General features: G+C 38.9%; 3 protein-coding genes across 3 annotated transcripts; 2 read left to right on the top strand and 1 right to left on the bottom strand.

Annotated features, from left to right (window-relative positions):
* The first annotated feature begins 10,597 nt into the window (after positions 1-10,597).
* TMEM184C (transmembrane protein 184C) lies at positions 10,598-20,141 on the top strand. The gene is made up of 10 exons (XM_053460708.1): positions 10,598-10,980; positions 11,865-11,995; positions 12,090-12,126; positions 13,474-13,679; positions 14,159-14,233; positions 15,660-15,753; positions 16,077-16,189; positions 17,268-17,367; positions 17,929-18,100; positions 18,670-20,141. Exons 1-10 carry the CDS (start codon positions 10,864-10,866, stop codon positions 18,969-18,971), a joined length of 1,347 nt encoding a protein of 448 aa, XP_053316683.1. The 5' UTR covers positions 10,598-10,863; the 3' UTR covers positions 18,972-20,141.
* Positions 20,142-22,550: 2,409 nt separating this feature from the next.
* PRMT9 (protein arginine methyltransferase 9) lies at positions 22,551-34,228 on the bottom strand. Its single transcript, XM_053460683.1, has 12 exons — positions 33,968-34,228; positions 32,393-32,541; positions 30,436-30,672; positions 30,183-30,350; positions 29,385-29,487; positions 29,172-29,275; positions 28,523-28,715; positions 27,614-27,797; positions 26,673-27,354; positions 25,308-25,461; positions 24,424-24,549; positions 22,551-22,979 (listed from the first exon to the last, which is right to left on the bottom strand). Exons 1-12 carry the CDS (start codon positions 34,154-34,156, stop codon positions 22,758-22,760), a joined length of 2,511 nt encoding a protein of 836 aa, XP_053316658.1. The 5' UTR covers positions 34,157-34,228; the 3' UTR covers positions 22,551-22,757.
* Positions 34,229-40,375: 6,147 nt separating this feature from the next.
* Positions 40,376-127,160, top strand: ARHGAP10 (Rho GTPase activating protein 10). The gene is made up of 23 exons (XM_053460694.1): positions 40,376-40,783; positions 59,968-60,063; positions 60,154-60,215; positions 64,459-64,530; positions 67,962-68,063; positions 69,356-69,466; positions 70,540-70,644; positions 72,484-72,613; positions 74,563-74,669; positions 74,876-74,970; positions 75,295-75,376; positions 76,397-76,439; positions 77,419-77,484; positions 80,211-80,285; positions 85,890-85,971; positions 86,583-86,641; positions 89,244-89,349; positions 90,226-90,385; positions 97,322-97,466; positions 111,252-111,399; positions 123,048-123,215; positions 124,382-124,473; positions 126,300-127,160. The coding sequence occupies exons 1-23, from the start codon at positions 40,630-40,632 to the stop codon at positions 126,386-126,388; spliced, it is 2,349 nt and encodes a 782-aa protein (XP_053316669.1). The 5' UTR covers positions 40,376-40,629; the 3' UTR covers positions 126,389-127,160.
* Positions 127,161-129,759: the final 2,599 nt, after the last annotated feature.

Raw genomic sequence — 129,759 nt, 5'->3', positions numbered from 1 at the left:
TTGCTGTTCTGCATTAGATTTCTCAGCATTTTGTGGTTTCTGTATCAAAGCACTTGCAAGATGTTTATTAACAAGTTAAGATTTGGCTTATTTTTTTCTGCTGATATTTACTATGTTTGGAATAATGGAAATTATTGTATGCATAATGGAAATGCTGATGACTCATATATTGTATAAAAGAAAGACAAAAAATTATTCTATTTTTAATTGTCAGATGAGTAAAAGCAGTGTACACTAAGGAATGCATATCATAATTATTATAAATTATTATATATATTATATAATAAATAAATTGTATTATTTATATATTAAATTATAATTAACCACTAATGGTAAAATGGTCATGCTCAGACACACACACATATATACACACACACACACACACATATTGGTACACCTAACCATTACGCCAGCAAGGACTTTGATGACATCACATTCTAAATACCGTATTTGCTCGATTATAAGACGACCCCCCAAAATCTGGATATTAATTTATGAAAAAAAGAAAAAGCCTGAATATAAGACGACCCTATAGGAAAAAAGTTTTACCAGTAAATGTTAATTCATGTAAACTATGTGAACAATTTTTTTTTTAATAAAAGCTATGATTGAGAAAAATATTTTGTTTTTCTTTTTCTTTTTTTTTTTTTTTTTCAACCTGCCCCCCAGTTATGCACATCTGCCCCCTGGCTTGCCACTCTGCCCCAGAAATGCCTTATACCCCCTATATGCCACTGTGCCCCATGATATGCCTTTTAACCCCCTATGTGCCACTCTGCCTCCAGAATTGCCTTATACCCCTATATGCCACTCTGGAATTTAGGGGGTTAAAAAGCAAATTATGGGACAGAGTGGCATATAGGGAGGTATAAGGCAGTTCAGGAGGCAGAATGGCGTATAGAGGGTAAAAAGGCATTTCTGGGGGCAGAGTGGCATTAAAGGAGTTAAAAGGCATTTCACAGAGCACTCTGCCTCCAGAAATGCCTTATGCCCCCCATTTAACACTCCCTCCCCCAAACTTACCAGAGCTTCTGAGTCCCCGGTGCGTAGTCCGGGCAGCGTGTAGAGCTCTACGCGATTCGTGTACACAACTTCTGTTGCAGCTGGGAGTTGGTGCGGCTAGCAGCAGGGGTTGTCTGCTTCCATCGCGCAGACCTTCCCCGGCTGTCAGAGATGGGGAACTCTGAGGTCAGGCACTGAGAGGTCAGGCACTGATATTGGACCAGAAAGCCTGACTCACAATCTCCTTTTCTTGTTTATGGTGTTCAATGGGGTTGAGGTCAGGGCTCTGTGCGGGCCAGTCAAGTTCTTCCACATCAGACTCATCCAACAATGTCTTAATTGGCCTTGCTTTGTGCACCACTATATTTGATAGAGTCCATAATGGCATGTATCACAACAAAATGCCTAAAAACAATAAAGGCCACCGCCATATTTAAAAGTGAGCATGAGTTACTTTTCCATACGGCAACCTCTCTGTGTGCATCAAACCCACCTCTGGTATTTATTGCCAAAAAGCTAACTTTGGTTTCATTTGATCATAGAACCCAATCTCATATGAAGTTCCAATACAGTCTGGCAATCTGAAGAGGGTTGAGTTTGTTTTTGGATAAGAGTAAAGGCTTTTTTCTTTAAACCATTCCAAACAAATTGTGGTAATGTTGGTTACATTGGAGGCCACTAACGTCTGCAACTCTCCAGCTCTGATCCTTGGAGATATTTTAGCCATTCTAACCATCCTCACATTGAGACAATATAGATACACATCCTCTTCATGGTTGATTCATAACATTTCCAGTTGACTGGAACTTTTTATTTATTGCCCTGGTGGTAGAAATGGGCATTTTCAATACTTTTGCTATTTTCTTATAGCCACTTTCTTATAGCCCATTGTGTGAAGCTCAACAACCTTTTGCTGGAGATCATAGCTATATTCATTGCGGTTACCCATTGTGATGAATGAGTGAGATAATTTGGTCTATGTGTTACCTAAAATTTTTATACCCCTGTGAAACAGGGAGGCATGGTTTAACAATTTTCTGTTCTTACTCACCCAGGTGTACTAAAAATGTAAACTATAAATGGAGATATACCTATATAGCTTTCTTGTATGAATAGGAGTGCTAATAATTGTGCCTTACATAGTTGAAATTTTTTGTTGTTTTTCCATGAACCTGTGTTATATTTGCAATTGTTTGATATCCATGAGAACAGAGTATTTTTGTGTATTTTTTTTAAGAAAAGATCAAAGTATTAAACAATAAAAAACATTTTTCACAGCATTCCGTGCCAAGATTAGTGGAGGACACTGTATACAGAAATACACATTTAGAAGAAGCTAATTAGGCTCTTATCATAGTCAGCCACAAAACATTAGCAGTACTTTAATCTGCATCGGGCCTGAGCACATGGACGTACCTAGACTATTTGGCATATCCTATATGTGGCACTTCCCACTTTAAGCTTATGTTTGTATGAGTATTTATTGCACATATTTGTAAACAGTAAATAAACATTTGCTGAACAGATAATACTGATTTCTATAATAACAACCCCCCAAAAAACACATGACAACTCATTCTACTATGCAAAGGTAAATGTAAATTTTCATCCTCTGCCTTCGGCCCTCCATTTCTGCAAATTGATCAATTACTTCATCAAAGCTATATTTATGAGGGACGTTCGAAAAGTTTCCACACTTTTATATTTTCGTTAGCAACAGTGAAGGCGGGAGGAGTAGTGATTGGTCATGTCTTAGCATGTCATGAAACTAGTTCTCTCTGGCAAGCTGGCTGCCCTAGCAGTTTAGTATAATAGTTTTCACCCTGGGTTAAAGATGGCTGCAAAACGTATAAATTGCACAAAAGAGGAAGATCCATTTTGTGTGCAGAAGGTTTGCCAGGAACACAAATTCATCTTCACATGTGTGCTCTGTTGAAGAGGTTACAGGAAAGCTGAATGTGAGTGTTCATGATGGTGATGTGCATCAGTTAAAAGCAGTGGTGCATCAGTGGCTACGTGTTCAACCAAAAACATTTTTTGCTGATGGCATTCAAAAGTTGGTATGACGTTTGGAAAATTGCACCGCAAAGGAATGTGACTATGTAGAAAAGTGATCTAGTTTCTTTTTTATGTAAATTGTTTTGAAACAAACAGTTAAAAAAAAGTGTGAAAACTTTATGAATGTCCCTTGTGTATATACCGTATTGGCTCGAATATAGGCCGCACTTTTTCCCCCCACTTTAAGTCTTTAAAGTGGGGGTGCGGCCTAAATTCGGGGTCTAGCAGGCAGGCAGCGGGGTTAGGATACAGATCCCCCGCAGCTGTGCAGGGGACCTGCATCATACTCTCGGATGTGCTCAGACAGCCTCCCCTGCCAGCACTTTCCACGGGGGGGGTGCCGGCACGGGAGGGCGTGCCGGCACGGGAGGTTGTCTAAGCGCATCGTGTGGACGGTCACCGGCTGACCGTCCGCACGATGCGTTTTACCTCTGCCCCCAAGACTTACCAGAGAAGACTCTCGGGTGTCTTGCGGGTCGGCGGGGGACATCTACGCAATACGCGTATACAACTTCCGGTGCCGGCGTAGATGTCCCCCGCCGGCCCCGCAAGACACCCGGGAGTCTGCTCTGGTAAGTTGGGGGGGGCACAGTGGCAGCATATCTTGGGGGGAGGAGGAGGACAGTGGCAGCATATCTCAGGGTGGGGGGAGGAGGACAGTGGCAGCATATCTCGGGGTGGGGGTGGCATATCTCGGGGGAGGGGGCGAGACAGAGTGGCAGCATGTTTTTTTGGTGCTTTTTTAAAGAAAAAAACTTTTTCTTTAAAAAAGCACCAAACTTTAAGGGTGCGGCCTATATCCGAGCCAATACGGTGCATATATGTATATGTATATGTATATGTATATGTATATGTATATGTATATATATATATATATATATATATATAGACCCTGACACAGACAGTGGCACAGCATATCTCTCATTACTATATATGGAGGCAGATGTTGACAGTGTACAGCATAACTACCATCACTATATACTGACCCAGACATCGACAGTGTACAGTATAACTCCAATCACTATATATTGAGCCAGACACAGATGGTGGTACAGCATAACCCCATCACTATATACTGAGTCAGATACTGACAGTGGTACAGCATAACTCCAATCACTATATCCTGAGCCAGACATTGACGGTGGTACAGCATCATTTTTATCATTATTTACTGAGACAGACACATACGGTGGTACAGCATAACTCCTATCTCTATATATACAGAGTCAGGAACTGATGGCAGTTCACCTTACCTCCCATCACTTTATACCGAGTCAGGAACTCATGGTGGTATATCATAACTTCCATCACACTCTTATTTGTACTCTCACAATGTCTCCCTAACGTTCTCACATCCCTGTCTCCTTTCCTGCAGCTATTTTTCCACTTATTCCTCCTCCTCTTTTTTTTTTCTTTCATCTTCTCAAAAAGATGGTCGGGGGTGGGTTCAGTGCTGAGTGCCTCATATCCTGGCAGAAGTTCTGTATGAACAGAACTCCTGCTGCCTTGATTGTGAGGCGGTTAGGGTGAGATCCACACTCTCCTCAACCGGCTTTAATCTTCCTGTGGTGAACAGTATGGTTCACCTCTGGAGGGGCACAAACCTGGGCCACCTGGGAAATGCGCCTCCCCGGTTAGCTACTGCTCAAGTTAGATTTTGCTTGTGGTTTCCCACCTGTTTACATAGTACCGTACATTTACAGTTTACCTTAGAGTAATAGGTTCATGCAAGCAAGCTGAACGATCTGCTATGCATGATTTCAGTGCAGGAGAGCACTAGCCGTTGCATGTTATTTACATGAACTTGCTCTCACATGCATTAAGTTGCACATAATGTTAGTGTAGAATCATGCATGCTTAAATGGGATAAGTAAAACATTTAAACATAGTGGGGGTATTTATAAATAACGATTGTTCCATAAAAAAAACTACCAATGTCTCCTGAGCGGGAGAATTAGCCACTCGGGTCCTCTATAGCTGTCATTTGCCCTTCTTTAAAGATGGCCTTGGTCCTACCATTCAGCACAAGACTTGATTAACCGTCAAATGCAGGGACTGAGAGCACGATTGACTTTTCACAGACCATTTTGCAATTCCAGCAGCAATGATGTATAGATAACGCAAGGTCCATCAGAAGGTCACCTATTTGTCCAACACCCACTACTGAAGGATAGAGGGACAGTTGAAATGGATTGAGTGGAGTAAAAAAGGTGCTAAAATGGAGGTAGATATAAGAGATACTTTAATGGAAGAGATAATGAGATGGACTGAGATGAAGGCTTTAGGCATATGCAAGAATAAAGGGGCCCAGAAGCACACACTAAATGGCATGGGATCTGCAGAGCATGGTCAGCAAATAGTCTGAAGCATAAAAACAAATAAAAAGGTCAAGCTTTTTTCTTCTAGCATGGTATGCATTTCTACTTATTGGTGTCTTCTATTTGTGTCTCCTGAGTACTGTTACAATCAGCCAGAAAAGTCAGTATAGTGTTCCATTAAGAATTCAGTAAGTAACATGGACTATGTTAATAATGCTTTTTGTATTTATATAGAAAAATGCTATATTATGTAATATAGGTGAAATCACTATTCAGTATAATATTTTTATTTCCCCTCACATCCCACAAAAGTTGGATATTAGAAGATCGATTTTATCAACAACTAGCAGCACATCTGCAAAGTTATTAATGTAGTATGTATTTGTCCATGAGATGTGAAACACTAGTTACATAGCACACTCTGGTGGTTATTTTGGGTACTAAGTAGTATTTGAGTTAATTTAAAATGGTGTAGCAGAAACATTATTAAACACTAATCTACAACCACCAGACAGGCCAAAGATTTGTTTTTCCCACATAAATCTGTATAAAGTAGATAAAGAGGCAAAAAGGTGATCATACACTTTGCAGTATTGGTAGCACTACAAGATTTCTGTGTGAAGAATAAGTGTCTGGCGTGTCTGATGGTGTCAGCGTTTCAAAATTCCTCTGCTACCCCCTTTAATTTTAAATCTCAAGCAGTAAGCCTGTATCCAACCTCATGCTGATAGGTCTAAGTAAGGATGAAACTGCTCTCCATAAGTGGTGATCTGGCTTTTGCACCTCCGTCCCGAGCTCTGTTTAAAGGCGAATACAGTGTATATTTGCTCTAAGGGGTCCATGTATAAAACGGATATACCAATAACAAAGGTTATGGTGGGTAAAGGTGATGGAAAACCCTTCCACTTAAAATTAAGGGGGTAGTAGAAGCAGGGGCGTACCTAGAGTATTTGGCACCCGGGGCGGATCCTGTAAGTGGCACCCCCCCCCCAAAATGTAAAGACATCTACAAAATTATGTTAAGAATATTTACTGCACCAATTTGTAAACTGTATGTCAACTGTAAACAACAAGAAATCTGAAAAAAATAAATTAATATTTTATAAGTAAAATAAATACGTTTAAATAACATTTACTGAACATATAATAGTGCTTTCTTTAATAACCCTCCAAAAAAAAACAGCGGCCACATTGCCCACATAGAACCTGACCAGCACCCAAATTACACACATAGGACGTGCCATCTTTGCCCCCAAACAGCCCAGCATGAGTCAGCATTGTTCCCAAACAGCCGAGTGTACGCCATCTTTGTCCCATGAACACGCTACCTGTGCCATCTTTGTCCCATAAACACCCTGCTTATACCATCTTTGCCTTTTTGACAAATCAACTATACACCTATGATTAACACAAACACTTTTACAGTCACTCACTAATCCACTTTCATTCACACAATCATTTATTCTTTCACACAAATTATTTACACATATTCATTGATGCATTCTCTCAAATTCATTAATTCTCTCACTCATTCACACAATTCATCCACATATTAATCCATTCATTTTCTCTCTCTCATTCTGACTCTTTATTTCAATATTCTTGCTACCCTCCTTTCTCCCTATCTACCCATTCTCACCCCCTTCTGCCCTATCTACCCTCTATCCCCCCGTCTCACTCCCTTCTCCCTATCTACCCCCTTCTAACTATCTACCCTCTGCCCCCTTTGAAGTTCACTTACCTTTCAGGAGTCCTGCGGTGGGGGTGCAAGGCCTCTGTCTCCCAGCTCTGCCACTGTATGGAACAGTATAGAGTGATGGGAGTTATGATGTACTTTAGAGCATAATTATAACGAAAAAGACATTGGAAATGGTACAGCATAACACCCATCACTCTCACACATTTACCAATCCACACTTACCAATCCACAGATTCCACACATACCAATCCACACATATCAATGCACAGATTCCACACATATACCAATCCACAGATTCCACACGTATACCAATCCACACATTCCACACATATACCAATCCACACATATACCAATCGAGATTCCACACATACCAATCCACAGATTCCACACATACCAATCTACTCTCACTCAGTCTTACTGAATGATTTCCTACCTTTCCTCTTTTCTTCTTACAGCAGTCAGCTACTTTTCTTCCAGGTCAGAGGGCACTGTGGGCACGGCTTCAGTGCCGCCGGGATCTGACAACAAACCCTGGCGCACAGCAGCAGTTGCTGCGCGGATCGCAAGGGAGCAGTATCTGAGGTTTTTAACAGACCTGAGTGATCAAGGGAGCCGGAGGTCTGTTAAAGACCTCCGATACCGCTCTCTTGCGAGCCTTCTCCTCCAGCGGCGGACATTGCTGTTCGTCTCTGGAGGGGTGCCGGCAAGTATACACCCCCCTGATGAGCAGCACCCGGTGCGGACCGCCCCCCCCAGCCCCCCGCTAGGTACGCTACTGAGTAGAAGTACCGTATTTGCTCGATTATAAGACGAGGTTTTTTTCAGAGCAAATGCTCTGAAAAATACCCCTCGTCTTATAATCGGGGTCGTCTTCTAATCAGACCTCAAATAGAGGTCTGATTAGGAGACTAAGATCCAGATCCCCCGCACCGCTGCAGGGGACCTGGATCCTCCTGTCGTTGCCCCCCCCCCCACACACTTACCGGTGCTTCCAGAGGTGAAGTTGGCAGCGGGGGTTTGTATGCGTCCGTCGCAAATACATTCCCCGACTGTCAGAGATTAGAGTTCCAGAGTTCCTGATCTCTGACAGCCGGGGAAGGTATTTGCGACGGACGCATACAAACCCCCGCTGCCAACTCCACCTCCTTCCGGCTGCCGCGGAATGAGACGTCAACCCGCTGCCCCGGCAATACAGCAGGAAATTGGAAGCACCGGGGGGGGGGGGGGGGGGGGTGTGTGTGGTGTGTGTGTGTGTGTGTGTGTGTGTGTGTGTGTGTGTGTGTGTGTGTGTGTGTGTGTGTGTGTGTGTGTGTGTGTGTGTGTGTGTGTGTGTGTGTGTGTGTGTGTGTGTGTGTGTGTGTGTGTGTGTGTGTGTGTGTGTGTGTGTGTGTGTGTGTGTGTGTGTGTGTGTAGGGCATTTCTGGAATGCCTTACACCCCTATATGCCACTCTGGCACTTAGGGGTTAAAAGGCATATTATGGGGCAGAGTGGCATATAGGGAGGTATAAGGCATTTCAGGAGGCAGAGTGGCGTTAAGGGGGCATTTAATAGTGCACTCTGCCTCCTGAAATGCCTTATACCTCCCTATATGCCACTCTGCTCCATAATATGCCTTTTAACCCCTAAATGCCAGAGTGGCATATAGGGGTATAAGGCATTTCTGGAGGCAGAGTGCTCTATATAATGCCTTTTAACTCCCTTAATGCCACTCTGCCTCCTGGAATGCCTTATACCACCCTATATGCCACTCTGCCCCATAATATGCATTTTAACCCCCTAAATGCCAGAATGGGATATAGGGGTATAAGGCATTTCTGGAGGCAGAGTGGCACATAGGGGGTCAAAAGGCATACCATGGGGCACAGTGGCATATAGAGGGTTAAAAGGCATATCATGGGCCACAGTGCCATATTGGTGTGGCAAGCCTGGGGGCAGATGTGCGTAACTGGGGGACAGGTTGGAAAATACAAGAAATAAAAACAAAAAAAATATATTTTTCTCAATCATAGCTTTTATTAAAAAAAATAGTTTACATGAATTAACATTTACTGGTAAAACTTTTTTCCTTTAGGGTCGTCTTATATTCAGGCTTTTTCTTTTTTTCCTAAGTTAATATTCAGATTTTGGGGGGTCGTCTTATAATCAGGGTCGTCTTATAATCGAGCAAATACGGTATTATTAAACACTAATCTACAAACACCAGACAAGCCAGCATTATGATCCTCCAATAAAGACATCTAATGCTCCTTCCACTATCCTGCCTTTTCTCCAGAAATATACTCTCAAAAGTGACAAAATGGCAATAAAACAAATCATTTATATTTTGAATCTAATTTCAAATTCACTGGTTCTACCTTTACTTTACGCTACAAACTGTGATGCACTGTGTGTTCTGACACCTTTCTATCAGAACCAGCATTAACGTTTTCAGCAATTTCAGTCGCCCATATCCCTGTTGTCAGTTCACGGCTTTTTCTTCCTTGGACCACTTTTGATAGGTACTGACCACTGCAGACTGGGAACACTCAACAAGAGCTGCCATTTTGGAGACTCTCTGACCAGCCATGTAGTCATTTTTCCTGCTTCTAACACATGGACTTTGAGAACAAAATGTTCATTTGCTGCCTAATATATCCGCCCCCTGACAGGTACCATGATAAGATTATCAGTGTTATTCCCTTCACCTGACAGTGGTCATAATGTTATGATGTAATCGGTGTATAGTATAGTATAGTCTAATGCATTATTCTTCTTAAAAACGTCTCATAGATGACCATCAATAAGTCACAACTTACTAAAGCTCTAGCCGTGTCGCTAACCACAGCAGCCAAAATAATGACCCTCTGGCCATTTCAAGTGTTGAGCGATATGCACGCAGTTAATTGGGCCTCCTTTAACAGGTCAAACATTATAGACTGCATGCGAGCTTCTCTCCCGAGGGGCGGTCTGGCTGTTTAGCTACTGGAATCGTTTCTGAAATGAATAACTTTAGAACACTAATAACCGTAACGCGCTGATTTAATTTTCCTGCTCAACATCTCTGTCGTATACAGCTCGATTACCTTTCTGTCATATGACAGGAGTCACGCGCATTGACGCCTGTATGCACGCCCCGATCTCCATCTACGCCAGTTACCATTTAGATGGGCGTGGTCTTGCCGATGGTGGCTCAAGAAGTTAATCTTAAACCAATCACAATAGCCAAAGACGTCACGAGGGTCTGTAGAAGCCGGAAGTGTAAAATGCGTTTATTGTTTTGATCGGTTACCGAGAGCAGCCGTCATGCAGCTGTAACGGGGATAGTGTAGGCGAAATATAGTTCACGGTTAGGATGTTATTTAGCAGACGTAGATTGTACTCTGTAGCTGCCTGAAATGTAAATATATATATATTCCTATATAACTGACTACTGAATGCATACATAGTGCATTGTCATGTGTTTATTCGCCATTAAGCTGTGTTTAGCAGGGAGTGCAGTCTGGAATGAAGGAAACCTTATCTGTTCATTATCCTAATTGTTGTGATGCCATAATACAGTATATTGTAGATCAGGCATCACTGGGTGTGCATTTTAGTATTTAATTTAAAGTCAGTTAAAGCAGTAATGTCTTGTCCTGTGTAGGATTCAGAGTCCTTGCTGGTACGTTTTTGTGATAGGAGGTTTTGTTCGCCTGTATGCCGAAGGAGTGTTTGCGCATTTGTAAGTGCGAAGGAGTCATCTTTAAGAATAGTGTCCATAGGCCAGGCTTTAGTTAGAGGAAGGAGGCTTGTTTGCCGGCCCCAACATGCCTTGTACTTGTGGAAACTGGAGAAAATGGATCCGTCCTCTTGTTATATTGCTATACGTTGTTGGACTGATAATAGGAATTCCAGTATGTATCTGGGAGTTACAGAAAATGGGGGTGAGTCCTTGCATCTTGACGCTTTCTTCTAGGTCTAATGTCTCCATTTAATAAGACATGCATTACCAATGTAAGTTGATATTAGTTCCAGTGGTTTCCATCTCTAATTTAGAAGGCATGTGTGTTTCACAACCAACCTAACCAGATGCAACAGCGAGTCCCTAAACACGCCAGCGCTCGTTTATTTATGAACATGACACTTGCTATTTTGTTCAAAATGTTACAAAACAGAAGAATGAAAATAATTGTTTTCCTGAATTACTTGCAATTATAATTTTTGTTATTGCTACGCATCACATCGTGACGATGACAAAAAAGCAGAAAAAAACATAATAAATAAATACTGGCTCTATAAAAAAACAAAGCAAACTAATGCGTCTTTCCATAGTAAAGCTGTCAGATCTAATACTGTCAGTATAGAAACAAGAGCTTTCTGGGCAAACATGGGGGCATCTAAAGACCCCTTATTGGCCATGTGTAACCTATCAATAATGAGTATGGATATTAGACTATTCTATCCAAACGAAGACATCTAAAATACTCATTAATGTCTTATCTATTGCTTTATTGTAAAATCTTAGGCATAATACCCCCATTTTAGAGTGTGGGTTTATATTATGCAAAAGTACAAAACAAAAACTTCTATGTGACGTTTTCCTGAAAATATTGTTCTAAATTCAGCCTGCGTGTTGTGTGTGTGTGTGTATACCGTACCAAACATTTTACTGTATGTCTTTCCATAGAATTAGAATATGTATTATAAGACTGGAGCCTTCAGTTGAAGGAAAGATTTGTGAAGTCGCATTAGCTTTCAGGGCATTTATTATAAGACCACTTATGACGCACAAATAAAGTACCATTGTCTTTATGTTCTTCTGTTTCAGGTTGGCGTGCACACCAAGGCCTGGTTTATTGCTGGGATTTTTGTGCTGATGACCATACCCATTTCACTTTGGGGGATTTTGCAACATCTAGTTCATTATACGCAGCCTGAATTGCAGAAACCCATAATAAGGTATTGAATCCTTTTTTTTTTTTTTTTTTGCTTGTTGTGTTATTGATCAATATTTTTTAAACGATATTGTTAATTGGTGTTGCTGTTTTAACAGGATATTGTGGATGGTACCAATTTACAGCTTAGACAGTGTAAGTACGTCTATGTTAAATTATTTTAATTGTTCGCTAGTATTAGCGTGTGATGCTGCATATATGAAAATAATGTTGCAAATGTGCAGTCAAAAGGGAAACAGATGCCTAAATATTGTGATGGTGTTTGGTTGTGTTTTGTGTGCGGGTGCTAATGGTGAGAAAACCTTCCCAGTAAGTTAATGAATACTAATTTGTACGAAAATAAACCACTACTGAATAAATTATTACGTAGAGCAGGGCTTGACAAATTTGTTGTGAATCTAGGCGCCAGGTAAAAAAGTTAGGAGCCAGGATTTTTTTTTTAAACCAACACTTGGTCAGGAGTGATCTGATCATCACCGGCCCACTTACTAAACTCACAGCGCTTGACCTGGAAGCACCCTGGACCCCTGCAATGCCACGAATGGGTCATACACAATTGTGGCATTGAAGGGGTTAACGCTGCACTTTCGCTCTCATGGAGCGATCAGGCAGCAGGGGGGTGTTGGGGCTGGTCTCCACACTCATGTGGAGACCAAAAGAACCCTCTCCCCTGTCCCTGAAGCAGCTGGGACTCAATTGCTGGTCTATAGACCAGCCATTGCAGGGAGGGGAGTCTTTGATGACTGCTGTAGGCTTCCATGCCTACAGGAATCATCACAGGGCTTGTGGGGGCTCGTTTTTGCTGTTGCTGGTCTGCCTGGGCTTCCAGGCAGACCACCAACAGCAGAGCCCCGTACAAAACGGGAATTAACCCCTAAGGGGTTAACTCTGCACTGTCGCTCTCATGGAGCGATCAGGCAGCTGGGGGGTGTTGGGTCCGGTCCCCACACTTGTGTGGGGACCTAATCAACACACAACCCCCTTCCCTGAAGCTGCCTGTGGCAGCTGAAAACACGATTGCTGGTTTTGCAGCAACCGCGTTTTCAGCCTACAGGCTCACTCCGTGGGAGTGATCTCAGGCTCGGGGGCGGGCTCTGAGTGGCTGTGCTGTCTGCCCAGACTCCTGGGCAGACAGCAGCAGCAGCAGCGCCCCCATGTGGTGACTCAGCCTCTTACATCCACAATTTTTTCTGGATGTAAGAGGCTGACAAAACCTAGGCGCCAGGACAAAATTCTATGTCCCCATGGCGAGCTGGCACCTGGGATTTGTCGAGCCCTGACATAGAGCTTTATGTTTCTTTGAAACCTTTAAATATGATGTTTAGCTGCTGTATGATTTAGAACTGTTAGTTGTAAACTAATACCCATAAATTCCAATGTATGTATTTTTTTTTTGGTGGGGGTTGCTTTGCGTATTGTCGATTTTATACTACATGTACGCATCTTTTTCATTCACCTTTCCTCCTTTTCTCACTGGTGCAGTGGATCGCTTTAAAGTATCCTGACATCGCAATATATGTGGACACCTGCAGAGAATGCTATGAAGCTTATGTTATTTACAACTTTATGATTTTCCTTTTAAATTATTTAACAAATCGCTGTCCAAACCTGGCGTTGGTTCTGGAAGCCAAAGATCAGCAAAGGCTTCTACCTCCTCTGTGCTGGTGCCCACCCTGGCCAATGGGAGAGTAAGTATCATAATATTTAGAAAATATCATCTATATTGTTTTGTAAAGTAGGAAGAAATTTGCAACTGTGGTTTGTGGCGCATTTTGCACACCCTCTAGCCTATTCACATCGGCCATTGACCCACGCTCGTGCTCTCTCACACTCTCCCTTCTAATATCTCTCTACCTTCTCTGCTGACAGCTTCTGTGTCCCTGTCTCCTTTTCACAGCTCTTGTTCTTCTGTCATTGTTCGATTGCTTCTCCCCGGTATGAGCTCTTTTAACCAGGCCTCCTCTTCTGCATACAACCTCTCCCCTGTTGACGGAAAGGGCGAGAGACTCCCTGTGGTGTGCACCATAGCTCTGCCCTTTTGCGGAAGTCTAGTTGTTCGCTTGGTGACTTGCTTTGCATGTTAATTATACAAGCATTAGAAATTATTATTGTGTATGAACACTCCAGATTACTGCTCGCATGACCTATTCTGTGTATTCTTTTGCAGTGTATTATTATTCAGATGTAAGTTGGGTGTGCTGCAGTATACTGTGGTGCGACCTGTCACCACTATAATTGCCTTGTAAGTATGTAAGCAAAACAAATCTTAATTTAAGTTCTTCTTATACATGCTAATGTATGGTATCCACAACATTTTCTTACACTGCCTTCCATCGAGCTCTAGCGGTGTTCACAACCCTGTAGGTTTAAGTGGAAAGTGCTGATATTGATTTTAATGGGAACACTTTCCTGTCACTGATTGGCTGCTTCAAGCAGCCAATCAGTGGCAAGAAAAATTGGACCATTGAAGGAGGGCACCCTCTTGTGTGTCCGGTAAAAGCCTTAATTTTAATGATGTATCCTCAGTACACTTTTTTAATACACGGTCTGTGTCGGTATGTAAGACTGTCTCTTTAAAGTAGCAGGGAGACATCTGGGGTAGACTGCATTTTCTCCCAATTATAAGTTTATTGCTTAAAAAGACAGAGGAGTTGGACGGCATTTGTAAATTTCCATTGATATAGCCTGTCAGGTTGCATGTGCTGTCTTCTAACTGAATGTGTCGTTATGTGCCTCTGGTTCCTGTTGCAGAGTTGCTGGTGTAGTATTTATTAAGGTATATTTGATGTTGTTTTAAAGATTGAAATTAAGAGAAAAACTGATTCCTTCATTCTGCTGGATAAATATAAAAATACATGTTTTTATATTTAAAGGTGGCACAGCAAAATGTGATCTTTTCTTTTTACAAATCCTTTGTACTGCAGTGAGCTACAAGAAATAAATGTATGCTTAATCCAAATTCAAACCAGCACAGTGACTCAATAAACCCAAGCAATTCAAGGAGATATAGACCCTTACTGACGTAAGAGTTAGCTCTTCGACTCCATTATACATTACGAAGATCAAATTAAATGCATTATGCAGGGCCTGCTCAGCCCTTCTTGTGAGGAAACTTGCTAAGTGTTAGCCCTTCATAATGAATAGTAAAGTGAGAGTTAAAAGCACAACTCTCATGCTAACTCATCCTTTAATGAATGGGTACCACCGTGGACATTGGGTTTCAGGTGATCTCTCGTAATTCTCCTCCTTACTAACTAAGCAACTGATTTCCTCATGTGGCATTTTCCCTCTACATGGGAATGTTTGACCAGCTAAATGCTAATAAAGGTAGGTCGCAATGCCTGCTTATCTTTGGTTCAGCAGCGCTTACATAAAATGTTTAACCTGATATAGCATGGTACATTATTATGTTCTCTTTGTAATAAATAACTGGATCATTCACAACCCAAAGTATAATGTTTTATAATTCTTTTTCTCAAAGAGGAATATTCTCTCTGTTATCCTATCTACAGCATAGCTTTATAGAGGAAAAAAACGTTAATAGTGTTGGTTAACATTGGGAAATCGACTACAAAGATGTCTTACATTTTTGTCCTATGATAGAAATGATTTAGACTTTCTTGATGTTTTTGATGTTTTTTTCAAGTATAATCTCCTATTTATTTCAGGATTTGCCAACTGGCTGGTGTTTACGGTGAAGGTGAATTCAGCGTAAAAAACGCATGGACGTATTTGGTCATAATTAACAATGCATCACAACTGGTGAGTTCTTTTTTTCTTTCTATGGACTACAAATCCCTCAGTACTTTACCACCACACCACAATTAACAGCACTGTATGCCTGTGCCTTATGGAAATACGGAGTTGACTGAAAAGGTATTCTGTTAATTAAGCGTTAAGGCTTACTGTAAATTATAAAATCTTTTGAATGATCTCAGATTCAGATTTTTAAGCTTCTGAGGAATATCTTTGAACAAAATGGTCATTCTTGCTTGCTTATTTTTCTCTCTCGCTGCTACAACCATTATGGTGAGTGTGAAATGTGCCTGATCAAATTTCCATGTTTTCTCCCCCCTTCCTCTTAGTTTGCTATGTACTGCCTTGTTCTATTTTACAAAGTACTGAAGGAAGAGTTGAATCCAATTCAACCTGTTGGCAAGTTTCTGTGCGTAAAGATGGTTGTCTTTGTTTCCTTTTGGTAAGTTCTGCTTTTTCGCTATGTAATAAGGTAGTAGCAGTTTGTTTTAGTTTAGATTCTAGGCAAGAAGGTTTAGAACATTTCTTAAAAGGACAGTACCATACAAATGAAATGAGTTATTTAGTTTTTCATAATTTGACTTTAATGTATTCTAAGAAGTCAGGATATTTACCACTATATTGGATCACACAACAAGATTCGAGGTAGTTATACTGCACCTCAAGGTCTCTTCCAGGCAGAAATTTCAAGACAGACAGGGATTCCAGATGTTCTGTCCAAACTTTTTTTGAAGACGTACAAAAAATGGGCAATGTTGCGTACTGTATACGCAGTGTTTGGTCAAGGAATTTTAGTGCAGCCGATGAAAGACACATCATAATCTGAAGATGTCCAGCAGTGCCATCAGCTCAGCATTGGCAGAACAGTGGGACCCTGGTACACCCATCTACTGCCCATCTGGCCAGAAATGGTCTTCATTGAAGTTGTGAGAGTTTTAATCCATAACAGTGGGAGCACAGGAGTACAAAAGGCCATTTATAATTGTGGATTGTATGTAATTTGTAGAGTTTGCTTCGTATAACCGTGACACATCACCCCCATCTTATATGTGTCTATTTTTCATTATTTGGTTTGTCACATACTGGGAAATATTGGGGAAACAATATGAATGGCTTGTCTTTCATGAAGAATCTATCTATAGGTTTCCGTAGGTAAAGTCCAAGCTCTAATCAAAAACCACATTGGCCATGGCAGGGTGTGGTAATAGGAATTAAAGACAAATCGAAATGCTGTCCTACAGTCAGTATGGCAGAAAATATCCTGATGCTGTGTTTATAGTCTCCTCACAAACCTCACCTTAACTAGTTGCAACTAGTCTTTGTTTAGCACAACCACAGCGATAGTTTAAGAGCATGTGGTAAAATCGGTCAGTATGGAAACTCTATACTGAAAATCATAACCCTAGTTTAGCTACAAACAGTCCCAGATCTGACAGGATTTGCTGTGCTATATGTAAGGTAATTTTGCAACCATTTAAAGTAACAACGTTCACATTTACTGCTCCTTTTTGTCTCCGTAGGCAAGCCGTGCTCATTGCGCTGCTGGTAAAAATTGGGATAATTTCTGAACACAAAACATGGGATTGGAAGAATGTTAAGGATGTTGCCACAGGGTTACAGGTAAACCTGTTATAGCTTTCTTCCTGAACATTTGTATCAATGGTGTGTGTGGATCCTATCAGTGGTTGTATCTTGCAGTGGGTGCAGTCCTAGGCCTGACTGGGGGGCGCCCCCTACCTCTGGCTGCTATCACCATGAGTTTATATGCCAAGAACGAGGTCCAGCTTTTTATGCCATATAGAAGCTCTGTCAGTAATGGTTTGGGGCCGTAGAAAACCTCTTTGAGAATTGTGTATGACTTGCATACTGGCAGATAGATAACATTGGCCACAGCCAGTGGGATCTTCCAGTTGGATGAGCTGGCGTTACGTTGGAGGACATTCCTTAAATTTGTAGTTTTTTTTTTAAGGCATGAAGCATTTACTATGTACAGACAGCGGCGGTCACTCAGAGGAAGCAGCTGGAAGGTGTTTACACTTTTTTTCAGGGTTTCAGGCACAACTTAACGTTTCCTAGACTGTCTGAGTGGCACTTGAAAGAAATCATATATAATGTATGTGTGTATTTAGATTAGTGGTTACAACTTAATGTTTTTTTTTGTTGTTTTTAATAACCCACTAGGATTTTGTTATTTGTGTTGAAATGTTCCTGGCTGCTATTGCTCACCATTTCAGCTTCACATATAAACCATATGTGCAAGAGGCTGACGAGGGTTCGTGCTTTGATTCGTTTCTCGCTATGTGGGATATTTCTGATATCAGAGCAGACATATCAGAGCAAGTGCGCAATGTGGGTAAGTATAGCATTTTAAATCTCAATTTTTAGTTTATCAGCTGAAGCTATATCGGACACGTTTCAGACTGTAATGGGTAGGAGTTTGTGTATCTGGGAAATAATTACCAGTTTTAATTTACAAAATAGCTTAAAAAATGTTATGTTTTCAAAATTATGATAGTTTTCAGATAATAAAAGATATTATCATCAGCTCTATTACCTCAGCCCAGTCTACTAGAGGGACGCGTGAAGACTTTATTTTACTGTGGTAAACCATAGAAAGTCTCGGTCTTAAAGGGAAACGGAAGGTGAGATCTATGTGTAAATAAAAAAAAAAAAAAGATGGTAAAGCTAGGAGGCCTGTTAAGTTTATGACCTGATATTATCTACCCTTCTCACCATGCAACAAATCACTTGCGGCCGAAGAAGGCCGATAACTTCACAAAAGGGGACAGAGCAGCCATGGCTCCCCCCCGTATTCATGGAGCACATGAGTTTAAGTCTGTAAAAAGAGACACCAGTAATGTAATAATAGTCCGAGCTTTAATATAGTTTTTTAAGAAATGTGGTGTTATTCTGTGTTTACAGGAAGGACTGTTTTGGGCAGACCGAGGAAGATGTTTTTTGCAGAGGACTTGGAACAAAATGAACACACTAGTCTGCTATCTTCTTCTACACAAGATCCATTGTCTGCTGTTTCCTCTATGCCACCGTCTCCTTCTGGACGCTATCAAGGTTTTGGTCAGACAATAACACCTCAAACTACACCCACCTCTGCTACAGTTCCAGAGGAACTGTATAGTGCAGACACCCCAGAACAAGATCCGGTCCCAATAACGGAGCCTAATGGGGAGGTCTCATATGATGGCAGCAAACACTCAGAATCCTAACCATGTATACAGAGGAAAAAGTGCCAAATGTTCTCATGGCTCAAGCCTCCACAAGGTGAAATTTTTAACCCGCTCGATAGCTTGGTGTTTTGTTTAACTATCTGCTGCTTAACTATTTCTTTTAAGATTCAAGTTTTTGGACAGGCACAATACCCTAATCTGAAGGAATGACACTGTTGTGCACTTTGTCTTGTATATGTTTGTATATTGTAAATGTTGTAGTTGAAGGCAAAAAAATGGCCCCTGGTCATATATGTCCTTCAACAATTTGTTCAAATGTTTGTTGATACTGTAGAACAAAGATTCCAAGCATTCTTACCATCACCATTATGGAAGTGTAGTCTGTTCCACAAAGCACACAGATTTTTTTTTTTAAAACCCTATAAATACAGCAGCGCTTAATATTTACAGTGGTGTGGATTGCAAGGTTGTGAAGCAGCTTGTATTTCGTGCTGACACCATTTGCACGCACGTTAGGTCTGGGGTTTTCTTTCTGTTCTATAAATACAGTATAATAACCGTTTTAGTTTTGTACATGTTGACAACGCGGGACCTCTGTTCATTTGTTACTTTGTTTTGCCAAAAGCCTTAATTAAATGATTGTGATAAATTATTTTATTATTATTATATTCTTGTTAACTTTGATTGTATTATGAAACAGGCCATACAAGTAGCAGTTTTCTCTCTCTCTAAGAAGTTAACGTGGCCAGGGAATGCAGGATTAACATTCTCCAAAGTTATTTTAGGTGTCTGTGGTTTGCCAGTAATGTCCTGCTCTGAAGGATGGTATTTACACCTTTAGATGAACCGTAAGAAAGCACAAGATCCGCACTATGAATCACAGTAAAAACAAAACTACCGACATGCAAGTTGTATCTGTGATGTGTACGTACAAGCAGACGCTGTGTTTTGCAATCATTCCACCTGCAGCAGTGCAACGTATATGGAGGACCAAATGTGGACAGAGTATCATTCACTCTTAAGTGTATAAAGAGCTCAATAATATAGTCTAACGTGACCTATATCTATTAGTTCAGAAAGTAAGTTCATCAATAAAGTGGCAGTTGTCGACATTTATCATTCACCTGGCCATTTGAGTGCTGTATTCAATCTGATCGTTGTGCAGAACCGCAAAATGTTTGCACTTTATAAGTAAAGTTTGCAACCTTTTTTGTTGGCGTATTTTATATAAAGTATAATAATAATAGTAAAAAATACATCTGGTAGTCTTTTGATTTAATTAGCACAGTCAATAACATCATACGATTAAAGACTGGCTTTAATGCAGTACAGTGCAGATAAAATTGCCCACTTAATGTTGTTAATGTAAGCTCTAACTCATATTGCATTTTCAAACTACATATTATAGTACGGTGTTCGGATATTTATACTGCAACAGTACGGACCAATAACAATTTGGACGAATTGTCCATTTAGTTTTCCTACAAGTAATTTCATTTTCTGACTTTTGATGATGACATTTGGAGGGCTGGTGACTTTTGATGATGACATTTGGAGGGCTTGGGGTGTGCAAAAAGGCTTGTCAAATGAGGCGAGAATAATGCAGACAGAGCAGCGGAGAAGATGTGCAGGAGAAACAAGAGCGGAGCTGTGCAAAAACGGTTGCCGGAGAAGGTAGGGAGAGTGACCGTATGAGACGGGGGAGGGGAATCTACAAATCTGAATGCACAAGTCTATTACCCAACCTGTACGCTTTGTATGATTACATTTGTTAGAACTCGGCATTGTTATATTTCAGGAACTAATATATGCAAACAGGTGTCACTAGGTTAACTATTTTAATGTCGGTAATGTTGAGATGTTGCTTGTGTTAATTTGATACAATTTTGATGTAAATCTATTTAAATTTTGTCTTGCATTACAAAATCTGTTGACAGTATTTTGTTATATTGAGTCAGGGAGATGAAAAATAAAATGACTGCTAGAGAACTAATACACAAGCTCCAAAACAGGGGTAAATAGGAAAAAACAGACTTAAGAAATCAAAGGAAGTTAAACAGTAAAGTAAGAAATGGCAGGGACATGTAATACGGGTGCTGTTCTAGTAGTATAAATTCCATTTATGAAAGCATAGTGTATTACGCTACCAGAGTTTTGTATATACTATAACTATACAAAACATTCCCATTTAAACATGACAATGGTGATTCACTAAAGTGAGCTATCAGAGTCTGCAGCAGAGTTGTGGTTTCAACTCGCTGACTTCGCTTTGTATTCGGTCCAGCGCCAGCGAGCTTCTGCTGTATGACATGCGGAGCTGGTTCTGTAGAATCCATAAGTAAATGAGTAGGATTTTCTTAAGGTCCCCTCACTCATTAAATTACACATTACTTATTGAATAAACCCCAACATTAATTCAAAAGTTGCCTTTTATGTAGTCTGTGATGTAGTCTAATTGTGATGGCTAGACGACTGGGTCAGAGTCTCCAAAACTGCAGGGGTCCAAGCGAGGAAGAGTGACAAACCGGCAACAGGGTCATGGGAGGCCAAGGCTTATTGATGCACACGGGGGCGAAGGCTGGCCCGTGTGGTCAAATCTAACAGACAAACTACTGTAGCTCAAATTGCTGAAAAAAGTTACTGCTGTTTCTGGTGTCAGAACACACCGTCCATCACAGTTTGCCGGGTATGAAGCTGCGTAGCCACAGATGCATAACTCGTGTGCGTCGGGTACCTGGAGTGAACATGGCACCAGGATGCATCTTGAAACTTACAGGATCTGCTGCTAACGTCTTGGTGCCAGCTACCACAGCACACATTCAGCGGTTGAGTCCATGCCTCGACCCGTCAGGGCTGTTTTGGCGACAAAAGGAGGACCTACACAATATTAGGCAACTGGTCGCAATGTTAAGTGTAATAAAATGTGATCTGTTATATGTATAACATAAGATTTAGAGGCAATTAAGGCCTGGCCACCTTGCCAATAACTAAGAGAAGTTCTGATATTTTAATGCTTTCTTTCCCTGGCAAAATTACTGCCGGTGTAGAACATAATTCCCTGTCCTTGTAAGCATACTGCCAGTTTTGCTTACATTTCTATGTTTAAGTTTAATTAAGTTGATTGGAAACTGCTGTTGATTAAATTTTAGGATATATTACTAAATTACTATATTTACTTCATTATTTAAAAATGCTTTGAAGCTTGGTTTTAGCAACTGGTTTCAATTCTTTGGTTATAGATTAGTCTAATTTTTTTTGCACACACTAAAACAAAATCCTGTTACAAGTGAATGTATTGTAAACCCGCTTTATTTCCGTATAATGTATATAACCTACGCATTCTGTATTCTACTCAGAAGCTTCACTATCCTGGGTACATGCCTGTGCGTTATTTTATTGTACATAATAAAGCTTTTGCTTAAAACATTTGTCTTGTTTACTTATAGGTTGATGATAGTCTCTCTTGCTTGTTATGTTTAATCAACATATTGTGAGCATATACCTATGTGCTTGGAATCTGTTTATAGCCCATTAAAACTTGAAACATTTGGTTTACCTTTAACTCATCTCTTCCAGAATTTAAAAAAGGTATAAGTATGAACCAGCCACACTAAAACATAATTTAATATTTACATACAGCAAAACATATGGTATGTTACAAGGGTAGTATAGAATTGACATTTTTTGTCTTTTTGAATCTAGTTATAAAATAAATGGGAACAGCAAGACTTCTGCTTGTCACGATACTTTCATACACTGCAGTCTTTGGAATGTGAATATAAAGCATTGTCTCTACAGTGGCAGCAGTACCGAGCTGCTTGTTTGTTACCGAGCCCTGTTTAATGTCATGCTGATGTTACTGTTCTGGATCTGGACATCAAGCAAAAGTTCTTCCCCTTGAACCACATCGAGCGGGTTTTCTAAGACAAATGCAGCTTGTTTCCAATGAGAGGTTTCGCCAGATGTATCTAGGCTAAAGTCCTCATCAAGATAAAGATGGTACCAAAAAGACACAGCCGTCACGTGCCCTGACTTACAGACACGCACCTGCAGATAAGGATTAAAACAAGGTTTTAAATTCAAGGCAGGTTAATAGCATGCGTATTTCAGAGAGCAGTGCATTTGCTTGCTACAATAAGGCCACTTTTCTCATTTCTACACCGGAATCGAATTTTAAAAATCATTAAATTGGCCAGCGTCGTTGAATACGGGAGGTCCTAGGTCTTCCACGTTACCATTTGCAGACCAGTACTCACCAGCGTTTGATATATTTATATAGCACCAACAGATTCCATAGCGCGGTTAAAATCAGTGGGATAATTTAAAGGGCTCTGTAGGTGAGCGTCAGAAGTTTAAATTTGATTCTGGAGGGTACGGGGAGCCGATGGTGCGATTGGGACAGTGGAGCTGCAGATGAGGGATATAATATTTTTTTTTGTTGTTTCTTTTGTGAGGAATGGGCAGATTCAGGAGATGTTTTTCAGGTGAAGGCAGCAGGATTTGGTGAGGGACGGGATGTGAAGGATGAAGAAGAGAGCAGAGTCAAGTGTGATAGCAAGGCAGCGAACTTGGTCTGTAGGATGGATAGTGTTGTTAACAGTAAGAGATATGTCAGGGATTGTGGATAGTGCAGATGGCAGGATTACCATAAGATCAGTCTTGGAGATGTTGAGCTTTAGGTAATGGGAAGCCATCCATAATGCAACTCCTGAAAGATTGTGAGCCGAGTTAGAAGAGAGGGGGGGGAAAGGTCAGGAGAGGAAATATAGATATATGCATATAGGTGGTATTGGAAGCCAAAGGAAGATATCAAAGCTCCATTTTTCAGAAGACTTCAAATATGAAAGGATTAAAGCTGAACAGTCACCTTCAGGTTAACTGAGTTTATTTTAATTTCTTAAAAACCACTCACACAGCGTTTTTTTCTTTTCAGTGAAAGGGACACTCCAGCCATCATATGCACATAAAAGCCAAAACACCCACTTGCAAATATATGGGGGGGGGGTCTGCATAATCCCCACATATACATTAGCTACTTCGGATGCAGAAGATGTGTTCGGCCAGACATCTCTTTCCACGTAATATATATCACCAGTCAGCTCCAGGACCAACACGTGCCCCACTGCGCATGAGGTGTGCACTTCAATGCATTCGTTGTTAAATTGGCGGCCTTAGACAATACAGTGTTCCTTTAAGGGGATATATATAGATATATATATATATATATATTTTTTTATATAACATTGTGGATGCATGTGACAGAAATCCAGTGAAAATAGTAGGCACTAAAACAAAGCTACGAATGTTGAGTAAGATGTTTTAGACATTTTCCATCTGCTTTGAAGCCCTTTTTCTAGGAAGACAGTAGTAGTAGGATGTAACGTATTATATATGCACACGGGGAGGTGGAGAATATTTAACCATGCTAATTTACAAGTTTGGATTATATACAGTTCATTGACTACTTGCCTAAACTTTCTGCCAGCCTTACCTTAATTTCAGTATTGGAGTTGTAATTGGAACAAGGATTCATCAGATCCAATTTATATAGGTCTACTGGCTCACTTAAAGGAGTACAGGGAAGAGCAGATAGATTCAGAAATACATGAACGGGGACCTTTGGGATGAGATTAAAGAGAGATTAAAAACACTGACCATTCTGTTTGATTTACATGTACTGCAATCACATACATAAACTCAAAGAAAGAAAGAATACTGCAACAAATATATATAATCTGACAATATACAAGTGATTTATAAAGATACCAGGGGCACAACAAATTAGAAGGCTGTGATTGCATCACTGTATACATAGATGAGATATTTTCTGTAATCAGTTGAGTTAAAAATTAATAAATCTGTGACCAAAAAGTAACTCAACCATATGATGATTCCTATTTGTAGGGCACTTGTGCCAAAAACATATTCAAAATTTAACTACTTTACAGGAGATAAAGTATCCCATCCAGAATATACATGAATAAAGGATGGCAATTTGGTATTACACATAATTACGATGCAAGATGCAATTACGGGCAATTGGCATCTGCTTTATAAGGGTTTTTTGCCTTCCTCTGGATCAACATAGTAGGGACACAATATGTATATAGGTTGAACTTGATGGACTTTGGTCTTTTTTCAACCTTATGAACCATGTTACTATGTTACTTAGATTGATTTCATCGGTTATATTTATAAACTTGTCAAATCTTCATATGCCGTCTGCCGGTGCCATTTCACTTAATACACTCATTGGATAGTTTGTGGATTTTTAGCGGAGGATATAGAAACAGAAAAACTGCATGAGTATTCTGGGAGATCACGGTCAAAGGCATGTTATTGGAGAATTTTAATAAGTGGAGAATAGCCGTTTACCTTGAACCGATTAATGGAAGGTGCTATGAGAAAGCCAAGTGTAGGATCTGTGCCTTGCACAGCACTCTCTCGTGTTAAAGCATGTGATTCTATAAGCAAGCCACGCATTATGATCCACTGAGGAAATATCTTGCCTCCAGACTGTAACAAACACCTATAAAACAGGAGTAAACACATCAGACATTGAGGATACTAAAATAATGGAAATGTCATTTGTATCAGAATGATATATGTAATAATACAAAATTTAGATATAAAAAACCAAAAAAACACCTTTGTTCGGCCTGGAACCGAGGGCACGGGTTTGGTATTTGGGTTTTTCGTGGCATTTTCAAACTTATGACTCGTAACGGGGCTGTCCACAGTGCTTATATACTATATGACCAAAAGTATATGGACACCACTCCTAATTACTGAATTTAGGTGTTTCAGCCACATTAATTGAAAAAAGGCAGCCATCTCCATGAACAAACATTACCAGTAGAATAGGCCATACTAAAGAGCTCAGTGACTTTAAATGTGGCACTGTCATAGTATACCACCTTTGCCAGTTTGCGGAATCTCAGTAGACCATGCACACTCAAGAAGAGGGCTGAGTGTTATATATATATATTTTTTTTTTTTTAAAAAAGCCTGTCCTTTTTCACATGTATGAGCAAGTATGCGTGATTAAGGGAATGAATGAGTATCTGTGAATGAATGAGAACATGAACGAGCGAATGAGAGTGTGTGTGATAGCCTGGATGCATAAGTGTGTGGGGGGGTTGATGGCGTGGCATAGGGAGCCTGTAAATCACACTCCTATCATGCACAGGTTCTAGCATGTACTGGCTGGCTGGGCATGATAGGAGTGTGATTGCTGTTAGTAATTATATATACATATATATATATATAATATTTATTTTTTTGTCCAATTTTGGTGTGTTAACCACACTTTTAATAAAAGTACACAGAAAAAAAACATTAATACATGATAGGAGGAGTGCGATTGCTGTTAACAATTATATATCTATATATAAATATTGTTATTGCATTTTTTAGTCCAATTTTGGTGTGTTACTTTTAATAAAAGTGTAGTTAATTATTATTTTCGGCCAAGTGAATCCTGAATTTTCATTTCGGTGCATCCCTACTCACTACAGAGCTCCAAACTGCCTCTGAAAACACCATCAGCAAAAGCCTTATGCTGTAGCTGAGCAGCATTCTAAGGGGTATGAGACTGTGTGCGGTGTGGGTCTTTGAAATTTTGCTGTTGGATCATTCTAAAGAATCCCTCGTTTCATATGCATTTGTCCCCACCTCCCCAGCTATTTCCCATGCAAAATATGTATTCAGGGAGATGCACAAGAACAAATATTCAACTACCTAGCTATAGCAGCTTTTTCCATCACCTCTTGTCTCATTAGACCACAGATATCAACAACATCAAGAATGATGAGGCTCCACAGCTTGTCTAAGTTGGGTCTCTGTAAAACGTCACCATCTGCATCTAACTGGCTCAACCAAAACACCAGGTTGTCCTTAGCAAGTCCATTGATTTCTAAAAGTTTCTCCAGTGCTACACGATGCTGCGGCTTCTCAACAGAACTGTAGGACTTGACATGTCCAAGCTGTGCAGCAATCAGGGGCAAAATGGAAAATCCTTCAGAAACATCCAGAATGTATAGTGGGTCATTTGCAGCAGAGGCAGTGCTTCTATCCCAAGTAAAGCCGTTCTCTTTGGGTGATAATGAGGAGACAACCTTTTCCATTGCAGCCTTGAAGTTCTCATGATAAAGAACATTGTTCAGTAAGGCAATTTCACCGGATTCCAAAACGCACCGCTCCCGTGCCACATCCTGGAGACTGGTGGTATGTAGGCTGGCTAGCGCATCACACAGCTCATTTTCGTTTTCCAGGACCATGTTCTCAGACTGGTCACTGCTACCAGCACCACCTGCAAGCTCTCCATCTTTGTAAACTCTAGCAAGATCACATTGCAAATAGCAATCTGGACAGGAAATAGCTACTTCTATAATCTCTCCAGGTCTGACAATGTAACCACCATCTGTAGAAAGGAATCAGAAACAAAGATATACAAATATAACACATCTAAAGGAGGTTTTTATTACAACAGTCATATTCCGTAAAATGCTAAGCATTTGTATTTCCATTTATAACTATTATCCATTACGGAGATGGTAAACTGATTAGGCTTGAGTCTTAACATCAATCTCAGAAAAAATACCAGACTCTTTCTATAATCAGTTTAAATAAATCTTGCTTTTGCCGCAGATTGACACTGAAAGCAGCGAATAGCCACTTACCTGGAACATTTTGCACAGGAAAAACAGCTTGTTCCCAGCAGGTTTCCTCACTAGGTCCAGTGGACAAGCTGTTTTCACTGTCTAGATGTAGCACAAACCAAGTTATAAAGCAATCGAGCTGGCCTTCTTCAAGAACAGGAACAGATACACTGCAAGACTTCCCAGCAACAATACTTTCCAAGTCCTACCCAGGGAAAAAATACACACAATTTTTCCATTAATTCCATTAGAACTGGTCATTATCCATCAACATGGCAAGCAGCGAGTGAAATTATACCAGTGTACAAAGTAAAATTATGTTAGATGGTTGTTAGCCTCGTAATAGACTAAGTATGTAAGTGTAGGGATCTCTTCTGATTCTGTACCCGTATGTCTTCCATGAACTCATGTTATTGTTAATTGTAATGTTATTAGTAATTGTGTATGCTCCCTTACTGTAATAGTGCTATGGAATCTGCTCAATGTAGATAGAATATAAGAAACATTCGTACATTTGTACAACATCACAGAGCATAAACGCGGCATGATATATATATAACAATAGAGTCCACAAGTTATTAAACAAACGCATAAGATAAATCAACAGGTTTAGGGGAACCTGAATTTCCAGCAGATACCAGTATACAGCGCTGCAATTCAAAAGTACACAAGGGATTCATAGGCCTAGAAACAATACTCCCCATACCTATTTACCGGCTACTAAGAGAATCAGGCTACCAACAGGGTGGTGTACATGACTTCTATATTTCTACAAGTTATTACAACAAAGTTCACCTCAGCAGAATATGTTCATTACAGAACATCACATTTTATGCATTAACCTCACTTTGCAGTTATATTAATAGTGACATATTAAGGGGGTTTAAGAAGCAAGATTAGTATTTCTGAGAGCAGGATCTTCATGTTTACCTGCAGACTGTTGAAATCTACAGTAAGTGCTTGGAAGGGCTGACTGAGACTTTTATAACCTCCAGGAACTCTGCTCATTTTCTCTGTGTCGTACGGCTCAGTTACATCATCAGATCTATGGTTGCCAGGAACAGGACTCCAGAACTGCAATTCTTCTCCTAGTTTCACACCAGCCACTTCTTTCACACCCACTCTAGAGAACAATGAGTGAAAACATGCCGTATCAAAGCTTTCTACGAGTTATTGCTGTCATCACCCTTTCCTAATCAAGCTTTCCTTTACACGCTAGAATTTGGATTAGGACATTCTAATACGAATATCTAAGTATATTCTGTCACTAAAAAATTCAACAGAAACAATTCCTACATACTGTGTTAAACACACTATATTGGAACAATTAGCCATTTGTTATAAAATATTTCAATTTTCAGAGCCGCTTAGTGAGCAATAAGTTAAGAAGACAGAATGCATGATAAGAATCAGAAATGAAAAAGAAAACACACGTGCAAATCTTAACACAGCATATGGATATTTTTTACGTTATGATTAAATATCACAATAAAACGGATATTTTCTTGATTCGGAAAAAATACTTTATTTTACACGCTTCATGTTCAAACATGGGATGATAATATCAACCTGTGCCTACCTGTGATGTCTGCGTATTTCCTGACACTCTACTGCCATGCCGTAAATCACAGCACCTGCAGGTATTACCCGTCCATACCCATCACCACATGCTTCTTCTTTAGGCTGGAACAGACATATACTAAATATCATGTAACACCATAAATATTTAATAAATATCATGTTGGAACAGGGCACAACTTATTGAACAGGGGAACCATTGACTTTTACCAACCTTTGGCTTTAAAAGCAAGTGCTTCCAAGCATGAATGAGAGTCTCAACTATGCCTTCTCCAAATAAACCAGCATCTAAAGTCTCTGTGACCACCAAAGAAACTCTGAAAAAAATAATAAATATTGTAAATGGAAACCTATTTAAATTTCTTCTAGCAAGAAGAAATAAGCAGATTGGGATCACATTGCTTTATACTGAATTCTCTATTCACAAACATCTATACGAGCAGTCAGTAAGCTAATTTTAAAAGTAGAAATACACTGCATCAATAAAAACCCAAAGGACGGCAACTAGGGGATACAGGCTGGCTAATGCACCATTTGTGTTTCACTACCAAATGTATGTGATGGAGCGGGTATAATACAAGAATAATGCCCTGAACAATATACTCAGAAGGCTTAGTCTGCATGGTGGTGGTGATGAATCTGGTCAGCTAGATGCTATGGTATTATTTTGAATAAATAAGCAGTTAAAGGGAAATTATTTTTACATTATTTGAAAGGTATAAAAGAAGGTACATTTAATACAGATATGTCTTATCCTCTACCAACAATGCAAATAATTGAACCACGGTTCTAAGAAAGATTGATCGCAGGGTTTTCTTTCCCTGTTACCATATTTAGCACATTTTCACGTTCACCACTTTCTTAGGCAAAGTGCCAACTGTGCCACAATTAGTTTCCATAGTGATGGACCCACCGTCGAAACTTTGCCCCAGAGCTCCATTGTAAAAATACGACTCAACTACGTTGAACCGTCTCAGTTAGATCTGTGGCAATTGTTCTTTTTGCTACATACTTTTCAGGGATGTTTTGGGGGATTTGTATATCGTAGGACTTCATGTGGAGAAGCTTGATCCCATCTTCCATTTGATTGGCTGCCACCACCTCACAAGCAAGTTCATACATGGTCTTTGAGAGCTCACAGCCATAAACTCGCAGGGCCCCGGCCTTTTTGGCAAACATGCTGAGGAAAAAAAAAATAAAGATGAAAGAATTGCTCCAAGATGCAATTATGACTGCACTACAGTAAATAAATAATAAAAATATACCTCAGGATGCCTGTTCCAGTCCCGATATCAAGAACTGTTTTGCACCCAGCCTGGACTGCTTTCTCGACGGCTTTCCGATACATTAGATTCCTCTTGGTATCATTGAGCATGACAAAATGCCACCGTTCGACCAGCCAGTTTGCAACACGGTAGAAGTTTTCTTTGGCGTCCAAAGAACGTGGGTTCAACTTCACAGCTTTGTAGAAATAACCTGCTGCTTCATCTCGGAAGCCCAGTCTGATTGTACAAAAACATAGAACTACTTATGTTACTGATAATGAATAGCAAACAATACAGATAACAAGTATAATATTAAGTACAGAATACCATGGGGCTTGATACCGCCTTGAATATGAAAATATTTTGTAACAGAAATTAATCGTTGCTACCCAGGAGAAATTAAAAAGGGATAGTTTTGTCCTAGGGAGTTATTCCAAAGAATAAAGCATATTACACTACTGAGAAATTACTTTAACATGTATTTTTTTTTTTTTAAATAACTCCACGGGACATTAAACTATCCTTTTTAAATTAATGAAGTTATAAGAAGTTGCAGTTCCCCATCTCCTTCATGTTCCAACGATCCCCATGATCGACTGATTTGACAGCCTAGTTGCAGGAAACCGCTCTCATTGATTTTAATGCAATTGTTAGACCCCCTGTCATTCTCTGCGCCAGCACTGCAGCTGACTTGCAATAAACATATTACATCAGGAGACGTGTTCAACTGAACGCATCTCCTGCACAGAAAATAGAAGAAAGGATCCCCCATGGATTTGCAAGGAAGCAATACTCAGCTTTCATATGCATTGAAGTGCATATGATGACTGGAGTTCCCTTTAAGGGTTTAAAACATCTATACAATCTGGCCGACGAAAAGTCTTTGTATCGCAATCAGTAAAATGCCCAAATTAAATACATTATGCTGTAGTGTGTAGTAACACGACTTACAGGCGCCACCTGACATTGTCTACACATTCGATAAGGACACTAAAAATGTAATGTGTCCGATTTTTAGTGGTGGTTTATTTTAAGATGTTTAAACAGTCATATATAGAAGCTAATTTTACCCACATTCCTCCAGTGGCAGTGGTTTAAATCGTATGGAAGAATTAAAAAGAGCATTGTAGTAATTGACACTTAAAGATCACACAATGCAGCAGACCGAACTTCCGCAAAAAGGCAGAGCCTAAAGACACACCCTTTCCCCAGATTGGAGGAACGGGAAGAGGGTGTGCCAAGAAGCTCCGCCCCCCCCAAATTCAGAGAGCCAAGAATAATAGAGAGATTCACTGAGAAAGAGAAGCGTTTCTGCACCTCTCCTTCTCTGTATTGAGTGAGAGTGCGAGTGAAAGCATGAGAGTGAATGAGAGAGTGAATGAGGGTAAAGGACAAAGAGTTTCCGAACTTAAACATTGCCTGAACCAAAAGGGCAGGAAGCAAAATTTGTTGTCGGAAAACGAATGGACCAAAAACCAAGCGAAAAATGTGTCCGGATTGGCTTTGGGCCATTTGCACAAGTCTTATAGATATTGGTTTCTTTTCTTGGTCAAATCGAATGAAAAGCACTGCCTACTAATGAATTACGCCAATACAAGAGTTATTTTTTTCTCCATTGTCATACACCTTAGCATCTCTGTTTTTGAGCAGTTATAAAACATTTTACAAACATTTAAGCTGTTAAATGAGCAGCCAGAGGAAGAAGCAGGGAAACAGGGAATATCATTACAAATAAATATCAAATAATGTGTTAAAAAAAATGAATGTTTAGTCAGTTTATTTTTCTATTCTATTGACAAACATCAATTTCTTTTTCAAACCAATCACAGAGCCTCCGCAATGAAGGTGGCCAGGGAAACTAAATGTATCTTCATACAGAAAATATAGCATTATTGTATATATTTACACGTTGTTTTTAGAAGAAGAAGAAACACAAGCATGATGACCTATTTCTTACCGGAACAGTTGCTCTCCCATACTGTTGCAAATGACATCATCAGTAGGAAAAAGCTCTAAGGCCTGCTCATAGCAACTAAACAGATCTTCACTCCGGTTAATAGCATACAGCTCTTCAGCCCATTTCAAGAGTGTGTACTGAAACGTCTCCTACAAAACAAAACAGAAAAGTCTATCATTTACTAAGAATGGCAATGTTTTAAATACTGTTGGGCAGTTACTGATATTCCTAGAATTAGTTAACACATCTGCAAGAGGAGGCATAAAGTAGCCAGGGTTTTACAGCATATCTCCTAAGCTCCTTATTTAAGTACTTCAGATGGTGGTAACACCCCACTTTTGGTATGCAGTGCCAATATGGGCCGCTGTCATTAAAAAGGGACATTATGAAGCTTGAAACAGTGCAGATGTGGGCTAGAAAATAAATACAAGGAATGGAACACCTTAACTATAAAGAAAGGCAAGAGAAAAAAGGCAGAGTTTATATGATCTCATTATTCAACTACATACAGGAACAATACAGCCGCTCTCCGATGACATGTTCATTAATGGGACTGATGAAAGAACATGAAGAAAGTAATTTTCCTTTAACCCCTTCGTGACAATGGCTGATTTTATTTTTTGTACCCTTCGTGGCAATGGCTGTTTTAACATTTCTGCGCGCCTCATGTTTAGCTGTAATTTTCTTCTTTCCTCACTGAACCCACACAAGTTATATATTGGGGTTTTTTCAGGACAAGAAGGGCTTTCTTTAGATGTCATTATTTTGATTGTATCATATCATTTACTATAAAAAAGAGTATACAATATGGTGAAAAATTGAGGAAAAAAATGACTTATTTTGACTTTTACTCATCTATAAAAATGAAAAAAAACTACTGTTGTCCTGAGTTTAGAAATACCCAATGTTTTTTGTTTTTTTCTGCTATTTCCAAACCATTTTGTTTCCAAATCTGGTAGTTCTTCCACCATGTTCTCTACACCAGAAACAATAAAGATGTGGAATTCACTGCCCACTACCCCGTGCGATATATGCCTTTAAATATGTTACACTTTTATTTATTTTTTTAGCAAAGAAGAATATACAGGGATAGAATTGGTTTATAAGGATGGGATTAGTTATAAATTGTTGGCCCAGTGAGAAATCAGATTTTGGAGTCAATAAACATTTTTGTTTGAAATAAACCTCTTGAAATATTAACCCTTTTATAGCAGACTGCAAAATGGCCAAATGTGGTAAACAAATGGTTTAATACCGGTTCTCGCAGAAACCTTGACTTACAAATAAGCTTAATTGACTCACCTGCATTGAAGCAGGAATATCAACCTTAACATTGGCAGCAAAAGCACCGATTTGGTTTACATATAATCACAGCATAGGAAGCCCCAGACTGTGTGACCTTTGAGACTAGGCCCCTTCACCCTGATACTGGGGGGCAAATACCCTGATGCTCTGGGTAAAGCACCAAGAGTTCCCTGTAATGCCTATAAGGTCCCATTACTCTAGTAAGGATCGTATACAATGTACAGAACAAAATGTATACTAAGTAGGGTTTGCTATGGCGGAGACATGCACCTTGAAGTCATCCCTGAGCTCAGGAGCGAGGCTGAGCACCAGCAGGAAGTGGGCATATGCTGTCCCGTAATCCTGTTCCTCCAGACAGTGCTGGGCACTCTGCACACTCTTGGAGATCAGCGCCCTCCTTCCAGCCGCCCGCCCGGCCTTTCTCCCTTTCCTGGAGTTTCTGCTGCTCCCCTCACTCATCTTATCAGCCCTTACGTAGCTGAATGGCAGCAACTAATGTTATAGTGCAGTACCACTGAACACCGAAAGAACCCAGTCAAACACGCACGTCACGGACCAGAGTGCTTAACGCACGCGGCACAAACAGCTTGACGCTTGTCTCTATTACACTAGCCATATTGGCGGAGACATTTGCAATAGAATCTCCACAAGCCGTGAGCTCCAGGCAAATGGCTAATACCCATGGACTCTGCGCCTTGCGCTGGGCTGGGCTGTCATTGGCTGTCTCTAATGTTTAGAACTTTCTGTTACGTAGGAACGTGATGTCAGTGCGTGTCTGGATGCTGACAGGCTTGGTGGGGTTAAGTGAGGGAACCTGTGAGGGGGCAGTCATGTCATGAGTATGGAGAGAGAAAGTTAATGTTAACGTGATGATAGGGCGTTAAATGTCACGAAGAAAGTATCGTGTATTCGGCATACATGCGACCAATGCTATGGAAATGCTTGTCTGTGTTATACTATATTGGCCATTTTCTTTAGGGCTCGTATAGTGGTGATTTTTGCGTACATACAGAGTGTCAGTTCTATGGGAGATGCGACCATCTGCAGGATTTTAATTATAAATAGTAAAATAAATAAAACACTGCACTTTAACCCCTTCTTTAGTGAGGGTATATTTGGAGCCAAAAAACCTGGGGCTTTTTCGGGGTTTTTGCACCGTTTCCTGAATCATGATTCTCCTTTAATTTGTGCAAATTACAAAGTACTTTTTTCCCCAAGGACAGACAGTTAGTATGAATAATACATTGAAATAATACACCTACTCAATACAGGGGAAGCAGTGGCCTGTCGTTGTCACTGTTATCTGGGTTTCTAAACCCATATTTGTATTTTCATACTAGGATTCTAGTAGAACAAAGCAGAGCAGTATTATCAATGTAGCCAGATATGGGATGCTTCAGCTGATTGGGCCATTCAGTTTGTCGCTATGGTGATAAGATAACTTTTAACGCTTTGCACCCAAGACAATTTTACTCATAATCCCCACTGACTTTTGAACACAAAGTTTACATTCTATTAGCTGAAACCACAAAGCCGTAACGGCTACCCGATGCACCAATGTGAATCAATTAATGACCATAGCATGGTGTGGAAAAATAGAATTACCCCCTCCCATAATTTGCATGGGTATATTTGCCTCTATAGGGGAGATTCATTTAAGATGAAGCTTTACTCTGTCTTAAAAACAGTTGGACGTGCAGTGAAGCACTGGGAGTTATAACCGCACTACATATTCATTAATATATTATTACATTTTCTGGCTCACGTTCAAGTTTAAACTTTCATTTTATTTAAAGATCTCATCTTGGATGAAACTTCTATTTATGTACATATTGGTTTTTTTATTGCAATAAATTGTAGTTTTATAACTAGCCAATAGCAAGAGATCAGACAGAATAATGTATGGCAGTTGATTAATGATTACTAGGAGAAATGTGCTGTGTTCAGCTACACTTCGGGCTAAATCAGTGATGCCCAAGTAGTAAATGGTTTATAATATCAATGATGCAATAAGGGAAACAGTATCAGGTTTTCAGTCAAACTGGAATTATAGAGAAGCCACTGTAGTCCCATCCTGCCTTAGATGCTCTTATCTCAACTAGCTAATTACTTATTAGTATCAGGAAAACACTAACTAATGAAGCCATAAAGAATCTTGTTTGGGCAGGGAAAGTCACCCAGCATATCACAACTGAATAAAAGATATCCTCCAGGCCTGTAGATATAGGAATAAAGTGAGATTATTATTATTTATTCTTTTTATAGGATTTGTCAATGCTAACCTACAGCACTGTATACAGCTCTATTTTATACTGAAGGAGAAAATATATTCTTTTTCCTATGGATTTGCCTATAAAGTGGTGCTCCTTGGATTGTTATCATTTAGTCATGTTCAGCATACCAGAGAATACCTTATTGTGGCATAGGACAGTGTCCCCACAAGAGAAAGCCCTATGATCGCAGAAGAGTTCTTCACCCTCCAACCGGCCCCCCTCGGTTTAAGCCTTTTGGGTTTGAGCGGTCGTGGGACCTCCTGATGATCCTCTGAGACCCGGCACAGATTCTAAGGGTGCAAAGGCAGGATATACAAGACAAGCTGTAATCAGGGAGCCGGGGTGGTCAGGACAATCGATATTTCAAAGCTGAGGTCAGAAAGCCAGAGTTCAGGGTAAACAATAAATCAGAGCCGAAGTCAGGGAGCCAGGAACGGATAGTCAGGATCAAGTTGGGTCAAATACACAGGATCATTAATGGATAATGCACTAGGACAGGATACACTATGGCAGGTACAACCATCAGAAGGCAAGGTGTAGCGGGTTACTGGGATTTATATAGGTCTAGGAATGAGAAAAGGCACCTAATTTGGGTTTGCCACCAAAATTTGAAAGGCGTGACATCATATGTTGAGGGCGTCCGTTCGCTGCCGTCTTGAGTGTGGCACTGCTGTGGCCACTATAGTATGTAGGGACCGGAGCAGAGGAAGAGGAGGCAGATGCCGTAGAATCCCTCACGCGTGGGACAGTGAATGTCCCTGATGGTTGAATGGACCCCTCGGTCCCAACGGGTGGTCTAGCCCGCTGGTGCACCTATGAGTACATAACACGTTTATAGCGAACCCTCCATAATAAGGTGACCAAAGTACTGAATTAGAATTTTATATATTTTATTATTATATATTTCATACGTGTGACTTTCACCTCAAGCCTAAATAGGAAAGCATCTAGCAGACTATAGACACTTGCAATTAATCAGGTGAATAGATTAACCAGCAGCAGCACAATTACATATCATGCATGAAAATCTAAATAGGGACTCGTTCTTCAAAATCATGACGTGAATGTGTAATTGCTGCTCCGTTTAAAGAAGGCTTAATTGCGTTATGACACAGGGAACGGTCTGCAGACATAAGTTTTGTAGGTCTGCCGGTATTTACTTTTTTCTCCATATCTTGTGCTTGCCTGGGTGAACACTGTATGACGTGGGTGTGGTTTGTTTGCTTATTTCTGTAATCACGTGTGAACGGTTTTCTTGGCTTCCTTTGGAATACAGTCTGTTTTTCTACAGCAATTTAGCAGATTCTTATTAGAGCCCATTACACTAATGGATTATGGCCATTGGCTGCATAGCAGTAGCTGCACTGTGCAGGCTATTGTGGCTGGGTGCTCCATGGGGTCACATTATGGGACCCCCTTTTACAAATGCAGTATAGTGTGAGTGTGTGTGCGCACGCATAGGAGGCTGCAAGTGTCTTAATTCAGCACCGTTTGTCAGTTGTACTATTGTTAATTGTTGATTAAACTAAGTATCACAATACAACAGTGACAACACACATCAAACACCATATGTCACCAAAGCACCATTATAGCAAACAATGTTCCATCTAATTTTTCTTAGTTGGCGTGCACAGAAAATTTCTCTTGTGCAAAAAGTTTCACAGAGCAAAAATTTTGTGCGCACAATATCCGCGCCGCATAAAGTTTCAAAAAAATTATCATTTTTTTCTTTTTTGGGGAAAAACTGTTGTGCACACAATTTTTGGACGTGTGCGCTCTCTAAAAAAGCTATGTGCGCGCGCACAAGCGCACAGCTTAGAGGGAACACTGATAGCAAATCAATAGATGAATGGTTACGAAAATGCTATCAGTACACAAGTGGTGGTAACTTGCAATTCTCATGCAGAATTTGAAAAAAATGCATTTTCACTAAAGCTACTATGGTAAAAGTTTTGCACCAAAATTGCTATTATACATGAGCTGTATAAGTTATAATAACATTATCTTTTCACACCTTATTTATAAATACCGGTAACTGTTTAGGGAAGTATAAGGTACATGGCCTGGCTGGCAATGAAGCTTTATGCTCATGTAGTCTTCTGTTGGAGCAGCAAATTGAATGAGTACAGGGTGCTGTTGGCCAAGTCCCACCAGGCATTTGCCAAATGCTTCAAATGGCTAGTCCAGGCCTGATTAGTTATGGGCCAGTAGTTTCTCACAGCATACATTCCCGTGAGATAAAGAAACAACCATCATGCTGGCAAAATACACCTTTTTTAACTGTATTTTTTATTGATGTTTGATGATACAAAATGTGCTGTTAAACTCTACCACTTAATCTGAATAATCTGACGATCATCAAATTGTTATGTGAATTTGATAATACGTTTCACAATGCGGACCTTAGGAGACCAGCATATGATAATGCTGATTCTTCTAAAGAAAGCCACGGTGTCGGTTCTGAGTCACCTTGGGGTGAATCATAAGTTGGTTTCTCTCTGTCTTTTGTTGTCTTCACATGTTTTAAACTCAGGAGACAGGATCTGAGTCTTAGTTTGAAGATGTTTTTCATTAATTGTACTTTATACTTATATTACTTTTTTCACCATTTTAAAATATCACAAGTCATAGGACACATAAGAACAGAGGTTAGGAACAGAGCAAGGCTTAAAACCTCATCCCTACACTTAAGTCCCATTAATAAAAGCATATCTAGTAATGGCAAGGACAGAATTCATTACTGTTAGGATTGTTGTTCTTAAGCAGTAGACACAGGGATACCAGTCTTCCATGTCTTGTCTTTTAAATAACCAGTCTCCATTTATAGTTTACACAATCTAGCATCATACAGTAACAGACACGCACATGCCAAAATCATATGCTCACAAACACACACACTGACTCTAGCACTATATGTAAACACATACGCACTCATGCTAACACTGTACATACACACACATACACTGCTCCCCCTCTCACCAGGTGGAGACCACAGCGTGCTGCCTCTCTGCCACCGAGCCCAATCTCGTGACCAGGCAGTCCCATCCAGCAGGTGTGAATGCAGAAGCCTGCTGTAAGGACTCAGGAGAGAAGAGATCCAGGAGGATCTGTCATGACCCTACGGGGATCACCATGACATCACTGACATTCACAAGATATAAGAAGGATCCCCATATTGCGCTAGGAATAGTGCAAAACAAGTTAAGAAAGAACACTAAAAAAGAAATTATAAAATCTAATACCATTTAGCCCTACCACTACAAGTAGAGTATTATTAAATGAAAAATCTTTGCTACTCACAAACTCCTTAAGCCAGCAGTATTAAAAAATACAATAAAGGGTAATAAGAAAGGGATGGATGTTGCCCTCTAGAACATAAAATATATATATATTCCTCTAGATTGTAAGCTCGTCTGTGCAGGGCAGCACCTGTTGTTTCTGTAAGTCACTATGGAATATGATGGCGCTATATAACACAATAAATAATAACGTATTAATTGGGTTGATGTACAACATTGGCAGCTACTCTGCAGAAGAAATCCTAAGAGATTTTTGTATTTTAGTATAGGTTTCAAAAGAAGGCCCTACGTGTTTTGAAGAAAAAACTGTGGGGGCATCAAATATGGAAAATGGCAATCACAGTTTAACAGATTGTTAAAAATGCTAAAAAAAACAAAGAAAAAAAAAACTACAGACTTCAGGGCAGGAAAATCTCCTGGGTCTTGAAGAGGTTAATGTATCTTAAAACATCAAAAACTTTTGAAATCAGATCTTAATCTGATAAAAAAAATGTGAGTTCCCGTTTTTAGCCTACATTTATGATTATTTATATGCTAAAACATTTGTTCTGGTATGTTACAAACTATAGAGTTAAATATATAATTTGGATGGTTTTTAAATACAATATTTTGCATGATTTGTGTAGCACCAAGAAACACTTAAACACCGTACAGCCGTACACACGATCACTGCACACAACAAAAGAAACACATTACATGCATGCATTTGGAATGTTATCACTAATACTCTCCCGGATCGAATGCGATCCCATTCTGAATCCACGGCATCTCTAATGTTAATATGTTCATTGCCAGGTTTTAGCTTATCTCAGCCCATCTGCACTCTAAGGGTTAAAAGGTTAAAGGGAAAAAAACCCCATGAAGAAGAAGAGTCATGGAAAGACAAGGGGGTGTGGGGGAGGGAGGAGTGTGCATACTGAAGGGACGCTTGGAGATGTCTTGGAAGGGGGCGGGGGCGTGGAAGAAGGGAAAGGGGTGAAGATAATAGGTAGGGAAGCGTTGACAGACAGCACTAGCTTACAGGCTGGGGGCGGGGACATGGGCGGGGTCAGTGTGTAGGAATGTGTGTGCTGAGGCTGATGGGATGGAATGAGTTATCTGCCTGAGGCTGGAAGGAGCTCAGCGTCTTGGCACAAGAGTGTCAATGAAACCTAGCAGTCTATTTTTTTGAATTGTTACTCCTCATGGCGGCTGTCTGTTGTTAAGTAGTGGATCGGTGCTGTGCGGCAGCATTCCGGAGCCAGGTGACCTGCGGCTGGCCGTGTCGCCTGTCTGCCTATTTATGTGCTTGTGTCTCGGTTGCCTATTAAGGGATTTGCAGGGCACGGAGGATCTGAGCCGGGACTGGTGAGCTGGAATCATGGGGCTGCAGCCCTTGGAGTTCAGCGACTGCTACCTGGACAGCCCCTGGCTGAGGGAGAGGATCCGCTCGCACGAGTCGGAGCTGGACCGAACCAACAAGTTTCTTAAGGAGCTTTTAAAGGATGGGAAGAACCTCATTGCTGCTACAAAAAGTAAGTGTGTGATCCAGCAACTCTGCTACACGACTCTAGTGTGTAAACAGACACACCACCGACACTTACAGCCAGGGAGTTAAATAAACCTTCTCGCCATGACGTCATTAACACTTCCCTTAATGTTACATTTAGGGTGTGAACTCCAGAGTCAGATTATATTGGAAAAAACTGCTGGCGTTTCTTATGTGAATTAGTAACACGGGAACATTATGTATAATACAAGAAGTAGAATGTGCTGTGATATGACTTAGCATGGATTTTACTATTTATTTGTTTCGGATAGTGCCATCATATTTTGTAGCGGTGTACAATGTTTCCAAAAAGAGGTGTCATCACTGGCGTATGGTCCTGTGTTAGAATATTTATTTATACAGCGCCAACAAGTTCCTTCTTATGGTACATTCAAAGGGTATGACAAAACTACAAGCGACAGACTAAGGCAACCCGGCACTAACAGCTCCAAGTTTACAGTCTAGAGGATTACGATAAATACAATATATAGATCTGCATTTTGTGCTTGTGAAAAAAGGCTTGCTTTATAGCCAGCGGCTAGCAGAATTCCAACGAGTCTTCCTTTTGTAACTTGTACACCATGAAAAGGAAAGCTAGAGGTCTGTTCCCAGGGGTCAGGTCTTTGCCTCTAGTAAGACCGCGCTACACCTGGATAAAAGTCCCGATGTTCTTCCTTTTGAACTGAGATAGCAGTGTATGTGCTGCAAAATACAATATAACCCCGTGTCTAGCCTTAAGAAAAACATCTTTGGTGGGAGAGACCTGCAAGAATAATAATCAATGTGTTATATACTGAACCCACTGTACAGCCTACAGACTGAAGAACTGCAGACACTCAGAAGAACATTGGGATTTCATTGGGATAATGTTGATTTCATCCATGCCTCGTTACAGCCGCTGTTCTATATGAAATCACGCTATTAATGTAGGGCATGCCGTGGCTGTCTATGCATGGGTGATGTAAGAGTATAATTTTCTTGGACGCCATGGTTACGTAGGATGGTACCTTCAGCAGGTTGTGACTTTGGTGCAGGGTGTTGATGGAAGTCTTGCTGACAACCATGGCATTTTTTAAACCAGCAAGCAAAAGAAATGTACACTTCATTTTCCGATGTGTGCATAAACTTCAACCTTATACGTATATTTTCAGAATTAATAATTATTGGACTACTCTGTGTTTTTTTTTTTTCTTATTTCTAATCAATGGTTGATTCAATATAAATATTTAATGTGAGTATGATTTATTTCTGTGTGATATGTTATTCCTATGTATATGCCTTGTTTACTTCAACACATTATTTGTGGATCTGGATGTCATCCTTTTTAATGAACATCTCCGGGACCTCGCAATAACCTCAGATGGCACACTGCATTGTGTTATTCAAGATAGTGGTGTTAAGTGGGTACTGCTTATCTCCATGAAATGATGGATTCACTTAAAATATATTGAAAGTAGTGACGATTGTATTTCATATGTTTATGTGGCTTTTAGTCACATGCACTTAGGTATGTATGTAATATCTGTAGCAAAGCGTCTCATACATGGTAAAATGATCAGTTGTTTCCATGTTCCATGTGAGTATTCACATATCCATGATCTACGTCTCTTGGAACACAGCGCTAATTGTGACGCAGTGGGCAGCATAAGTATTTATGCTGCAAATGGCATCCTATATCCTTACACGAGCCACGTATTGCCACGACCATAGGAAAGCGTGTGTTTATTTGTGACGATTCTCTGGCATCACCTCATGTGAGCTCAGAAAAAAAACAAAGGCCCCCTGTGCAAAACTTCAAACAAAAAACAGCACACATTGCTGGGTACCTTATTTCCAATATAAATATGCCACGTACAGAAATAAAATGGTAAGCAATGAAAAATCACCAATTATAGGCAGTCTGGGGATTTGTACATATGAATCATTATCTGACTAACACAGATCAGCAGAGTCATTTATCTTTAGTACGATCAGGTTGTAGCAGTTGTGTTAGCAATCTGTTGCTGTTCACAACTTGACATAAAGTGAATTTGAATTAAGATGTGTTGGTTTTGGCTCAGAAGATAAGAACTACAATCTCACCATTCTCCATTCCAAAACCACAGCGGCAAAAAAAAGGTGAACCGAGACATTTTATGCTGCAATAAGTGATACTAAACTATTTAAATATTAAAACATTTAAATGGTATCCCTGTGCAGTCCCTTACCAAGAAATAACGCTTCTTTGTAGGTTTTTTAAATATGCATTTGTTTACTGGAAAAAAAGACAAAAAAGCATCATAGCAGAAGCTGGGGTAAGTGCATATGGTGGCTGGAATGCCCCTTCCAAACGTTTTTGAAAAGTGGTCTTATCACCATGAAGTGGCCCCCTGTTGCTCCCCCAACAAAGCCTAGCCTGTAATATATGCCCTGACTACAGTGCTCACGGACATTCACTTATAATAGCTCATGGTAATCATAAACAGTCAAAACAGCAGAATGTTAATGTTTAATGCACACGGGCATTAAATAGGTTAAATAATTACACATATGGAAGATTTGCTCACCGTTGTTAAAGATGGTAAAACACCATGGAAGTTTTATTGAAGGAATTTGGAGTGTTGAAGTGATAATTCTATTGAACCGTAGTTCACGTCTGGTGGGGTCATTGTAAGGGCCCCAGTAACATCCCTGCATAGAAACAACTGGAAAGGTGCAAGCTACAGGAACATTCAGTTCGTTGCTATAGTGACACATCCTCACAACAGAGTCTACTTGTGTTCATAACTCCCAATATTGTTCTGATTTCCAGTCAAAAAGTATAATCCCCCCCCCCCGAACACTAATCTATACCCCTTATAAAGAATAAGCTTTTGTTTGGACAGCATCCTATATCACTTTATTAAATTATTACCCATTCCGTTGGAAAATGAATGGAATGTGTGTATATTTTTTTGTATATCCCTGTGTTCTTAAATGATATAATTGTGTGTGTGTGTGTGTGTGTATCCATAAATAGTATAAATAGTTTTATGTTTCTTATGAAAACTAACTTCGTACCTGGTTCCCGAGGACTTACTGTTTAAGATATTTTGTAATATTTGGTTTATGGTACATCCAGGGTATTCTACCTATTGACATTACATTTCCAAATTGTTACCAAATCTTGTAATGCAGGTTTTCCCTGGCTCAGTTGCAGTGTAGTGGAATGGCACTCATTCTCGACGTTGGCAGAAAACAGTGGAACCCTGGTACACCTGTTTCCTGTCAGAAGTCTGACCAGAAGTGGTTTTCATGGAAAACTTGTGGCAAAAAAGCCATACATCTGATGTGGAAATATGGCCAAGTCACTCAACTATTTACAGAAACTGGGGCGCAGAAAAATGGCAGCAAGTGCTTTGGACTTAGAAGTTTAAATACTTGTCGGTAGCAGAAGGCATTTTGTTCCCAGGAGGTCTGCAGAGCAGTACAAGAAGTATTTGTAGGCAATCGTGAAGCATGGTGGAGGTTCCTTGCCAGTTTGGGGTTGCATTTCTGGCAAGGAAGGTGGTAATGCTCGTCTCAGGCAGATCCTTATCTGTCATGTAATACCATCAGGGAGGGGTCTGGCCCCAAATATACTCTGTAACGTGACAAGAACCCCAAACATACAGCCAAAGCCATTAGGAGTCCTGGAAGTGATGGAATGGCCCCAACAGAGCCCTGATCTCAACAGCATTGAATCTGCCTGGGATTACATAAAGGGAACCAGAAGGGAAGGTGATTCATGCCCCTGTGGCACCGCAGTGACATAGTGGTTTGCCATGTCATCCGCAGGGGGGTAGCTGTTTATTTTTAGCTTTTATTTAAAAGCTGGGAAACAGTAAAATCAAAGCAAGTCAAATATGAATCTTCATTGGAGATTTGTTTTCGCTTTAAAAAATCTTCTCAGGGCCCTAGGAAGATGAGTAAATTGGAGTAACATCAGAGAAAGTGAAGGTCTTCTTTGTTTCGGGATACATCATACAAAAAGTACGAGAAATGCCCACAATCTCACATGTTCAATGTGTCTCTCGTTTAAAATAAACCTGCTGAACAGCATGTCGGGCAATTTGTGTCTGTGCCATTACTAAACCTCAGTTACACCATAACTGATCTAGAATTCTAAGCTTTCTAAAGAAAAGAAGAAAAAAAAAACACCAACCTTTTTTTGGATTACGTTGTCACAGCTCACAAACCACATCCTGCTCCTAGCAAACATATAGACAATTCTATTATTCTCTGATGCTGCCTGGAAGAGTTTAAACCTTCTACACATATCTATAAAGAATCCTGTCTATATGTCTTAACAATTCCACATTATGTGTTTATAGTTTTAGTATAATAGACATTATTTTTCCATTGGGTGGATTATTACCCTTCCCCTCCTGATTGGTAAATATACATTTGTGCGTGTGGCTGGTCTGTCTTTGAATTGTTTGAGTAAGGCACTTTGCTTCCAACCTCCTAGGGTGGTGTAGGAATGGCTAAGACTTCAGAGCTAGGCTTATAAACATCTCTTACTTAGCTTAACATACCCTGACATAACAATTGGGAACATGGGGTCCATCTGCAGACCCATTGCCTGGAGGCCAGCAGGGTCTCCAAGGTACATATACAGTATGTTCTCTTGGATACCCGGATGTGACATCATAATCTGGTACCTTCGTAAGAGTGGCTTATGCCACGTATGCCGAGACAATTAGTCTACCAGAAAGCCTGTTTTTGCTTACTCATGGAAATTTGTGGATACTTATTGGTAATAGGGATAAGCCACCAAATTTTAGTTCTTCTGAATCACTGCAATTTATGTTGTGTAACTCCAAGCGCTTTTATAAGAGAATCACTCCCTAACCGTTACAGTGTGGAAAAGTTTTGTTGGGAGTGTGGGAGGAGATAGACATGTGGATATACCATCTTTTATTTAGGCTGTTCCCGACAGCCCCTCCTAAAGAAGAGTGCATATTAAATGAAGAAAAATTAAATAAAACGCATCTCCTGCTCTGCAATTAGCTGGAGGCAGAACCTCCCATGCATTTGCAAAAGAGACACCATGGACGTTTAAAGGATACATCAATATCCATATGATGGGTAACTTGGTTGACCCACTAATGTAAGGTTTCCTTGCTATCTGAGTAAGACTTTAAAATAAAAAATACCTTCTGGATTTACTGGGGACCTGGCACAGTTAAGCACCTGGGTTCCCTTGGAGTGTGCAGATTCCTCATTCTGGTTATTCTTTAAAATTCTTATACAACATACTTTGTCTCATCTACCCACTAATGGGACATTAGGCATGTAGAGCAATGTGATACGTTCATTTACTTTGATTACGCTTTTTTAAGCGCCAACAAATTCTGCTGCTGTGTACAACTTAAGTGAGGTGGTTAACACATACATAACAAAATGTACATTAACCCCTTCAGGAGTGGGACGTACCTGGTACTTCCTGGTCATACGTCACCGCCAGACCGGGACATACCAGGTACGTCATCGATGACGCGCGATCCAGCGTCGCTATGAATGCTGAGATTGCGAGGGGCAGCTGCTACTGACCGCTGGGTGTCCCCAGCGAACCGTAGCAGTCACTCCCCCTCAATTCCGTGCACGTGATCGATTTTGAAGCGAATCACGAGCACCGAATTTAAAATATTTTAATAAAACTTCGGTCTTCGAGGGAAGACGCAGTATGAGGACACCGGTCCTGAAGGGGTTAACACATACACATACAGATACAACGGGAGCTTAGAACTCTGCCTATGAGCTTGCCATCTATGATACTTCTATATGAAGTGGGCCCTTGAGGGTTACGCTCATGGGCTTGCAATCTAAAGAATGCTTCCAAACATGCTGTAAACGCCATGCAAATCACTATATTTCTCTTACTTGCAAATTAACGATAACATGTTGCACAATACTGCCTCCTCATTTAACCTGGGGCAATAGGTTTCAATGTTTTTGTCTGTCTGTTCCCACAATGTAATTCTGCTTATTAACTTTCCTGTTTGTATGGAGGTTGGTGACTTCATCCTGCTTCGTTTGTCGGTGTCTTAAGGTTCATGTCGTTGAGAGGGAATCAGATAAGTGGAACAGCCTCCCACCATGTTTCCATGTGCATATATTTGTGTATATCCACAACACTTTGAAAATGATATAATATACTAATATAAAATTTGATACTTTAAATTCATATGCAATTTACAAATATATCGGCATAATAATTAATCAATGTCACCCATTCATTTAAAAAAGAAATGTTGCACCTGCTGCTCTGACGAGTGTATTGGTATGGCCCAGAGCCTTCCTTAAGACACAACAAGCTGAACACTTTAAGATGCTGGCAAGGACACGTCTGAAAATGAAAAGGCACAAAAACAAGAAACAGAAGGCATAGGTAAAGAAAAGGCAGGTTAAAACAAATATATCACCAGCTACATCCATATCAGGAACACTCTTATGAAGAGTGGATTCTTTAGGGTTCCTGAGCCTCTGTAGATTTAGAGGGAGTCTAAACAGAATACTGTGCTAGTGGAAGTGGATTATCTGCCATCCGTGTATTTTAAATCAGATGCAGATTTACCCAATGAGGCAATCCATTTAATCCATTGGTCACTATTGGCTTGAGTCTTACTGCTAGGTGAGAAGATCTCAAAAAGAGAAAATCTTGGTTATTAATGCCCCCATGACAACTATAAATTGCTAAGTAGTGTGTGTTGCAAGTTTGAGCTTTTATAAGGGTAAATATATTTAGCGGTGGATGACAAGCTAGCTCTGGGGTACCACGCGTGTGCGCTGGCCATCCAAGGAGCTGGGAGGCAAATGCGGTTGTAGCTTTATTTATTTGAGAAAAATGATAGACCCCATGAAAAAGACACTGGTCTATATGTATATTTTGCTTTAAAATATTGACCTTGTAAGGCATACTATTGAATATCATTTGTTAGTAATTTTTTAATCTGTGTCTGATTTTACACAGCCAGGAAGGGAGGGGGGATTCCTCGCAACCTCTTCTCTGCTTCTTGAGAAGTATAAATAGGGTACTTGCTAGAAACAGCTGTTTGTGTGTTTATACTCAGGATTTTGAGTAGTGGTTGTTAGACATTTGAGGAATTGAGTTGCAGCTTCTGAGGACCTAGGCTTTATGTATGACCAAAACCCCTACATATTCTATATATTGTGTAGTAAGGTTATACCAAACTCATTATTGAGATGTTTATATATCGTCCATGAAACATGAATGGTGGCACATTACTACTGACCCATAGCAATGGGTGTATTTCTTTTTTGTGGTTTGCATGATATTCTTCATCTGGACTTTATTCTCAAGAGGGGAAGCTGCAGCTCCCTGACTTCACTGTACATTATCAAGAGTCAACGTTCAATTGAATTATGCATTATGTGAAGCAAGCCCGGTGTTTTGCACTGGAGAAACCTGCTAGTGTTGGCCCTCAATAATAAATAGTTGAAGCCACCATTCCCCCTTTAGTGAAAACACAGTAGGTAAGATATTTGGTTTATGTATGAATAGCTCAGCGGGTCTCAGCCAAAATAAATATTCACCTAAATACGCATATGTACGCCTTGCCAAGCTACATATATTTATATGCCATATATCTATAATAAATATAAATGCACCCAGTACAGCATATTCAGGATTTGCAAATGAGTTGAACATTGTACACCGTTGAGCTCCTGCAAAATTGGCAATTGCATAATGGGTCAAAACATTAGTGAGATTATGGAATACATTTCCTCATTAACAGCCAGTATTAAAGTCTATGTTGGGGAGAAGTAAATTATTTAATTATGTTTTGTACTTATTGCATCATTTGCGGTGGTCACGTCTCATCCAGATTTTTCCAAACTTGAGCCGTATATATTGAGTTTTTTTTTTGTTTGTTTGTTTCTTTTTGCATTTTGGTAGCTTTAGATGTTAAGGTTGTTTTTGTATATGGGTTCTGGAACTCAAAAAACACTATTGCATTTTATATGCCATTCACTGTTAAATTTTATGATGTCTGTTTATAAAAATTAAGTATGATGTAAAGTAGCCAAGTTTATATGTGGACATTTTCTTGTATATACAATGTATAACGTAAATAAACATTTAGAAAGTTGACAGATACCCTTCATTTCATAGAAAAGCAAGTAATCCGATTGTGACGTTACCATTGAGAAAAGCGCCTGTAGGAATGTTCAGATGCAATTATATGAGAGGAGAATATACAGAAGTCATCTGCAGATTGCATGACCCTGAAAATCTGCTAATTGATCCTAAAACCCCGAGTTTGGTGTTAAAATGCCAAGGCTCAAACTTAAGAGAGTTTTCATGCATAGGGAAACACGGAGGGCTTTTAATCGAAAGTGGAGGTTCAGGTTGGTATTTGAAGATTCACAGCGGCTATGCATTTCTGTGTATAACATACAATTCGGAAATAGAACGCAAGAAAAAAAACTGTGGAAAATGTGATGGCTTCCCAATGAGAACAATGGTTCATGCTTTCGGTTAAAGTGGTCGGTAAGGTATGAGGCTGGAAAATGTAATAACGGAAATACCAACATGCTTCAAAACAATGGTTTATTTTTCACTGATAAGAATAGTTTACTTTGGTGACTCCTTGAACTTTTACTTTCCTATTCTCGTGTCAACTATGTGTCCTTTCAATTTGTGCTGTATAGAAGGCGGATGGTTTGTGGGTAGAAAGGAAGACCAGAAGAGCTGCAAATGTTTCTGAAATTATTTCATGTCCAGAACACCTTTTTGTAGAATTCTTCAAGGTTTGCTTATAATTAAAATAATTATAATTTATGCTATAGGCAATACAATTAATAATGATTAATCACAATTGTCTTCCTGTGGGACTATTTTTTTGGGTGAACAGTTCTAGATTCACTCAATCACTTCTTCAAGGTTAAAGATGTTTTAAGATCTATATATATCTTAGTATATACACTTTTGTGTCGTACAAAAAAAGAAGTGAAAAGGCATGCATGGTTACAGGCTCCTTGGGGTACTGAAGGCTTTGTTGAGAAGATTGGAGATTTCCCTTATAAACTGCCTATTTACAGTAAGGAAGGAGGTCTGTACTTAGCCAGCATAGCCTCCATAGCACGCTATGTCTGTTCTGTGGAAGTAAAGGGCTATCCTGGGTCCCTAAGGCAGGCCTATAGCAGTATTGTCTATGTACTTAATCCTGGGGCTTACTCACTAAAAGGAGTTGGCAAGAAAGCTGTTGCTTCAAATCCATCACTTCACTATTCACTATGAAGAGCGAGCAGTGGCAGGTTTCTTTGGTATAATCATACACTGGAACTCTCAGGGTTTGATCCGGAGTCCTCTGGGTTTTTGTCCCATCTCAAGGTAAATGGGCAAATTCTCAGGATCACACAGTCTAAATTTTTACGCTGCTGTGAGCCTATACTCCCCACTCAGTGCTTTTGCCACCAGTATATTATGGTTGATACCCCAGTTTAGAGGACTGCAAAACTTGTGGGCGGTCTTGCTGGGGCTGCGGGTGGGAGCGGGCGGTCAGGCACTGTACCTGCGGGTCCTGGTAATCCCGCGCAGTCCCGCAAGGCTGTCTTCTCGTCTTAGAGTCAACTCATTTACAAAGTTCCCAGGTGTGGTGGTAATGGCTGAGTTGGCCCTGCATAATGGAAAGTTCAATGGGTGAGGAGACATTGAAGACTTCTCAGTATTCAGGGACAGCTGAACTCTTCCTCCAGAACGACCTCACCAGGATTGAACCTTCATAATGTATAGTGGTCAGACATAATCTCTTTATTAAGTAAGCCCTCTGCCTTACCATCACTTCTTAACTCTGCAACCTTACCATAACTCCCACCTCTCATCCACCTAAAGTTTTTCACAAACCAATGGAAACCTATTTTATGGATGTGCAGAATCCCGATGAGGCTCTGTATATCTGCACTAATGATAGTTAAAGACTGGCTGAGACTGTTGAGAGCAGGAACATGGGCCAGATTGCCAGGACTCCATTGTACATTTTAGGACAGTTGGCAGTGATGCATGCCACCCAAAACAATGGTTTTACGAGTAAGTTCAAAACATCTGCTTCAGAAGGTTTGATTTAAAATAGTTGTGTTCTTTCCAAGTTACGATTGTATTTCTAGCCTGCAACATTTTGAAATTTTACCAGATACATTGCCAGGCACCTGCTATGACAGTTATTCAAGTGTATGCTTGGATAAGGGTGCTCTAGTTCTAGCTTTACTGGGACCAAGTAACATTATCAATGACCAGATCACTAATAAAATCTTACATGACACACAGTGCTGCTCCTACTCCTCGGACTTGCACACAGCTATGTTTGTGTAGGAAATCGGAAGAAGAATCTCATCTGGTGTGTAACTTTCTATGTACTTGATTTATTTAGTGAGGTTCACTCTTTGCAGATCTCATACGTTGACCACATTGATTCACTGAGACAGCTGGCAGCCTTGATTTGTAAATGGGGAAAAGAGAAGTTCCAGATGAAATTAGGCTGGGTCACATTTCATCCATAAAGCCCAAAGCACTTGGACAGGAATACTGAATCACATTGATTACATATTCAGAATGCCAATGACAAAGTTCCTATGAATAACGCTGGCTCTTCCTGCCTCTACCTCAGTTTGACCTTTGGCAAGTGTGACTCTTGTCCATTTAAACTAGTAATCAACAAATCAAAAGAAACAAAACATTACAAGTCTGTGACACCAGTTAAATATAACTGAGCTCTTGCTTTTATTAACAGCCCATTGGCAGAGAGCACCCTGATCGTCCCATTAGCAGTGAAAAGGCGAGCTGTCCTTGCTTTGGTGACATCCCTCCTAATCATTGAGTTTAAGTGTTTCAGCTGCACCCACCAACAGACCAACATTGGCATTTAAATGGGTCGTACTGAAGAGCTTGGTGACTTTAAACTTGGCGCTGTCATAGGATGCCGCTTTTGCCACAAGCTAATTCATGAAATTTCTGGCCTGCTAGATCGGCCCAGGTTCGCTGTAAGTGCTTGTGTATTTAAATTGTAAGTTTTGAATGATAGCCGTAACTTATTTTTCCATTGCTTAATCAGAAAAGCAGTTACATCTGCTTTTCCGTGTCTTTGATGAACTTGTGAACTTTTCAGCGAGAGTTCAAATAGAAAATAATGGTTAAATGAATGAAGTGTGAGTCAGACTTTTTAAAATAGATTTAACACCAGAGGCTTATACAATATAGTGAAACTTTTTTTGTCACAAAATTTGATAACCACTTCCCACCTGCTTAGAAGAGTCTTAGCTGTGAATATAAAGTGCAAATTAAGGAAACCTTGTGATTCACTTTTTACTACAGTCTTCTTTGGACCTGTTTTTTATATATATATATTACGGTATATTATATTATATTATATATGTGTGTACAAGGGGTCTGTTTAGGTGTTAAGCTGCACCCACTGTTAACAGACAAACATTGGCAGTGAAATGAGTCGCGCTGAAGATCTCGGTGACTTTAAACATGGCACTGTCATAGGATGCCAGCTTTGCCACAAGCTAAATCATGAAATTTCTGCCCTGTTAGATTGGCCCAGTGTACTGTAAGAGCTATTATTGAGATGGGAAAGCATCTATGAGTAACAACAGTTCAGACTACTACATGGAGGAGGGATAATGGTCTGGGGCTGTGTTTCAGGGTTTGGGCTTTTTAGATCCTGTGAAGGGTAATGTTAATTCTACAGCATACAAAGACATTCTAGACAATTGTATGCTTCCAACTCTGTGGGAAGTTTGGAGACGCCCCTTTCTATTCCAACATGACTGTGCCCCAGTGTAGAGCCCTGCGCGGGACTGCTTTTTGAATCCCGCTCCCGCCCGCTCCCGCAATGTGGGTGTTCCGCTCCCGCCACATTTGTGGCCAATCCCGCCTGCTCCCGCCACATTTGTGGCCAATCACGCCCGCCTCCTTACCGCGCAGTCCCGCAAGGCTGCCCTCGAGTTGTTCCCTCACAGCATCTCTTCTCTTGCTCCGCCCAGGAACAAGGCGGAGTCACAGGAAGTGACGTCACATCACGTGACTCTGCCTTGTTCATGGGCAGAGCAAGATAGGAGACACTGTAATGGAGCAGCGAGAAGGCATCCTTGCGGGACTGTGAGGGATTACCGGGACCCGCAGGTACAGTGCCTGACCGCCCGTGCCCGCAAGTTTTTTGGCGGGTCCCGCCTCCCAATGCAGTCCTCTACCCAGTGCACAAATCAAGGTACATAAAGACAAGGATGGATGAGTTTGGTGTGGAAGAACTTGACTAGGGATTATTTTCAGAATCAATTAGTTGGCTGATTTATTTTTTCGATTAATTGGATAAAAAATAAATGTACATTTTTTGTTTATTTAAAATTTAAAGAACAAACAGCAGAAAAAAACGTTGACAAAAATACATTTACCAACCTGCATATCTGAGCACAGGTTTGCCACTCTGCCCACAAATATGCCTTATACCCCCAGATATGCCTTATACCCCCACATATGCCACTCTGTCCCCCCAGATATGCAATAGTGCCCTCTGATATGCCTTATACCTCAGATATGCCACTGTGCCCCAGATAAGAATTACACCCTATAATCTGCCACTGTACCCCAAAATATGCCTTTTAACCCCATGATATGCCACTCTGCCCCCCTGATATCCCTTATACCCCTATGTGCCACTGTGCCCCTGATATGCCACTCTGCACCCCCCAAACTTACCCCCCATGCTCCAGACTCCTTGGTGTCTAGAAGGGCCAGCCGCCTAGACAACCTCTGCTGCTGGCCGGCACTTTCGCTGGAGCTTCTATGACTGAGCACCAGAAGGTCACGTGATGCCGGTGCTCCATCATAGAAGCCCCAGTGGAAGTGCCGGCAGTAGCGGAGGATTGTACAGACCGCCGCTGGCTGTCAGAGAGAAGGATCTGGATCTTAGTGTTATTATCTGGCCTATGTTTGAGGTCGGTTTATAAGATGATGGGCATTTTAGAGCATTTGCTCTGGGAAAAAAAACCTCAAATTATATTCAATAAAATCAATTCAACTGATCGATAATGAAATTTGTTGGCAACGATTTTCATTATCTTTTAGTTATTGCAGCCCTAAACTTGACCGGTGGCACAGAGCCCTGACCTCAACCTCATCCAACACCTTTGTGATGAACTGGAACAGAGATTGTGAGTCAGGCTTTCTCATCCAGCATCAGTGCTTCACCTCACAAATGGTCTACCGGACGAATTGGCAAAAATTCCCACAGAAACACTCCAAAATCTTGTAGAAATCCTTACCAGAAGAGTGGGAGTTGTTGTTATAGCTGCAAAGGAGGGACTAACTACATACTAATGTGCATAGTTTTGGATTGGTATATACAAAGTGCTCATATTGGTGTGATGGTCAGGTGTCCACATACCTTTGGCAATATAGAGTATTTTCAATGCTGGCCGTCTACTGGTATTCACTTTGTTACAAACACACTTTTTACGACCCATTACATTATTCAGTTGCAAGTTTTTAATGTCATAAAAGGACTTAGTGTGCCTACTGATTGGAAGGTTGATAAAATACCACTTTTATGACTGAACATCTCAAATTCCTGGGAGGATTATTGGTCTGATGAGCCTTATTATTTTCTTATAAAAGAAGATCCACTAGGCAAATAGACATGTCTTTTCCAATCACAGGGATTATGATAAGGTTATATATGAAGCATATAATATATGTAGGTTTCAATAACACTATAATGAAAAATATTTCTACACAAAGGACTCCAGTGTTTATGACCAAAAGTTTGTGTTATAGAATAAAATGATAGTGATGTAACGTTATGACGAATGTACGTACACACTTGTACAGGGCTTTCTCATCATCCATGGAGAGGCTCCCAGACCAAATGGGAACCGTAAGCAGCTATAGTTGCAAATTGCAATACCCCCTTATCCTATATTATTGCAGATGGGGTTGTCACTGATGCCCCAAAAATACAGCAACATGAGGAGCCACTTGCTGTTTTGCCAATTATCACTGTGATGTTAAGGGGGGACGTGGGCATAAAAGGGTTAATGGTAAAAACCAACTCGCAGGCTCACTTGCTGCTGTACTCACAGGGTCCAGAGTAACTACACCTTAACCCCAAACCTATTAATCCCTAAAACTTTATTTGCTGCCACCACCAAGTTCTATGTAAGATCTTAAAAAATACGTAAGGAGGCTTGGTAACCCCCTGCACTACTCCAACTATAGAAAAACCCAATTTATTTTATATATATAAAAAAAATAAAAAATAAACTTGTAACATTCCTTTCTCCTGAAAGCAATAAGTTCAAATTTAGGACACAAAGACAGAACTGTTTAATTTATATTTCATTTACAATAAAAATATAAAAACAGTGCTTTGCAAAAATAATGGTTACAAGAATACGTACAGCACAGTATAAAATAAACAAGGATAAGACACAGAAAACGTACAAATTACAAAAGTAAAGTGATCCGTGGAAATCTCAATGTTTCATTGCCTTGTCACAAGGTGTTTGTGACAAGAAGTTTCTTAACGGAATCTTCTTCCTTTGTCTTTAGGAGACGCCCATTTGGCTTCATGTGGAGGGGCACTGAGTAGCCCCGGCATGTTACCACACTGCTAAAGAGCTAGGTGGTGAAACCTGGCAGCATACTCCTGCCTGATATTTTTATACATCAAATTTTGTAGTTATCCTATCTCGTGCTTTAAAAACACTGGGGTGATCACGTCCAGGTACTATAAACCACCTATCTGTGTGACCTATTCTTCGTTCTCAGGCCCTTTTCATATGATCCTGGAGGGCACTCTATCAGCACACAGAACATCTTCTTGTTATGGTAATTTATATTCCATAATTCCATATTCCCTAAATAATAACTTTGAAGATGCTAGGTGCCGAGTCCCCTGTGTGACCCCAGTGCCTGGTCCCCGTGAGAATTTTTGGCACCCAGGACAGGACATCAGGCATTCCTTGAAAATGCCCTGCTTGGATGCTCTTCCTGCCTCGCTGATTTTATCATAAGATCTGGCCAGGTTTCCAGATAGCATTAATGGCAGGGTGTGGACTAAGAAATAACTATTTTCTCTTCTTCATGGAAGGTGCTTTTTTAACCCTTAAATATAGGCATTCTGCATGCCAAGGCTGATGGGAGCTAGGTCCTGCATGTTAAATGTATCATAGCCTTATTTCTGCCTCTTGCTCACTGAACGTTGTGCAACCAGCATGTAGAAAGGTTGCACAATGAAGTCTAGTAATTTATTCTGCTACTTTCCCGACTACACTTACTCAACCCCATAATAGCAATTACATATTTAGTGCTTCTAATGTTGTAAAAATATTTTTTTTTTTGTTCAGCCTTAAGATAATTTCTTTTTTCTTTCCCGTTCATTTTTTCCTTCTTTGCCTGTTTTGAAATGGATAATACATTGCTTGTCTGCATGCACAGGACTCACTGTTTTCTAGTTTTATGTAACCTCTTCATTCATGTTCATTGTTACATTTTTAACATTCTTGCCTCTTGTCATCCAACCCTCTGGTTTATTGAAATGAATTATGAAGTAACTGTCTTACAAACGCTCCTTATTAGGTGAAAAAATATCTGCCGACATAAACTGCAGCACGTTTGACATGATAGGATCTTGAAAGGCTCAAGACCAAGCCTTGCCTTCCTGCCGTTGTGCTTAATATGATGCCTCCTTATTGTTTGCTATAATACGGAACATTGACAATGTATTTCTGTGACAAGTGTATATAGACTTTTTTTTGTTTAATTCTGTACGCTCATTTAGGAAACAGTCAAGCACAATACAAAAAAGTCAACCACCTTCAACTAGATGAACACAGGAACATCAACAAAAACATATCCTCTGTTACGTAGCCTTCAACTAAAAACTATTGTACGTTCCATCAAACAGGATGCTTCGTTAGGTGTGAAGAGCTTGGCAGCTTGTAAGCTAATGACGGCATTATGTTAGCATTCTATTGAATTTCTGCATAATGACCTTGGAGGAGAAGAGGATGGATGGCGTTACGAAAATATGTAGTTTGCATGAAATGATGACCTTTTAGTAGCATGTTATTTATACCCTATAGTCCTTTAACCGCAATGATAAGCCAGTATGAACTTGAGTTTAGCACAGTTAGTTATTGCGGTCGGCGGTTTCAAAATAATCGGACACTCCAGCCATCACATGGACATTATGGCCATCTACTAATGCATATAATGCCAGAGAGGTCTCAAGTTTCTGTGATGTTCCCCATAAATCTTAAAGGGGGGACATTCTGCAGAATCTTCCATATGCGTTTGACCCATTCAGCACCCTTGGCAATTTGCTCTGCAGGGTTTGACTGTACACATCTCCTGGCACGTGATATACGTGTTGCCAGTTAGCCCCCATACTGTTGTTTGCCACTTCAGGCAATTAGTGAAGTGACACTTTGGGACATAGAGGGGCAAAAGCTGAGCTGTGGAGCTGCATCTTCTCCATAAGGTAAATACTCCTCTCCCTTTTTAGTTCATTTCAGGTTTAAAGAAATTATATGAAGGTACTTATAAAGTCTTGTGCATTCATTGTCCAGAGGGCTCCCTGGGAAACTAGAGTGGCCCATCTAAAGGGATGGTATTATTACTAGTGAACCAAGCACCTTTTAAAGTACATGTGCCACTAAAAAGTTCATCTCTACGCTGTGTATGCTGTTTTTTTTTTAGTGGCTTCCGTTACTTACCTGGTAACTCTGGCAGGTGGTGAAGACATAGATCTAAAACATACAATAATACCACTTACGGTTGACCGTGGAATATCTAGCAGGGATGAAATTTCATGGACTGATTTATTGCAGAGGTGTATCACAGTACCACGTTTGAATTCTCTCATCACCCCAGCACTGTACAATGGGTAAATGGGATGTAACAGGTAATTTTATATATATATATATATATATATATATATATATATATATATATAACGAAGCAATTTGACATACATAAAGGAGGGCCTTGCTCAAACAAGCTCACAATATAGATATATAAGACCAGGAAACAAACACTAAATCTATCTTTCTTATCTATAGCTTAGCTGTGAACAAAGGGCAAAGGTAAATAAACACGTCCACAAAGGGCTAGTTATCCATTAAATTGGATAAGAAAAATCAAAGAGAAACATATAACTGTAAAGTAGCACTATAGGTCCGCCTATGTAAATTTCTACCCATGAATAATATAACGATGCATGGATTAAATTGCATATTATGCGTGCATCTTTTCATACACTCATCTCCATGCCAAGGAGACTTCTTGGGTCTGGATTTCAACATCTGGTTACTTGGGTTGCAGACTAAGAAACTTGATTTTTCAGCTCAAGACAAAAGAAAAACTTGATAAATTATTAAATATATATTTAGTTCTATCAATGCTTATTCTATGTACCATAGCAGTGTCACTACGTAAGAAGTAGGAGCTGTGCGGTTGGTGGTTTTCCATATAGAAAACTTCCTCTAGTGATCGGAAAACAGTTTAAATTTGTGTGTTTATAGAAAAAAGAAATCATAAGGTTATTGTTGCAGCAGTGTGAGCAGACAAAATTAAACTAATAAATGCAAAATAAAAAAAAGACTGTGATTTTTATTGTTCATCTATTGCAAGCAAAGTATGGCGGGCTGGCAGGAGAGTGGTTAGAGCACCCCTTGGCTTCTGATTTGGGTCATATTTTGTGCATATCTATCATAGTTTTTATTAAATATGAAAAAATAGTTTACATGTGAATTAATATTTACTAGTAAAACTTTTTTCCTATAGGGTCGTCTTATATTCAGGCTTTTTTTTTTCCCCCTAAATTTAATATTCAAATTGTTTTGCTTGTGACACCCCAGGCTTAGTCCTAAATAAATAAAACATACCCAACGAATACCATTCAACAAACGCCATCTAAGGCATAAATATTGGGGATTCCATCACACTGAATGGCCATATATTGCTTGGCCCGCCACTACATCAAAGTATAACAAGTTTGGCGAGTCCTATCTAATTTTTCATGGCTATATTGCTTACCAAGCATCTGAATCAATAGACTCCACTGCATTTTACCCTAGCTAACATGTAAACCCTTTTGGAAACCATTAATGAGGCACCTATGTGGCTGCTCGACCCTAAGGTTTGGTCAGAACCAAAATATGTGCACGTGTTGTGGAGTGTATTTTTTCATCTTTAGCATTAGCTATTAGGATGTTGTATACATCAATTCTTTAAACCATGTTTACAGAAACATTTGGGATGTATACAATAAATTTGGCCCTACCAAGGATAATTTATTAAAGATATAAGATATATCTAGAGTCTAGACCACTGTGTGTGTGTCTCTCGCTTTTTGAACATTTTATAAGGAAACAATATGGAGAAGAGTGAAATCATTCTTGATCCAAACCTTAAAGAACTAAACCCTGCCAGCGACATCCTAATGAATATACTAAGGTGTAATCAAGTCTGAGAGCAGTGGAGCCGAGTGGCTCTGCAGAGTGTTCAGTGTACATCACAGGGAGTCAGTGTGTGTGTTAGGACAGGTAGTGGTTACTTATATATTTCTTTAGGAGGCAGGGGTGTTAAAAGAAATGGCATTGACGCGCTAATCGAAAGCGCTCGTTTGGATCCTGCTTGTCTGAAATCAGGGTGCCTTCCAGTTTTCCGGATCCCTAATATTTAATATAAACCCATCTCCAGCAGAAGGGGTTAATTCTGATTACTAAAGCTAGCTTGATGGGGTACTGATATAAACACAGAGAACATAGATATACAACTTACAAACTCCATTTTTTAAGATTATTATTACATTATGGTTATTTTTTAGTAATAGGCCATCAGACAACTGAGGGGGAAAATAACATACTGGATGTATAAATGTAAGACGTCTTGGAAGAGAAGGAGAAAAGGGTCTTCTTCTGGCAAGTTTAAGGTCTATTAGTAGGTTACGTGGGATTACGTTCATTCTGGTGAGCATACTATACAGGTTGTTATTTGCATTCTTTCATAAACCAAGTTACTCAAATAGTTAATAAATTTGGAATTTATCGTATTATGTGTATGAGTAGATTATATTAAAAGAAATAAACCCTTACTACCTGGTGTGGTTTAACACAACTTTTCCCCCCTCCCTTCTACAGGTCTTTCCACGGCTCAGAGAAAGTTTGCCAATTCCCTGCGAGATTTTAAGTTTGAATTCATTGGCGATGCAGAGACCGATGACGAGAGGTGTATCGGTATGTCCGTCTGAATGATGCTTACTATGGCTGTGTTTAGTAGTTGAGTCTGGATTCATGTTGACCGATCTCATTGTATTTCTGTTCCAGACGCTTCTCTGCAGGAGTTTTCTACATTTTTACGAAACCTTGAGGAGCAGAGAGAAATCATGGTGAGCTTTTTTTTTTCCCCCCGGTGCTGTATAAACAGTGATAATGATAATTTCCCTTCTGTATTGCACAGAGTAACTAAATATAATGTGCATATTGTGCGGAATAGTTCATTTAAGAGGTGCTTTAGTGTATTCCATTTGGATGCGAGCTAAATTGGTTTGCTTTTAAATATAAAGATCATTAGACCAGAAGAGAGCTGGTAATGACCGTTTGTCCCCAGGCTGCTAAAGCCAAAGAACTTGTGCGAAAGAAGATGTTGTCAGTTGGTTGGGTTTTCCAGTGTAACTTGGTTCCCTTCTGTGCTCGGAATCGCAGGATAGAGCCCACTAAGAGGGTGGACAGTAGCAGAGGACGTCTAAAAGCAAGACGCAATAGGAGAAACCGCGAACAAGTCTGAGTCAATAAACTGGAACACAAAGAGAGCTGAATTAACGAGCAACAAGACGAGATCAGGGCAGACCGTCGCTAAGCCAGTGGCATAAGACAAGACCCTGCAGCCTCCGCGGTGCAGAGGGGTCCTAGTTTTCTTAGTGCAGGTGGACCCTTTAAACTTGCCCTACTCCGACATAATCTGTAATATTTTATTACCAAGCATACAAAATATGTTGGCTAACACTGGCTCATTTTGATTTGTTCTGTAAGTGTGTGTAAGTGAGCACTAATTTCACAAGTTCAATAACCTCTTCCAGGATGCAGCCATTTAGATCCAAAACGTGATAAATGCGTAGGGAAGGGCAACACTGCTTGTGTTCTACCACTCCATTGAGCCACATAACCAAATGTACCAAAGCAGTTGACCTGATCCTTGTGTAAAGGTTTTATAGAGGTGATTTATCAAATGGCCAATGTAGATAGGTAGGAATGAGCTGCCTCTAAGGAACGTAGTCTCTGGCGGGTAACACAGGAGAAAGACTGCAATAGAACTTCTGGTTGGGAAGCGGCAAAGAAGATACACATCAGGCAGAAAGACTGCTGCTGAGGAACCCTACAGTGCCTTCCCCATTCCACCCAGCGCTGCCTATTCTTTGTCTTTTGTATACTCTAAGCCTTACTCATTTATCCAAGCACCAACCCTATCCCTGTCCCACAGGTCCATCATACTACTCTGCGCGACTTGTAAAACACAAGTGAGTGGTTTAGGCATATGCTTATGGTATACATATATCTATGCATCTAGGGGAGCTGTTACAACTTCAACAATCTCATTTATCTATCTGTGATCTCCACCAAAGGCGTAGCCGCGACATATTGTGCAAATTTCCCTGGGTGTTTGGCCATTAAGCAGACTGTGAATGGGCATCAAGTGCTGCTGGTTATTTATGTGCAATAATAGGGGCCGCTTGGCCTTACCTCCCCGACAAGTCAGAAGGTTCCAGCCCCTGCTAGCAATGCTTGTAAAGAAATTTTATCGTTTTTGGATTATATCAATCTTTTCGCAGTTGTCCCATTTTTTGCTCTCACTCAAAACTTCCCCTCCCCCAACAATCATATCTGTTGTTGCAGCAATACGAATTAAGGGCTTTAAGGCGAAGTGGATTTGCTTGTCCTTTTCAAAGCCTTTATTTTTAAACACTATGATTGGGACATACGAGGTATTTTAGCAAGACGTTTGTTTGACAATGAGGATTTTCACGGAGCTGAATGAATAAACTTCCTTCCCGCGCTGCCTTCCGCAGACCAGCCTAATCGCCGCTGCTGCTGTGTGTTTTGGCAGAAGTCTTCAGCTCTTTACCCTGTTAGGTTTCAGAGAATTAGATTCCTAGCTAATCATTTTCATACTAATCCAAGAAAATTGTGCTCAGGCAAAAGGAGGAGGGTACGGCACTCTTTCTGTAATATTAGATTGCTAAAACTTTCCATTGGTTGCTATGGTGATAAGATCACTTAACATCAGAATCACTTTTTTTATACACAACAGCCTGAGGAAGGCAAAGCTCAATTTGTATCGGTTTGGTACAATTAACATGAACAGAAATCCAATGGTTTATTTCATAGGAGATAAAATGTTTCCTTAAGAGGATAACAATGTTTAACAAAAGCTTTGCTCGAGTTTGTCTTAATGAGTATCAGAGTACGTTCTGACAGCTTTATCGCATTCATTGCAACGAGACTTTTTAACCTCATGGAAAAGTTCTATGGTTTCAATTTTGTTTTGTACTTCTGGTGATCCTGTTACATTATGTGAGATGCCTAGTGACACAATCTGAAAATATTATTTCACTACAAAGTAATCGGTAACTTTAAGAACTGAAAGGAAAGTGAAACCTATTACAGTAAGTGTTAAGGAATGATAGATACACTTACATTTTATTAATTTTATACAGTTTTATGGAGAACTCTTATCAGTTTTTGATGTGGACATTAAAGAAATTTAGAAAACAATTACATTATTTAAAAGTTGCCCAATACCTTTTAAATCAGTACAGATATGATTGCTTATTGGTACAAATTGGTATAAATCAAACTGGATGCTAAGATTTTTTTTGTCTGCTGTGTTTCTGATAGTAATGGTATACAGGATTGTTACACTCGTTAATAAATTGTCAGACACAGCCTGAAGAAGACTTCTAACAGGTTAAATGATTTGTAATGCTAGACCCACTTAACAGGATAAACTTCAGATACAAAGGTCTAGTCTTTTATAGTGGCATAAGTTATGTTTCTGTCATGAGATTTCTACAGAACCAGACTGGACTTAACAATATGGCCCTGGTCCTTTAAGGCCAGCGGTCGCCTGATGATGTAGATGTGGCTGGGTATATCCAGCTGGTGGCCACGCATTGCTGCAGCCGATCTGTTGGAACGGCAGACTAGGTGACTGTGTGGGGCTGCCTTCAGGTGTTAGAACTGAATTAGTAATTCATTAGTAAATCTCTTAACCTCTGCTTCCTGTTCATTATTCACCCACTCTCCCTGTAGTGAAACATTTATTGTATATAAGCATTATGTATATAATGTCCCAACGTCCCACAATGTCTGTTTAAACCCTTCAAACAAAAGACGGTCACAGAGGATAAAGATGCAGCTTTCATAGACTTCTTTAGTTATATTTTTTTCTAAACCTTATTCTCAAAAACAATATGAGTCTGCATGTAAAATGATGTCGTGCCTCCATGGAGAGAATGTCTTACAAGGAATGCTGCGGCTCACTGGCGTTTCTCAGCACACAGGGTGTTGCACGACGGATTCAGTTTGTGCACGTCTTTGAGAATCCAGTCCGCTATCATTTTATCTTAACTTCAGCTTAAGGCAGCCAGAACTTCAATTGAATTGCTGTAAATACAGAGATAAAAAGTAACTAAAAAGCAGTTAAAGCAGTTAACAAGTGATATATATGCCAACCGTTTATCATTTACTGGAAACCATGTTTAACTTGCACAAACAGAACACACCAGAAACGTAGTAACGTGGCCAACATATTAGAGCCCAAATTCCCTTCTGCTGTGATTTGTGCCGGCGGCTTCTGTACATGGCCTTTTAAATAAACAATATGAATTCTGGTTTTCACCTGTCATTATTCACAGAAACGCAGTTACAGGGATGTTTCATCCTAACCGTTTTTTTTCTCTGCTCAGAATAAGACCAACTACTCTGCTTTTGAGATAGATACAAAAAAAACCCCAAAAAAACACATGAATATCTTTATTCCAGAGATAGGTTTGTTTTATTTTTTTTTTTTGCCAACATTGGAAGATTATTATCTTTTTATTGTTTTTTCTTTTTTTTTTTCTTTTACCGATCAGGTTTAGCCATGTTTCTAACGGTAACATTTTCTTGTCGGTAATGTAAATACACATATCATACAGGACCGTCTGTCCATTTATGATAATAATTCCAAATTGATGAAGTCGATACATTCTTGTATACAGTCTGACATCATACATTTCATCTTTGACACTTTGCACATTAAAGATGGTTAAGGGGTCACCACTCATATTATCGATATTACAAGTTAATTCTTCACTTGTAATATGCCCAGAGGTATCCTTAAAGTATGTTAATAAACATCTCCAGATGGCCGGATATCCAGCTTAGTTAGTACCATCTTGGCTGCCGGTTTCTGATGTCTCTAGCTTAAGTTCAGTCATGCCAGCTTTAAGTGCTTAGTTGTCCGGATCCATCTTTAAAGTTATTTATGATTTTTGTTTTAATATATTTTATAGAATATCTTTCAATGAAATTATTTTGCTTGTACTTTTATCTATGTCTTTTCACACTAAAATCATATGTTTCTTTTGTCAGGCTTTAAGTATAACCGAGACCCTGATTAAACCCTTGGAGAGGTTTCGGAAGGAACAGTTGGGAGCAGTTAAGGTACAGTGTTTTAATACTGATTTGTAACATGAGTATATCGGACCCACTTTAATGTATATGCTAGTTGAGTGCCCCCCTTAAAACCCACAGGGCAATTCTGCAGAATTGGGCTATTCAGCATTTCTTAGCCTGGAAATGTCACAACATATGAGCGAATCAGCTGCCCTTTCAATATTAGGTGCTCTGTAATACTTTTTTTTCCTCTGGAAGCTAAAAGTAACCTGCCGTTTAAATAAATTCTATGGTGTCACTTTAAATGGTGCATAAATTCACCGATAAATTGTGCTTACAACTTTTCTAGCATTGTAAGGTTGTGTTATTTGCACTAAAAGGTTTCTTTACTAGAGGGGGGGGAATCAAAAAATGTCCATAGGGTAGACTGGGCATTTATGGGTGTGCGCGGAAGTATAACGTTTTATGGTTACATTTGCTGATGATATTACTAACAATAATGTATGTGTGTGTGCTTGTGGAGACCGCAAAGGTCAATTTTATATAACTGAAAATTGCAAGATGGCTGTATTTTTATTTTATTTGGGGGAAAAAAAAATCTCTTATTTTATGAAATATTTTAAGGGGAAGTAAGGGTGGTAGGGGGCTAGAAGTGTAAGGGAGTGTTGGGGGGCATGGGCACCAGGTCAAGTTGGGGTCCGTGTGCAGGGGCAGGACCTTGCTTAGAACTCGGCTGGAGGCGGGCATTGTTGCTGTGTTGCGTTACACGTGGTACCTGGGGATAATCCGGAAGGGGAGTCAAAGTCTAGATGATCCAAATCAATTGCAGTATAAAGGGGCTAACCAGGTTCAGTGTCAGTCAACGTCAAGGGTCGATAAGTTTTAATGTAGTAATCCACAGGGTACAAACAGGCCCAGGAACACATAGCTCTAGCATTGAGCTTGGACCATGGCCATGTATTTACAGGCCCTTGATTGCTGTAGCATTGAGAGGCAGAGAGAGACCAGAAACCCAAAAGATACCTGGTGGCGTAATGGTTAGGTGAACTACCTAGTTGCTGATTCAAACTGCCATGGCTTCTTACAGAGATGGTAAGTTTTATTGTTAAAAGCACTTCTGTTTATCTTGTTTTGACTGGGAACCGGCTTAGCTGGCCAGTCCATCTGTTTAGCTACTGTTTAGTTAGTCTCCTAAACAGAGCTAGGTTTTTGGTTTACTTATATTTGTTTGTGAAGCCTGTGTTCCGGTCCCTGCTTAACGGGTTGGCATGCTGAGGCTACAACTGTTTAAACCTATTAAAGCTCATTGGGTCTCCGGACTCATCACTGAATTACAGCCCTAGAGGTATCCTGACAAGTGCCATACCACAATATGTATATATTTTTAATGTCACTTATGTTGTAAAGTTCGTTAATGTGTCTCTCTTTGTAAATACAGCCTCTGTAATAGTTCTAGCTGAGAGATCTACAGAGAACCTCTGATCATCCCTCTGCTGCATGCATACAGTATAATGTAACAGAAGAAACCTAAGGTCACACGTTTCCAGATAGTCTATGGTTATTCCCTTTGCCTTAAAAAACTAAAGGTTTTCTACTCCATACCAATGTATATACATGGATACTTCAACTTAGGATTCTGCTCTGTGCAATCTCCTGCAATTTTATTATTATGTTTAACTAGAAAGATACAGAATCTGCCTTTAATTTGTTGAGATATATATTGTATATTACAGCCTAATGCTTAAAATTGCTCTTATATACCGGTATATTGAAGTCCATTTTTCATTTTTTTTGGTAGTTATTGGAGTTTGAAAATAGGACTTATGTTGTATTAACTCCTCCTCTGGCTGCCCATACTAAAAACAGGAAGTATAATCACAAAGCATACTTAAGTCTACTTCCTGCGCCATGCTCTCGCACTCCCATTGATGGTAATGGAAGTAGCGGCAGCCAGTAACATGTATGTTGTTCAAACATCAGTGTTTCTAATTCTAGTTACTAATGAATACCGTAAAATACACACAAATGGCATGCGTTTAACATGAAAATAGGGCTAGAGTCGTCCTTTAATAACTATTTTGCAGCATGTTAATTAATCACATATGTCTTGAGAAGTGGTGGTTAGCATTTTTTCTTTTCGTGAAAATGAGATAAACTGGATGGATTTGTATATGGATATCTGCATGGATATTCTCATGGCCTCTGGCATAGGACTGTCTTCTGTCCTAGTCCAAATAAGGAGTTTTAACAAAACTTTTCTTTGGAGGCTCTTGGAGATGGATCAGCTTTTGTTTGCCAAGCCTATCATGGATAGAAAATAATGAACGGAATTTTCATGTAGAAACAAACCCGCATAATGCAGGGAGAAGATGAAGAAGGCATGTATAAACTGTTTTAGTTTCCTTTTGAACTGATCATATGTTTTAAAACAAAGAGATATAGTAGCTGGCAGCTTTAAATATTTTCCGTCTTTATTACAGTCATAAACCACTAATGTAGAGCCTTTGTCTGTTTTGTGCGTGTGTGTGTGTGTGTATATATATATATATATATATATATATATATATATATATATATATATAATATTACTCATAAAAGTAATGTTTATAACCAAAGCTGTAATACAAAATGGCATTAATAAAACCATAAAAGGTACAAATGTGTTTAAGGTTGTTGCTACTGAGGTTACATAGGTGGATGTGTATGCCAAATATTTGTCATTAAACTTAAATTGAAGTGTGTTAAATGTATACATGTGTGTAATGCACAGCGACTGGTAGTATTCCCTGCGCTGTATGTATCTACATCGTACTCCAGCATGCACAACCACATGTACAAACAGGTTAGAAAAATATTTTTTCTATCACAGTATTGTAGAACATGTAATGTTTTCATTTAGTTCCATAATAACATGCTGCAGCTTGTAAGGGAGCCTACAGAGAGACATTTTCTAATCCTTAATCTGTTTTGAATACTTTGAATCCTACCACTAATAAATATATATTATAGTATAATATGAAATTTGGTTTCCAAATATTTTAAACTTTTTTTTGTTTGCATGGTTTTTTTTAAGCTCCATTATATTACTGGGGCCAAAGGTTACCCACCCTCTACTGTACTTACACAAGTAGGGTTGTGAGTCCATGTGTATTTACCGCACTGTGTCTTGGGAAGAGAGTGAAAGAGTGAAACGGTGATGTAGAGCTGCAAGAGATGATGTCATATGCCAGTGCAGTGCTCTCTTGCGGTATGACACATTACGGCGCTGTGCCGCCCTTCTTGATGCTCCTCCCTAGTCCAAGTCCAACTTGGGCCAAAAATGCCACTGGTTATTACACCGAAAAGTTTGTATTCAAAAGTAAGATTACACATCTGTGTCATCCATGATCAATAGGAAAAGGTGGGAAGATTAACTGTAACCATAACGGGTTTCATAATACAACCGGTTTCAAGTTGTCTGCTTTTTCATTTTTTAACAGGAGGAAAAGAAGAAATTCGATAAAGAGACAGAGAAAAATTATAGCATTTTGGACAAACATTTAAGTTTGTCAGCTAAGAAGAAAGAACCACATCTGCAAGAGGTAAGAATACCCTTTTTAAATTAATTGTAACACTTAGTAAGTTTTTGCTAGTTCTATAAAAAAGAAATATAAGTAATATTGGGCTCCTGCGGCACAAATTCTCCATACCATGAACAGAGTATGTTCTTTGTACTGAGTGGCAATGCAGTCTGGTATTGCCTTTAAATTATAAAACAGCTGCTGGCGCTCCAAATAAAATGGTCTTAGAACATGGGATGTATATATTTAGCTTGGCATCGTCTTTACCGACAAGTGCTTTCCCCTCTAGTAACTTTGATAATTGCATGGTGTCCTCAACTTGACCATAGGGACATGGCTTATCGTCTTGTTTAAATTTCACTAATGGTCAATATAGTTAATTTTATTCTCTGTTTTTAAAATATTGAATGGCTTGTGGTGAGAAAAGGGGAATACGCCCTACACAGAAGAATGACATAGAGACAGAATCGAGGCCATGTTGTGTTTCCCCCACTGTCGTACATGCTTGTTGATGGAATACTTATCTTGTCTGGGATGAGAAACTCAAGACAGAGAGTTTCTCTCGGCTTAATACGATTCCCCCAGAGTACCCATTTTCAAACTGAGCAGCAATTTTTTCCCAAGGGGACTTCAAAAAAAAGGAATGCATGAGAAAATGAGCAAAGGATACGCGAGTGACCTTAGAAGCAAGCCGTCGTAGGGCAGCAAAGGGAATCCGCTATTTGCCTTATCTCTACATGCGTGGAATTCTGGATTTTGTTTTCCAAGGAACTCCCTGTTGCTTGTAATGAGAAACAAAACTGTTACCGTAAACACCGCTAATGCCAATAAATAATGATTTATATAGCAGATTATGGACTGTAAGTTGTATGCAATGTCTTGTTAAATGGTGACATTTTGCCACCAATCTGGGATGCTTATGGTTGGACTAAGAGAAGGTAAAAGTGTCCCGGACCATTCATGGGCAGTGCAGTAAGAATAACAATCAGAAAAACATTATCCTATAGTCCTGCGTCTGAAAGTTCCACGCATGAAGCAAGCTATCAAGGGCACATTTCACCAGAGCCCCAACGAGGGCCGTTCTTGCCCCATTAAGCATCTTATCTGCTGTAAACCCATAAGTCTTGGCCTTGTCTTATGTGTGTCCCATAAGTGTGTGTTAATTCCCTCATTGTGGTAGCATCTACCATACGTTCGCCTTTCCCTGCTTTATGGGGGGGTGTAAATGTATATCCCGTAAAGGGTACGGCATGAGATATATTCTGTGCTTGCCGAGAACCTTTCAGCAGCTGCTTTCTATCTTCTTCATTTAGGCAGATTGCCAAGTGGAGCAAAACCGACAACATTTTTACGAGCTGTCGCTTGAATATGTATGTAAACTGCAGGAAATCCAGGAGCGGAAAAAATTTGAGTTTGTGGAACCTGTAAGTAATACCAAAGGTACATAGATTGTTAACGGTAAAAAATCGGAGCAGATCTCGTTAATGTATAATTAAGGAGCAAAACTCTCTCTATATAAAAAATCTATCAGAGAAACATTAATATAACTGCTTAATATTGTTAAAAGATCTAATGTTGTCTGTAAGTATGCACATTCACCCAGAGCTTACCCATTATATTCACTTTCTAGTATCTTTTCCTTCCTAGCGGATATTGGACTGTCCATATTCTAGGTTGATACTGCCTTACAGTACTTGGCAAGTTGGACTATTTCAGTAGCTCAATATTAGTGGATAACAAGAGTGCCCATGGCCGATCATGTCGTACTAGGCCATAACATCAACTAATTAATATATGTATATGTATATACACACTCGTAAAAATAAGGAATGCATTCACAAACCTTAAATTAACTGTCATATGTGAGAGTTAACTATAAATTGTGTATGGCCAACTGGGTTTTTTACATTCAAAATACACAGTGAATGCACCTCTATGTTCTATCACATACTTCTACGTGTCCAGCTTTTAGAAATAAATGGGGCTATTGATGGACGGGTTATTTACACACATACTGCCCTGAGTGTTATCTAATAAATCTGTTCAAAAGCTGGCCTGGATCCAAATCTCTGATCTCTCCCTTAAAATTATCGCCATAAAGAGAGTGATTTTAACATGTGCATTAACACCTCTTAATAGGTTGAAGGGTCACAGATGAATGAATATTGCAAATGTGAACGTTGTTTTACCTTGTTTTGTTTTCATTGTGAGACTTGCTTGTGATTATGACATTACACAAAAATGTTTTCAAAAAGGTTGTGGATAAAATATATATATATATATATATATATATATTGGCACTTGTGTTAAGTAGTTTTTTTTCGCTTTGAGATGATATTACCCTCTGTGGGGGGGTTTTTTGTCTCCTGGATCAGCTAGTATTAGTTTGTGGAATGGTTGAACTTGATTGACTTTTTTTTAAAACCTGATTAACCATGTAACTATGGTCTAAAAAGCTCCCTGATTTGATATCTGTTTGATTTTCTCATTCCATTAGATGCTTGCATTCTTTCAAGGGATTTTCACATTTTACCATCAAGGATATGAGCTCGCTAAGGATTTTAATCACTACAAACTTGAGTTGCAAATCAACATTCAAAATGTAAGTAACATAAAATATTTTTAATGATAGATAAGTTGCACGATGGCATTGGGTTGGGAATAGAAACATATAATTTGACAGTAGATCAGAACCATTTGGCCCATCTAGACTCAAATGTTAATTGTTTTTAGTTGAGTCTTGCATTCAAGACAGCCGTATGCCTACCCCACGCATGTTAAAATGCCCTCATTGTATTAACCTCTACCACTTATACTGTGATGCTGTTGCACCCTCTTACTAAAACTTCCTTACATTGCTTCCGCAACCATGTTTTAGTCCACGGATTTATCTCCACTTTACATAACATGCAAACCAATTTTCACACACTATTTCATTTTTAGATTAGTAGATGACTAGGGGTCAGAGGATGACTGTTTCCCAGCTACAAAAAATGCTATTACTGATCCCTCTAATTCATTGCTGGATGTGCAAAAAATACTCTGTGATGCAGACCTCAAACATACGGCCAATTATTAAATTAAATAAGGAATGTCACTCCATGACCAACACAATCTATTCCCTTTCTTATTTAATCTTGTGCAGGAATCAAATTTAACTAGTGATTTAAAAAGTTGGACACAGTATGTCTGTGTTTAAGAATTCAGTAATTACAATTGATTCTCCTCCTAATGGAAACTGCTTCCAGTTATCTAGAGCTGTGTGAAACTTTTTTTTTTCTTTTAAGCATCTACAAAATCGTATTTTTTTTTTTTTGGTTCATTGTGGACAATCTATATAATGTCATGTAAAAATACAAATGAATAGGTTCTGTAAGATGTTTGTACTCTTTTCTGTGTTTAAACGCGTTCGCATTTTCTAAAGGTTTATTATCGCATTATGCATAAACAAATTAAATTGTTAATGTTGTTATTTGACGTGATGATAAAATGAACATTGTGGGTATTTGCCGCCATCTACTGGACTCTGGCAGGTATAGCTTTAGTTTTAGTTTAAAAAGTGTACATGTTATAGACAGAAGCTGCCATTTGAGGTGTACTTGAACTACAAATATTCGTAATTCTTAGTAGGATGCTGTGACAAACAGTCATGGGATTGTTCAACAGCTCGTAGCTACCTGCAGCCTTGCCTCGTGTTGGTGGAACATAATCTGGCTGTGATCAAACTGAAATGATATTGTGTAGATGTGCTGTGTTGTCACATTTAGCCTGCATTACATGACAGTATTGTGACAACATGTTGTGCCTTGCACATGTACAGTAAACGGCCGGCTGTACTGTGGTACTGTGGTCAGAACAATAACAATCGTCACTGTGAGCACGGTGCCAAACTAATGGGGACAGTTGGCTGCTATGAAACTGTATTTACACTAAATCTAAATACACTTTAGATCGCAAGGGCTGGCTATAGCAATAAACCGTATAGGAATATTTGTATAATTTTGACAATAATAACTTGTCTTCAGATGTATTAGATTCAGTCCTTTATTAAAAGGTGCTCTATTTTTTTAACACACACACACACACACATATATATATATATATATATATATATATATATATATATATATATATATATATTTAAAGAATGAAGTGCCTGTATTCTTTCTACAACTAAATAAATGTTTGGTGTATCCGCCTTATATAATGGAAAATGAGGTGAACCTATTGGATCTACCCTGTGTTAGTATTCATGGGACTTTTATCATCTGCAACAACTGTAATAAGTCAATGACTGTTCATCAATCTATTCTTGCATGTGCGATAGGAAACCTACTTCATTTTTTTGCCTTAACATAACCTTATCGTCCAACCCATGCCGTATAATATTGGCCCAAACACTTCAATGTGTTAGATTTTTTTTTATCTTCTTCTTTTAAAGACACGGAATCGTTTTGAAGGAACACGGTCAGAGGTTGAAGAACTCCTGAAGAAAATCCAAACAAATCCACAGGAGCATAAAAGAGCCGGTGCATTTACAATGGAAGGTTATTTATATGTACAGGAAAAACGTAAGGCATACTGTTTACTATATCACTCTGTAGTGGGATAGGTAGTCAGGACACTGGCACCTGACTTTGGGGTCTATTCCCTAAAGGGAGAGTTTGCAGGAGAGTTAAGCATTTTAACTCCATGAGCTATATACTACCGTTCAACTTTGGAGTCACTTAGAAATGTCCTTGTTTTTCAAAGAAAAGCTTTGTCCATTAAAATAAAAATATATAACACACACACACAAATGGAGGCACATATTTGGACGCACTCCTTAATTATTGAATTCAGGTGTTATACGGTCATACCTGTTGCCACAGGTGTATAAAATCAAGCACCTAGCCCTGCAGTCTGCATTTACAAACATTTTTGAAAATAATGGATCGTTCTGAAGAGCTCAGTGACTTCAAGACTGGCACTGTAATAAGGTGCAGTGATTTCATCCCTGGTAGATATTCTCTCTCCTTTCTCTGTCATCGTCTCCCCCCTCTCTCCACATGTACTATGGGAGATTTCTTAACTCTCCTTGCTTATTTACGTATGCAACCCATCTTACATAAGATGCTCAGTGGGGTTTGCAAATCGAAATACACAGGGATAACAGGGAGCTGCAAATCCCCTCTTTAGTGAATAGATCCCAATATTGTTTGAAAAAAGGCTTGGAGTACAATGCCTTGTTGACATGTACTACGTTAATACTTAAAAATAAAAGCAAGCAAAATGTTAAATCAACTATTTATTTACATATTTTTTTCCACCCTATACATTACCTGATACAACCAGAATATTATTTACTATTCCTATATATCTTCATTTTATATGAAAAAATCTATAGTTATCTTCCATATACGTTATGTGTATAAAAGTATAGTGCCAAACGACCTTGTTTGAACTTTAAAAATGATCATTTTAGTTTTGCCGTTTTTGGTACAAATAACAGCTGGTTCATTTCCATTTTTGCTAAGCAGAAATGTTTCAGACACCTATAGCAGAATGGTGCTGAAATGTAGGCAGATTTTACTTAATGTTTGAAAAATATCGGAAAAATGACATGCTAAGATTTATTGGTTTTACATTTTTTTTTCTGTTTTTTTTTATTGTAATTTTGTAGCAAATGTAGCCATGACTCCTAAATGCAGTTGTTTTCTTGGTTGGATGTAGAGCCCTGCGCGGGACTGTTTTTTACATTCCGCTCCCGCAGATTTTGTGTCCAATCCCGCCCACTCCCGCAATGTGTGTGTTCCAATCCCGCCCACTCCCGCAATGTGTGTGTTCCAATCCCGCCCACTCCCGCAATGTGTGTGTTCCAATCCCGCCACATATGTGGCCAATCACGCCCACCTCCTTACCTGATCTGCAGATTTCCCGCTCAGTACTGCAAAGCTGCACTCGAGTTGCTCCCTCACAGCGTCTCTTCTCTTGTTCCGCCCAGGAACACAGCGGAGTCACGGGAAGTGACGTCACATCACGTGACTCCGCTGGGTTTCCGGGGCGGAGCAAGAGAAGAGACGACGTGAGGGAGCAACGCGAAGGCAGCCTTGCGGGAGTGCGCGGGATTACCGGGACCTGCAGGTACAGTGCCTGACCGCCCGCAAGTTTTTTGGCGGGACCCACAATCCAATGCAGTCCTCTAGTTGGATGTTATGATATACCAATTATGCTTTAGCTGCTCGTAGGCTAACCCAATACATGAACTTTACCTATCTATCTAGAAATTGCCAGTGTTATTGTTAAGAGAAAAGGGAGGTTGAATAAATCCTGTGCATGTCTGCAGTGGGATAGGTTTCAACAATGATTGCTGTAGTGGTGAAGTTATTCCATTGACTTTATGTTAAGTATCCTTTTAAAACTTTGTCAAGAGTTGACCTCAGAAGAACCTGGAAAATAATAGTTTCAGTTTTTATTTTTCCATCTTGAAATCTAGGAAAACGCTCCTTATTCTTATACTAAAGGAGTATTTTTATTTAAGGACCTGCTCCTTTCGGATCCAGCTGGGTAAAACACTACTGCACGTATAAAAAGGATTCGAAAACCTTCACCATGTATCCATTCGAGCACAGATCCGGAGGAAAAATTGTGAGTACGGTAAAGATGTAGAAATACGTGTGACGGGTTCACTAGAAACCCTAGTTGATACGTTGTTCGTTGAGGGTACCATTCATATTCCAGTTACCAGGGATGTCATCTGATGCAATTCTATGTTAGAATAATCATCTTTTGAATGCTTTAGTTATCTGCTTACCTTTTTGAAATGCCAATAATATCTATATTTTTCTTTCAAGGGCGACGGAGAGAATTTCACTCTTAAGTACTGCATCAAACGATACACAGATTCTATAGACAGGAGATTCTGCTTTGATGTTGAAGCTGTAGAGCGGTATGTTGCTTTTATATATATATACAGACTTCTCTTTTTAGATTATTCTTTTATAAGCACACTTTAATTTCTGATAACAACCCTGGCACTTCTCAGTTAATTGTTCACATTTGATTCCAACATACACTACATTGTGCGTTAAGATCTTTATGCAGCAACTTGTAGGAAATCTGAATTACAAACTGCATATCTTAATCTGTTTCCAAAACAATAATTTGGTCCACAGGCACCACCTGTCATAACCTAGCAACTATTCTGATTTAATATTTTATCAGGAATAGCTAATTTCATACTTTATTATGATATTGGAATCTTGTTTTCTAGGCCTGGTGTCTTGATTACAATGCAAGCTTTTTCAGAAGAAGATCGGTGTCTATGGATGGAAGTTTTGGATGGAAAAGGAGCTGTAAGAATATTTTTTGTTTATTTTACATCTCGTTAAATAAAGCTTGAGATATAAAGTCATGTAAGAATGAAAAAAACACCCTCTTGAATGCTATAATTTTACATAACAAGACCTTGGCAGGTCTAAAAAAAAAATTAGCTAAATACAACCTTAGATGAGCAACACCACATGACATACTACACCGTGTGATTATTTATTCAGCAAAACTAAAGCCAAAATTGCCCTTTAGGCAATCATATTTTAGGTGCTTGCTCCAGAACTGAAGATGTTTTAAATGTTGATGAGTTCCCCCTCGATTGCTACTAAACTTTATTTCTCTTAAAGTGTTAGGGAAAAAAAATCACCTGGAAATATGAATGATTAGAAACCAGTGAGACATCTGTGCTGCCAATGTAAATTTGGAACTCAGTCCCCCTTTCCTCTGTATCAGTCAAATTTGGCAGAATCAGGGAGCCAGTGCCTCTTGGCCACTGGGGTTCATTTTCAAAACAGCAGCCATAATTAACTTATGTTTGCCCCTCAGGCATAGAAATGACATTATGAAAAATGTAGCACCCTTCTGCAAACTCAGTCTCCCAAGAGCTAAAACAATGTAAAATGTTCCTTAAATCTGCTGCGAACATCACTCTATAGAAGCACGCACAGACGATGATTGTGTAGAAAACGGCAGCGCTCATATGAATATTCTAAACTAGGAAAATAAAGATAGATTATTGTCTGATGCTATAAATAATCTATCAATTTTAGAATGAGAACAATGTAAAACAGAAAACATGGCGGTTCTACCAACTAGAACTCAGTACTCCTCAATATTTTTATTTTGAATATGAATTCTTGCGCAGCCAACATTTTAATTTTACTTTTACTTGGAACGTTGTAAATGGGTTGAAATTTTACCTTTTTTACCTTTTTTATTTTTTTGCAGTTAGTGACTGATCGAATATAGTTGAAATTTATGACATTGTTCAGTGTGGCCTTTAATCATGACGAACAGTGTTTCTTTTTCATATGTGTGTATAGGGCTTCCTCACTTTGAGCAGATCTACAAGGAGAACTGAGGGTGGTACGTATAAATTTAGTCTAAAATTCTCAACGTAAATTGTGTTTTTACCATGAATTTCATTATTCTATATCGTGATGTATTAAGTGATCATTTTTACGATACTTAAATTTTAAAAAATTAGAAAACATGAGACACCAATAGTTGGTGGCACTGTTGAGTTTTACTGACAGTCCAAAACATTTTTGAAAATTACACATGTAGTGTTAAAAATATTCCTGATATTTTAGCTTATTGTCAGTTTGAAAGTTTTGTTTTTTTTACGCTGCCACCTTGTGGCTAATATTAGTATGCGATACAATTTAGGAAAACACAAAGGCGAGTCTTTCACAAAATCCTATATTTTACATGTGCAAATAAAACGCAGAATTCTTCTAACTACTTTACTTATTTGCTTACAAGTCTCTATCAATAGGTCACAAAAGTCTCAGTGAGGCCTCACCTCTAGTTACACTAGAATGTTGTCAAGTAAACATCCCATCACGCAGAAATATTGTTGGACAAAAACATCATGCACATTAGTTTAAATGTTGGTCAGAGTTTAGAAACCACTGACACAACATAAAGGTAGCCTTAATAGTCATTTAAAACAATGAGAAATCAGGTAAAGGTGCTAAAAATGTCCGATGGGATCAGAGATCCTTAACGTGATTTCATAAATAAAATATATTTATATTAGTACATTGACAAAATGATATCCTGTACCTTTTCCTTAATTATTCTTCTTATCCGGCAACCAATTGATTATGCGTGTATGTTTGTTTTTTGTATATAAACATTTATAAAGTCTAAATAAAATATTGGGTTGAACTATTGTCTAGCATCCTGGGCTGGTGTGTTGAGTAGTGGGTCCATGTGTACAGTAGCTCTATATGTTTTACAACAGACAAAAAACAAACAAAGACCCAAGATGTCCATGCTAATGTTCTCAAATGTTCCATTTGGAATGCTTTTTGATGTTGACCACATATCTTTTCTTTAGGTGCACAACTAGACAAAAATGGTCTTGAAATTGTGAAAAACTGTATCCATGCTGTTGAAACTATGGGTAAACAATTTTTATTATTTTAAATAATATATGTTTGTTCTCACATCATATGGGGCTCCAATGTCATACGATCTTGTGTATACTACAATTACATTTAGAGTGAGTTACAACTCAAATATTGTGAACACAGATTTAGTCTGGATGTAGGAATCATGTTAATAGGTTTGTGGCTTTGAAGGCTCTATCTATAAAAGGAAGGACGACTGGAGTTCTAGTGACTGGTGCAGAAATGAACCCTCTTTTCTGTTAATTAAAGATACCGTTAAAGGGCAACTTCCACCAAAATGACACTATTGCATTAAAATGAATTTTCAAAAAACTATTTTCTTTAGGGATGCACCGATATATCAGTGCCGAAATATATATTGGCTAGAAAAAATAATGAAAAAAAATAATTAAAAAAACAGCCGAAAACGATCGTCCGCAGGGGCCAGGTTGCTTATCTGTGCATTGTTCTGTGCGAGCAGCGTCTTTTGGACTGGCCAGGAGAAGCAGGAACCCAGTGGAGTCATGTGAATGCACGTCGCATGACTCTGCTCCTTTCCTTCTTCCCCTGGGGGTGGGGCAAGAGAAGTTGTTCGCACAGATGGAAGCAGCAGGATCCCTGCAGAACATGCGAGTGAGAGATCTGAAGTTCAGGTAAGGGGGTGGAGGGGAGGGTGAATGAGCAAGTATGCATGATTAAGAGAATTAATGAGTATCTGTGAATGAATGTTTGTAAATGAGTAAAAGCATGAGTGTGATAGCATAGATGTGGCTGCCTGGGCATGATAGGAGTGTGATTGCTGTTGCCAATCATATATACCGTGTATATATATATATATATATATATACACGGTATATATGATTGGCAACAGCAATCACACTCCTATCATGCCCAGGCAGCCACATCTATGCTATCACACTCATGTGATCTATCTGTGTCATACAGCCTTATGATAGAATACCTCAGTCTTAATCACCCATTCTGCCACTTTTGCTTCCCTAGCATTGCCATAAATAGCTCGGTGTGGTGTCTGAGCAGGGAAAGTCACCCAATGTCTTACATCACAGACAACAATGGCAGCCTTTTAACTTGCTTTACTGAATACACCAATATATTTAAGGCTCAAAGAAAAATTTGTTTATTCCATGGTACTTCCCCATAAAAACATCAACTCCCTATTTAGTTTCTTGTGCTTTCCTGATCTTTATTACATTTTTGATATAGGTCTAGCTAGGTGCCATTTTTAGGATCAACTAAAAATGGTTCCAGATACCTCCTATGCCCCCTTCCCCAATATGATTGTAGTTACTCCTATATTGCCATCATCCCATACCATAAACCATCGGCTAATGTAAATATTTCTTCCATATGCAACTGCAAATCAAAGTAATATTCCGTGTCACTTGTGCATGTAGCAAGTAAAGAAAGACTTAAGAAGAATCTGTGTTTTTCTTCGCAGCGGTGTTTTTCCCTGTAGCTTTATTATTAATTTACATTTATCACAGATGGGTGTATTGTATAACAAATTGTGTTTTTTTCCCAGTATTCACAGGCTGACAGTACAGAAGAATGCAAATGTCCTCAGAGAATTGCAGAGTAGAACTGTGATATAATCTGTGAAATAATTTACAAATGCAAGAAGTGTAGTACCAATCTTACAGTTTTTACAACAAAACGTAATCTTTTACTATATGACATAATAAACACACCATGCTCAGATGGCAGCATTTTAAAGTAATCGTCTACCAATATGTTGTCTAGCTTTTTATGCCTTGTCAGTCTGATAGCATTATGGTTGTGCTGGAGATAGGGGCCAAAAATGTGCTAGTATTTTTTTTTCTCTTTTTTTGATGAAATTTGAGCATCCCTTAAACATGGGTTCCAAGTCACATAAAAGGGCAATCAAAGTTACCCCTGATCGGGGTTCTAACATTTATATACATTTATTAATATCATTTTTATTATTTTTCTTTATCTAATGATTAGATAAGCTTTTTTTTTCTTTTACCATGCTGTTTTTGGGTCATGGGAACTGAAGGAAACACTGCATAAAAGTATAATCATGAGTGATAGATGGCTTTTAGTCATGGAGTCAGCTATGGTTTTGTCTCAGAAGGTGGTTTCCCATTGAACATCTACTAAATAAGTAAAACCATTCCACAGCCGCTAAGTGCCACAAACGAACATCGATATTTAACTTATACATCAGTCACCGGTACACCATTATACCGGAGGGTGCATGACATGGGAACTTGGCAAACTGTATCCTAAGTTTTCACATAAAATGGTGTTTTCCCTGGTGGGTTTTGGTCATGCTTAGTCCGGTCTGGGTTTTACCCACTCCCCGCAGATGTTTAATCTGACTGGGGCTAACCCCGCTTATATGCATAATTGCCCATGCCCCAGTCATCACCACATCCCTTCCTTCCTCCTTTAAGGACTTGGGAAGGGAGAGCTTGGAGGGCAGCCAGTGGAAGTGAGAGTGAGTAAAGTAAACTCCAGTCCTCAAGGGCCACACTGGGCAAGAGCCTAGTCTTACTTGATGTAGTATTTTGCCATTGACGAAACATATGGTACAACTTCCCATCAACCATGTTTTCTAGTTTCTCTACATTAATCTTGTAAATAAATATTTTACATTGCTGTCCCTTTAAATAGCTCATATGATAAAAGTGAAAGTTAACATGTAGAAAATGTGCTATGTTTTCTTGTTTCCCTAACCCTCTGTTCTCTCTCCCAGGTATTAATGACCAAGGACTGTACAGGGTTGTGGGGGTGAGTTCAAAGGTCCAGAGACTTCTGAGTTTGTTGCTGGGTATGCCACTATTTTTAATCCATTTTACCATATAATCAGTTTTAAACTTCACCACTATTACTACTAGATGCTTTTATGCAGAGCCTATTGACCATTTCTTATTTATTATTTTTAGAATTGTTCTATGTAGCATATTGAATTCATTAAGATGTGAAAGTATTGATTTTATATATAATCATATATCGTCACAAACAACAAAATTGCTCCACTCTTCACAGTGCGCTGTGTGATTTTGTGTGCTTCCAAAGTGTCATTATCCATGTATCCCCCTTACTTAACTCTTCTAACCCTTAAAGGGGAAGTTCCAGCATCATGGCAGCTAGAAGGTGCTGCCATTGTAACAAGTGAAATGCCTTTTGTCTATAAAAAGAGAGTGTGTGTGAGGTGCAAATAGACCAAACTGCCTTTATTCACTAAAGCAGGTAGGAGTTTATAATAGTGAGATGAAGGCGGACCCCTCATTATGCATAGTGTTTCCGATGACCCTCCACCATACTCTATTATCCACTCCTACTTTAGTGAATAAATCCCAAAGACGCTGACATATAGGAACATCACTGGAATTGTGACACACAAGCATGACACAATGAGACATATAGCTTGAGACGCAATGAGACATATAGCTTGAGACACAAAGCAGAGGAGACGGTGGAAGAGGTCCACCGAGACCACCCAACCGCATGAAAGGAATATTCCCTGAGATAAGGTTTTAATGCGGTCTACAATCTAAATATACCGGTACATGTGTTACATTTTCCAGGAACATATTAGTTAAGCTCCGTTAATCAGCCTCTGTGTCGCTTACTGTGGTGTGCATGCATTATATCCATAATGAAAATGATTCTTTTACAAATCTATTCTGAGTAAGATATTATCAAAATGGATATTTTATATTGAAACATATGGATTTGGTTTCTGAATTCCCATATAACTATTTATACTTCAGAAAGAGTTTGTTCATGAATTTAAATTTTACATTGAATTTTAATCCGTACTGGGTTTTTTATGTCAGCGCCTCTATTATCGGATCTATGCTGTACTTGCCAATATTCAGTCCCATTAAAGCAGGTACATTGATGTATTGATGTCACTACAGAACGGGGCTGCAGAATCATTTCATGGGCCGTGTAATATCAACGTAACCTTTTAAATCCAAAGCAGCAAGTATTTTGCAGAGAGTCATGACGTCATAGCCAAAATGAAGGGATGTAATCTTACCAAAGCATCAATTTTGATGCTATTAAAGTCATTAAATATGTCATAAATATTTACATATCTGTAAATGTTTATTTTTATTGTATAAACACATATCAGAAGTTCAGAGCTCTGTTTAGTTAGAGAGGGTTCAGAAATACACACATATATAACATTTTAGGATATCACAGAATATATATCGGCTATAATAAGAGGCTGCGTTATCTGTGGAGCTGATCATTTCACCAAACAAGTGTGACCAATAAGACTTATATTTAAGAAAACCGGAATGGAGAGGACAAATACCAAGGTGCCCTTACGATTCTGCCGTTTTACTCCCCAGTATTGTTGATAATATTTACATATTATGATCAACCCTGGCATGCAGTTTATTGCAAACCTTGTATAGGCGATGAGACTGCATTATTAACAGGCTTACATTTGATCATTTAGTTTTAGCAAGATCCACACTTTTTATTATTGATTGGAAAATCGACTTTTATCTCTGCTATGTTCTGATTTCCAAAAAGAAATTGGCTTTTTTATCCAGGTGCATAGAAATTTCAGAATTACTTCTGATAGCCATCAGTTGGCTGAGCATCATGGGTGTTAGACATGAACAAAAACTAGGTGGCTGCAGGTTTTGATCTCCAGCGTGCTCTTACTGATTTTATTCAGATTGCTCCTGGTCTTACAGACGCTGCATATGTCATGGATTCCGGGCAGCTCGTGTTGTTAGATAAACGATTGTACCTTTACCTATCGGAGTTGATTGATACAGTGTTTTGGTGTATTTTAAAGTCTTCATTGTGTCGGCACGGGCCTGACTTTCAGGATTCATTGGTATTCTGTGAAGCTTGTTTGCCATTTCAACCAGGCGGTTCTCCAGAACCATGCAAACCTCCATCTGTGCTGATAACATAGTGTTCTTTGGCAGGGAGACCGGAGGAAACCAGAGAGTGAATTCATTTCATTACCCTGGACATTATGAGAATGACAAATTGTTTATATATCATACGCTGCAATCAATTCGCTGCTGCGTCTAAGACTTCTCGTATAATTGTTATAAACACTCACTTGACTTGTAATGATTAAACATCAACATTAGACCTTGTATATTAATAGCTGTCAAAATGACTTTGACATTAATCCGTATGCATTTTCTTTTGCTCGCAGTGAATAATACACTTAAGTTCTGCAACCAGAGGTTGTTTTTTTTTTTTTTTTTTTTTAATTCAGAAACCTTTTAAATTCATCGGTCTCAAGGAGAAATATTTCTGTTATGTAACGATACCATTGTATAGCAAGACAGATCTCTGTTTTATTACACAGAATGGGGTTGTTTAAATAGTAAACCCACTGAGCTGGTTATGTTACTTCCACTGGGTAACTAATAATGAAGCCCTCCATCTTTCTGGACGTTTGAGTACCAGAGTACCGTATTTGCTCGATTATAAGACGACCCTGATTATAAGACGACCCCCCAAATCTTAATATTAATTTAGGAAAAAAAGAAAAAGCCTGAATATAAGACGACCCTATAGGAAAAAAGTTTTACCAGTAAATGTTAATTCATTTAAACACTTTTTTTATTAAAAGCTATGCTTGAGAAAAATATTTTGGTTTTATTTCCTTCTATTTTCCAACCTGCCCCCCAGGTATGCACATCTGCCCCAGAAGTGCCTTATACCCCCTATATGCCACTGTGCCCCATGATATGCCTTTTAACCCTCTAAATGTCACAGTGCCCCATGATATGCCTTTTAACCCTATATGCCACTGTGCCCCATGATATGCCTTTTAACCCTATATGCCACTCTGGCACTTAGAGGGTTAAAAGGCATATTATGGGGAAGAGTGGCATATAGGGAGGTTTAAGGCATTTCAGGAGGCAGAGTGGCATTAAAGGGGTTAAAAGGCATTTCACAGAGCACTCTGCCTCCAGAAATGCCTTACACCCCCCATTTAACACTCCCCCTCCCTCCTCTAAACTTACCGGTGCTTCTGAGTTGGGGGGGGCGCATAACACAGGAGGGTCCAGGTCCCTGCATCTGAGCCCCAGGTGCTTAGTCCGGGCAGCATGTAGAGCTCCACGCGAATCGCGTAGAGCTCTACACGCTGCCCGGACTAAGCACCGGGGACTCAGAAGCACCGGTAAGTTGGAGGGGGCATAACACAGGAGGATGCAGGTCCCCTGCATCCTCCTGTGTTATGCCCCCCCCCCCCTCCAGCTTACCGGTGCTTCTGAGTCCCCAGTGCTTAGTCTGGGCAGCGTGTAGAGCTCTACGCGATTGTATCGTGTAGAGCTCTACGCGATTATATCGCGTAGAGCTCTACACGCAGCCCGGACTACGCACCGGGGACTCAGATGCACCGGTAAGTTGGGTCGGGGGTTAACACAGGAGGATCCAGGTCCCCTGCATCTGGGTCCCCAGTGCTTAGTCCGGGAAGCGTGTAGCTCTACACGCAGCCCGGACTAAGCACCGGGGACTCGGAAGCACCGGTAAGTTGGGGGGGGGGGTTTAACACAGGAGGATCCAGGTCCTCTGCATCGCTGCGGGGGATCTGGATCTTAGTCTCATAATCAGACCTATTTGAGGTCTGATTATAAGACGACCCTGATTATAAGACGAGGGGTATTTTATTATTATAATATTATATTATTATATATATATATATTATATTATTATAATAGAGCAAATACGGTAATTCTAAACGTTTCTTGCATTTTAAAGTTACATTGCCCCTCGCACTCCCCCCCCAACATATTTAAAGATATCTGGCAAAAACTAATGATACATTGATGAAAAATTAGATGCTTTGGTCCTGTCTCCCCAACAGCTAAGTAGAGGCAGACCCGACCGTGGTATTCTCCCTGATTTTGGGTCCTAGACAAGTGCTCATAGTGGTCTTCAGATAAAGGGGCTCTGGATGTTCTTGTACATTTTATTTTTAACATCAAGACATGTTTTTTCTTCTAGTATCTACAGATACTACTGTAAAAATATGTTAAAAGTGAGTATTTTAAGGTTTTAACCAACTACATAAGTTTGGTAACCAACCAGTATTGGGATGCAATGGCCAATGGTGTTATCCCCCAGACCCCCATACATTATAAGTAACCAGGATTATGGCTTTTAAACGCATACATTGACCCCAGATCTATAAATTCACCAAAATGTCCAAAAAGTAGCCTCTTAAAAACACATATGCTATAAACCAGTCATAAAATAGCATATGCAACTCTAATTGTCTCCAAGGCTTCTAGTATACATGCCAAAGTACTACTGGGTGAGCGTGTAACTTACATTGAAAGAAGTAGTTATTAGGCGCGGTATCTCACATACCCATAGCTAGTGCTACCAGAATCCTATCATGGTATGAATACGTTATAGTGACTTATCACTTTATCACCCATTAATAGATGCATATTGCATCTACTGCTAGTGTTGGTAGTAGATTTTTATGCCTGTGGCCCCTAAAAACCTGGATCTGCCCTATGTTGTACCTGCGGACAAATTGGCAGAGAGAGTTCAATTGCAAATAATGTCTAAAACAATAGCTTCTGCTTGTACATCAAAATAGTCTTTAAATAATAGATTTAATGAGGAAGAGATTATTCTTTTTTTGATGATAATTTGTTGGCACGACCTTAGAGCACTGATTCCCTTCCAACAATACAGGGCTGCACCTTTAATCAAGCCACTTAATTTGCTTTCATCCTGTGGATCTGTGTTGTGTCTGATACTGACTGCATCTTGATCAGAAACTAACATGCAAGGCTCAAGTGTTAATGAACCTACTAATTACCAAATTTGTAGTGTTCGTCTTTTGGCGTCTGTAATCAAAAGACATTGAGACATCTGGAGCACTGACTGATGGTTTAGCCTAGGACAATATCGCTGTTAAGAAGCATTCAAACACAAACCAACCTCCTCTCACGTTCATAAAGCTTCAAACTAGTAACATCGGCACCAGTTTGGTTTTAGACAATAAAGAATGATCTGGCATATATTGTTGGGGTAAATGTAAATAAATGCTTTAATTCAAGTGAAAAGAACAGATTTGATTTAATATAGAAGGCTTTCTACCTAAACTGTACCACAAAATAGCTGTGAGCTTAAATTCTCATTTTCAGTGAGCGATACGACCAAACCGCTTCGCTCGGTCAGACTGCAGTCCCCATATCGCACTTAAGGGAGTCCTTGATTTCCACAAGGTGCTCAACAAAGTTGGGCGCTTAAACTTCCCTCCTCGATTGAGTTCCCGTTGAAATTTGTGACTACTTAATTTATCACTTAATGCCCTGTTTCACCAATGATATTGCTGACAGTATTATTGTTAATGTACAAGCTACACATGTTCTATTAAATCGTTAAAAGCCTCTCCTTGACTTTTCCCTTTCTGTAGATGTGAAAACGTGTGATGTGGACCTGCATAGTGGAGAGTGGGAGGTGAAGACTATCACTAGCGCTTTGAAGCTATATCTGAGGTTAGTGTGAGAGTTTGAAGGAGAAAATAATGGGGGGAGGGGTGATAAAATACAGATGAGCAGACAAGGCAGCTTACATTATACAAAAAACATTACATACAAGTATGTGTGTTTTAAGGGTACCAGAAAAAAAATGTTGTGTTAAATTTCTTGGGTCTTCATTTTTTTTATACAATAAACAAGTGTGTAGATCATGATTTTGTTCTAAAGAAATATAAGATGTTTTATTATTAATGATCATTTAAGGATTGTCTCAACTAAAATAAAATATTTTTCAGAGGAATTGCTGTATTTTTTTTTCTGTATGTAAAGACTTTTTTGGTATCTGTGGCCATTAGTTCTATGAAGAAGAACGAAATTAGATGAGCAAAAATATTCAGCCAGCATGTCTTGAGTGACGTGCTCATACTAGCTAACCTGTCGAGCTGTAGGTGCTCTAGGGAAGTATTTACCTTGGCTTTGTCTCAGCCTGCATTCTGGCTGTACTACGGATCTCATCGTAGCCACGGTATATCCTAGCTGTGCTAATTACAAAGCATGTGGCATCACCAGTGTGGGTTTGAGTGCCTTGACAAGATTTGTTTTAACTTTGTGTTGTCCTTGTGTTTCAGAAGCCTGCCAGAACCGCTGATGACATACGAGCTGCACGAACAGTTCATCAATCCTGCCAGTAAATATTCATGCGCTTTATATATAGTTTGTCCATTTATCAGGGAATCCTCTGAAGCAGCTGATTACATTCTTGTATTGAAATCTGTTGACAGACCATGTAAGGTATACCCTTCAAAAAAATGTAAATTGGTTTGTGCAATAAAATCCTAGAGCAAAAAGCTGGTGCCATGTAAAGGTGATGTCTCAAGCAATTGTTTAGTACATAGGCATACTTGAGCCGTCATCTGCATTTTGTCATGTGACCCCCCCCCTTGCGAATGCATGGAGGGATTCTACAGTACGTCTCCTGCTTACTAAAATGCATACTCAATGTGGAAGGGTTCTTTCCTGAGGCTGATTGGCTGCTTCAAGCAGCCACTAACCAGGACCATGCTGGGGCAGCTGTCTGCTGCAGCTTCTCCTGAAGGTAAATTTTTGTAGGCTAAAGAATGCATAGCTAAGTACTTACAAGGTACTTTAATACGTATTATTTGTTGGCTAAGCTGCATGGGACACTGGTTCCAATTAACAATTACTTATTAGAACCGTCATTGTGTTCTTACCTCTATTTGAATCACATAAAAAGAACACGGGTATTGTTAAGAAGCCCTTTTCAGTTTCTATGTCAGCAGCCTGACTTTGTGTCGCATAACAGTAGGAAAAAAAATTAAGAAGGCAAAAGTTCACGTGAGTCATTATTTATGGGAAGAGTTTAGGCAATCAGTGGTACGAGTAATGATGTTTCTAACGCATTTGTGTTTCGTAAATAAGATCAAAGCGAAGTCAGATGTTAATGGCTAAACACAGAGCGATCACATAATCAGTCATTATTACTTTGAGTTGCGATAATAAACTGGGCTGAATAATGAAACAACCCCCCTGTTTGCTATAAGAGGATAATGGTAACACCCCTGTAAATTTACGTCATCACCCTTATACAGTTAGCAGTCAACAGTCGTTTGTATCATGCTCTGTGAACCCGACACACCTAGTGGGACCACTTTCTACACGAGCATTCAAAATGCAAGAAACAGAATTAAGATCTCGCCGCCACTATTGTACTTACCTCTTATCCACATACACCACAACTCTTTTCTTTCTCCCCATATACAAGCAGGTAAAACGTTCTGCACTGCTTCCCTCTGGCGATAACATAGATTAAATCCATCCATACATTCAGTATTTATTTATGTGTTCATAATAATCGGTTTTGTTTGGGGCAAATTACTTTTATTCCAAAAATATAAAAATATTCCTAAACCAGACCCTTAATGTACCGCCTTTTCCCCCCCAAAAGGATTTAATTTTTCTATGCGTATTGCCATTCTGTGACTTGCTTAAATATTAAATTGTGCGTGTACCCTGGATCATACCTGCTTTATCTATAACATGGATATGCACACACTCTATTTTTTTTTTGTTGTTAATATCACATCTCTTTTAAAAATTACATTAAAATATAAAGTTACTGTAATTGTGACTTAGAGCCATAGCAGAGTTGGACTAAATAAAAGATACATTTTGAGGTCTGGATGAATGCTAAATAGTGGTCCTTCTTGGCCATAAATGCATGACTTGACTATTAACAGGTAATTATTTGAACTTCAAACTCATTTCCAACAAAGATGTGTTTATGTATGTAGAAAACAAAACATTCTGTTTTCCGCCTTTAGTTGGTTTTTTCCTTGGGAACGTTAGGCATTTCAATAATGAAATTATCTTGCTTACTGACCTGGACACGTTTCAGCAGCGAGAAGCTAGAAAGTGATGTGTACAGAATAATGAACAGCGTCTGCTACAGTGTAAGAGATATTACCCCTTTTAATGTGGTTCTCCATCATTATTTCAACTTACCATGTGCTGGAGCTCACATTAAGCCACCTGTTTTCCACTGACTTTACGCTTTTAATTGTGATGAGTTCATTAAACTATCGAAAGCTGTTGCTGGTAGCGGCTTATATAATTTATTGACATATACAGCTCCCGCCCCATCCAGAAGGAAATCTGTAACCATAATGTGAAGCTACAAATATGGCAGCACTTGCAACTTATTATGATGTATTGATTTATATAGGGCCGTCGTATTCTGCAACACTGTTCAAGGGGTTTAAAGCATTTGGAGCAGTGTATTTGCCTGTAGTCATTCTGAACTAGAATGCAAGGCTATGTATTTTTTTCATGCTACATTTCACACCGGTATTTGGGTAAGAGAGACAGAGATACTGTCCTCATAGGCACTTTAATGCAGATGATGAGTGTTATCTATAATTACGTTTGCAAGTGCATTTCCCGGCCCTCCAGCTCCAGTCTCTTTCAGAATTTGACTCTGGTGATCACTTTTCTGGGGGCATAACATTGACTTCAATAGGAGTGCTTTGCTGGCAGCGTTTGCCTGCTTCAAGCAACCAAAATTGGTGGGCATCATGGAACACAGAGTGAGCTTTATGCAGTTTGACCGTCATTACATTTTTCCATTATGGGCTATAGGGTATTCTTCATTGCTTTGGTGCCTGTTTGATGTTTAGCGTAGGGAATAGAGTGCAGTGTGGAGTGCATGATTTGTGCACTTGATTTACACCAGTTTTGCAGAACACTTGTAACTTAATCTTTTATTTCTGCAGAAAGTGGGAGCCCAGAATCCAGGGTGAACGCCATTCACTTTTTAATTTATAAACTTCCTGATAAGAACAGAGAAATGTTGGATATTCTCATCAAGCATTTAGCCAAGTAAGCATCCATCTGATTCCATATGTAACAAACATTAATAAACCTCAAAAAATAATCCAGTTACAAAAATACTTCTAGGGAGCCCAATGGATTTTACACAGGCATGGGCAATGTGTATGTGGCAAGGTCTGTGAAGGTCCGTGGAGCATCATTAAATTGTCCACCATGAGCGATGTTGGTGCCTACCCCTGATTATACAACCCATATATTGATATAACTAAACAAAACAAGGCAAGAATTCAGAGCATACCCAGCAAATACTGTTCAAAATAACACCTAAAGTATACAATATGTCCATATAGTGTGACGGAACCCCCTATATTTAAGCCTTAGGTGGTTTTTGAATGTTCGCTGGGTATGTGCTGAATTCTTGCCTTGTTTTGTGTACGTGTTGGTCATTATTCTAGCAGCAATCTGGTAATCTGAATATATATGCCTTTTATGCTTTTTAGGTTGTGCACTACCATTTTTCTGTATACATTTTACTATTGTTATAACTGACATACTGGGATACTGTAAATCCTGGGTGGATGCACCACTTTTGTTTGTTATAGATTAACTGTTGTATTTTGTATGCTAGTTTTAAAAACTAAATAAAGACGGACTTCTGTTCCTTACCAGACCCCATAATAGGTTTATGACCTCAAAGTTTTCAGTATACACACCGGGGCCAACTGAATTTTCTTTAAATTTAGCATTCTGCCAGGCCTTACCCTTAATTTGCCCCAGTTACTATTGATGCTATGTGGTTTTTTTTGAACAGTGCAGAATAAAGGCACCCTTCTCTTTTAAGTTGTGTGAAAACCATTCATTACTTGTATATGGGCATATCAGTGGGCTAATAATTTGACATTTTCCTGATTTTCCTTTATTTAGTGTTTCAAAACATGCCAAGCAGAATTTGATGACTGTCGCTAATCTTGGTGTTGTGTTTGGTCCGACATTAATGAGGCCTCAAGAGGAAACCGTCGCAGGCATTATGGATTTGAAGTTTCAGAATATTGTGGTGGAAATCCTGATAGAAAATCATAAGAAGGTAAACATACACTTTCGTCCTTTACATACTGTGTGTATACTTTGGATACGGAGTTCATTAAAATTACTGAAAGTGTTAACATTACTGGAAATTCAAGCATTTCTATGGGCCGTTCTTAAAACGGGAAAACAAATTTGATTTCCTGCACCACAAACCAAAGTTTTTTTTTTTTTTTTTTTTATCACAAATATAAATTATTGTATCACATCAGTGATGTGCAGTGAGCATGTGCGCTACCCTTAAAGGGTACTTTAACATAAGTAGGCTTTGTAGGTAGTAGAAAATACACTGTGACCAAAAATATGTAGACGCTACCAAAACTGATTTGGACAAAATTATTTTATTATTTACCGTATTTGCTCGATTATAAGACGAGGTTTTTTCCAGAGCAAATGCTCTGAAAAGTACCCCTTGTCTTATAATTGAGGTCATCTTCTAATCAGACAAAAAAATGTCTGCTGGGACCAGGCTGCTTACCGGGCTTTGATCGCGAGCAGCGTCTCTGCTACTCGCAGCAGGAGAACAGGACGCTAGCACAGTCCTCACATAACTCTACCTCCCCCCTCCTTCCTCTGGGGGCGGGGCCAGAGAAGTTGCTCGCACAGCCGGGCCTCTGCAGAAGTCTGCGAGTGGGAGATCTGCAATTCAGGTAAGGGGGTGGGGGAGGACTTTTGTGATTAATGTGTGATTAATGGAATGAATGAGTATTTAAATGTTTGTGAATGAGTGTGTGTGTGTGATAGCATGGATGGTGGTGGTAGCATGGTATAGGGAGGCTGTAATCCCACTACTATCATCCCCCAGGTTCCAGCATGTACTGGCTGCCTTGGCTTGATAGGAGTGTGATTGCTGTTAGCAGTTTTATATATATATATCTCCAGAAATTCACTTTAACCCCCTATATGCCACTCAGCCCCATGATATGCCTTTTAATAAGGCATATCATGGGGCAGAGGGGCATATAGGGGGTTAAAAGGCATATCATGGGGCACAGTGGCATATAGGAGGGTATAAGACATTTCTGGAGGCAGAGTGGCATATAGAGGGTTAAAAGGCACATCATGGGGCAGAGTGGCAAATAGGGGGGTATAAGACATTTCTGGAGGCAGAGTGGCAAGCCTGGGGGCAGATGTGCATAACTGGGAGGGGCAGGTTGGCAAGTAAAAGGAAATAAAAAATATATATTTTTCTCAATCATAGCTTTTATTAAATATGAAAATTAGTTTACATGAACTAATATTTACTAGTAAAACTTTTTTCCTATAGGGTAGTCTTATATTCAGGCTTTTTGTTTTTTTCCTAAATTAATATTTTGATTTTGGGGGGTCGTCTTATAATCAGGGTCGTCTTATAATCGAGCAAATATATTATTTTATTTTTGGTCTATTTGGTCCCTCATTCTCACACTCACTCACACTCTCTCTGAATGTCTCCCTACCTTCTCCGCTTACTGCTTCCCCATCCCAGTCTCTGTGAATCGCAGCACCTCCTCTTCTCTTGCATCTTTGTCCGTTACGCCTTAAGTCTTCTTTCTTTGTCCACTTCCCCATGGACATTGGCCTCCTTGTGAATTTCCACAAAAGAGCGGAGCCTCCATGCACACCAGAGAGGCCAAAATAATGCAGAGAAAGAGAGGTACAGAAACGCCTCTCTTTCTCAGCGAATCTGTCTTCAATATTCTGGGTGAAGTTTTGCAGAATGGCGGAGCCTTGAGCCGCACCCCCCCCCATTCCTCCTTTTAAATAAAATATGTTAATAGATACAATTTTAATCTAACCATGTTTTTAAATTGATTTATTATATCATGTATTTGCAACACTGTTTCCTGCCAAGTTAAATGGCTATACCCATTGAAACCATCCTCATTTTTGTATGTTGAGTAATTGTATAGTTGAGCATATCAATGTATTTACAAAATATCTATAAAGACAGACACCATACAATCATTTGAGAAGTTTTAGTTAAAAAGAAGATGTTTCTATATTATAAGGTATATAGATTGCATTAATTAAAATGTGGTTTTACACATTTTCTTTTTAATGCGGGATGAAGACGTTTATGTTGCATGCAAATTCACCGTCCAAATATAAACACTCAGGTAACGTTACATGACAGACACACGACTGCTCCGTCAATAAACTAAAATAATTTGTCTGAAAACTCTTATTGTGTTTCAACTAGTCATTCTGACATGACTGCTATATAGCTGCAGGCCACTTATCTTCCTTCCGTGCAGTTGGGCACTTGACAGAGAGAGAGAGAGAAGAAAAGATGTACTGTTAATGAAAAAGAGAACATCTGGAGTAAAAAAAAAAAAAAAAAAAAGACTACCAAATGCCAAAGAACCAACACAGGCAGATGAAGAGGTGTAGAAATTAAGAAAAAAACACCCTGGATCTGGGACAGCAGGTGAAACTAAGGCCAGGGGGATTACAGGCACGGGGGGGGGGGTTCCCATGAAAAGACACAGATATAAGGATGGAAGTGGTCTGATTTTGGAGCCTTCTCTCCATGTCTGTGTCCTATTATAAGTTGAATTTTATGCTAGGACACAGGGACCATGGAAAAGTGATTTTGGCATCTGTCCCAGGCAAGGATTCATTCATAGAGGTCAAAGTGATCTGCAAGAAAGCCATGAAGCCCCTGAATTTAATAGAGGAACATCCTCGAGGTGGCTAGGAATAGCCAATTTCGGTGCAAAGGAAATGCAGCCTTCCAGACAGAGACCTGTGTGTAAATGCCTGGAGGAAGGATAGAGTCTTATATGGACAGGGTGCACTGACTTTTATTCAGCAGAAATAGTGTGTGGCATCCAGTTCCCCCATACACCCATGGAGTTATTTCTTCAGACTTGAAGCCGAAGAATGTCTTGCTTTGATGGAGCCTGTTGCAGAGTGTGTTTTTGGAGCTGCACAGACAACAAGACATTGCAGGACATTTCTGTACATGGCCCCAGAAATACATTTCAAGAAAGAATAGAGTGTTTCGGTGGACTGGTGGTACTTGAGCATGATGCTGCTCCACATGCTATTCTATTGTACACCAATGAGTTGACAGAAGTAGCTGTGGATATATTGACTCATCTTTTGAAGAAAGATCCTTGGCATCACCTTGACTGGCAACATCAGACAGCATCCATTCTTTTAGGCCATCAAGTGGGAAGATGGAGTGAGCCTGTGCACATCAATATCAACCCTCCGGCTTGTCCTTTGTGACACCAGATTTGATGTATTGAGCCATGGCCAAATTTTTCTCTCAAGAAGTAAAATAAACCTTATTGTTTCCTGTATGTTGTAAAACTTCAGATGCAATTTTACATGTAGCTGAAAGGGGCTACGACCTCACAATATAGTATCTGCCTTATGTACAGTAAAAACGCACAATTTTATTTATTAATATGTGAATGTTCAGAAAAAATGAACTTGTTAGATATCTACCTTATGTTTTCAATAAATTGTAGCAACTTCCCTATAGTAGTCCTAGCCTCCTGGGGACTCTGCCTCCAATCCATCATATAAGTCAATTAAAAAAAGAACAGGCAAAGTCCCAAACAGGCATATAGGTGTATTACTTGTTACAAATGAAAATAAATTCCTCCACGACACAGGACAATAAATACAATAAAAAACCTTCCTCACTGACACGTTTCCATATTATTGGACTTATCTGCCTTATGTAGCCTGATGACTCTTGAAGTGACTTCTACCCCACAGCATTCTACACTTATTCTTCTGCTCTTCTTTACATTATCCTGCAGCATATGTTTACATTTTATTGTTTTACATTTTTACGAAGAAAAATCTATAACGGCCATCATTCAAAGTAAAGACCTTGACAGACATGCAAGCCAGTTATTCCAAGCCATTGTATTGTCAGCCTTACAATATCTCTATCGTTACCATGCCAACATGTGTCATAACTACTTACCTACTCAATAGGCGAATAGTTCGGAGCCTCCAAACAGAATGAACATATTTCATAGAATTTTTGTATGACTTGAAGACCTATTGGATTTATGTAACTGGGGAATTCATTTTAACGAATTGTGTCTTTATTTACAGAATGTAACTTATATTTTTGGGCTGTAGAACACTGATGCGCTCATACCACTCCATACAAAACATTTGAAAAAGTGGGGTAAACAGCAGTATTTCTCATACAGGAACCGTGTACATGTTCCATACAAGTTTTTAATTTTAAGGAGAGATTAGGAGGCTTCATACATGGATACCCTTCAAAATGTACTATTGTCCAAAAGTTTGGAGTCGCTTAGAATCGTCATTTTTTTCTCTATGAAAAACGATAGTTGTGCTAACGTGTTTTCTAATAATTGGTTAGTTTTTTAAATCATAAACTTGGATTAGCGAGCACACGGTATCATCGGATCACAACCGTAATGGTTCCTGAGAAAGGGCCTCTGTATGCCTATGAAGATATTCCATTAAAAATCATTCGTTTCCAGCAACAATAGTACATTAACAACATCTGCACTGTATTTCTGCTCCATTTCCCGTGGTTTTTAAGGGACAAGATTTGCTTTTCTTTCAAAACCAAAGACATTTCTAAGTGACTCCAAACTTTTGAGCTTGGATGTGTGTGATGATCTGTTTATTGTTCCTCTAGTAAAGGTGCAGCCAAGAGATCTTACTGAAGCTAAATCATATCGTCCAACTTTTGCAATTCCCTGCCATCTTTCCATTTATAATTAGTTCTAAATATAGTATAAATAAACATCTACTAGAAAAAATGACACATTCTTGCTCAAGCAAAGGGGAGGCCATGGCAAAGCTTTTCTATCCCACATATTTACCACATAATAGTAAGTAATATGTTACTATTTTAACAATTAACACTATCAAATCAAATGACTTCTGACATATATAGGCGTTGTTTACATAACATTTCCAGTAGTGCAATGTTTTTGGGACTGCGTGTTGCTTTTTGGAAGGAGTAAAAACCCATCTTGATCTGAGATGTGGCATCAAAAGCAAAACTTGGACCTGTTTTTGGACCTTCGATGCCCTTCCAGTGTGTTTGCCTGTGTCTCTATTTGCACAGGACCTCACATTTAGGCTTCCTCACTGTGTGCAGAGGACCAGGATGTTTTACCCAATGCCGGCACACAGGGGGGCTTTGTGAGTACTTTAATATGCATTGTTCCAAAATGAGAAAAAAGTTAAGAAAAACACTTACAGTAACTGAAGCAGAAGTTTGGAGCCCTGCTGCAACAGCTGCCCCCCTACTCCATGGACTGACATTTGTTGTCACTGATTGGTTGCTTAAAGGAACGGACTGTCATTCAAAACAATGGGAATGCTTGCTGCACTTACACACAGGGGTCACTGAGCCACAGCTGGAGTTTATTGTAGATGAGTATATTACATGCAAGGAGATGTGTTTGGCCCAATACATCTTGTTCATAGAAGATTGCTGAGGATGGAGGAAAGAGCAAATGCATTTGCAAAATGGACACCGCAAAAAAACGCATATGAGGAGTGTCCCTTTTAACCAACAAAGAACTGAGCTAACAACACAACACATGTTTTAAGGTAAAATATGGTGAGACAAGGGAAGGTCTGCCGGACGTGCTTTGTTGAATCCCGAGCAGTACACATAAGAGGGCAGTGTGGTTCTACCAGCAAAACAAATGACTTGCATGAGCAAAAAAAAAATAGCTTAGCAGGCAAATTCTTTGACCTCAAGTGATAAATATTTTGAATTTACGGTTTCTTAGCAGTGAGAGGCAACAAGATATATATTGTGGAAAGCAGAGTTCCATGCCTCAGAGCTAGTTATTGACAAGTGTATAAGGTGCAGTGGTGCATGCGCAAATAAAAACATATAAAAACAAATAAGAACATAAATTACAGTTACAGGAAGCTTAAACTATCTATGGTTGTTTTTCTGTGCAATGTAATAATTATATAAATAATTACTAGATTGTATTTTATTTTGCTTCTATGCATGCACGTGCTTTGAGGATGCATATGCTAAAGGCTAGGGATCGTAAAAGGTCTACGTATTTAATATGCCATTACTCTAGTAATGAAACAAAAATATCTAATCACGTAACTAATGTAACTTAAATATTTTCATTCAACATTGATCTATTTTAATCTTGCTTGGATATACACAGATACATACTAGATCTATAAACATGGGTTATAATGGATGGTATATATAGTTCTGTATGTCTGACTTATAGGGCTGTGTGCCAGCGAAGGGGTCAGCGATAATTCCTTTTCATAATGTTTGTTTCTGATATGTTTATAACCTTCAGGAAATCCAAAGTGTGTGTTTTAGCTATTTATAAAATGTACTTTCAATTTTGTACAAAATACTAATTAAAATAAGACAAAAAACATATTTATGCTTAGCCTTTTTCTTTCTGTCTCCTACATGAACAAACTAAGTTCTTATCTTTCTGCATTGTGAAACCCAGCCATGCCAGGTCTTTGTTGCTTCTGCTAGAGCAAAGTGATAAAGATCCATAGGGGACTATAAGCTTTCAGGACAGTATAGTTTGTGAGCAGATAAAGTATAATGGAACAACGCAAGACAAAACGGCATTTTAGAAAAAAAAAGACAACCATATTTTCCTTTTAAAGTTCTCAGTTCTTTAATATTTCCTCTGCTGCACTGGTACTCCTGATTCTGATATCCAGGCAATAGACTGATTGCGATAGACATTTTTTAAAGATGCACTTAAAAATGTTGCGGCTGAGCATTCTGTGGCTACTACCATGATGTGGATATGTGCATGTTTTTTTTTTTGTTTGTTTCATTAGTAATACAATGTAATTATGTCCTATGAGTCTAGGATGTTCAATTGTAGCCGTCTTGAATTTGTTCCAGTTTTGATAAAGGTTTACTTTGGTGTCACTTCTGTTCCTGCCAAGAGGAAATAATTAATGTGTTTTGAATGCTCGCTTTCAGATATTTAGTAACCCTCCTGATGACTCTGTGGGAGAGCCGCTATCTATGTCCATATCTCCTCCGAGTGCCCCTCCACGGCAGTCAAGAAGACAACGTAACAAGAGACCCCTTGCTGTATACAATCTCTGCTTGGAGCTTGACAATAGTAAGTCACTTCTGAATATCTTTGTTTTAACTTACATTTTCAAAAAACATTATTATTTATCTTAAAAAATGTTCTGTTATCATGTAACAAAACTGTGCAGAATTCACATAGAATGAAAGTCTAAGTATTTTGGCAAATGTAAAAAGTGGTGTGGTCCCCAAAGCACATAATGGGATGATCCCATCTACAGGGATGTCTTAAGAATGATCTAGTTAGTCGGTGATGGTTATTCAGTTAATGGTAGATATCGCTTAGTTCATAAGATTTCTACGTACATGTATTATGTATACAGAAACAGGGTGGACAGCCTTTAATGGTCTGTTTTAAGACTACGGTCTCAGGCATCTGTATGTGAGCTGGAATTTTGTAACCAAGAATTAAATACAACAAGGTCTAGATGTGGTCAATAAATGCTTTAAGCAGAAGCACATGAGCTGGAAGCTTGCAATGCAGTTAATAATACTTCAATAGAAGAGCAGAAGAGGCATAACATATGGAATGCTTTTTTTGTAGGTTTCCTTATTTCCGGCAAGAATTAGTAAAGTCTCATCTGGGAGCCCCTGCAATAGATATAATTTCATCCCAATAACTGCTCTCTGAAAACACGCGCTCAGTATTTCTCTATTCCACTGAACGATAGTTTAATTTCGCAGACTTTAGTATTCATTATAATAGGCCAACTCTGGGAAGTTTTGTGGGGGTCACATTGTAACATATCTAATGCTTTGTGTAACCATATTTTAAGTTGAAAATGTAAACCATTCAAACGTGAGAAAAATAGCAAGCATGAACCGTGCATGTAGGTATCTTTATTATCCTACAAAAGGAGAAATGAATTCTGCGCACAGTGAAAGGGAAAGTTTAAAAAAACAAACACGTGCTGAAGGTATAATATTTACTGATTCAGTACTAAAGTTTCACTTGATCTCATACCCCCTCCTAATCATAAGACAAAATGCTGGCTTTAAGCTCACTCAGCAAACTTTATGCCTGTAGCGTTTTTATGTTTTCATTGTGGTTCTAGAAGAATTAACTTGACTATTTACTACAAATATTCCCTTATGCTCTCTCGTACTTTTCATATTATAAGTGAGGCTCGCACTTCCCTGGAGCTGTATGGGGCCATTGAGAGCCTCTAAGAGAAAGATATACTGCGTGTACTGTATAAATTTTGACATGAAGAAGATGTTTGAAGAAGGCAGTTTAGCAAGAACTAAATGGGGTTAAAGAATGGCGCTATCAGAGCTTATATCTCAGCAACTTAACTAATTATGAATAACAAATCCTGGTGAATTTCTTCTGCGGGACATACAGAGCAGACCATACGTAATGCACAGTCAATTCTATGAGATGGCTTTCAATATATTTCCCTAGTCGTTGTCATATTGGATAGGTACAGTGCTGTTGTATGCTTGCAATCATTGATATATATATATATTAATTACACCAGCAACTATAGGATAAAAGCAATGTACAAGTTATGTGGTTTCAAATTACGTTATGCCAAATTTTGTATAATCACTCGTTTTCGATTGCAATTTGTATATTATTGGTACTTAGACCAAGCTAATTATTCTCGCTTAGGGCAGCCAGTCAGGGGGACATGAGAGCTAGGGTGACACACATCATTTTTACATATTTCTGTATAAATGTATAGACTTATGGAAGGGAACCAATTAGTCAGTTATACATTCCCCATACTGCAGGGCAGCATTTTATCTGGGATGGTCAGCAATGTGTAACAATTATATGTGTCTTGGAAAACATGGCTGATGTGGTCACCCTAGCTGACTTACTAAGGGCTAGTCTCCAATTGAGGCACTGGCCTCCCTAGTGCTGCCTGGCTGCCATTGAGTCAGTTAGAGGGAAAACATAGTTATCATGCCAAACCTCTGTAGTATCTTCTCTGCACAAAGAAGGCCAGTAAAGGTCACGAAGGAGCCTTCTGTTGTGTGAGGGTGCTGCCCTGGCTCAGGTCTAGGCCAGTGACCCCAATAAATACGCCAGTGCATTGACCAATAACTCCAGTATATTCTTAGTTCAGTGTTATTCTGTTGTGTACATGCCATAGTTTAGTTATTAAATGAAAAAACAACCTCTGTATGGCACTGAGGAGTAGTGAGGAACCAGAAAGACAATTATCAGTTTGGGCGACTAAATGTAAGGAGGGACATTTTAGTAAACAAAACATTTTGAATTAAGGTGAAACTTAATGACGAATGTAATGAGAAGAATTAAGCAGTAGGGTTAAAAAAGTTTGACTTTTTCCTACCTTACATAGATGTGGTGTCCCGACTGCCTTAATCGCACTATTGGTACATCACTGATTTTCTTTTTACATAAAAAGTAAAAATATATATATTTTGACTTAGTAAGAAAAAAAACTAATAAAAAAACTATATTTTTAATTTAATCCAAACACTTGTAGCTCTACATTCAGCAGTTGTTTATAACATGTAATTACATTTTTACAGATGGAAGTGCAAGCTGTTGTCCTTTTGTTTACAAAATTGAGTTCTTTCTTACCGCTTAATTATAAATAAAAAGTGCATCATTCATATATCCGGTTTGCATGTTTTCAGACATTCACTAGTACCATGGATGATAGAGAAAGTAAGTGGAGATTAATTCACTAAAGCAGATTATGCAGCATTATAAACTCAGGTTAGAAAGTTTGAATAAGGATTAAAAAACTGGCCAGCTCAGTTCCAACGAGATGCCGTGAGCTGGCAGCCAGGTTTGATATTCAGCTTGTCACATAAGCACCATGCCTCTAATTGACCCTTTTTTGGTGGGACAGTCCCACTTTTCGAGCACTGTCACTCTGAGCTGCCCTGTTCTCCCACATTGGTAGGCAGAAGAGATATTGGTCCGGTTGGGGAGATCCTCTGATCTCTGTGGACCAACCCAGGGAGCTATAACATGGAGGTCTGGGCTGTTGCAGCATGAGGGCACAACGTGGCTCCTTGGGCCTGATTGCAACCTTGCCTTTCCCCGATTGCATTCCTGCCAAACAAAGGTGTCCTCTTTGGACACCTGAAATATTGGGGAGGTGGGTATGAAGCACTGCACATAATCAGTGCTGTCAGGGTGCCAATACACACCTTTAGTAATACAGGAAGCTTCATATTGGCATTTTTGTGCGATCGGGACAAAAAATAGCAGGTCACTCCTGCCCCTTACACTTGTTTTGTCATAAAGATTCTTACAATAAAATAGACTTGGAAATGCCAACAATCGAGTGAACACTGGTCAGTTTGCATGTTTGGTGTGAAACGTTGGCCGTTTAGTTACCATAAAGAGTTTGGCTCCCACACCCTGTCTTATTCTAAATGACTTTTAATGTATATTTTAAAGTGATGTGAATTCCATCTGTCATGGTTTTTTAATCATATTGTTTGTCAGTCCAAGTATTACAGGCTCTGTAACTGCATCAATGTGAAAGGAGTGAGACACATAACAATCTGTCACATCCTGCTTTCCCAATGCCAATTTTAAATAATCAGAATGACATTTCAGATATTCAAGCAAAATACAAAGTGGGCATATCACAGAAGAATCTATCACTGCTTATTAAAAATTTTATTGTAAGAAATATATCTAGGTTTTTTTTTACATGTTTCATTGGTAATGCATCTTTTAGTGCTAGTTACCTTGAGTCATAAAAAAAATAAAAAGTTAAATTTTCGCTATACAAATTTTAATCCATGATTGCTACTGAGAGGTTTACATCTATATATTCCTCAGTGAACTAGTTGTATTTTGATTTAAATTAAGATCTATATAATGGATAACAATGTATATATCCGGATGCTCTCAGCTTAAATCAGGATGACAAGGATTTCAGAATCTTGTTGAAACAGTAGTTAAAGTTTCCGTGAGCAGCGTGTATGATCCCGAAGCCCTAGAGCGCAAATGATCCTCCAGAACTTAGGGTCAGCGTATGGCGTATTAATGGAAAACAAACTGCTTTTTGCAGGACATTTTTATCTGTGAACTTTTACTTCTTAAACATGGTGATTTTATTTACATTTTTTCTTGTCTAAAATTGTCCATTTCCATCAATGACCCAGAATGGTCCCAACTAGAAGGTCATGGCAGGTTTTTGGACCATATCAAAACAAATTTGTATTGTAGTGTGTATGAAAAAATGCAATGTTTTAGTCCATTGGGAATGTGTCCACATATGCAGGTCTCTCTCCCACAAAACTGTTTGTTGGGTTGGTGTAAATAAGTGTCAGAATATATATATATATATATATATATATATATATATATATATATATATATATATATATATAGATATATAGATAGATAGATAGATAGATAAATTCAAACATTTGCTTAGGTTTTAATTGCATATGTATACTAATGTCAAATTGTACAAAACAAAAACATGCACAATTACCCATCAAGTATCAAACACAAGTGAAATAAATTGACCTAGTGTAGTTATTCCCTACATGCATTTACTATTTTGCATTATGATTAAAGTGAAGTAGATTCTGTTCCTGATTCCTGTGACAATACGCTGTTTAAATTGGATAATATGGCCTTGGAAGTTTCCCTGCTTATTAAAATTTGGATTTACAAAAAAAAAGTCTTCCAAACCCTGCTTAGTGTATTACTTTCAGCAGTGTGTTTGAAATATAGATATTTTTAAAGAACGTCGACTTAATGAGTGAAAGATGGTGAAGCAGCAGGGGAAAAAAAATCATTCTTATATGTCATGACTAGTAAATGCTCTGTAGCGCAGAATGTGTGAAAGAATGATGAATTTATTAATACCCAACCTTATTTTTCTTGGTACAGAAATTGGAAAATATTATTCAAAGGTCATTGAAATAAACAGACCTCAGGCTTTTCTACAGTCAGTCATATGAAGCATTGGAAGGGATAGAAAAAAGTGGAGCAGTTTAAAATAAAATGGTGCGGGAAAGGAGAATATTGATAAGGCATTATTGTATTGTACTGTACCATACCTTTCAACTCTCCTGATTTAAACAGGCCAGTCCCTATGACCTGTCTCACTTTTGTGGGCAGTGGAACGTAATAGGATGGTTAGGGAGGTCAAAGGATGTTATGCCCCCAACGGATGTGATGGACATATTTAAAGCGACCCTGGTCGCTCGGTTGTCGTATGCACTTTAAGACACGTGATAGCCGAGTGTTTAATTAAATTGTCACCATCAGCCAGCTCCAATGCTGGCTCACACAAGAGTTACGGGGAGTCTGAGACCTCCAGCGCACAATTGCTTTAAAAAATTGATTTAAAAAGTGGCATGAAAAATGGACTGCAGTTTAACCTAAAGATAAGCACTTTATTTTTTTCCATTCAGGTAACAAATGCATGTTATTGCTAACAGAATATACCTTCTTTTGTTGTGAGGCTAAATAGGACAGAAAACCATACCAATAAATGCATAAAGGGAGTGAAAAAGTATTTTTTAAAGACAAAATACCTATTAAAAGTGTTTTTATCTAATGAACAGGAATACATGTATTTTAACATTTTTGGTATCTATTACACAGTTTAGTATAGGTTATATACAACAAGAAATTTGGAAAACCAGTAGGCAATTTAAGTCCCGCCCCCTTAATTCATAATGCACCTTACTTATAGATTTGCCACTCTGCACCCCAGATATGCTTTATGTCCCCCTAATATGCCCGTCTGCTCCCCTGATGTGCCCCTCTGTTCCCCTGATATGTCTTTTACCCCTGATATGCCACTCTGCCACTAGATATGCTACTCTGCCCCCGAGAGAGAGAGGGGATCCCCTGCAGCGCTGCAGGAGACCTGCGTCGTGCTCTCTGGCAGCCGGCGAAAGGCTGCGTGATGCAGATAAACAACCTCTGCTACTGGCACTTTCGCCGGGGCTTCTGTGGTGGAGCACTGGTGTGACATAACCTGGCCAGGTTATGTCACACCAGCGCTCCGTCATAGAACCCCGGCAGAAGTGCCGGCAGCAGAGGAGCGACTGCGGGGGATCTGGATCCTAACCCTGCTGTTTGCCCCCAGCAGGGCAAAATGAAAGAGAAAAAAAACACCTGCCCGGCGCCCGGATAATTGAATGTGTAGTAGTAGTGTGTAAAGTTTTCGAAATCTAAAAGCTTGAAAGCTTTTGTGACCAAAACCATATTTTTGTATCCATTCTTCTTACCTTGACTAATCTGCAACTCCCTCAAAGTTAAAACCCTTGTTAGGATGGGCTGAAGGGGCAGGGGGACACTCCTAGGCTGGTCCAGAATTCATCAAACAGGACCAGTCCAAGTTTGCTTATTTGCACTGTGGGGGGGTCATGTTATGTGACCGCGTGTCAATAGTGTGGCCACTTGCACAGTGTGTGAGCAAAAAGGCAGTGTGTGAGAAAAAGGCTGTGGCCGAGGTTATGGTGATAGTGTGGTAAATTCAAGTGTAGTAGTGTGGATTAGTGTTTGTGTTATTTAGAGTGCATACATATATTAGAAGTAGTGTCTAAAGGGGGGGAGGGTAGTGGATTTTGTGTCCTTTAAGCCAGAAGGTGACAGCCCTCCCCGACCCCCTGTTTTGTGAACACAAGATTTTTTTTCCAATCTATAACCCCCCTACCTGTGTTTTGTTAAGAGACCCCCATTATGTAACTTGAGAAGATTAGATAAACGATTAAATAAAACATAATGCTTATGCACAGACATCCTAAATTCTTCCCCTCCACGCTTAAACGCTTAACCGTACTAGGTGTGCAATTTTACTGTGTGTTTAAATGAAGAAATAATACCAAAAGAAGGAATGTGCTCCCATATTAAACTTTGCACTCTAGAGGACCAATCAAAGGAGTGAAATGATCTACATTTCTACATATTTCTAGGTCTGGGCAATCTCCACAGTGGAGTCTTTGTCTTTCTTGAGGCAGTTCCTAAAAATCAAGGAGGCTGTTCCTGTGGTAGGTTCTATTGCTTCTTCTGTGACCTCCTTCCGTGTGTCTTTTGCTGTCTTTCACTGCTATTTATTCATTATCGGATAATGTGAAGCAGCATGGGACTGGCACACTAAGCTCATGTTGTTAATAAAAGAAGAAAAATTATGAAGATTAAAATTTGGTATGATTGTTCATAAATTATCAATGCACTGTCATTAAATGTGTTGCCTCCAGTAATATATCTGATTGTATAGAACAAGAGAGTCCTATCAAGGCAGCAAATGAAAGAGATAAACAAATTTTGGACAGCTGCTAAATAGCTGTGTCTTAGTGTTTTATGAAAGGAAATATGGTATATGTCTCCTGTCAATCCGTGTGATTTGAAAAGGAATGTTAGATCTAATCTAGACCTCCATAGGGGGATGATTTATATACCTCACACAACCTTTTAATCAAAAGTTAAACAGCATGTTTTTCTCTCTGTGTTTTCTTAAATAGTTTTTTTTTTTTTTTTACTGTAAAGGACCATCTTTTGAAGAGTCCTTCCTAGCCACCAACTTTCCATTTAGATCCCTTCACTAGCCTTAAAACCTAAAGTTGTGCCAGTTTCGTAGCTGTTGGTTTTCTAACCATCTCTTGAACACCATTGAACTGGTAAGGTAGTCCGCTTGAAGAGTTCAGACACTGTTGCGTTCGTGATAGCAACATCATTCAGCTGACCTTGGTAGTCTCATTATTGAGTTTGCCATCATGTGTGGTTAAACCAATATTAAATATGGTCTGTGCCCCAGAGAACTCAACAGTGAGCACCTTTGCTTCGGCTAACTAGTAGTTTACTTGTAAAACTGTGTGTGCTGACTTCTGGATTAATCACCACCTTCTTCTTGACTCACTTGCTTCTCTCCTGGATCTCCTCATATCTGTCTATATGTATTGTATGAAGTGCTGCGTAAATTGGCACTATATAAAGATGATAATAATAATAATAATAATATCACTTTTAGGAGAATTGATAATTAAAATGTTATTATATGGGGGGGGTCCTTGGACCATAGAGAAACATAATTTAAAAAAAAAGCAGCAATAGTAAATGCCTGTAATGTATACGGTAAGTTTACATGAGAAAGTGACATATCTGCTTTAAAGGCTGTCCCACAGGTATACCACGTGGAAACTATAGATAGGGTACATAGAGCCACAGTGTGACTTCAGAACTCTCAGCCTCTTTATTGTTAACGGTTAGAATTGACTTTCCATTTGGAATCCAACTAGGTGACTTTTCTGAGTTTTATTAAGCATCAAAACCATGTAACTGTAGTTTGTCATTTTTATTGTACCCGTCACATAACGTTTATACCAATATAGTATTACATTTTACTTTGGTGCAGTAACTGTGGGGACCAAAAAATTGGAGTACTAAAAATTGGAGTACTAAATTTGTGAACACTCTTTCATCTAAGCAAAAAAAGAAAATTAAATTTTCCATATGCAAGGTAAAACGTTTCAAGGGCTTTTGTATTAGAGGAAAATGATTAATAAAAAAAAATGAATGGAATTTGATAATAAATGCACTACATAATGAAGAATTACCACTCTTATATTTGAAATTCTGTTTTTGTGGCTTTTATTTAAATAATAGAATTTAGATATTTGTTCCCATGTAAATACGGCCCTGAATGCAGCATAGGCAGCTTTAAATGCTGAAGATATGCAGGGAACCTTTATAGAAATCAGACTTTTTAATGGATTAGATATAGTCTAAGCACTTATCTTAATCTTTTTTTTTTCTTTTCCTGGTTAGGCTTTCTAGCTAGCCGAGTTTTCTTGCATTCTGAAACGACCTTTAAACAGAGTAGATGAGACTTGTAAATGTATAAGAAGCTTTTCCAGCAAACGATTGTGTTTTATAATGAGTCCTGCGCCTTTTACTTACGGGCTACCACAAATACTATGTAAGGTGGATTCTATGTACATGAAATTTCCAGGACTTGTCTTCAGGATTGTTCAGCAGCGTTATTCTGTCATTCATTGAGCATGGGAATGAGGAAACAACATGTCTCACCGCGGAAAGGTTTCTCTGCTTCTTGCTTGCTAGCTAACTTTATACCTTTCTCCTTCCAAAAGCTGTTTGATATCACAATTTATAACTGTGTGGGCAAAGGTTTGCTGGCACGGTGTTTAGAATATGGAGACAAATGTCGTGAGTAGCCTTGACAGAGAGATAAACGCACCTTTTGTGACCTGAGATAGTGTGATGGGTTTTTTGTACATATTGCATGAGTATAATATAGTATCAATCAGTTGGCAGATTTTACCAGACATATTACATTCCCCCAAATTCGCTGCAAATGCTCCCTCTTTACCAAATGTTTATACTATTTTAGCTTTCGCTGCATTGATTTATTTAAGTGGTCGTGTTGGCGTTGATGGGACCGGCCACATTTCCTATGGGGGAAAACACATTTTCATTTTTTATTGATTTAAAAAGCGCCATCATATTTCACACCGCTGTACAATGGGTACATTACATAACATCCATCTTAATTAGGACCCACACCTCCTGTTTGTTATTGTATGGATACGTAAAAGAAACTATTACATTTTATATATATAATTTATTAGCCCGCATAACTATTATGTAACTAGTTGTGATTAGAATGGTGGGTGGGAAAGGGAATGTCATGTAACAGGTATTTGCATTTTGAGAAGAAAGCATTTGCCTCCTGAAACCCATGGCAATGAACCCCACAGATCACCAGGGGAGGACCAGCTCCATGCAGCTAATGGGATACGTTTAACCAGGAGACCTAGTCATGAAGCAGCTGAAAGCACGTTCTGGCAGACAACACTCTCATTGTGTGCTATCCAGTCATGCCCAAGCACATGGAAAACTAATAGAAGCATAGATCAGACAGATGAAATGTCACGGTCTAGACCTGATGGTTGCTATATACAAAATTACAAGTAGGATGCATGAGAAATAAATAGGTTGCGTTACACAGCTAATAGCAAATATGGAATATCCGTACACCATTGCTCCTTACTAGAACACAACAAAAACATTGTGTTGAACTCCATATGTTCCTCCATTTGCAATTGCAACCAAAGTCATTTTTTCTTGTACACAGGTGTAATTTCGAACCAAGTTTGATAGAAAACTTGTGTATTTGTGAAGTGTCCTAAATAGTGAGTATTTTTTACCTGGGATTTTACATTACTTTGTCTGCAATATCTAAAACACAGCTGTCTCAAGTGTCCTAGAACAGTAAGTGTCCCTAGTGGTTTGTAGAATACTTTTATAAATATATGTTTAATCAATATGCTGGTTTCTATAATTCTACCTCTCCATTTAAACTAGAAATATCATGTTTACCCTACTGAAGGCTATAAATAACTTCGACAGACAATTACTGTTATTGGATTCCATTTATCTTGCGTGGCATATTAAATGTCATGGGCAATTCAGGATTGTTCCTTCATCTAGAAAATGTAAGAGTAATTCCCCTTGAACTCATTGCTTCATTTCCTATAATGGACGGACGCTGTTATTATTCCTACGAATGTATCATGCTTATGTTTTTCTACATTTTAAGGGTATACCCATGGAAGTAATATATGAGATAATTGTGTTGATCAGGATTGGGTTTTTTGCAGAAGCCAGCCCATCAGAGTATATTCACTAAAGAGGGAGTTTGCAGGACAGTTATATCTCCCTGATTTTCCTATACATGTTTTGGGCCAATCCCCAGTGAGTGTGTCCCTGCAAGAGTTGTGCTGAACAACTGGTGTACTAGAGGTTTCTAATCTTTTGTAGAAAATACTTTTTAAGGTCTGGTTCCACCTAAAGAAAACATTAATTACCCTTTTTAGTATAATAAGCAAATAATTATGCCTATGAGTAGGTGCCATCTCTGGGCGCGAAACGTGTCAGACATTCATCTGTCGGGTGATTGATCCCTCACTGAGAGGCCAAAATTAGGTAAATAAATTCATTCTTAAATATTACTTTGGGTATTTTCAGGACATTTGTCTGTGAAATTGTGGACCCAAATCTTATGATCGTATGATTTTGAAGTCTTAAGCAAATAACCCCTAGAAAATATTATTTCCTCCAAAAGGTTATAAACACATAAACAAATCACCAAGTCAATAGCTGTTCTTGTACCCAAAGGTTATAATGGGGTTAATTTACTAAATAAGGATTTCGGTATCAGTGCCTGCTTTTATGCCGCAAGTGTACCTGTTAAACTTGATAAATGAGACAAAATTTTATTAAATTAAAAAAAAAAAATATTTCTGGGAAAACATTGGACATTCAACATTAATAGGAATGAAGTTTCTAGTGCTGTGTTTGGATTTAGAAATCTTCTGCAGAGTTTTAAGGATTGTTTTATTTATCATGCAACTGTGAAGTATATATTCTACCTTTGGTGGCATGAAAAACATTGAGACATCTTTCACTAGACTTTTTCCATCTGGCAGTGCTATGTGAAATATGATTGGATTCAGCATGGTTTTGTCCAGCTGTTCTCTTGGAATTGTGTCAGCCAGGTATTAGATTTCTGTTCCTGAAACTGTATTTACAAGTGCAAGAAATAAGGGAACTCGAGGGTGGGGGGGGGGGAGTAAATCACCATCCACATAAAAAATCTCATGAGAGATCTCAGGAACTTTCAATGAAATATGTTACTGCTAACAGGTGTTCTCTGACCCAAACCAATTAACGACTAGACAATGCTCCGAGACTGCAATTCCCGGATTTGTTACATACTGATCCAGTTAAACCTGCTTTTTGATACATAATAAAACTGGTTAGCCGGTAGATTTCTTATTACTGTGAAGACGGATGTACAGTAGTAAATCATGTGTCCAAGCTGGTGGTTTTTATTTGGTTCGTATATCTTGGAGTAGTACATTTTCTTTTATGGATTTGTAGTTCAGCTTGGGGTGTACAGAGAGTTGCTTACCGTACAGAGTGCATAGTGAGAGTAGATGCCAGTAAAGAAGTAAGTATGAGTATCGGTCTCGTGTGTAGTGTGCAATTGTTAATAACTGTAATGAGAAACACACTTTAGGCTAATTAATAAAATGTTTTTGTGTATGAAAAAGAAGCAAAGGTGTGCCATGAATGTATTTACGCTCTGATTTAAAATGGTTTTGTGATAGATGTCTGCTCCTATTTGAGCAAGCTCTGATTGTCTTGGGGGGGTGCTCAATACTGCTTTATAGATTATTTGTGAGACCTTATTTAGAATTCTGTGTCCAGGTCTGAAGACCATAGCTTCACAAAAATGTAAAATAGAGACGAGACATTTTTAAGGGTTTTACGATGAACCACCAAAGGAGGGGCTTAGTTATTAGGATTGTGCTCCTGTCATTCACCATAAATGTGCCCTAATGTATGTAGGTGGAACAGTGGAGTTTAGTGTTGGGTTAGGCTGTTGAACGGTGGGAGGAGTGCCTGTGACCGAGCCACTCTAGAGCTGACGGTTAGAGTGGACAAGAGGATAGTTGTACCTCATTGAAATTAATGGAGGATGGTTATAGACTTATTGCCTTATGTCTAGGAGATTCTTTGTCACATTTACAAGATCTCTATGCCACCACACTGCTGTGTCTGTTTATTTTAATACATAACTCCATCTTTTTGATTACAGTTTGGTTATTGTATAATAACCACTCCCTGCAGTGACATATTCTGGTCTATACTATCTAAAAAGAGCAGGCTCTTTGGCCTGATGTGAACTTACTGGAAACCAGCAATGCTACTTCACCCTGCTGGCTTATGTTCCTACTATGAACTCTTTTAGTTGCTAATGCTAACCACCTGCTTATAAAAAGAAACATCAGATTTTGGATTTTTAGTTACAGTGTTCTACTTCTCTATACAATGTGTCATTTGGAGGTTTTCACCATGATTAATGAAACCCTGGCACCAACGGTCTTTTTCTCTTTTACAGAAAATGAATTATTTTCCCTGGCTGACCTAATTCTTGAATTATTTATTTTCTTACCATTACGATTTTTATTTCGAATTTTGAGATCGTTCCAAGTTTGCTGGGTAACTAAGTTTCTTCTTTAACTCTAGCAGTGAGTTTGGAATGCCACTCAACAGTGGGATCACTCCCATTTGCAAAAGGTCTACATTTTAACACACATGCAGTCTAAAACTATTCTAATGCCACCACATAATCAGAGATGTATATAGACTATAATGCATTTTTTTTCTTATCAGGACTTAAGGGTTTTTGGTGTCCACATTCTGCTCATCCACTGCATCCGAAAGGTGGCAGCATGGGGTCTCTAAGGATGCTTGTGACTTGGACTTCAGCATTAAGCTGTCGAGTGATAAAATACACAGGGGAGGGCTGATAACTTTTAGCACAGGGGGGCATTACTAGCCAAGTGTCTTGGTTGCCTCTGGTCCAGTCCAATATACATTTACAGAAACAGAATGAAAAGAAATACTCTCTTTATCTTGGTTGCCGTATGTAGCATTCCATAAAACACTTAGAAAAGTCAGTGACCCAACATCTTTAAATCAGACCAGGCCAGGGGTGCAGTTGCCCTCCTGCCTCCTTGCTTGCCCTTCTCTATATATCTCTTGGTATGTGTTCACTATGGACCACAACCAATCAGTATCCCTACTTAACAGTTGTTTGCCATGACACTAGCTTTGTAAGTCAAATAGTAATAAAATATGTGGAGCCCTTACAAAATGGAGGAGTTTTTTATGTCAAGTCTGGCGTGCTGGAAAATATTTAAATAAAAGTGGAAACTTTCTAAGATACAGAGAAATTGGTGGAATAAATAGAAAATGTTTTACTGACCATGGTTTTATTTTAACATTGGTTTGTGAATATATATATTTTTTTAATTTCAGTTGAGAATAACAGTCCTCCCAAGGAAGATACACCCACCGGTAGCATAGACTCCCTTTCTCCGCAGCCACTCACGCCAACTGTGTGTCCTATAACTGAGGAGAAGAATCACCTCTCGGCAGAGAGTGCTTTGGATTGGGCTATCTCTCCGTGAGTATTATCCAATAGTATCTCTATAATAATTATCGCATTCAGCATTTTTAGTTTAGCTTTCACAGTTTAAAATATTTTGTTTTATTTTGAGTATAAATCTACTGCTTATTGATTATAGAAGATCTAACAATAGTTGCCCTACTATCCATCTGAAGCCTGCAAAAATATTACCAGGGCTAGATATACATACCCTACTACTCCTAGACACAAATATTTTAGTTTTCCATGCCCTTGATATTAGGGTTTTCTTTTAGGTAGGTCATGCACGGGCAGTAGAGGCACATGGTCCATGTCTATTAGAATCTGAGAATACTGTGTGAGCCTTCTAATTAAAACCACACAGTCTAAGCATCCTGTAAATCCTAGGGGTTAGGGAACATTATTACCACACGTACCTTAGTAAGTCACTGGCAGGGATGAGCCTAGGGTTACTGCTGCTTGGATGCAGGATTCCTTTGGTGCCCCTCCCTGCAAGTAGCGCACACAGACATATACTAACACAATATCACTTTAGCAGCCACACACGCTAACACCATACATTATCACACAAACACCTAACATAATATACGTACACCATACACTTTGCCATGAAGTGCCATGTTGAAATGTGAGAGTGATAACTCCAAATTTAACACACCTGCTCCCCATTCACACCTGAGACCTTGTAACACTAACGAGTCACATGACACCGGGGAGGGGAAATGGCTAATTGGGCCCAATTTGGACATTTCCACTTAGGGGTGTACTCACTTTTGTTGCCAAGGTTTAGACATTAATGGTTGTGTGTTGAGTTATTTTGAGGGGACAGAAAATTTACACTGTTATACAGACTGCACACTCACTACTTTACATTGTAGCAGAGTGTCATTTATTGAGAATATATAATAAAATATTTACAAAAATGTGGGGGGTATACTCTCTTTTGTGAGATACTGTATATGAGTGACTTGTAAACATCACTGCTGGCAATGGCCAAAAAGAAGAATAAGCCTGGCGTCTCCATTTTAAATCTTTAGTGATAATTGTATTCTTGCAAGTTTTTATATTGTTTATTGAGCTAAAATGCATTTTTTCATTAATTTGTTATTGAATATATTTCTGTAAAAAGGGTGCATTGATTTTGATTTTCTTGTATATTCAGAGCACATCTCAAGCCGTTTTCATTGAATAATTATATTTTTTCATCCGCACCCTTTTTATGAAAGCCACCAATGGCTTTTGTTTGGACGTGAAATGCTGCCTGCTGTTATGTTGATATATTAGAATAGTGAAGCAATGCCAGATCAGTGCAGGAGATCGGTACTTTATGTTTAGCACTGAACCCAAGGTTAACCTTCAGTATAATTTACATAGCAGGATCTGACATTCCATATAGGTATTGTTTACAAGGAAGCACCGAGGATCCATTAGTTATCGTGCTTGTAGTAAAAGGGCTGAAAGGTCAATACAGCATCATATTAAACAATCTCTTGTGTTCCTGTACTCCTGGCATACAATCAACTGGCTTAAAATCATACAGCCTTATGCCAAATACCATATCCCTACCCAAGGTAAACGGTCACATTCACACCTATTAGCATGATTAAATACCTGTGTTAAAATATCATGTAGCTTTTTTCTTTTTCAGCAAGCTTTTTTTAAAAAAAAATATTACAAATATAGAACTGTTTTCCCAGGCAAAAGGTGGCAAAAGAGGCATTATCCAATTTCCTTTACATTAAGTTCTCACCCCTCTCCTCATCCAATCCTCTCAAATGATACCTGAACCAGTCAATAGCAGCTAGCATAATAGCTGCTTTGTCTGTTTTGTCAACGTAAATACTCAAATTTTATGCAAGTCCATCTTATTTTTGTAGCCTTTTAGAGTAAACAGAAACGGTAATTACAAATAACTACCCATTTTTTTCTTATAAAAAGAATCTAGATTCAATTGTTTTTTTGTAAAGAAAAAAAAACATTCATGCAGTAATGACATCAGCCAGTAAGCAAATTAAACTTGTGATATATGGAATATAGTGACCCTATATTCTTGTGCCCAATATACAGTAAATGCATATTGGTTAGGGGATTTTTAAAAATGCAAATTAGATGCAATTATTGTGTATTGGGCAAGAGGAGAAATGTCTTATAAAACTACCTCTGCAGTATAACTGGAATGGTTCCAATGAAAGTCTATGATTTCCCTAAACGGACCATTGAGCAATGCAGTTCATTAGTAAAGCAGACCAGGTGCTAGGCTTCAATAGACCACACTGGGCTTTATACCTTGCCACACCTGACACAACTAGACTCACTTTAGGCTCTAGCCTTTTGAAAGACATGGAGATGCAAGCAATGGGACAGCGAGTGAAATGGTCCACATGCAGTGTGTAGTTTGGCTTATAAATGGTTAAATCCAGTCAACTTCCAGTGTGAGAAAGGCTATATATAAATTTGAAAGACTTGAAGGTCATCTGAGCAATTGAACTATGCGGAGCCAGTTGACAAACTCTTCAATAAAAGAAACTTGTCTGGGTGGGCTCTTCATAATGCATAGTGAAATGTTTCAGCTACCCGCAACTCAGAAGGCTTTTCCGGAATGTCTATGTGGCAACCTCACAGACAAACTCACTCCTGTATTATCACGCTAAGGAATCATGTTGCAAATGACTATGTCACTAATGTTGTTTGGGTTGTTCTGGACACCATTAGTGTCTACGCATCAGTAGCAAATGATTTCCTCTCCAACCTCCAAGGGTCTTAATTTACATCGCAACATTCTTAGCTAGAACAGTGTGTGCTGCTAATAGGAGGAAGCTCATTCTATGTGACACTGAGTTATAGTACTTTCATACTTAGCAGCTCTCATAACCCGATGTGTTAGCGCCTCATGTAATGACTGAGATTACAGATTGTGCTTTAGTTTGGTTTTAATAAAGAAGTGATGTTGATAATCTCCAAGAACAATGATAACAGAGATAGGACACATACAAATAGCTAATATGCAGCTACCTGAAAACATTATTATGCAAAAACTAGAAACAACTAATAATAAAAAATGGCGGGAGCTCCCCTTTAAACAAGCTATGAAGTAGTGTAGAACCCACGGATTTCTGATTTCTACAATAACCAATACAGAAGTAGTTTAATTATTACACACATAAGAGTTTTCACACACACACACAGTACCCATCTTCAAGAAGAAAACATTCTGACCCCTACTGTTGCATAGATTTTTTCATCCAGGGCTAGCCCAAGGTAATAGCTAGCTGGTGTATACATTGGTATTGTGGCTCCCCCCAAATACACCTTGTTTAGAGATTTTTAACTGGTTTCAAATAAGCAGTTGGATTTTAACATTTTATGAAAAGTTTGTGTATCGCCATTCAGCGCTGACTGCCGGAGAGCTATTATTCAGGTCAGATGAGTAGTATAGGAGAAGGGGACATAGGCAACACCTCTATCGGAGGAATTATGATACACAAAAACATAACACAAGGATAAAAAGGAGGACAAGCTAAATAAAATGACGAGGTGGAAAAAAACCAGTGTCTTTTATAGATAAAAATGCCATTGATAATCTGAAATGAAAAAACTAAAACTTGGAGATCAAACTGTATACTATTTTTATTATAACAGCTTATGTCTCCACATGGAACACCAAAATATGGCTATAGCAACTCTTACCACCTCATTTAATGTGATAAGATAGTGGACTACCCATTGCTTTTACTGCTATTTCAATAGGCTTCTCAACATTCCAAATACTATGAATGCAATACCAATCTTTAAGCTAAGAATGTTTTTTTTCACATTTCACTCGATTTAGCTGATTTTTTTTTCTTTTCTGTTGCTACTAGCTCACTATGCAACTAATTATCACATTTTGGATTTCTCTCTCTTTGGCCTTTGCACTTTTATGATCACCTTTTTGCTTAAATTATGAGATGAAAATCCCAGCAGTACCCTAGATTGTACTCAAGCACCTTTCCTGGTTGTTAAAAAGTCAGCCTTACTGAATTCTATCATCTTTTCTCTCTTGAGATCTGCATACAAGATACTTACACCTTTAGTTGAATTGCAGCTTTCAGAGTGAAAAACTGTGAAGGTAAAAGTGTCCAAACAGAAACTTTAAGTGGAAAGCTTATTTACCACCTTACCAGCACATAGTTTGTTATAAAATAAAAAAATACATTAAATCATTGTTTGGTCAGGTTAACATTGGTCTTTGGTCATTATCGTGGTTTTTGTCTTTAGTTGTATGAAAGTAATTCATTCTACAGCTATTAATCTGTAAAGCACCAAGTACATCTGTTCACCACTGATAAAAATATACATACATACAACGGGAAGGATACCCTTCATGTCTGTGTACTTCCCAGAGTGGGTAGGCTACCTGGAGAGGTCCCAAACTCCGCTCCCCTGCTTGAAGAAAGAAGAAACTTCCCCAGAGAGTTGGACTGCAAAGATTGGAGTCCAACTGGGTATTCAGAACAGTAGTGATATGTTCTTTAATGAATACTCAATATGAATTATTGGATAAATAACTAGTGATATAGTAAATCTTAACAGGTATCTTCCCCTTGCTGAATTTACTAATTCTCTTTTGTTTCCCCAATATCCTCTTCCTACTTTTTGTAAGTGTCAATCTCAGCTATGATTTTTACTGTGTATTATGTTAGTCAGATAATGGTTATCATACATCTAATCAAGTTGCTTTTTTGGATCTGTTTTGAAGCTCATGAATGTTAAGTGGTTGCTTAAAGATGTCGGCAGTGTTTCCAATTATCCTATTCTTAGGGGCATGAGAATACACATTTTTTTATGTGTGGTCCAAGCAAACTATGGCATATTAAAGGTTCTGCTATACTTGGTGGATGACAGATGATTGCCATATCAAATATGTTGCAGTTCTGGTTCCCACATGGAAACCGTGTTAGATGACCGGCATGTAATGGAAATTTGTAACATGAATGAACTAGAATGTAATCACGCCCCTCACACCAAGTGAGTATAAATAATGCAAATGATACCAATTCAATGTAGCTTCAAGGAAATCCGAGCAGTATGTAAAATTCAATCATAAAACAAAGAGAAAAGAAAAAAACATCATAGTGTAATTCATCAAAATAGTTGTGTGTATATATCTAACAGGCAAAATGGACCCTTACGTTTGGTGGGGCTTATTCAAGCCCATAAACCGCGTAGGGGGGTGAGCGGGAGGGATTGTTCGTCTCCCGAATAAATTTCAGTCTCCACCGTAGAATTATTCAAAACTTCGTGATCTCGGAAGAAGAGCGAGAAATCGAGGTAACTACTCCCAAATTCTTCAAAGCACAGATCCGGAGGCGAGGGTGAGATAAAGATGAATACTTTAATATATAAAATAAATAAATAATCGGACTAGCGGCAGTTTTCAAAATCACGGCGTCCCGCGTTCATCCACTGCTGCACAGCCGAATGTATATCCGCAAATAAAAGTCACGTCCTCCTTCTCCTCTGTCACAACGTGCAACGTACGACGCGTTTCGTGCTATACTTCCTCAGGTACGTTGGTGGATCCCTTTCTGTGCTCCTTTATAGCCGTCTTTAATTGATTAGATCAATGGTAAATTGTCCACATAGATTTGTCAATTGTCCATAATTGGGTTCTTCATTATAGTTAAAGTATATGCATTTAATAAATTAATTAAACAGGATCACAATATAGAATCATATTAAAATAGTCCTTAGATATATTCAAAACAATCCTTAATTATATTTGAAACAGTTCTTAATTGTATTTTAAAATATAGGTCTTTATCATTAATACTATAAGGGAATAAATTAGTTAATATACATTATCATAAGTAGTAAATCTATAAGATAACAACTATATAATAGATCATATGTAAATATACAGGATAAGAATATAAATGAATAAATATTCGCGTAATTCGCATATGTGGTATAAAATTATTATCACCATCCACATTAATTGACCATATAGTTAGGGGGCTATTTAAACTTCTAATTAAATAGCCCCCTAATCTATGTGGACAATTTACCATTGATCTAATCAATTAAAGACGGCTATAAAGGAGCACAGAAAGGGATCCACCAACGTACCTGAGGAAGTATAGCACGAAACGCGTCGTACGTTGCACGTTGTGACAGAGGAGAAGGAGGACGTGACTTTTATTTGCGGATATACATTCGGCTGTGCAGCAGTGGATGAACGCGGGACGCCGTGATTTTGAAAACTGCCGCTAGTCCGATTATTTATTTATTTTATATATTAAAGTATTCATCTTTATCTCACCCTCGCCTCCGGATCTGTGCTTTGAAGAATTTGGGAGTAGTTACCTCGATTTCTCGCTCTTCTTCCGAGATCACGAAGTTTTGAATAATTCTACGGTGGAGACTGAAATTTATTCGGGAGACGAACAATCCCTCCCGCTCACCCCCCTACGCGGTTTATGGGCTTGAATAAGCCCCACCAAACGTAAGGGTCCATTTTGCCTGTTAGATATATACACACAACTATTTTGATGAATTACACTATGATGTTTTTTTCTTTTCTCTTTGTTTTATGATTGAATTTTACATACTGCTCGGATTTCCTTGAAGCTACATTGAATTGGTATCATTTGCATTATTTATACTCACTTGGTGTGAGGGGCGCGGTCACCTATATATGTTTTTGTAGTTTTTCTTTAACAAAGTGGGGATTTGTTCTGAGGTGTACCAGCAGCACATTCACATTTATTTATTTATTACATTTTTTTGCTTGTATATTTGCATCTTATATTATTTATATAATTCTATTGCGCACTACTCACTTTTTATTCTAGAATGTAATCACACTGCATCAGGGATGAAGTTTTACTTTTTGGTTGGTTATGTACAATTACATGACTGCAGCTACTAGGTTATTGTAATTCATGGAAATGTTCATCACATATATTGCAAACTTTCGGTAAACCTTTTGGCTTCTGGCAGACCTCATTCTCAATTTATCCAAAGACAATCACACCCTTGATTTAGTGAGAAGTAAATTGTCTTACAAATGTTAGCTATTGTAATACAGTATTTATAGTGTCATTGAGAAGAGATAGTCTCTTGAGTTTCTAGAAGGTGACATAACGATGAGTTACTTGTAAGTGGATTGATAGATCGTCGGAGAAGAGAAGCTGATGAGGATAGGCAGTTGGAATGGAAATGGGATGGTAAGACCCTGGGTCTTCTGGAACAATAAACAAAAAACCTTCCAGGTCCTTTTGACTTAAGGAGGAAACTCCAAGTTAGTTAGCCATTAGAAGCATCCAGTGTAGCTCTTGTTTACCTTTTTCAGGTTCCCAGTTGGTACAACACCCCGATAAAGTTAACTGAGTTGGGCAGTGAAATCATTTTAGGAAATACCAAACTTTTCCACCTGCTATGGAATCATAGGTTTGCAAGCTAGAAGTTTGTACAACAGTGTGTTCACATCAATGCTTCGGTAGCATCGAGTCTGTTACCATCTACACCATTGTGTCCAAGACATCCGCAGCAGTGCAATATGGCTTCTGGAGTTTAATAACCAAATAATTAGTATCACATCTTTAACTTTGCAGATCACCGCATGAACCAAATAACATAGGTTGCTGATTGAATTTGAAAATGTAATCCTCTTAAGTGAGGTGGCTCATGTCTTTCTGAAGATTTTTGAAGAATTTTTCAGCATAGCGAAATGGGAAAATCCTTTTAACATTAGATCTCTTCATTTCAAAGCTACAAATTCAGGTTCTGAAATAAGGAACACGGTGCGCTGAGTGGAACAAAACTGTAGCAGATAATTACTGTGATATATCAGAGCGGTGAATGGCTTCCCATTAGTCTTAATGTTATGTCTGCTGTCAGTCAGCTGATATCCACAATAACTAAAGTGTTATCTTCTGCATAGGCATTAGAAAGTATTTGAGATACAACAGGCTTTTGTGTCTTGATATATGTATATATTTTGCTTTAATGTTTCCAAGACCTTTTTTTGTGGTATTTATTGCTAACCCTTTCTGTTACGGTCAAGAGCCTGTAGCCAAAGGATTAAACATGTCTCGAGGAACATAAGAGGTTACAGAAGAGTTAAAGGCCAGATAGATTTAAAAGTGGAAAACAAATGCAAGTTAAAGCGATATCCATGCAACAAGCGCTTAATGATTTCATCCATGTCCAGAGTTTTTTCTTTTTGCACATTGCGTTTTGTGTGGAGTGTATTTGTGTAGCACTGATAATGCATGTTTTGTGTCTTAGAATTACCTAAGATTGTGATCTCCAGTTTACTGATATTTGGCTGTTACTTCATAACTGTAGGCCACACTTAGATTATTGCTTTTTGGCAAAATTCATTAAGGTCGTCCTAAATTCTTTGCTCATGAGAATCTGGTTCCTGTTGTCTTTGGGAGATAAAATGAAGTACCTCAGTATTAAGTAGATTGGCTGGAGACGAAATACATATCCTGCAAGACATTTAGTTGGAGGGTGGGTAAGTGTATTGGGGGTGGATTCTGCAGAATACCCCCCATTTGCAAAATGTCTAACAAGAAAATTTAAAGGGCCCACACACACTTACCTTATGCTATAAAAAGGGCGTATGATTTAAACCCTGTGGTGTCGAAATATGTAACGAATGAGCCAGTTTTGCTTCTTTTTGTAACAATTTTTTATGTTCCCTCCTCTCCCCAATTAAGGCATCTATTTCAGTACTTGGTATGGCAATTATGAGACGTTATTTCGGATTTGTCTAAAATGTGCCTGAAAAAGGGACTGTTGCCTTGAAAGTTTGCTCTAGTTGCCGTATATGAAATAAAAGTCTGGTGACACAAGTGCACCATATGCTAATGGCAGTGCGTGGCATGCTTCTTGTTTATTATCATTAGTAGATTTGTGTGGACACGGCATTAGATTAAGGACAACTACATGGAGCCGTATTCAAACACTACGGTCATTTTTTTCAGTTGCCTGTTATCTAACATGATGATCTCATGTGATGTCAGACAACCGCCATCAGACTCACATGGGCTTTTGGTTGCTTTTTCACTGTTCAGCCAACAAGCTAGTATAAGATGGAGGGGGGTCTCAATCCAGAAGGGAGAAAATAATTACTACTTATACGTACTGTATATACACCTTTTTTAAGTTCTTGAACAGTACATTTTAAGGTACTGTTCAAGTAAGGTACTGTTCAATTTCAAGTTAAAAAAACTTACTATGTAAAATTAAAATATGTGTGAATGTAAAGCAAGCAAAACATTAGCAAACCCACCTAATCAGTAATTCATGAGGTGTGTGTGTTAGGAATTGTGTACTCACCTCCCCAATACTTTAGTTTGCTGCTTTTAATAATAATAATAATATTTTTTCTTCTTCATCACTTGGCTATCCACAATGGTTCATTTTCTTTTGTATTGATATCACCATACCTGGGAACTTCCAAGAGTAGACCAGGCTAGTTCTCAATGTATGCAGGGCTAGCCACACACCGGGAAGATGGTAGCCACACACCGGGAAGATGGTAGCCACAGACAGTAGCCAGGGCGTGGGCATGACCAAAATTAGTTTCCCTGCCTGGAGAACAAGGACAGTGACCTGGAAATCTAGGTCAGTAGAGCTTCAGAAGAACACCCCGGGCCAAACTTCCCAGGTATAGACACTACACATTATTTATCTATTTGTTCCTTGCCCATTTATCACGTTCCACAATTTAGGACAACAAGCGTAGTTAATATCAGCAACACCATATGATATTAGTTTGCAGGGTGGCAGCGATGATGTTAAATTAAGCCATATTTAAAGGCAAAGAACGGATTTCCAGTGGTCGAACCAAAGTCTTAAATACTGCATTTTGGCCAAACCCATAAGTTCTCCTGTCACGTCGGGGCACCCCATGAGCAGCGAGTCCTAACTGAAATACCCTGTAAGGCTGGTCTTAAAACCCATGTGTCTTTATATACCTCCGACTTAACAGGGAGCTCAAACAAAAAATATGGAAAGGAGCTTTTAATATGTGCACGCGTAGTTATACTCTCCCACCATGCTTGTTTTCCTTTTGTGTTTCAGTAAAATTAGCTGTAATAACAACTAATTTAATAAGATTCTCTTCAAGTGCCGGTTGAACTCTTTACATTTTTTGACTTGGCTGTTTTTGCGTAGGAGGCTCTAGCCCTCTTTGTAGCTCTCACCATCAAACTACTCCTTTCTTGCTGTTTCCTTGGTTACAATCCAGATATCCACTTAAATCTTCTTTACAGTAATTGGTTACCTATCTCTTCCAAAAGTAGAGGAAGGGTTATTACTTGTAATATGATGCTTTACAACCCATCTAATCCTTTACTAAATTTCCAGCTCTTTTTATCCTTTCGCGTACTTGTTATTTTGTGATTTTTCCTGCAATCCGGTACATCTCAGGCATCAGAAGGCATCAGTGGATTTCAATTAAAAATAATTTCTCTGACTGTGAAGCATTATAGTTATTTTAAAATGCCTTTTTCACTTAATGGGACAGTGTAATGCCCCCGAAACACCTTTACTATAGAAGAAAAAATAGGTGACCCGACGTAGAAATCTGTTTTCAAAATCTTCATATTTCTTGCCACTGATTGGCTACGCAAGCTGTCAATCAGTGGAAGTAAAGTGGTTCCAATGAAATTAATGGGAGTATGATCCAATTTCTGATTGACAGCTTAAGAAGCCAATCAGCATAAGAAAATAGACCGTGCTGGAGCTGCCTGGAGACCAAATGTATATTCTGCAGGACATGAGCAAATGTATGGGGGGGGGTTCTGCCGTATCCCCCCATTTGCAAAGCATCCTGCATGAAAATTTAAAGGGGCCGTGCACCTGCTATATGCCTTAAAGTGCATATAATGCCTGGAGTGTGTGTTTTGCTTTTACATATTATTTCAAGCTTCAAAGAACTTAAATATATTTAATTATGCTTTAGGATAAGACTCTTTGCATTACAAACTAAGCTACAAACATTTCAAACTAACTTTAATTATGTATTTTGTTAGTCCTCTCGATCTCGGTCCTCCTGGAATCATAGAAATATATTGTATTAATAATGTTATTGATATTGTGAATTCTATTACATTGCATGATTGTCGCTGTTATACGCTTTAATTATGATTTATTGATTTATACAGTGCCAGCATATTTCACAGTAATCTACAATGGGCCCATCTGTAGAGCCGTACCGGGTCCAGCACAGATCAGGTTTATTCACTAAAGCTTGCCCCACATGCAGAACTAAACTGTTGCGATGACTTTCAAATCTTGTGGTTTTAGGTATACACTGTGCAGGGCTACCTCATCCATTTTTGTAGGAGAAACCCTGTGAGCATGTGCACAGAGGTCTGCACCGTTCTGCGCTCCCAGAGCCAGGGCTGCCCATGGGCGGGGAGATGTTTCTCTTGCAGGACATTTATCTGGCGTGTGGGAAATGGGCAAATGCATACGGGGGTATTCCGCAGAAGCTCCCCATGCAAAAGGGTCTATGCTGCTATCATTTGCTTTAAAGTGTATATGAGGGCTAGATTGCTCCTTGAAGTTGAAACTGAAAACCTTCTGCAAACTCCTGCTTTGTTGAATAAACCCCAAATATATTTAAATAAATACATCAATCAAAATGCGTGAATTATTTTTTTCAGGCCTAGCCCGGTTCATTCTGCAATGGTATCATGGATGAATAGCGAGCCGTGTGCATCGTCAACAGAATCTGCCTTTCCAGCCAAAGCTGCCCAGTCACGACATCCGGAACTTGAAGAGGCATCCTCTCTTCTCGCGTCTCTGACTGCACTATGTGACAAGCCAGAAAGGTATCGTATTGTTTTGTGTTTTTATTCCAATTTATTGTTCTTCCAAAGAAAGTTCAAAGGGGTATGGGGTACAGAAGGCAAAAGATGAGGAGTCTATCAATGCACTTAGTTCCAAAGAGGTTGAGTAACACCAGAAGCCATAAAGCTCAGTTGTATTGTGTTTTCATGGAGAATTTTTAGCCATGGTTTTCTTTCCCAGTGGGCAGACTTTTATTCTCTTAACTTTCGCATCAATGGGCTTTAGGTGGGATTAACCTATTTAGGGCACCAGCTCTGTGCCCTGAGTTTTCTGCAGTACTTGTATTAACAGGGCATTGTCCAAAGCCTTTCAGGTCAAAATGGCACAGTATCCCACCATTAACTTATATCAGAGATCAAAAAGTGCTGATGGATCCCTTCCTCGGAAACAACATACCTGCCTTAGATAGCTCTGCCAGAAGCAATGACGTTTCTTAACAATGCATAAAAACGGTTCTTGTTTTCACGCGTTCTGTGAATCCCTTATACGCTGATTGATTTCTGAATGAAATGGTTCTGTTTTCATTACAAACACATTTGTGAATGAAAATCGAGCCGCATCATCATTGTGGATTTTTCTTAACCACTATACAGTGGGTTTCAGTCGGTAGTCATATCCGGAACTGTGCCCCATGGTTAACCACAGATGACTTCTGTTACATGCGAGATAAAACTCCTATACCGCATTCAGATCAGTAAATGGAATAATTGATAGATTCCTTCAGCTCCTAAGACCGGTACAGTTGTGTGCAGTTATTTTGAAGCATTAACTTCACACCGTCCTGTTAAATGCGGCTCACAGACGTCAGTAGAAGTATTTGTCAACTTCATGTTAAATATCGCGAGTAAGTCCATACAGTTTTTACTTCAGAATTGTGAGGGTACCTTCATAGTAAAAGAAAATTAAAAATTGAAGAACTAAAGTATTAAAAAAATCTATATAGTGAGAACGTAAAATATATTGGATGTATTATATTGGAGACTAAAAGTGTAGTTGATTTAACAAAGCTATTGGCTGTCCATGATATGTATTATTATTGTAGACCGTTGAGCCTCTTATAAATTAAGCTTGAATTGTGTCTTTCATACTGGCAATATGTAGTGTCTGTCGTTTGCTTTCCAGTCATTGTTACCTGGTTGTTTTTCAGCACCTCTTATAGAAAGGCAAAAGCTGTATTTCCCTGCGAAGCAGAGCACAGCTCAGAGTTATCTTTTCAAGTAGGAGCTGTATTTGAGGACGGTAAGTAAAAGCGTAACTTTTCACTTTTGCACATGGTTTTTAGGCTGGCCTAAGTATATTCATCCATGATGACCGTTGAAGTATGTTAGCTACTGATTTCCTATATGGAATCTTGGTATGGTTAGTATAGAGGTTACATATAGGCATATGTTATTGTATAACTTTCTTGCTTTTCTGAGTATAGGCTGCACCCCTATTTTATAGGGGTTAAAATCAGATAATGGGATGGGGTAAAATAGGGAAGCACACATGAAAACCCAAAATCCCTTTAGTAGCTCTCATAGCGTGCTGAGGAACACTTTCCATCTGTTTCTCGACTTCTGTGATGCATCTGACATCAGTATCTATGCACTTGCATCTGTATCTAGGAGTACTGGTGTGTGCGCATGTTCGTGTTCATGTGCTAGAGTGTGTGACATGTATTCTCTTTATTTCCATCCAATTCTCTATCCTTGGCCTACTCCCCGCTTAGGTACATTGCTGGTTTTTTCCTCCATGTTATAAAAACGTTAAATAAAATGAAATATACCACTGTCTCTTTAAACTATTTTGATAATAACTAGACCTGTATAAAGATGCTGTCACCACAATTTGTGCCAGGTCAACTAGAGTTTGTGCCCTTTAGCATTTGGTGCTTTGGGTAATTGGCTTCCATACTTTTTGTGTGGTTTGTAGTACATATGTGTGATATATTCCATTCTTGAAACAACAACGTGCTGGTATTTGCCTTTTTTTTAAAAGAGGGATGATGTTAATTATGGGCCGCAGTCAATTCAGGTGAACCTGTCATTCATAACTGTGTCTAGACACAGTATACAATCCGGCTGATTGCCACTGTTGTTGATTTGCCATTGGCATCAAAAGCTGGTATCTTAAGGCATACATTTTTATATATAAATGTCCTAGTAAAATAAATTGATGCCTAAAGATATTTTCTTATATTTTCATGGTAAATGTACTTTTTTTTAAAGCAGATGTTTAATTCAAGTATTTCCTTTCTCATTAAAACTATATTTTGATATTTAACTCAGCAGAATATTTGTTGTTATGAAATGTAAAACGAGTAATTATATGAATGCACTTTGTGTTACTTTCTGAGTGCTTGTTTATGTCGCCCTAATTTAAAAGCACTCTACCGTTTAACTTTAAGTGAAACGCAAAAACAGGTGGATTCCTCAAAATTTTAGTTTGTCTGATTATGTCAGTTTTGATGTTGCTTCACCTTCCACCACTTCTAAGACTCTGTTCTGCTCTTGGTCCGTTAATCAGGCGGGCGATTTTCTGTGCAGTGACACAGAACCAGTCTGGCTTTACAGATAACGTGTTACTGTCTAAGGTCAAACAGGATTATCATTGGTTTTCTATTGATTACCAGTTTACCCGAGCATATGAATGAATATTAATTAGTATTTTATAGATTTTATAGATCAACATTAAAAAAAATAGCTGTCTCTCCTCTGCTTTCAAAAACATTTACTGGCTTTGAAAACATGTTTCTTTGATGCAGGTAGTGCTTTCTAGTCTTCCATGACCTCATCACCATTAATAATAAATATTCTTGAGTACAGAGACTGTGTTTTCCCTATTACCACATAACTGATCCACCCCCACCCCCCAACCACCATCATCAATTAATCAAATAAAACCGCAAGCTTGCCTGCCAGAAAAGATAGGGAGCCAGGGCATGGAATGGGGCAGGAGAGCCTTAGCTGCTCTGCAGATGATTTCATTTGGGTAGAAAGGTAACTGATCGCGCATATCATATTTTTTCTCAGTAATATGCTATTCTAAGTAACGAAAACCATTTTTTAACATTTTTTTTGCAGTTCATTACTCAAGAGAGCCAGGATGGCTTGAAGGGACATTAAATGGCAAAACTGGACTTATTCCACAGAATTATGTTGAATTTCTCTAGCCATACATGTTAAATGCTCTAAAGATGTTCATGGTATCCATGGGTATTCCACTCCAGCCTCTGTCTCCCCGTCCCGTTATTGACTGCTTTTCTCGCTGCCACAACATTGGTAGAAAAGAAAAAAGAAACATGGGGGGTTCTTTTATGAGAAGATGTATATTGCTGCAAAACTGAGATTACATGTTTTACAAAGATATTTTATTATACCGTTTCTTTTTTTTTTGTGCTTTTAATTTTTATCAACCACCATAAGTGAAATATTTGATTATCTTATATGTCACTCATTTTAAAATTTCATTCCTGGTTAATGAGACTGTTTTTGTGCAATTATATTTAAATTAAGAGTAATGTATTGCCTTTTGAGTGCATATTTACTAGTTTTACACGCATGGATTCACGTATAATATAAAATGCCACAGCTTTTCCAGGAGCTGTTAAAAACTGATGTAGCACATTTTCACCTTTTTAAGGGCTTTTGATGCAATAATTGTATACACGTTGTAAAGGTGGGCTCACGTGCAGTTTACAAATTATTTTGTATTTTCTCTTTTTTCAGTCTGCTTTACTTCACACACATGGTGTCAGAGGAGTATATAAAGTGTATTATGTACCCATCTGCCTCATCGGTCATTGGAATATGTTTTTTAGACATTACGTTTAATTCTTATTGTTTTGTTTTTTCATTTTGCTTGTTTTTCCACTTGTAATGTGTTAATGTTTTAAACTATAGTACTGCCAATTTCCACTTTTCCCAAATAAAATGTTACTACTACTCTGTTGTAACTGCATTTTACTGTTCTGCAAACACATTTAAAAACAAAGGACAGTGTGGGAAAGGGGGCATTAATGGCATATAATATGTATTTCTTCAATTGCAACAGCTCTGCTATAGGAGAGGGAAAGAGTTATGATTGCATACGGCTGAGACCACGAAGGAAAGCCAGGCCTGGTTATGATTTGTGCCAGTACTGTGTGTCATTAACCGGAACAGCTGGCAAGTAGGTATTTAAAAAAATAATTTTAAAACCCCCCAGAACCACACCTTTACCCTCAGTGCAATAAGAAAAAGGGACTCACAAATGCTCAAGAACAAAACTTTATTAGGGTAGGGACTGTGCTACCAGAAAATGACGTGTAAAGTAAATTCTCAGGTAAGACCTCAATGTTTCCATGTCATCCCCATTAGCAAACAGAGAAGATATAACACCGTTCAAACGGTGGGATCATGAAACTGTAGCCCGCAGCTCTTTCCTGACAAGGCCATGTCTGTAATGCCTCACAAAGGTGTGCACGTTCTTCCACGCTGCAGCTCTGCAAATTAGATCCACAGAGATCTTGCCTCTGTCCAAGATGTAACTACAGCCTGAGTAGAGTGTGCTGTAGATCCTGGAGGAGGTTCTTTCTCAGCAGCTTTATATGCCTCCCTGAAAATTTCCCTTCCAGGATTTGGCAAATATCACAAATATCCCATACTGCTGCCTTGTCATAATATATCAACTATGAATGTCCAGCAAATACAGCTGCGATTTTTTCTCAATCAACGTTTGGGACAGACAACTGGTGGGACACTTCCTTGATACAAATGGAAAGGTGAAAAATTACAGGCAGACACAAAACAACTCTATCTTCAAAGAATTTTCAGAATCCCTTTACTGCTCCTTCTACTGTTTTTTTTTCTGATGCTAACCATAGCATCAGAAAAACGAGAAGGAAATCTTCCTTCTGGTAGCCAATGCCAATGACCGGTCGATCTTTGTGGTAGTAAACAGCCCTGATAGCTCTCCTGCAAAGGGAAACAACTGATTCACCCTTCTGGAGACTGGATGAGGGTTTGAAGAGCACTGAAAACTTTTTTTTTTTTTTTTTTTTTTTTTTTTTTTTTAAATGCTCCAATTTAGTATCAAGCTTATATTCCTCCATCAATACAGGGCTGCTCTGACTGCCCCAATTAAATTACTGACGTTTTCCACAGGAAAGAAGAAAGCCTCTTCTGATACCCCTCTGAAGACGAAGAGCATCTGTGGACATTGGTACTTGGTCAGAAGCCAACAAACAACATGAATCCTCACAGAGAGGAAACCCCACAGAAGGAGTTCAGATTCATGGGGAATCCAGGGAAATGTGTTCACAGTTCAGATGTAGCAGGTCAGAACCCATCCACTTACTGAACTCATAAGTCAACATATTTAGCTTTTAAACATGAGGAGCATAACAAGCTATCCCTTATGTTTTCTACAGGGAATGACGTGGAAAGTGGGAAATAATGGATTAAGGGTTGAAGAGGTGTGAGAGAGAATAGAGATGGTATGGGGGTGGTTAAAAGGGAAGGGGCAAGGGAAAATGGAGGATATTAAGTGAGTAATATTAAAGTAGTGTGGAAGAGAACTATGTGATGGGTAATGTAGAAGAAGGTAAATAAATGATTTTACATAAATCTCAGAAGGTGAAATCGGAATCATCGTGATTTGATATTTTTTCCTTTTTTATGGATGTATTATCACCCAATACAGTTGAAGCTATCTTAAAGAGCCGAATCCTCCAACGCACCTGAGTGGAATGAGCCATAGGTGGTGTTTGTAGAACTGTTTTAACAAAAAAAGAAGTACCCGGATATTTGAGTCTGGGCTTCTGTTTTCCACTTCTGTGTTACTTCACAGGATGTGATTGACCTCGCATATGTGCCATGGATTCTGTGGTCAGGCAAAGCGCTTTAAGAAATAAAATGATGTCCTCAATATACCTGGCATGCCCCTGCTGAAAACAAACATTGCTATTCCTGGAGGTCAGATTTAGTGTGCTGTTCCAATCATCATTTTGGAAAGTTACCTGTATTACACTTGCATTTAAACCCATTATTTTTTTTTTCTGGAGTTCACAGTAAACTGTGGAGATCATTCATTCTGATGTGTACATCTTTATCGTTAACAAAAAAGCAACTCTGCAAGTCCGTTACAAAGCTTCTTAACTTCAATGTTCATGTGTTCGGGTCAGATTCGGGCTGTAGAACGGTAATATCAGTCAGATTAATTTATTATTAGGTACTCATTGCTGCGTTAAATCAAATTTTAACCGCTAGGAATAATAATTACATCTGTTAAACTATATTAATTTGCAGGGAGTACCGCACATTACATATTAACATGTACACAGAAGTTATTTTGTTATTTACAAAAAAAGATTTATCCAAAATAACAATTCATCCCTAGGGAGGAACATAAAAATTTGAAATATATGTATACATAATATATATTTTGACATTTTGTTTCATGCATATTCCATTTTTGTTTTCAACTTATATTTAATAAACTATAAGCGTAATAAAATTCCATAAATAATTTTTTAATTCACTTGGAAAGACCAAATAGTAATGG

Source organism: Spea bombifrons, chromosome 1 (assembly GCF_027358695.1).
Source record: "Spea bombifrons isolate aSpeBom1 chromosome 1, aSpeBom1.2.pri, whole genome shotgun sequence".
NCBI lineage: Eukaryota > Metazoa > Chordata > Amphibia > Anura > Pelobatidae > Spea > Spea bombifrons.
Note: the sequence above shows the minus strand (reverse complement) of the source record. Positions and strands in the feature narration are given on the sequence as shown.

Coding starts and splice junctions, on each gene's coding strand:
- TMEM184C (XM_053460708.1), top strand. CDS start 10,864: ATGCCTTGTACTTGTGGAAACTGGAGAAAATGGATCCGTCCTCTTGTT. Junction 17,368..17,928: donor ATGTTGCCACAGGGTTACAG/GTAAACCTGTTA, acceptor ATAACCCACTAG/GATTTTGTTATTTGTGTTGA. Junction 18,101..18,669: donor AGAGCAAGTGCGCAATGTGG/GTAAGTATAGCA, acceptor CTGTGTTTACAG/GAAGGACTGTTTTGGGCAGA.
- PRMT9 (XM_053460683.1), bottom strand. CDS start 34,156: ATGAGTGAGGGGAGCAGCAGAAACTCCAGGAAAGGGAGAAAGGCCGGG. Junction 28,716..29,171: donor GAAATACGCAGACATCACAG/GTAGGCACAGGT, acceptor ATTGTTCTCTAG/AGTGGGTGTGAAAGAAGTGG. Junction 27,798..28,522: donor TAGATTTCAACAGTCTGCAG/GTAAACATGAAG, acceptor TTCCCTGGGTAG/GACTTGGAAAGTATTGTTGC.
- ARHGAP10 (XM_053460694.1), top strand. CDS start 40,630: ATGGGGCTGCAGCCCTTGGAGTTCAGCGACTGCTACCTGGACAGCCCC. Junction 69,467..70,539: donor AATTTGAGTTTGTGGAACCT/GTAAGTAATACC, acceptor TCATTCCATTAG/ATGCTTGCATTCTTTCAAGG. Junction 111,400..123,047: donor TTGGATTGGGCTATCTCTCC/GTGAGTATTATC, acceptor TATTTTTTTCAG/GCCTAGCCCGGTTCATTCTG.